The sequence below is a fragment of the Manacus candei genome, unplaced genomic scaffold, assembly GCF_025592945.1.
Source record: "Manacus candei isolate 608988 ecotype Guabito, Panama unplaced genomic scaffold, ASM2559294v1 h1tg000017l, whole genome shotgun sequence".
Classification (NCBI taxonomy): Eukaryota; Metazoa; Chordata; class Aves; order Passeriformes; family Pipridae; genus Manacus; species Manacus candei.
The window spans coordinates 32,916,105-33,057,757 of record NW_026138065.1 but is presented as its reverse complement, the minus strand read 5'-3'; the positions used below and the strand labels follow the sequence as shown (position 1 = coordinate 33,057,757).

At 44.4% G+C, this 141,653-nt stretch overlaps 4 protein-coding genes and 1 long non-coding RNA gene across 29 annotated transcripts in view; 4 read left to right on the top strand and 1 right to left on the bottom strand.

Moving 5' to 3' along the window:
• The window catches only part of B3GNT2 (UDP-GlcNAc:betaGal beta-1,3-N-acetylglucosaminyltransferase 2), a 17,274-nt gene extending 16,679 nt beyond the window's left edge, over nt 1-595 (top strand). For all 3 annotated transcript variants that reach the window (XM_051783004.1, XM_051783001.1, XM_051783003.1), the window contains exon 2: nt 1-595. This exon is cut by the window's left edge and continues 1,851 nt beyond it. The gene's annotated coding sequence lies outside the window, so the exon portion shown is untranslated.
• A 23,166-nt stretch (nt 596-23,761) lies between these two features.
• LOC127469382 (uncharacterized) lies at nt 23,762-34,372 on the top strand. Its single transcript, XM_051783572.1, has 9 exons — nt 23,762-25,365; nt 26,600-27,706; nt 28,622-28,687; nt 29,628-29,728; nt 30,461-30,525; nt 31,128-31,279; nt 31,367-31,519; nt 32,637-32,912; nt 34,308-34,372. Exons 1-9 carry the CDS (start codon nt 23,910-23,912, stop codon nt 34,370-34,372), a joined length of 3,441 nt encoding a protein of 1,146 aa, XP_051639532.1. The 5' UTR covers nt 23,762-23,909.
• Nucleotides 34,373-48,609: 14,237 nt separating this feature from the next.
• On the bottom strand, nt 48,610-52,746 carry TMEM17 (transmembrane protein 17). Of its 2 annotated transcripts, none has more exons than XM_051783654.1 (4): nt 52,316-52,572; nt 50,052-50,155; nt 49,706-49,819; nt 48,610-49,295 (listed from the first exon to the last, which is right to left on the bottom strand). In XM_051783654.1, exons 1-4 carry the CDS (start codon nt 52,491-52,493, stop codon nt 48,954-48,956), a joined length of 738 nt encoding a protein of 245 aa, XP_051639614.1. In that variant the 5' UTR covers nt 52,494-52,572; the 3' UTR covers nt 48,610-48,953. The 2 variants fall into 2 exon arrangements, with proteins under 2 accessions (XP_051639614.1, XP_051639615.1); XM_051783655.1 differs by lacking the exon at nt 52,316-52,572 and adding an exon at nt 52,621-52,746 and having other exon boundaries at nt 48,614-49,295.
• Nucleotides 52,747-52,957: 211 nt separating this feature from the next.
• Nucleotides 52,958-108,082, top strand: LOC127469414 (uncharacterized). 4 transcript variants are annotated; one of them, XR_007903971.1, is made up of 15 exons: nt 52,958-53,054; nt 54,219-54,325; nt 55,297-55,544; nt 55,866-55,954; nt 62,931-63,000; nt 78,376-78,515; nt 83,986-84,149; nt 85,559-85,673; nt 88,075-88,292; nt 89,204-89,545; nt 90,380-90,530; nt 92,279-92,592; nt 97,196-98,692; nt 105,966-106,111; nt 106,746-108,082. It is a non-coding gene; the product is annotated as an uncharacterized LOC127469414 (long non-coding RNA). The 4 variants fall into 4 exon arrangements; XR_007903972.1 differs by lacking the exon at nt 52,958-53,054 and adding an exon at nt 85,051-85,150 and having other exon boundaries at nt 53,211-54,325; XR_007903970.1 differs by lacking the exon at nt 52,958-53,054 and adding an exon at nt 60,500-60,746 and having other exon boundaries at nt 53,211-54,325.
• Nucleotides 108,083-110,834: 2,752 nt separating this feature from the next.
• Nucleotides 110,835-141,653, top strand: part of EHBP1 (EH domain binding protein 1) — a 212,190-nt gene continuing 181,371 nt past the window's right edge. For 6 of the 19 annotated variants that reach the window (XM_051783623.1, XM_051783620.1, XM_051783630.1 and 3 more), the window contains exons 1-3: nt 111,336-111,578; nt 112,375-112,787; nt 140,264-140,321. In XM_051783623.1, coding sequence (XP_051639583.1) covers nt 112,684-112,787; nt 140,264-140,321 — 162 coding nt within the window. In that variant the 5' untranslated portion in view covers nt 111,336-111,578; nt 112,375-112,683. Of the gene's footprint in view, nt 110,940-111,065; nt 111,284-111,333; nt 111,579-112,374; nt 112,788-140,263; nt 140,322-141,653 lie in introns of those variants that run through there. The other 13 variants (XM_051783633.1, XM_051783632.1, XM_051783625.1 and 10 more) reach the window with 8 other exon arrangements.

Genomic DNA, 141,653 nt, shown 5'->3' with positions numbered 1-141,653 from the left:
GGAAAAACAACAGACTTTGTTTGGAGCTGGGCAGTAGGTACAGTTAAGTTGGTCCCTGCCTCACTTAGTTACTAAAGATGACTTTACTGTTTATGTTCTTTATGTGAAAAGCTACTCTGGTCAATCCTTGTTTCCTGTTTGGGCACTAAATGTGATCAGGTAGCTTGATGGGAATGACTGAAATTGCACATTGCTTATGAGAGCACGGTTTGGATCCCCTGTAAAGGGGCAGCAAATCCAGAATTGCGCAGATACAAAGAGTTTCGGATTTTGAAACAAACTTTGAAGTTGCATGAAGCCTCACGTAGAGTTAAACATGTTCTCGAAACTCAGATCTTCTGTATTTCCACATCTTGCTTATAAGAATTATTCTAAATAGTGGTTGCTTTCTTTGTACATGTAGAAGTGCCTGTCTATTTATTGTTCAGATGGAAGACCAAAACATTTTCTTAAATATATTTTGTGTAACATTTTATTTGTATAGTGTTGTCATTCAGATATTTAAATAGAGCATGATATTTTAAATCTGATACGTGTAACATGTTAAATAAAGCTAATTGTTATTTTTGAACTTGAAAAATAAAATGTGATTTAAGTATTTCTTGTAATGCTTCATGTTGACTTGCAGAGCTCTAGAACGTGGCATTCAGTAAAAGGACATAAAGCAAAAGGCTTTATTTCTCTAATGCTTGTGTACCAGACTATCGAGAAAATGTCACAATTGTGCATGCATTCGTTGGATACTGGAATAGATGGACAACTCTGGCGAAAGCAGGGGGACATTGAGTGCCCTGGGAGAAACAGTAAGTACAGAGATAATTGCCTGTACAATGCCACTGCTTGTGCAGCTGAAAGGAGTCAAGGAATGGATTGAATAGCTGGCACTTTAGTTTTTGTTTGAAACAACTTGGCAGCGACGACGACTCTTTTCCTTTGCTTCTTCACCTGCTTTTTCCCCTTCATTTACCTTGAACAAATGTGGTGCTTTGTCTGAGTCTGGTCTTCCACCTTTTTGTTCTGTAGATGATCGTGTCGGCCCCGGGGTAGGTAAAAGACAGACTGTGCTCTGGTGCTGTGCCATGAGGTTTGACCTTGTGCTTTGTGAGAAATTACACCTTTCTGAAAGAGATGCAGGTTTTACTGTTCATGTGTTGTTGTTCCTAGCACCCTGTTTCCTTAAATACTAGCGGGATTTTTGTCAAGAGTTTGGGAAAATGAGTTATGCTGATGATGAGAGGTGCAAGGAGAGATGTAGTGTCAAGAGCCTTGAGGGGGAAGGAGGGGTTGCTGAGTAGAGACATGGAGGGGAGGGACAGAGACAGAGGCAGGTGAACACTAAACGTACTGATGAGGTCCATGGAAGGATCAAACACACGAGAGAGGCTTGAAGGGAAAAAAAGAAAAAGGGACAGGAAAAAAGCCCAGGATTTAAATGGTGTGAGTAAGGTAGGGTGGAGTGCACATGTGATACTAAGTGAAATGGGTGGGATTGGTGGAGTGCCAGCATTAATTGTGTAATTTATACCTGCAACCATGAGATCAAAAGCAGGCCTCTTGCATAGGATGCCCCTGATAATAAGGAAAAACAGGATGAGTGGTACTTGCAAAGGAGAAATGCTGTGAGAAAGCATCTACCCACCTCCTGAAGTGACAAGAGAAAGGGGGAGAGGAAAAGGCTGAGCAGGTGGTGCTGGTGGGGTGAAGAGGTAAAAGGTTCTGGGGAGGAAATTGGACAGACCAGTTTTGTTTACTGTGAGCATGGAGAAGTTCTGGTGACTATTATCCAATTAAGTCTCCTGGTCCACTCCCATGGAGAAAGAACTGTCTTGACAAATCATTGAGAGTGTGTGGAGTATAAAGAGTAAGCGAAATAAATATCAGAGATAGAATGCACAGAATGCATCCAGAAGTGTGGTGGCAATGGGATTTGGGGACAGTTGGGAAACAGAACGTGAAAGTCTTTGAAAAACAAATAACATGTATCTGCTGTATTCTGCTGTATCTTTCTTAAATACTGCTAAATACTTCAAATTTCTGTTGCATTTTTCTTAAGGGAAAGAGTCTACTAAAATGAAAGCATGGTAAAATTTCACTACAATGGAAATAATGGAATTTGAAAACTGAAATAAGAGGTGTTTAGATGAGACGTTTGAATGTGGATAAGATGTTTATTTATTTATTTATTTATTCTTCCCTGAATACAGCAGGGAAAATGAAGCACTGCTGTGATTAAATAACATTGCATCAGGGTGAACCATTAGAATCCATTAACTTGTTTGTATAAAGGCTCAGACCTTTGTTACAAAATCCAGTTGGGAGGAGGAAATACAGGATAAGGAAGGTAAATGAGCTATGATTAATGCACAAATTATAATGTTTATCTTCTAGAGGATGGAGTCCCTGTTTTCTGCCAGTTGGTGATTTAGCCCGTATGCACTTGGATCCCTTCCTCCCCTACCCAGCTTTTTTTTATGTAGGCTTGAATGAAATGTAGTGCTTGACAGGACTGGTGATAAGAGAATTCCTGGCAATCCTTTCTGCTTTTCAGTGTTGGGAGCCAAACTTCAGAAGAGTTTTGGCTGGAAAACACAGGAAAGGGGCAGATTAGGATTCACTAAAATTTTTGCATTAGGTATGCAAGTCAGCAGGGATCTACAGGCAGGTAATCCTTAATTCTGGGCTTTGTGATGCAGTAATGAGCAATCCAGCTCTTATCTGGTGCTGCTGTTATTCTGATCTAGTTTACAGTAAGCAGTTTACCCCCTGAAATTTGGCTTCCTTTCTCTTATTGCACCTCATATGCATAAGATTTCCACCGTACTTGTGTTTTCCTGAGGGCACCAATCCAAATGAGTTCATGTCTACACTGAACTACTTCCTCCTCACAGAATAATCACGAACCCAACTCAGCAAGTAAATAAGGCAGGGAGAGCTGCTTAATGGATCCCTTTTACAGACAGTAATCACGGAGGTGGTTCTGAGTGGAGGAATGCCAATCAGCCCCAGCACGAAACATCTCTCTTCAAATTCTCTTCATTGTATTCCTCTAACTTCTTAAAGCTGTTGCTGGATGAGGATGAGAACAAGAGTGGGAGTGAGAAGTTGGTAAAGAAAACCGCAGTTCTGAAAGCAAATTTTCAAAATGACAGCAATGATGAAAAACTGAGCAGGTCACTTTTTCTTTTGCTTGTGCTCAGATCAGGTATTTGGTTGTTAATCACAGTTTGTTTATATTTATATTGGCCCAGCCTTCTCAAAGTAGTGTTTAAACAGCTCTGGGTAGATTCTGATGAGCAGCACCTTGTGGGGTTTGCACACCAGCCTTTTCAAAAGATAAACATCCATTTTCATTTGTCAATGAAAACATTTGTACCCTGTCTAACATCTGACTGAATGAGGTGAGTTGGACATAATCCAGTCTCGGTGTGTCCACCATCACTTCAGGCTCTGTTAACATCTACATAAGTATGGAACAAATCTCTCTGACCTCAAATTTTGCTCTGTTTTCTCTATCTTCATGTTATTGCAGTCATATATATATATATATATATATATATATATATATATATATTCTTTGAGTTGTCTTCAAGCCTAAGCGCTTCAGACCACGAGTTATGTGCTTATAACTCAGCCCCCTCTGTGCTGTAGGGGCTGGGGCACTGACAGCATGCAGCATCTTTGCTCTCTGAGGAACTGTGGAGGGCAGCCTCAAAACTTGCCCGTGTAAGTTTATTGCCCAGTTTTCGTTTTCAGGTCAGCAGTCTGGTATGTGGTAGGATCACTGAGGCCTGGCGAGTGTGACTCAGCTCTGAACTGGATGGGAATGGCAGGTTTGTGCTGGCTCAAAGGGAATTCATTCATCCCTGAAGGACAATGAACACATGGGATCTCTGCTTTTGGGGGTCTCTCCTGTTGCTGTTTGTCAAGTTCTTAGGTGAAGTCCTTCTGTTTGTCTTACCCGCTTTCTTCTGAGAGGGGGGATTTATATGAATACATTCTGCATTTCCTGAGAGAAATAAATCAAGACAGAAATTTGCACCATGTCAAATTTTATGTAGAATTCCAATCAGTCTTCTAATTTCTGGGCTCCTTGGCTGACCTCTGCTTGTTCAACCTGTGTCAGTTACAGTTTTCCCTGCTAAGCTCCCCATCTAAATAAATCCATCTTTCTTGCTTTGCCATCATGTCTTTGTTCCCTCTGTCCCGTGTTGTCTCATCTGTTGGTAGAGACTGAGTGCTTGCCTCACCAGTGAACCTCAGGGTTTTCTGAGAAACAGAAACACCTCTTTGGATTCACTGGAATGAATGGATCCCTCTAGCAGATGAATTTTGACTCCCTCAGACAGAGTAGTCTTAAGGTGGCTTGATGTTCAGTGACAGACCCCTAGACTATGGAGGAAGGAGAGTTCGGAGAGTGTTCACTGGCAATTCACCTGAGAGATCAGCTTTAAAAAAAATTTACAAAATCACTTCTATCAGAGCCTGATTCAAACTGTTTCAAACAGTGGAGTAAGTGGGAGAAAAAAAAATGCTGGGCTGCAAAACAAGCTGCAAACTTTCTGATTTTGGAAAGTTTCTACTGTCACTGCCGTTGTAATATCTTTAATCAAAACTGCCCTGAACAGATTTGGAGAGAGGGGGGGTTAGGAGAAAATCCCCAAACATCCCCTGATAGCTTTTAAAGCCAGGAGCTGCAGCTTAGTATTTGTTGTGGCTGTATTTTTGTGTCCTTTTCCCCTCTTCCTCCGTCCCTCCAGCTAAATTTTGGCCGAGTTCCGCAGTGCAAGGAGGTCGTTCGTGATTCATTTGTGTTTCCTTGTGTACCTGAAATGTGTCATCTGTTTTTTCTCCGCTACTCCTACCACTGCCACTGATATTCCTCCTCTTCCAGGAAAGTCAATTATCTCATGACAGTCTGAATTTTGTCTCTTTTGGGGACACCACGTGTGCGTTGTGCTGGCAGATCAGCAGGAGCCCCTTGTGTGATGAGTGTTTGAACTGCACGAAAGGAGGTCACGAATTTTGAGAACACACAGCCTTTCATTTGTGCAATAAATTTGTGACTTCAGAAAACATCATCCTGCAAGTAATTTCTTCCTTGTTTTCTTACCTGTAAGATCATTCTGGTTCTTAATATTTTGTGCTCTTACTTTCCAGGTGTCCTGTAACATTAGAGAGTTAGCTGTTGTGATAGAGCTGGAGGTAGTTGTGGGATTTATGTCCAGTCTTTTTGCCAAGAAGGGAGGCTGGCATCTCTCTCGATGGAAATCAAACCTGAAAGCTCACCTCTGAGTAGAGGTGAGATTAAAAATACCCACTTTTAGACCAAATTTTACTGAGATTTGAAATATTCTTTAGCAATACTTTTGAAGAAAATAAAAGCATGTTTGTGTACCTAGAGACCTGTTGTGTTTTATTTCATTTCCAAAATCTGCGTCCTGGTTTGCACTTCTTACTGTCAAATGATTTTTTAAAAAAAGGGGGAGGGGGCTGCAGGAGATTCCCACTACAGACATTACAAAAGCTTTCAGCTAAGCAACTGCCAGGGTATGAAATAATAGGGTGAGATGAAGGAACAAATGACCCCTTGGTTTGTTGGGTATCTTATTTAGGCACAGTGGGAAGTGAGGGAATTTTTTATTTTTTTTTAGTAGATGTAAAACCAAAGGAAATTTGCCTTTTTCTTTCCTTTCAGTCTTTCCAGTACATGAGGAAGGAGACTTTTGCTTTAGACACAGGTTTGGCAGCTGCCCAAGAGATTTGAAAGTTTCATCTTGAAACAAAAATAAATGCTAGAGAGGCCAGTAAACTGTTGCTTTTCTTAAACCTGTCCTGCATGGTTTTGATACCCTCCCGGGTGATCAGCAGTAGTGATGCTCAGATGAAGATAATGATGAGTATCACTGTCAAGACAGTATAAACATAAGCCATGCTTTGTGATACCTAGAAATTGGATGACTTTCAAGAGAGGTGAGTTTTGTTTGTGCCCTTCAGATTTCAGAGGGGTTCCTTGTTGGAATTAGTCTGAGAATTTGTTCTTGTTATTAGAGCTGTCATCTGTTCTCCATATAAATGTAACCTGGATTGTTCTAAAGTAAACTCAAGGAAGAGCTGTATTGGTTCTAACCAAGGCTAGATTGGTCCTCAAGCCCTCAGAGGAAGAACAAAATGCTTCTGGTAGCTCATGAGGGCCTTTAATCATTAGAAGCTGCTTTTAGACCATGGTGGTTAGTGACAAGCAACAAGATCATCTTCCAGGAATTTGTCTTTTTTTTTTCTTGTCTTTTTTTTTTTTTTTCTTTTTAAACCTTCACTGGCAAAGAACTTTGCAACATAGTTATGTGCTATATGAACATTCTGTATCTGGCGCTTCGAGAACGGGAAAATCAGCTCCCTCCTCCCCCACCTCGCAGTTTGGAGTGGACATAAGTGCTAACCCCTCTGCCCTTGTCAAAGCCTGTAAATTGTGCCTAAAAGGTTGAAAAATTTACTTGTGGCGTGGCAACTTGGCTTTTGAGCCGAACACTTTATTCTGCTGGACCTGTGGGAACAGTGTGAGACTACAAAGTATGTACAGGGTGCTACCCCTGATCTCCTGCAGGGTCTGTGCCTACTCAGTAACAGCCTACAGTGCTGCTGATTACTCTTCCCAGAGGAAAATGAGATTCCAGGGAGGTGTTGCCCCCCTGAATCCACAGGGCATATGGGTCTAGCACGAGGGTTACCCCTGTTATCTTTTCAGAATGGACCATCCCCAGTGGGTGTTGCTGGTACAGCCATCAGTGATACAACTTAAACCTGGTGCCCTTGTGATCTCTTAGTAACAAAGTATAACAGGAAAAATTGAAGTTTTATGTGTGGTTACATGATGCATGGAACAGGGTGTTTTTCCTCCATGAGGTGTACCTTGGCATGTGATACATGCCAGCAGTTCTTATTCAGTGCTGATTATCCATTTGTTCTGCTCTAGCTTCCTGATTTTTAATTCCTGTGCTTTCTTCCTCACAAGAAAGCAAGATGAACCATTTTAGCTATAAGTGAAAGAATATTAAGTGTGAGAAAATGGGGTTCAGAGCTGCTGGAAAGTTAATGCCACAGTGGGGAGTTATAGGGGGGTTTTCTTTGAACTCTAATTGAAGCATCTCAGAATTTTTCAAAACTACCCACGTTTGATTTAGGTTTGGAACTGACTTCCTACTATTTGCTACACCAAATCACATTTGCTTATGCTAGAATTTGTTATATTTCCCAGCTCTCTTCTGTGTTGCCTGAGCCATCCTGTGTGATGGAGTTGCAGCTGCCTGCTAGAAAGTAAAGTGAAATATGCGTCTGTGTCTTGGGAGAAGGAACTAGCATGGACCCAATGCACTAAATCTCAGATGAGGTCTGTTCCTTTATTTCACTTCTCAGGCAGTTCCAGCACATGGGAGGGCCCTCTCATACCTGTATGTGCTTTTTCCCTACTCCGAGTGTGTTTTAGGGCAGGAGAGAAAATGGATGTCCTGGTCTGTGCACAGTTGAGTGGTTAAGAGTGTAATATCCATCCTGGATTTGTTTTTGCTTGTTCTCAGGTGATCTCTTCAGGATTTTCCCTGCTTTAGGATGTTTGTTGCACGTAGCTGGTGTTTAATGCTAGAGAGATCTGAATCATTCACTCAAGGTAATTGATACTGACCTAATTACACAGATGAGTTTTGCACTGAAGTTTTTAATGGTACTTAATAATTAGAAGAGTTCTTCATTCCCCACATCTGTGATTCAGTCTTTTGCCTTTCGTGCCTCCAAACAACAAAGGCACTCGATGAAATTATCTCCCTGTTTATTTTGTGTTGGGCAACTCTCCGAGGCCCTGTGCCTCCTGCCCAGAGAAGCAACGGGAGTTGCTGCAGTTTAACCTCTCCATGGAGAGAACTGTGGTTGAATTCAGTGACAGACGCTCTATTGTCCCTCATCCAAACCAGGAGAGGATATGGATGAACCCTGAGCTCTGCAGGAGATTGCAGGGGTCAAACGGGGATAGGGGGACTCTCAGGCCACAGCTGTGTCCATGGCTGTTGTGCACAGCGCAGCTGTTTGTTCAAGAAATCCTTAAGCCACATTTGCTACATTGGGATTTATTCTAGAGAAGATGCATCTTCGTGTCCTACTTACATCCATCCCCAAAGTGTCTGTCTGGAGAGGAAGCTCTTGCATAACCTGGTGGGGTTGCTCTTTACCCTCCTACCTGATGAACGTGCGGGGTTGTGCCCTGAGGTGCTGCAGTAAACAGGAGAAGCCCAAACGATAAAGTCATTGCCTCTCCCAGTTTCACCAGGCTCGGAAAAGGGGTTAGAGGCCAGCGTGGTGTCAGACCTACATCACTCCTGTAATGAAGCAGTTGTGCACTTCCAGCAGCAATCCAGCGGGGCGGGAATGCAGCTGCGCTCGCTCCCATGCGGAGCAGCTGGAGCGCCATGGTTGGCTGGGCCTTGCCAGAATGACTTCCTATGGTCCTCTGCAGGGGAGAAGGGGAAGGAGGGGGGATGAACACAGATAAAAAAGCCTGGCGTGGGAGTGTTTTTTGTAAAAGAAGGGTCTGCCCTTCACTGAGGGGCAGCCCAGGTCATCAGAGCTGGAAGGATTTCATAGCTGACAGCAAACCTGGTAGAAACCTCGGCCTGTTCCTGCATCCCAACAGAACACCTGATGAAAATCCTGGTGGAAAACTGATGCACAGAAATATTTGGGAGACTTTTTTTCCCCCCCGCGTCTGCATCTTTTGGAGCACAGTGGTTTCAAAAACACTGTGGATAGCTTATTTCTAGAGACATGTTTACACCTTGCATATCTCTGGGGGCTAAACAGACACCAGAGCACCCATGCTGGTGTAGTTCTGTGAGAGTGAGCAGAAAAACATGGTGCTTCAGGGATGATGTTATTGTTTCTATCCCCAGAAGGGAGAAGTGTGAAAGGAAAGGGCCCAAATTATGCAAAAGAAAACAACCACCATTTCATTTAGTCACCCAGCATTTGCTTGAATAAACTAGTGCTGCTTTAACATTATATTAAACATCTCTCCCACCTACTGATTTATAAATTCCCCCTGAGTTTCTTCCTTTTACTTTTGTTCTGTTCTGAATATCACAGTGTCTGGAATTTGTCTTTTATAATGATCTATAGCATGGCATGATGCCAGCCTCTACTCCAGGGAATTTTTGTTCATGTTAAGATTTGAAAATATTTTTAAACATACACTTGGAGGAAAAATAGTTTGGTATTTAAGAAACAGGATAAAGAGTTAGAAGAGCTCAAGTGCTCTTACCAGCTGTGTCATATCCTCCAAGGTTGCCATTTTTTGGGGCAAAAAAATGAAAACTGCATTCTATAACTCAGCTCCAGGATGTTTCCACACTGACTCGTGGAGCTGCTGCAAAGGAAAAGAGCATCTGAGCTGTGCTACATAAATATAGATAATAACTCAGTGAACAATTTTTGTCCCTAACCTCTTGGGCACATGTTGGTACCTGGTGTGAGAGCAAATATTTGAGAGGCACAGTTTTGAGAAGAGCCAAATGGTCTGTAACAGAAATTAGACCTCTGTTATTTGGACAGTCCTCCTCACACACCATCTTTGGTCCCAGGCAGGTGAGCATAAGACAGTTTCTTGCAGGAACCAACATGATCTACAACACATTCACACTGAACTGGAGGTGAACAGTGGAATAGGACAGCTTGCTCATGAGGGGAAGTTTCTCAGGGTGGTGGTGACGAGGACATGGGCAGCCTGGGGGAAGTTCAGAAGGAGCTGTAGGAGGCCAAGTGAAATGGGAGGTAGATGTGAAGGAGGAGGGGTGGAAGGTGACATGGAATGTGAAGGTGAAGGGAATAGGTGTTACCTGTCGCTGCTCTGGAGCTGGATCTTGGGGTTGCTGTAGGTAGGCTGGGAAGTGGTCAGGGCCAATTGCACGCCAAACATGGTAAGGAAAGGGATAGAGTAAATCCATGGTCCATCTGTATTTTCAATATGCACATGGTTTGGGTTTCCTCATCTAAAAAGGACAGAAGAGAGCTGCAAAAGGTGCAGAAGGAGACCACAACGATCCACATGTAGCAGCTTCAGTCTGTGTGAGGTGTTAGTCTTGGATTTAGAAAGAAATGACTGAAGAAGGGCATGAGAGGGGATTACACAATCATGAGTATCCTGGAGAAGCAGGAAGCAAGGAGGGTCTTCAACAGGAGCCAGCCAGAGCCACAAGAAAAAATGATGGGTTTTTTACAAACAGCAGGGACTGGATTAATGGAGTAACCAGCCTGAGGAGTTTTGGGTGTTAAACATATATATGGGCTCAAGGGAAAACTGGGCAAGTACTTGAAAAAGGGAGTCAATGTCAGGAATGCAGTATTTGTGTGGCAGGTGTCCCTGAGCAGAAATCACACCTGGCTTAAAAGACACTTGGGCTGAAACCCACTGGAGGGAGGGGCAAATAACTTCTGTAGTCATGTTCTTATTGCTCTTCCCTGTTCCTTTGTTCATAACTGCTGTTGGAGGTGCAGACAGGGCTGGGTGGACCATTGGCCTGACCTGGTGGCAATTCTGGTGTTCGCCTTTAGCAGCGTTGTCAGGAGCCAGCCCAAAAAAATCTTTGTTTCCTTAATATGCAGAATTTCTAGCAATTGTCTGTAGTATAACATGCAAGAACATCAACTTTATAATAACTTCACAGAAGATAATTATTTTCCTCATTTTCACAACAAGCCATTGCATGTAGGCAGCAGTCATTTACTTTGTACTCTCCGTTGCTGTCGAATATGCTGAGTTGGAAGGGACCACCAGGATCATTGAACCCAACATCCCAAGAATCCCACCACCAAGTGCCTGAGAATGTTGTCCAAATGCTTCTTGAACTCTGTCAGGCTTGGTGCTGTGACCACTTCCCTGGGGAGCCTGTTCCAGTGCCCAGCCACCCTCTGGGTGAGAAACATTTTCCTGATATCCCGTGTAAACCTCTCCTGACTCAGTTTCATGCTATTTCCTAAGTCCTGTCACTGGTCACAAGAGTGAAGAGATCAGTGCCTGCCCCTCCACTTCCCCTCATGAGGATGTTGTAAGTGCAATGAGGTCTCCCCTCGGTCTCCTCCAGGCTGAACAAACCGAGTGACCTCAGCTGCTCCTCATAAGGCTTCTCCTCCAGACCCTTCACCATCTTCAGGGCCCTCCTTTGGACACTCTCTAATAGATTAATGTCTTTTTTATATTTTGGTGCCCAAAACTGCACACAGGACTTGAGATGAGGCCGCCTCAGTGCAGAGCAGAGCAGGACAAAACAATTGGGTTGTCCTTTGACTGGCTGTCATGAAGCTCCCCAGAGTGACAGTCCTAAAGCAAAGGCTTTTGAAGCGAGAGTAACTCTGGCTCTGCAGACAACTTGCCAACTTCTTGAGTGAGATGAAGTGAGCAGAGAAGGAGAGGAAGCTGGTGTCCCTCAGTGGTGGCTTTGCTCAGTGCTTATATTTCTACTATTAACTTGAGCATTACATCAGTAATACTTTGGTTTTCATTCCTTCCTTCCACTGTACACTTGGGGAAAGTAGTAAATGCCATTTCTCAGCTGGTTTTGTTGGCTGTGTAACCACCTGGGAAGGAAAGGCCACTTGGAATGGGGAGGTGTTTTGCTCTGGTGCCTGATGGGATGGGTTGGGATGGGATGAGATGGGATGGGCAAGCTGCCCTCCCCCACAGCAACACTTCTCACTTCTCACACGGGCTTCCGCTGCTCTGTCCATCCGTGTCCATATCCACTGACTGCTGGAGTGCCTGCTGTTCTGGATGGTGATGTTTGGGCTTGGGCAGACACCCCAGCTTACACTCACTTCACATCACAGATGAGTCTTCATTGGAATGGGTGCCTGCTCAATGAGGAAAGTTAAGATGGGTTTGTCTTCTGTAGCTGTACAACACAAACCCAGCTGAGGATGAGCCACCAGCAAGAGCGTGGGGAGGCCAGCAAGGAGGGACCTGGCAGACAAACCAGCCTGGGAGAGCGAGGAAAGGCTGGGAGTGAAGAGGTTTGTGCGATATAAAGAGTATTTCTCTTGCTAGAGGATTTTACAACGTGGCTGGAGGCAAGGGAAGGTATTTAAGTCTGTTTGAGGTAACCTGAGTGCTATATGCTGAGTTTTTTGCAGATGTGTTCAGATACAGGTTGTCCTCCAAACCAGTGCTACCCTGACTGAGCACTTACATGGGAGGGACACGGTCCCCAAGTGCTTGTGCAGTGGCAGCCAGGGGTTTTGCCTGGCAGCTCCCATCCTGGTGGAGCTGGGAGCTGATTCAGGCTGGTGGGGCAGGAACAGGCACTGTAGGCTTTGATCCCCACCAAAGCCAGGGTGATGTGGGCAAAACAAAGCCTCAGGGGGGCTTTAAGTCTCAAAGAACACGTTTGAATAAATTATTTCAACATCTGACTGTTCCTAAACCCTCCCCCTCCAACCAATGGTGTCAGTAAAGTTTGGATTTGAGACTGAAAGTCTTTACATATAAAGAAAATTCCTATCTTCTGATTTTGCTCTATTAGGGCAAAATGCTGCACAGACAATGCTATTTACAGGCGTGAGGCAGCTGCTTTTCGTTAGGATCCTTTGCCATAAGCCTGGCTGTCAAACTACTTCTGCAATTAAAGAAAGACTATCTCAGCCCCTCTGCTCCGTGGCCATCAGGCTGCCAGGGCAACAGTGGCAGTGGGTGAACCATTTTCATCCAGATCAAGGCTGGTGACCCCAAAGCCTTATACCCCAAAGCCTTGTACAAATAAGCTCCACAACACCCAGCTGAGCACAAATGATCCAGCTGGGGATCATTTGGGGGGATTTTTGATGGCTGCTGGTGGCTAAGAAACACCAGCCAGTGTCACCAGGGGATGTAAGGTCCTGTTCCATGGCAAAGAGACCTATTTGTTGAAAATACATATAAATGAATTACCAGATTAATTGGGTCCTGCAGAGTGATATCTCTTGCACAAGGTCCTCCCTGGTGCAGTGTGGGTGGCTGATAGGAGCAGACTCCCCTGTGGCAGCAGAGGCACTCGCAGCCCAATAGTTTCAGACAGACCCAAAGAAGTGGCGACCAAGCTACCATTTGACAAATCCCCTTTCCAAGCATACCTCTTACTGACTTCTTTAAAATTTAATTTTAATTTTCAGAGCCATGAAGGGCTGCAATATTTGCTCAGCCTATTTTTTTTAACCAGCCATCATTCTGGTTTACTGCAGGTGGGATTTTTCTCCTTGGCTTATGAGTTGCTGTGGCTTTGGCAGTTGTTCAGCTAATGCAAGCTGTTGTTCAACTGGGTTTTTGCTCCCAAACTCCTTCCCAGCCCATCCAGCCAGGAGAGTGGGGAAGTATCACACACAGACACAGGCCAGCTCTTTGGCGTGACCGCTGCTTCTAACATCTGGATTCCTTCATGTGAGCTCATTAGCCAGAAGTAAAAGAGAGTTCAGGCTGAAGGGAGATGAATTTCCCCTTAGATAGCTCTTTTAGTCTGTTCTTTGAGGACATTCATCTTACTGGCGTAGTCATTTGAACATCCAGCTGGAGGAACTGGATGTGTTTCTGATCTTCTCTCAAAGAGTTGATGGCTGCTGCCAGCATGGACCCAGTCATCACCCCTGTGAGCCTGCACAAACCATCTGGAATTTAGACCTTTCAGGCTGAGCTCATGTCTGCCCCAAAATCAGGCAGGGTTTTGCCACAGGCTTTGTTGTACAGCCTCACTACCTGCAATAGGTTACTTCTGAGCAGCCCATTCCCCAAGGGACTTCCACCAAAATGTCTGGCTTTTTTTCTGAAGCTGGAGGCATCATGGCTCCTATCTGGATGATTTTGAAAGAGGTGCTGCCAGGCACAATATTTGGGAGCCCTTTGGTCCCTGCACAGAGCAGTAAAAAAAAAAATCCATCTCTTTTATTGCCTTTGCTGCTGTGACCCTCCAGTGGCTTCATGGCATGAATGCACAGAGCAGAGTTTCCTGCAGCCTTTCAGAGCTGGGATTCATCCTCATTTTTATGATTTGTTTGTTGGATTTTCAACGTTTGTCTTCACTTCTCCTCTGTGTGAGAGTCTTTAGCAAGAGCAGGAAGTGGTAGCTCTGTACCAGACATCATGCTCCAGAACCACGTGCAAGTAGTGGCATTAAAGGAAAAAGCGGTGGTGTGTTCTCAAGTCAAACTTCAACACTGTTTCCTAGACCACTTCCTGGCTACATCATCCTCACAGCACCAGTTTCTTTGCTAGCACCGTGGGGGATTTCCCTGCAATCCCTGCTGCCTTCCTCCAGCATGTTTCAGTCCCAGATTTGGTAGGTGCCCAGTGAAGTCAGCAGCAGCACGTTGGAATTGAAACCTTTTCCCATGCTGAGAGTTGCAAGGAGACAGTGCTGCCAGACTCCTGGAGTAGCTGCTGACTGTGGTGGGGCTGAGGGAGAGGGGAAGAGAGGGGTTTGTCAGCCCAGACAAAGCATGTTTGAATGCACCTGGTGTGGGCAAGCACCACGTGTTGGCTCACTGACTCTGGCCACGCATGTCTGCATGTGGAGCAATGAACATCCCCAGCAGAACTCACCACCAGCCTTCAGGCACTGCCACCAGCTCAGGGCACACGTCTGGTTGAGGTTTCAGCAATCTGATCCCATGCTTCCTACCCAGTAGAGGTATCAGAAGCAAGGGTGTATGCAACAGACCTTGCTGAGAAGATGGGGTGAGTGTTACCCCAGGGAAAATGGGGAGCTTGTCTAACCAGGGCTGTGCAGATCTATCCAGGGCTTTGGGAAAATCCCTCTTCTAGGGCCTCACCTTCATGGCATGTTTTGCCAGGACACCAGGGAGGCTTGCCAGCTCTATGCAGAGCTGTGATGGGTCAGTCCCTTGGCAGACCCAGTCACATTGGCTTGGAACAGAGACAACTCAATGCAAAGAGCAGTCTGCACTGAACCTGTGTCAGCATCAGGACAGGACCTATGCAGCAATCCACTGACACCCAGTTGTTCCCCAGCAGGCAGGGAGTAAATCACAGCAATCAGTGGCCACAGCCTTAGTGGCATCTGTTTTGCATATTTTTTTTCAGGTTTTTTTTTTTTTAATAGAGAGGACAGGATCCCCCTCCCTCACCCCCAGCTGTGCAATAATGAACCAGCATGGAGAGGAACTGCAAAGGGTTGTGGTCACCTCACACCCACGTTGTGCTGTCACAAGAAGGTGGCAGTGAGGGACAGAGGATCTGCTGCTGAAAAATCAAGTTTCTCAGCACATGGATCTATGTCTGTACAGTCATCCTGAAAGTTTGGGGTGGGTGCTAATGCATCTGTTCCCTGGGGACCACTGTGCTGGCATCACATCACCACCAGGCCAAGCTATGCTGTTTTGGGGCAGAAGAGAGTAATATAGTGAGTTCTTTTGCTAGGCTGGGAAAGTCCCTAAGACACTGGGCTTTCCCCACGTCTGTGATGCCCACACAGAGAAACGAGGCTGCATCTTACCCTCCCCAGCAAACTCCCCCAGAGGTGATGGGAGGCAGTATAGCAGAGAGCCGGGTGGGAAACACTAGTTTTTGTTATTGGCTCCTGAAGTGTGGTCCCTGAAGAGGGAACTGCTGGTTAGACTGTTGCTGGCATCTCTTTTGGTGTTGCTGCTGCTTTTTGAGGGAAAACAGATAGGAACAAGAGAGACTGGACCCACCTGAGCAGGGTGGCTGCCTGGGGAGGAAGATGGCCCCTATGGATGGGGATTTGGATGGAAAACTCCTCCAGCACCATTGCCACCCAGGGGGCCCTGAACGAGTCCCTTCTGCTGCCTGTGGTGGCTGAAAACAGCAATTACCAGCAGAATAACAAGCCCAGCTGCCTCCTGGGGGCTCATTGCTCCCAAGTGGTTCCATTAGCCCTTGCTTGCATAAAGCAGGGAGGATAATACCACTCTCATCCTGGCTGCAGTGGTCTTATTTTCATTCCTTCCCAGCGAAGCACCACTGCAGGATCACTGGCAAAGGAGGGGATGCGGGAGCTCTGTCCAGGTGCCCGATGGTTCAGAGGTGCTTTCCCACCACAGCTGCTGGGAAACAGATCCCCATGGTTAGTTTTGTGCCCAGCCAGCGTGTGAGTAAAAATATGAGTCATGATCCCACAGCCCGTCAAATTGCTTTGGTCGCCCTGTTTCAGGCAGTCATTATTGATTATTTTTAGCTGTAAAAGGGGGCAGGGAGGAATGAGCTCGGACACGGCTCCCTGCTGCTATTTCAGAGGATTTGTTAGGTTTGCAGCTGACTACTGAGAGATTAATAGACAAACCCCAACCACTTCGGTATTGTGAGCTCTTTATTTTTAATATAAATCAGTTTTGCAGTGGTTTGCAGGACACAAAGCTGCCTGCAGCCTGGGTTTCCTCCCACCAGAATCCATGGCCTGGCTGGGTGTGGGGCATCATTGCCACAGGGTTTTTGTTCTGCCTTTTCTTCCTGCTGCTGAGGATGTGCAGAAGGTGGCAACTGTTCCAGGAATGGGATGAACCTGCCCATGCCCTACAGTATGCAAGTCCTCCCAGGTCCTCTAGAGCTGTTCCTCCCAAGTGAGCCTGGCTTAGGAATCTTATGGTGTCAAAGAGGTGGCCATCAACCCTCTTGCCTGCCTGCTCTGAGGCAGAAGGGCAATGTCTGCCCCTGCCAGGAGAGACTAGAGAGCATAAATCCCTGGCTGTGGCAACAGCTGCTCTGTCCCTCTCATCACCAGGTGACCCACCTCTAAACCCACCTTTCATCTTTTTTGGTTGCAAGCAGCTTTCCTGGACCTGCCGGGCAGCAGCTGTGGCTGCCATGAGTCCTTATGTTGAAGGAGCAAGAAAAGTCACCCTGCAAGAAAAAAAAGAAAGAGCAGGGATGTTTTTCCTGCCTTGCTAATGAGCTGAAGTGGCATAGCAAAGTGTCAAGTGCTCTCTCTGGCAGCAGGATGCACCTGATGAGTTCCCCTGTTGTACGATAATCACATGGGGAAAAAATTAGTGCCAACACCTGAGGATGCCCTCATGGGCTAAACAAGATGTTGCAACGTGGTTGTTAGACTTGGACTTCTTGGTGGGTTTTCTTTTTTTTTTTTTTTGAGCAAGACTGGTTTTCAGCTGGATTTCTCCTTTCCAGCTGCAGTAGGAGCCAACTGCAGGTGTTGGTACAACCAGTTTTGCTCCTCTGGGGAGCAGGAGCATCCTTTGAGGTGAGGTGGGAGGTCAGAAGTGGGTCAGGACCAGCAGCTCTTGTTTTGTGGATGCAGTAGTGGGTCTAACCAAGCCTGCCACAGCTCAGTTGTGGAAAAGACAGCTGTGGGAATCTTTAAGTCAAGTTGGTATGGATCCCATGGCATTCTCCCACTGAGGTTAAATGATAGTGTCCATGGGCTCCCAGACTGAGATAAAGAAGGAATAGGTGCCTCAAAGGCTTCAGAAAGCCCAGAGAAAAAATATTTTATCCCTCCCATGCTACTCCTCTTCCCACAAATCTTGCAGGTGTACAATCTGTGCTATTAGTCTATACAAATCCCACAAAATGCAAAGTTTAAACTATATACCAGTTTTATTAACAATATTACAGTTCACCATCAGCGTGGGTAAAACACTCACCATGATAAGCTGGAGCGTGATGTCATCACTCATTTAAAACATCCCTGAGAATGATCCAGAGGATTAGAAGCTGAATCAATGAGGAGCAACCAGTGATCAAGGAAAGCCAGCTCCCTATTTAAGGAAAACACCAGGTCCTGAGAAATGCCTTACATTTAATTATATCTAAAAGAATAATTGCATCTTTATCCCCAGCAGACCTAAAATCAATCTGGCTAATGAGTGACACAAAGAAGTGGGACTTAACCTGATGCTTATCTCTGGTCACTAAATACAGGGATCTCTTTCTACATAATGTATATATAAATATTAAAGCAGCCCTTGCAAGCAGAGTCCTTGTCAGCTCACTCAGAAAGATGGAGCTGTTGAGATGGGCACCCTGGATGAGTCCCTGGAATTTCACTGGGAATTTTGCTAAGGTCTGAACAATAACAAAACTTTTGAAACCTGCTAAAAAAAAAAAAGACCTTATCAGTGATGTTATACTTTTTCCTAAAAAATATTCTCATCTTTGATAAAAAAATGTTTGTTTTGCAGGAGCTTTTAGCTGTCATCTAAGTTACCTTTTATTTTGGGACTTAGTTATCCTAGTTAGTGAGCCAATGAGCAAATCCTAATTTCTCATCCTCTTTTACTTCTTCCCACTCACTTTTGGTGCGTAAGAGAATCACGAATAAGCAACAGAAAAAATGAAAGTGTTCAGTTACTTTGATTTCCTAAGAAAGAAAAGAAAAGTAACTCCAGCCCAGCGTGACTTTTGCTTTTTCTTTATTCAGCAGTGCAATCACTAGAGGGAGGCAGATGGTAAATTTATCTATCCTGAGCTCTCAGACAGTCTATGGTGCCTCTACAAATGACAGCAGAGGAGTTGTAAGTCGGAGCTCCTAGTACATCATGCTGCCTGGGGGGGAAATTTGAGCACTTGCTGAAATCAGCTTAATTTTGTTGACTGTCCACACTGGCAGCCCCCAAGGTGGCTGTGTCCCTCTTAGCAGCTGTGGCCAGGCAGCCTGCGGAGCTGCTTGGCTGCTGAAGGTCATGTTGAGTCCCTCAGCTCATCCTGGGAGAGACTCAATCCTATCCCAAGAAATCAGGAGTGCAGGAGCTGGTAGAAAAGCTGACATGCAAGTAGGGTTTTTTGGCCCCATGGTGCAGAGTTTGTGCAACTTGGCTCAGGGCCATTGGGAACATGCCCACCAGCTCTTCCCCAAGAGATAATCTTGGGCCAGGTGTGCCCACAATAAGTAAGAATCAGCAACTGCTGAGCATGAGGATTCAGTCAAAAGGGCCAAACATCCTAATGGGTAATTTATGTTTTTATAGAAATAGGCTAAAACTCAAAGAATTGCTACCAACCAACCAAAAAAACTCCCCTGCACATTAAAATTCCTCACTCAAATACTTACATATCAGCAAATAAAAAATAAACTTGGCCTTAGGATTTATTTCACCATCTCTGCTGTACCATCTGTTAAGCTAATATGAAGCAAATGCTCCTGTTCTCCTTGTAAACCAGATGATACCCTGGGGATCTCCCTGCTTTGCAGCAGGGTCCCCATCACATGACATGTTTATCCAGCTGTGTGCTGGACATGTTGTCCAGAGGGATCCCGTGAGAAATGGTATCAAAAGCTTTACAGAAATCCAAGAAGATTATATCAACTGTCTTCCCTGGATCAACCAGGTGGGTTACCTTGTCATAAAAGGAAATTAGGTTTGACAAGCAGGACTTTCCCCTCATGAAGCTGTGCTGGCTGTGACTAATGACTGTGTTGTCCTTCAGGTGTTTGTCACTACCTTCCAGAATAATCTTCTCCATAATTTTCCAGTCACTGAAGTGAGACTGACAGGCCTGTATTTTCCACGGTCATCCTCTTGCCCTTCTTGAAAACTGGGACAATGTTAGCCAGCTTCCAGTCAACTGGGACCTCTCCAGATTCCCAAGACAGTTCAAAAATCATCGAGAGAGGCCTCATAATGACACCAGCCAGCTCTTTGAGGGTTTTCATATGAATCCCATCAGGCCCCATAGACTTATGGGGGTCTGCCTGGAGCAGCAGATCAGGGTCAACTTGGAGTTTATAATTCTCACTGAAATGGTCCTCCAGCTCAGGGAACTGGGACCCCCTTAATTTGTTATCGGTGTTGAAGACAGAGACAAAGAATGCATTAAACATCTTTGCCTTGTCTATATTCCTGTTTGTGAGGTGATCATCTTCACCCTGTAACAGGCTGCATTGCCTTTTCCTATTACTGTATTTTAAAAACCTCTTTTTATTGTCCCCCACATTGCTGGCCAGCTTCAAATTCCAACTGAGCTTTGGCTGCATGAATCTTCTCCCTGCAGTGGAGAACAGCATCTCTGTATTCCTCTCACATCACCTGACCTTGCTTCCACTAGGCATGCATACACCTTTCGTTTTTGCCACAGTTCCAGAAGAAGATCCCTGCTCAGCCAAGACAGCCTTCTGCCTTGTCTGCTTGATTTCCAGTATTTGGGAATTGCCTGCTCCCATGCCCTTAGGAGGTGGTGCTTAAAAAGTGACCAGCACTGATGGACCCCAGCACCTTCAAAAGCGTTTTCCCAGGGGACCTTACTGACTAGTTCCCTGAGCAGCCTGAAGTCTGCTCTCCTCATGTCCAGGATTGAGGTTTTGCTGGCACTTTTCCTTCTGTCAACAGAGATTTTAAACTCGATTGCTTCATGATCACTGTAGCCAAAGTGACCTTCAGTCACCACTTCACTCATGGGACACTCTCTGTTAAGAAGCAACAAATCAAGGAAGGCATCTTTCCTAGTCAGCTCTCTTAGTACTTGTACCATTAAATTATCATCCAGGAGTTTTAGGAATCTTTAGAACCTGTTTGTGCCAGCTGTGTGGTGTTCTCAGTTAACATCTGGCAGGTTGAAGTTCCCCATAAGGACAAGGACTCCATATCTGGAGGGATTCAAAAGTCGTGCAGATGTGGCGCTCAGGGACATGCTTCAGTGGTGGGCTTGACAGTGTAGAGTTAGTGGTTGGACTCGATGATCTTGGAGTGTTTTTCCAAGATTCTGTGTTTTTATGATAAGTGTGGAAGGGGTTTTGCAGGTCTGTCCACACCTGCCGTAGGACTGAAAGAGGGGATTTAGGATTGCTTTGAACATGTGTAGTTACAGACAGATGGCTGTGGGAGGAAGAGGTTTGTCCTGCTGCAAGAATGACAGGCTCTCACTGCCCATTTGGTCATTGGTACTGCACTGGGATGGGCGGAAAAGCTTAAAACCTGGGAGCTGGGATGCGGTTACTTGCTGAAAACCCAGATGACTGGGACGGTCTGATGCACTGCTTGTTTTGACCCACATAAAACCCATGGGTGTATTTGTCCCTGAACACCCATCAGCCTGTCAAGCTGTGATGACTAGAAGAAAAAAAGGAATTTATCATTTTATTTTGCTAAGTGATGATTGATGTTTTAAAGGGAATATTGTCAAAGCCACGTGTCAAGCAGCCTGACTGCCTAATCTGTGTGGCCCCTAATGACAAGTTAGACTGTTACAACTGAAAGAATTTTGAGCATCTAATAATTTATACATCATCACCCGGGCTATTTGCTTTCCACACTTCAGTAAGTGTAGATGAGGAGAGAAGGTGCTTGTATTTCAAGGCAGTTTCACCTTTTTTTGCTCTGCGTCAGGATGGTGCAGCCCTGGGGAAAATCACACCCTTCAGGCAGAAGCCAGTTAAAATGTTGTGATAAAAACACTCACTTTTACATTGGGGCTTTTTTTTGTCCCCTTCAGTAATTGAATATTTTTTTCTTTTTTAAGACAGCAGGCACCTTCTGTGTCATGTTGGGGTGTCAGCAGCACTTTAATTCCAGGTTATAGCATTATGTGTTATAAATGGACAAACGCCTTCTCACTCAAACATCCAGCAAAGAAAGAATACTTGCACAGCAAATTGAAAGGGCAAGTATGTCCCTAACAAGTGACAGCTGGCCTCATTTCTTTGATTAGCTAATTGCTGTCACAGGTGTAGCAGGGCCATATATGAGTGAGTGGGTACTAGGCCAGCCCCTCCACTGTGGGGATGTGTTTCAGAGAGAGGCTGGGAAAGGTGGTGATCCCACATTTGCTCTGCCTGGTGGATTATTTTAGGGAGGGGAGAGCTGGGGGTTTTTTTCTCTTTTCTGTGGTCTCGTTTCAATGTTGTGCTCCTGGTAAACCTCTGCCATGAAGCCTTTGCCCTCCCTGTTGCTTCTTGCCCTGCTCCTGGTGCTTGGGGTGTGGGGGCCAGCTGCTGGTGGGCAGGCTCCCAGGGTGATGCTGAGATCCTACTCTGATGCTGCGCCAAGGGTGAGTGATGGGAAGAGGGGACTCAGTTGCCTGGAGGAAACTCCCTTCTTGGGTGCAGTGTCCTGCCTGCTTACAAATCCTTCTCCTCTGTGTGGCCTCTATGGATTAAAGCACAGCTGGGCTTTTCTTGCTGTGTTTTGGCCGTGGTTTTGTATTGGCTGTGGTCCGACAGTGTAAACTGGGCAATGCTTCTGGATGTAGGGAGGGGTGAAGATTTATTATCACACAGAATAAGCAAGGTGGCCTTGGGGCTTGGTCCACATGCAGGCAAAACCTCAATCCACCATGGTGGATTTGGTGCTCCCTTCCCCTCGGGCTTGGATTGGCATTTCTCTGAGCAGCATTATAAGCATGGGCAGTGGTACTTGGATCTGCAACAGGACTCTCTCTTCTTTATAGGCACAGGGATCCTCTCAGGAATATTGGAAGGTTAAACCAGGTAAGAGTTAATTCTCAGACCAGTCTTTTTTTCTACCCAGAATTTGTTGGGTACCTCAAGCCAACAATAAGTGGTATGGAAAGTCAGGAACAACAACCCGGCCCTGGGGGTGGTATGGAGAGGAAAGGGGATGTGGCTGATCACTACTGGGTGTTGGGGTGAAGAAAAATCAGTGCTAGTGTGGGAGAAAACCTGTGCCACTATCCTGTGGTTGCCAAATCCCTACCACAGGGCAGGTCCTGGAGGCAGGAGCAATGCACTGCAGCAATTAAAACAAGTAGCAAAAGTTCAACCCAAACTTCAACTGTGCTCCTGTAGGCTAAACCTGTTCTGAACCTGTGACTCTTCTAGCTTTGAGATGGTGTTTTTGGAAAACACTGTATTTCTTCCTGCTTAAGGGAAGGCACTTCACACTTTGACAAGATACTAATGTTGCTTATCCTACTGAGGCTTTAAGGGCTTCTGGCTTGGCTGAGCCCTTTAAAGCAAAGAGATTGAAAACACCTTCAGGAGAGCTTTATCTCCCATCTCTGTGTATAAACAACAAACATCACCTGTGTGTTGAAACCAAATGTAACAGTACACTCACTGCTTTTGTAACTTGCCCAGGTGTGGCAATTCCCTGAGCCTTTAGCTTTGATCCCTAAATAGCCTGACCCTGCAGATGAGAATCTGCCTCCCTGGGACAAGTGGCACCCACTGTGTGGCTGTGCTGGGACTTCTGTGCTCCTGCATGGCTGTGGCAGGGGGGAATTAAAGTGTGAGAGTGCCCTGCTCTGGGGTGGCAGCAGTGAGGGTACAGCCTGGCTCCTCATGGAGCAGGAGGTGGTGGCAGCTAGGGCTTCTCCAGCTTTCCAAGCACTCTGGAGTGGCACACACAGGTAGAGGGAGCACTGATGGGGCAAAAGCTTGGGATAGGTTTCTGGCAGGTGTGGATGGAAACAGCCACTTGGGCTGGAAGGGTTGGCAGTTTTAGGCACATCCCAGGCTGGTGTGTGGGTGCACACTCAAGTGGCCTCAACCTCCAGACCTGACACAGAGTTACTTGCACGTTCTTCTGCTGATGGATTTGCATGTTGATTGGCAGATGGGAGCAGGAGGCAGCAAAAAGGGGAGAAGAGCGACCTTTAAAATAATTTCTGCTAATAAGGACTGGTAACTCTGGAACAGGGAATGGGGGAAAACTTCGTTGTTGCTTCTTGTCTTCCAGAGCCAGAGTCTCCCTGGATATTGGCATATGTGCCTATAAGAAGCTGCCATAGAGTTCTGAAGGACAACTATGGGGAGTTTTTTCCTCCAGCATACCGTGGTGATTTCCCCGTAAGCTTTTGGTGCAACTGGACAATCTGGGCAGGCTCCAGAAAGCATATAATAATTTATATTCAAGGCTTTAACGCTAAGGAGGACTGCAACAAAAATGAGGACAAAATTCTATTTGAAGGAGTTTCTTCACTGGTGGAAAACAGTGTTGTTTACTCTTGCTGGAAAAAGGAGATGCACGTTTTTGCCACCTTTGCTCAGGCTGTCCATGTTGTGTTGCTGAAGAGGTACTTGCCAAACTGCAGAGATGCACAGTTTAAAGGGAAATACTACATCTTCCAAGACCAGGAAGGTGAATCTTCCTCCAAAGATGATGGGATTTCTGAAACTCCTGCTCCAAAACTACCAAAGCAAGACAGTATTTTTCAGTCTGGCTGTGTTGAAAACCTTAGAAATGTGCTGGGCTTGGCAACCCCATGTAGCACCATGAGCCCTGGCGAGACCACAGTGCTAAGTGGTGAGCTGATGCAGGAAAGAGGGACCACTCTGGATACTGTGGCTGTGGAAAGTCCTGTTGGGCTTATCCCACGTGAACGTGCAAAGACACTTCTTCTGGAAACAAAAGCTCCTGGTGAGCTGGGGTCTGAGCTGCCAGGGGTTCAGGAAGCTCAAGGCACAGGAACACCTGAGGGTATAATCCCCACTGCAGCACGGGATAGCTGGGGGCAGAGTCTCTCTGTAAGTGGGGACACCACTGTGGGTTTTGGTTATATGCATAGGCTTTCAAGTGTGCATTTGGAAACTCCTTTGCTCGGTGCCTTGCATGCAGCAGAACCTCTTTTGCAGCCAGCAGGTGTGAGTCTGGAGGACAGCCAGTCTGTCCTGAGTGCTACCTTGAAACCAAAAGGTCTGGGTGACCTACAATTTACTATTAAACCAACACGCACAAGTTGCCTGGACTTGGCTGCACACTCGCAGTCTGTGTCCCCTGGCAGAGGGGAAAGCCAAGAAAGCACAGGTACCACCAGGAACCAGCAGCTCAGCACAGTCAGCTTGGAGAAGGGTGAAAGCCATCCCCAGCTGAGCACCCCAGCTGATGGCACAGTGAGCAGTGAGGGCCTTGCACAGGGCCTGTCACCCAGCCTGAGCAGCCACTATGAAGTGGTAAACAAGGACCACTTGCATCTGCTACCTGAGAGAAGCCCAAGCTGCCAAAGCAGTTTAAGGCACTTGTCCATACCTAAATCTGAGCTGGGAACAACTGGCCTCCAACATACAAAGCTCATGGATATTTCCCTGCTGGAAAGCTCTAGGGGAGTTGGTGTGGGGCTTCCTCTGCCCAAGGGCTGTGTGAGCAGTGGCTCTGGGGTGGCACCAGCTTCCCTGTCTGACAGCTGGGGGGTGAGGAGAGAGGAGCACGTGGTACCTGTGCAGCATCAGGAGACAGATGCTAGTGACAAACTGGCTCCTGCCTCCCTCCTTGGGGGGTGTAAAATGCAGAAAACCACAGAAACTCTTCGAGTGGGTGCAGGACAGCAGAGAACTGCCTCCTTCAGCACCACTCCTGCACACCCTGATCTTCCTGCAGCTCCATGGGGAGGAACACTATCAAGAGACCAAATGCCTTGGGATCCCTCTGATGTATCCAGAAACACCCAGGTGCCAGAAGGACAGCAATGGAAACACGCTGGTAGGTTTTTCAGTACTCTGAATTTTGATGTAGCACATCTTCAGAAAGCCAGAAGTACTTGGTGAGGGCAAAGCCAAGGCTGTGTCTTTGACCTGCAATCTCCACCTGGCCATCATAACCTGCTCTCTGGGGAGAAGTGTGGTGGGTTGACCCTTTCTGGACACCAGGTGCCCACCAGAGCTGCTCTCACTCCCCTGCTCAGTGGGACGGGAGAAAAAGTATAACGAAAGGCTGGTGGGTTGAGATAAGGATGGGGAGAGATCACTTGCCTGTTACTGTCATGGGCAAACCAGACTCAACTTGGGGAAATCAGTTTAATTTATTATCAATTGTATCAGTAGGATAATGAGAAATCAAACCAAATCTTAAAAACAGCTTTCCCACATCCCTCCCTTTTTCCCAGGCTCAACTTCCCTCTTGGTTTCTCTACCTCCTCCCCTGACCTGAGAGGTGCAGGGGGACAGGGAATGGTGGCTGTGGTCACTTCATCACACATTATCTCTGCTGCTCTGTCCTCCTCAGGGGGAGGACTCCTCATACTCTGCCCCTGTTCCAGTGTCGATCCCTTCAACAGAGTGCAGTCCTTCAGGAACAGGCTGCTCCAATATGGGTCTGGTGTGGGATTGCAAACCTGCTCCACTGTGGGCTCCTCTCTCCACAGGGCCACAGGTCCTGCCAGCAGCCTGCTCCAGCACAGGCTTCCCATGGGGCTACAGCCACCTTTGGGCATTAGCTCTGATGTAGGTTCCTCCAGGGGGGCACAGCTGCCCTTCCATGGGCTGCAGCTGAACCTCTGCTCCAGTGCCTGGAGCCCCTCCTTCCCCTCTTTGTGCACTGACTTTGGTGTCTGCAGAGTTGTTTCTCTCACACAGTCCACTCCTTCCTTCTGGCTGCTGTTGTGCAGCAGATTTTTTCCGCTACTTAATCATGTTATTCTTGAGGTGCTGCCACCATTGATGATGAGCTTGGCTTTGGCCGGTGGTGAGTCCATCTTGTAGCTGGCTGGCATTGGCTCTGCTTTGTGCAGCCCCTCATAGAAGCTCAGCTCCAATTGTAGAGTGGATATGTGGCTCCAGGGGCTGAAACTGTAGAGGTCTTGCAGCAGGAGAGGGTCTGAAATGGTGCCTCTTCTGTGGCAATTTGCAGTGCTCCTGGAAGTGTGATATCCACGTTGTCTTGGTGCATATAATGACCTTTGATTACATGTTTCTTTTCTGTGTTTTTGATGTGTCAGAGCTGGGACCTCCCTGGGCAATGGAGTACTTTCCCCTCAGGAGCTGCCATCTCATCTTTCGGGATGGGTCTGGGGTGTTTTACCTTCCGCTGCATGCTGACATTAAAACCAACATTTGGTGCAACTGGACCATCTGGGCAGGCCCCCAGAAGCACATTGTCATCTATGTCCAGGGATTTGAGGGGAGCGATGGCTGTGGCAGCAACCAGGACAAGATCATCTTCCAGGGGGTCTCATCAAGTGTGGAAACCAAAGTGGTGTATGCCTGCCACAACCGAGGCACTCTGGTCTTTGCTACGCAAGCTACTGAGGTCCAGGTGTTGTTTCTGTCAGGGAGTGGCTCCCAAAGCCATGAATACAAATATTTTAAGGGACAGTATTACGTATTCAGAGACTCTGAAGCTGTGGGCTCTTCAAACGATACCACAGCAGCTCCCCGAGAGCCTGTCCAGGAGACCTCTAAAAAAGAGAGCTGGAGGACAGTGGCAACAAAAGGTTTAGTGTCCATGCTCAGTGCCTCTCTAGGCCCACCAGCTGCACCTGCCGGTGGCAGGATTCAGCCTGATCTTGTGAGCCCAGATGGAAAGGCCCAACACCCTTCTGATCTCACAGAAGATGCTCAGTTTGGTACTAACCTGAGCAAGCTTGACCTGAGTGAGCATGGTCAGCTGCAGGATGAAACCAAGCTGGAAAAGAGCCCTCAGGATGGTAGCACTGAGGGCAGAGAAACTGAAGATGACGTGTTGGTGGAGGCAGCTCCAGCTGGGCAAGACACTGGGTGTAAAGCTGAGCCATCTGCCTTGGGGCTGACCAAGGGGGATGTAGAGCCAGTAGCTGCCCTGGCCACCACAGTCCCAAGTCACTCAACTGGTTTACCTTTCTCAGAGATGCCCAGCAGCAACGCAGGTGTCTCTGACAAATCATCCAGTCTGGGTCAGGCCAGTGACATCCTGTCAGAAGAAGTGGCTGCTGCTACACATCGCACACAGGCACCAGTGCTGGAAGAGCCACCACTAGACACAAGTACAAAACCTTCTCTCTACCCCTCTCCTGGTGTGACTGCTGGTGATACAGTGTCTCTGGGGGAAAGGACTGAAGAGCTTTTTGGTAAGGTGGTTTTTTGAGTTATCTGTGACTGAACTGATGCCTGACATTGTGTGATATCCATCTCCAATGATCCATCACTCTCTTAAGAGGTTTTATTTGTAGATATGGCTGTTACCTTCAGTTGGTCCCTGCAGTAGCACTCTTGACTTCTGCATCCAGGGCAGGAGGTACTTGAGAACACAGAATTATCTGCTGTAACATGGCTATCTATGGGATGACACTACTCATGATAGGGACAGGCTGGTTTCTAATCCAAGTGTTTTGAATTACCCATGGAGGAGCCAGCCTCTCCACTGTGAATGTTATCTTGGCTTTAAACATCTCTGGCTTGTATTGATTCTTATGTAGCTTGTCACAGTGCTCCCAGGCATGATCACAGTCTGAGCTCCAGAAGCTGGAGAAAGGGGAAAAAAAGGCTTTTGTGTCCTAGAAGTTGATGGCAGACTACTTTCACAGAAATATTTAGCCACTGATATACATTAATTTCCGCCAGAAAGTAGAAGATGTTTTCAATTGGTGTTTCCTCCCCTCCAAACTGTTCTTGCCCCTCCATTGTAGATTTTATTTAGGTTTTTTTTTCATTTTCTGGCACATAATGCACAAGCAGTTTTGCTCTGTTGGGCTCCAAGGCAACTCCAGTGGCTTCACAGGGATAACACTTCATCCGCAACTAGAAATGGAAATGAGGTTTATTGGGGTGATTTCTTTCTAAAGAACACTCTCTACTACAGAGGAGAGCAGATTGTATTTAGAGCTTGATATTTAATTTCAGTGTAAAGAATAGAAACAAAACTGGAAAAAAGGAGCTGGCACGTGGCACTCTTCTTGCAAAGTGATGCAGACCTCATGTCCTTTCCCTCCCCCATTACTGGTACATTGAGTTCAGCCGCCTGATGCTTTCCCTTTCTTTGACAGATCTGGTTTCTGCCCTGGCATCTCTGGAGAATGGCACAGCACTGCAGTCCCAGCACCATCCCGGAGGTGAGTTGTGCAAGGAGCTGAGCGTGTCTTAAAACCCTGTCCAAAGTTCAGTGAGCTGACTGGGGCTGTGCTGGACATCACCTGCTCATTAAATACAGAAATCAGTGGGGGTTGTTTCTGAGTAGTAACCACTTTGAAGATGTCAGTTTTTAAGATACCACTGCAATCCCACAGTTGTGCTTTCACCACTTTGTACCTCCCCTGGAAAAACCTGATTTCACATGCCTGTCATAAATGCTGGCTTGTTCAAGTTTAAGCATTACTTGTTGGCTGTTTAAAGAAGAATAAGGTGAATAAACTTCATTTCCTCCAATACATTCCAATGGACACCTTGTGACTACTGGCATCAGAAACCTGCAGAAGTCCTGCTCCTCAGGCCAGGGAGAGAAGCAAAACCCCCTTATGGGAGAACTAGCAACTAGGCAGCATAATGCTAGGTTTCTATGGAAGAGCAAGCCATAGAAACAGCTTGCAAAAAGGAGCCGATACAGAGGGAGCCTGAGCTCTGAACCTGAGAAATATCGATGAATTAAATAGGTTTTAAACAGCAGACTGGAAAATTTGTGCCAGCCTAGATTCAGCCAGACCACTGCAGTTTATTTGAGCTGATCCCAGAGATGGGTGAGAGAAGTGGGCTTTTAGATTCTATCACAAATTATGACCATACCTTTGGGAAACAGAATAGCTAAAGACCAGTGAATGTGATTGGACATGCATTATTTATACTTTTTTCATGGGAAGATCAATTCTGATCACCTGTTACTCAACAACTTGTTCTACCTGATGCATAGCCTCTGGAAATACCCACATGGCACTGACTTGCACAAGCATGTCCTTATGGGTTTGTTCTGCCAGTGCTGATGTTTTAGGATTAACTCATTTAAGGAGCCTGTTGGTGTTATGTGGATTTGAACATGCAGCATCTTGTGTCTTCTGGTAGATGTGCTGTTTGAAGTAACTATGGAAGTCAAACCCAAGGACTGGATTCCTCATGGTGGAAGTGAGCTCCAAAAGGGTCTTCTCGAATCTGTGAAGAATGATGTAAGTCTGGGTAAGGGAAGGTGGAGAAAAACACATGTAATGTCCCAAATCTTCAATTAGAAGAGACCATGCTGTGCCATGCATTCCAGAGATTTTCTGCTAGAGCCACATGATGAACCAGTATCTTATTTGCTTGTGCTGTTCATCATCTGAGGCCAATTCTGATGCCTTGGCCGGGGTACCTGGCTGCAGTGCCTGGTGTTTAGCCCTTTGTAGCACCATGCCATCACAAGGCAGCACAAAAGCACTTCAGATATAGGGACACAACCCACTGAGGGCTGTAAGTCGCCTCTGGAAATGGGGCAGCTTGTAGCCAAAGCCTAGAAGTGGGCAAGTGTGCAAGCATCTGCTTTCAGGGCTGCACCTAAGCTTCCTTTCTGGAATGCAGACTGGAGGAGCTACAGGGTTCAGCCTCCTGCTTAGCCTAGAAAGCTGCTATCCTTCAACTGCTGCTCTGCAATGGCTTCATACCCACTTACCTCGGGCTACTACTGCCCTTTCTTTTTTCCAAATTCACTTTTGTGTTTGGGAGCTGAGCTGAAGCTAAGCAGGTGGGAATAATTAGTGTTCTCCTAAAGAAAAAGCTCAGAGCAGTGGGCTTTGGGACATCTACTGCATCCCAGGTGGTTTGTGAAGGGGAAGAGCAGGATGGGGAGTTAGACTGAGAAAAGAAACTGCTGTCATACTCCTGTCAAATATCAAATCAGCACTGGTCACTCTGTTCCTTTGCAGATACAGAAGAACCTGAAACTTTCTGCCAACAGAGTCAATGAAATAAAGTTAAATGATGTCAAAAGGTAGGGTTACTGCTGTGCTGCTGTCTTGGCAGGTGACTGCTATAACCTGTAATATTTCTTTGATTGTATTGTCTGGGTTCTCATTCTCCTTCCCCAGGCAGACACACGTGCTTTCTCCTCTCCTGTGATCTGTAACTTGTCCTGAAATTAGAAAAAAAAATAATCTGTTTTTCTAGAGGAAAGATGGTGAAAATTGACGTTTAGTGCTAGCTGGGGCCTACATAGGTCTAAGATGGATTTAAACTCTAGAGAAAAGTGAGAATTCTCACACTTGCCCCACAAAGCCTGCTGGATAAAGCTGGGAGCTGCCAGCAGGGTGCTGCTGCACTTGGCTGAGGCTTATCTGGGACTTCAGATTGCCACTACAATTCACTTTACACAAATGTCTCGTCACTTCAGCCTAGCTCCAAATGAGGAGTTGGGCTTTCCTTTTTCCCTTGGTCCAAGTGCAAAGCCGCCTCTTGTCACAAATAATTTTTGCAAGAGCCTGCAGCACCACGTTCCAATAGGAGTGAGTGGAAGGTCTAAATGGGCTATCAATGCTGGCAGGCCTGCAGTGACTCTTCCCTCCTGCCTTACCCTGGGCTCTCCCCCACCTGCAGCACAGGGGATGCCAACCTGCTGCTCACCTTCTGGCTGCACCTGAAGCCGGAGGAGAGGAATGTGTCTCTGCTCCTGCGCTCCCAGCTGGAGGAGCTGCTTGGCACCTCAGTCGGAGCAGAGAAGCTGCAGCTTGTTTCGCTGTTTGTTGAAGGTAGGTGGTTCACCTTTTTTTTTTCCCTGGGAGAAACCCTTTTATGCCAAGGCTGACCTGATTTAGGGCATCTGTTCCCCATCACAGACGTGAACGAGTGCAATGCCGGGGTTGGCCTCTGCGGGGAGGAGGCAGAGTGCTTCAATGGCGTGGGCACCTACCTCTGCCGCTGCAAACAGGGCTACGAGGATCATTCTCCCACCAAGTCCGGCACCCTCTGCATCCGCACTCCCCGATCAGGTAGAGGACAAAACAGCAGTTCTGCTTTCTCTTGCAGCTGGGTGTTTTCTTGTATGTGTGGGTGAGTAATTGGTGCACTATTGTATGTGATGTGACTGAACTGGTGGCTTTAGATGTCCTTATATAGATGTATAATATCTTTGCAAGGCAGTTTGCAGCTGGCACTATAACCTCTCCGTGAGCCTCCCTTTCCCCAGTCTGCTACTTTCCCTCTATCCGGGCTACAACTTGGCACGTGAGCCTTGAAGTTACAAGCAAGGTCAAGGGTGATTTATGAGCTACCTCTGCTGTAACTGATGTGATCAGCAAACTTGGTCACTCCTGGTTCTCCTGTCATACTGTGTAGATCTTGGTGAGAAGGACGTTGATGTTCCTGGTGTCTACCCCAGAGCTCCTCTGATGTATTTGACACAAGGCTGAGCAGATGGCACATGGTGCTTGACTATAATCAGAGATGACTAATCCAATCTTGCAGAGTAATGAGGCCTTGCACCCTGAAAAACAGCAATATTCTGCAATTTGTACTCAAAACTTTGCTGCTGCTTTACCAAAACTACTTCACATCCCTGCAGTGGCTTAAACCTCAATGTGAGTCAAAATATATAACTGTGAGCCAAATATAATTTCTCACCCATCCTACTGACTGCAAGTTAATTAACCAGTTGTGCAGTCTAAGTCTATCCAGATCAGCAGGTTATATTCAGGTATAGATAATTTTATAAATTCGTGTTTATCCATTGGGTCATGGAGAGGGTCCCTTCAGGCCTGGATGGGAACGGCAGCAGGTCTTTTAGTCCCTGTGGGTTTGACAATGGCTCTACTCTGTTTGGGTTCTCCTGGGGTAACACCATGCCTGTGATGCTCCTGCAGGCTGGCTCTTGGTCTAAATATTTCTTTGGGATGGATGTTTGGGAGAGCTGCTCTGCCCTGAGGGCAGGTGTGAGTGAGGGTTTCTGGACAGCAGGAGGCAAGAAGAGGTTGAACTTCCTGGAGGAGCACCCATAGATATAGGTCGCACCCCTGAGCACTGCAGTCACACTGTGGGGGACTCTGTGAGCACACTGGGGGCCTCTGGGGCAATGGCCCCTGGGATGAGGCCGTGGCCTTTCTCTGGCAGGGATCAGCTTCTTCCTCCGTCACACTGACATCCTGGTGGGGGCAACCATCGTGTCTGTCCTGATGATGCTGGTGGCTGCTGGTATCCTCTGTGTGACAGCCGTGTGGAGACGGCACCCCAGGAGGAGCCCAGGCCTCGAGGAGCCATCAGTGAGGGCCGTGGAGGAGCCAGAGATGGAGTTGCATGACCTGGGGGAGTGCCTGCGCCTGGACCCCTTCCAGCTGAAGCTGCGGGCCAGGCCCCCCGAGTGGCTGTGGAGTGTCCATGCCCACCATGGTGAGGTGTGCCAAGTCTTTCTGGAGCAGTCTTCCCCACTCTGAGGGAGTTGCAGGTCTTCCCCAGCCCCCCTGTGGCCCTAGTGACCTGTGCAGTCACTCCTGCCTTTCCCAGCTGACACAAGCCACTGGCTGTGCAAACCCTTCTGCTGTGTTTTATGGACCATGAATATCCCACAACAGTGTTCCTAGTCTTGTAATTTAATTTTTTTTTTTAATATTCACTCAGCAAAATGCTTGCTCCACACTGCTGTACATCTGCTGATTTACCCTGCTCAAGAGCTGCACAGAGCTGTCAGTATGTGAAAATTAAACACTTTTTCTTTTTTTTTAAGGAAAAAAAGGAAATAAGATGTTTTGGTGCTTAATTTAAGAAATTAAAAGTTATTCTGCATCCTGCTCAGTGCTGCCTGCTTTCTCCTGCCCCTCAGGCAGAGCTCTATGGGAAGCCCTGGCATGACCTGAGGATCTGTGGGGTGTTACTTCCACCCTGGCTGAGGAACACCTCCAGAACTTGATTTAAAGTTTTGGTGAGAATCCTGGTCATGTTATGGCAGGTGGGCCCCTGCTCACTGAATGATGTGGGCGGCATTTTTGGTGCTTGCATGGATGCTGTTTGTCCGGATGCTGGCTGCAAAAAGCAGCAGCACCACCCCAATCGTAAAGCACAGGTGCCTCCCCAGCTTGTCCTGCAGCGGGAGGCTGCTAACTTTTTTTATTTGTTTGGTTTAAGGGGGTTAAAATCTGAATTACCTCTTTTCTCCGGGAAGAAGTGTGCATGGTGTGGTGGCAAACGCCCCACTGGAGGGAGCTGTCTGCCACCAAAAACCCAGGGATTTAGTCTGCCACTAAAAACGCTGGATCCAGCTGGCCTGGGAGACGCTACCAGATGTGGGACACGGCTGGAGCTGGGGATCCCTGAGTGAAATAGGACCAGTTCGTGCAGCTTGTGGACAGTGTCTTTGTGCTTGTTGAGCAGCTTTGGCCAAGCAGTGCCGTGGAGGTGTGGGCTGAATGAAGCGGTTTGCTCATGCATATGTGCTCAGCTCAGGGTTTGGAAAAGACCCTGCTGTGTTTCTCTGAAGGGAAATGGTGAGGATATGAGTATACAGAATAACTCTTTTCCTTCCCCTGCTCCCCAGCCCTGCCACCCCCAAAAGGCAGTTCTTTTATCTTAGTTGTTGAACTGGGGAAGAAGCAACATTTGGAATGTGGAGGGGGATTTGCCAGAGGAGGGGGCCATGGTACAGATGGGGGCATTATAAATGGCAATGTTGTGAAAATCAGGTGAGAGCATGTTATTTGCACTGAGATGATAAGCAAGTGTCCCCTGTGCTTGGCTGGCAGCTGCAGTGCCCCTCTGCCAAGGGGTGACTGTGTTGCTCTCCAATAACAGGCTCATCCAAATTAGCTAATGCTGATGGGGCCCCTCCTGCCCATGGAGATGTGAAGCAGAACTAACACCTCTCTGCACAAACTCCCCTAACAGCAACTCACTTTACCACTGTTTAGTGCTACCCGGGTTTGGGTACTGAGAAGGGTAGAGAAAAATGGCTCTCCTGAAGACATCCTGATCATTGCTTCCTTTGACATATGTGGAACGATCAGCTCTTATCACCTGTTTTCTTTGCGTGGCTTTCAAAGTATTTTGCAAATAGCAGACAATTAAATGCAAACATCTCCCTTGGAGGCAGATAAGTAGGTGTAATTTTCCATTGTAAAGAGAAGGAAACCATTAATAGGTTTGCACAGAGTGTGCTTTTTTTCCTCACTGAGATCAAAGAAAAGCAGCAGGGGCTTGGCCTTGGCCTTGGATTTGGTCAGTCATGATCTCCCCTTTCCCCTCCTTGGTTCCATGAAGGGAACTCAGGAGCTCTTCAGGTTGGAAACTCTGCTCTCTCCCAGTAAGTTAAGGTTTGGATATCAAATTCAAGAAATGAATGAGCAGATTGATGCTTCTGCTCCTTCCAGTTTTCCAGGAGCAAGGTGAGCCTCACGCTGTGCTCCTGTGTGGGAAGCCAGCTCCTCTAATACTGCTGTAGTCTGCTCTGTAACCCAGGCATGAGGCTCTTAGTGGACCATCCTTCCCTGCAGCTTTTCATCCAGACAAAAATGTCCTGCTGATGCTTCTGTGCTGGCACAGGGGATGGAGTAAAAGCCCAGGAAAGAAACATGCCCAGGCAGGGCTTTTGCTTTCTGCAGCCAAACCCATGACAGCGAGGGGCATCTGGGCTTTGTGTGAAAGCAGGAGGTGGAGATGGTGCCTGCCCCTCATGGCTGTGCCTTGGAGAGATGTCAGGCTTTTATTGGAAGCATCTAAGGTGCATGTGTGATCTGTGTGCGAAACACAGCAAGACAGATCCAGACATCAAGCCCATCATAAGCAATAGGTGCTATGGTTTCCCTGTTACAAATATCCACCATTTCAGTCCCCAGTAATGTTACCTTTTATTTTCCACTCTGTCCAAAAGAGTATCATGCAGCCCTGTTTTGCCTTGTGAATGCCAAGCTCTGTTTAGGAAGAACCCATTCCTCCTTTCCTGCTCTCCCAATTGATTTGAGAGGGGCTGACTTCACAGAATCACAGAGTGGGTCAGGTTGGAAGGGACTACAGTGGATCACGTGGTCCAACCTCCCTGCTCAAGCAGGGTCATCCCAGAGCACATGGCACAGCATTGTGTCCAGGCGGTTCTTGGATATCTCCAGTGAGGGAGACTCCACAACCTCTCTGGATGATCTGTTCCAATGTGTGGTCACTGCCCAGCAAAGTTATGTTCAAGTAGAACTTCCTGTGCATCTGTTTTTGCCCATTGCCTCTTGTCCTATTAGTTGGCAGCACTGAGAAGAGACTGATCATCCTCTTGGCACCCTCCCCCCAGATACTGATAGACATTGATGAGGTTCCCTCTTGGTTGTCTCTTCTTGAGGCTGAACAGGCCCAGATCCCTCAGCCTGTCCTCATGAGAAATGCTCCAGTCCCCTAATTCTCTTTGTGGCTCTCCACTGGACCTGCTCCAGGAGCTCCGTGTCTCTCTTGTCCTGACAAGCCCAGAACTGGACACAGCACTCCAGGTGTGGCCTGACCAGGGCTGAATAGAGGGGCAGGATCACCTCCCTTGACCTGCTGGCAATGCTCTTCCTAATGCACCCCAGGATACCGCTGGCCTTCTTGGCCATAAGGGCACTGCTGGATCATGGAGAGCTTGTTGTCCACTAGGACTCTCAAGTCCTTTTCTGCAGAGCTGCTTTCCAGCAGGTTGGCCCCCAGCCTGTACATGGGATTGTTCTTCCCCAGGTGCAGGACCCTCCATTTACCTTATTGATGATTTAGATGAGGGGATTGAGTCCACCATCAGCAAATTTGCAGATGACACTAAGCTGGGGGAGTGTCGATCAGCTGGAAGGCAGGAGGGCTCTGCAGAGGGACCTGGACAGACTGGAGAGCTGGGCTGATTCCAACGGGATGAGGTTCAACAAGACCAAGGGCCGAGTCCTGCACTTTGGTCACAACAACCCCCTGCAATGCTACAGGCTGGGCACAGAGTGGCTGGAGAGCAACCAGGCAGAAAGGGACCTGGGAGTTTGGATTGACAGGAAGCTGAACATGAGCCAGCAGTGTGCCCAGGTGGCCAAGAAGGCCAATGGCATCCTGGCCTGTGTCAGGAACAGCGTGGCCAGCAGGGCCAGGGAAGTGATTCTTCCCCTGTACTCAGCGCTGGTGAGGCCACACCTGGAGTGCTGTGTCCAGCTCTGGGCCCTCAGTTCAGGAAGGATATTGAGGTGCTGGAGCAGGTCCAGAGAAGAGCAACAAGGCTGGTGAAGGGACTCGAGCACAAGTTCTATGAGGAGAGGCTGAGGGAGCTGGGGTTGTTCAGCCTGGAGAAGAGGAGGCTCAGAGGTGACCTCATCACTCTCTACAACTCCTCCCTGACAGGAGGTTGGAGCCAGGTGGGGGTTGGTCTCTTCTCCCAGGCAGCTCTCAGTAAGACAAGAGGGCATGGTCTTAAGCTCTGCCAGGGAAGGTTTAGGTTGGATATTAGAAAGAAATTCTTTACAGAGAGGGTAATCAGGCATTGGAATGGGCTGCCCAGGGAGGTGGTGGATTCTCCATCCCTGGAGGTTTTTAAGATGAGACTGGATGTGGCACTTAGTGCAATGGTCTGATAAGCACGGCAGTGTTGGATCAAGGTTTGGACTTGATGATCTCAGAGGTCCCTTCCACCCTGGCTGATTCTATGATTCTATGAATTTTGGACTGTTCTTCTCTGCCCATCTCTCCAACCTGTTGAGGTCCTTCTGAAGGGCTGCACAGCACCCTGGGGTATTCCCATACTGAATACCCGGTACTTCTGGGTACAGTCCCATACCACTCTGGGGTATCAGTTACTCCTCCCAGCTTTGTGTCCTCAGTGAACTTGCTGAGGAGGCATCTACTCCTAACTTCCTTCCCTCTGCTGCAGGTCAGGGTATTGGCCCTTTCTCTTTTCTCTCATCTGCAGGGGAATGAATTAATAGAAAATAAAACAAGACGAATCTGCTGGATCCATAAATCTGAATTTGGTCACTGCAGTCAGAGATTGACTGGAAAGCTCTGCTGCTTCTGACATCCAAAATGAATTTGTCACCTCGCTGTGCAGCACTCTGCTTGCTCACAGCCCTTGGCCATATGAAATGACACATTCTGTTGATTTATGGGCCATCACAAATGATTTTTTTTTTTTTTGGCGGTAGGAACTGTTCTCTCATGCATTATTGCTGCACGACTGTGATGCGTGCAGAGGTTTCAGAGGTTCCATGATTTACTTGGAGACTGGAACATGTCCTGGGAGCTGCAGGGGAAGAACAGTATTTGAACATCAGCTGATTTTTTTTTTTAAAAGACATTTACTAAGCCCGATTGAACACATTCTTCCCAAATGCTTCAAGTTCATCTGTTTTTTTCCCCAGGTTTTGAAGCCAGCAGGGCAAGCCTCACCTAGCTGCAGAGCAGTGTTCAAAGCACTTGGACACAAGTCATCAAGTTAGGGCAGAAGATGTGGAGGCAGCTCCTTGTGGGAGACCCCTCATCCTATCCATTTGCACCTACCTCACCAGATAAGCCATGAAAAATGTGAGACATCTCACCCAACATGTGGTGGCTGTGGCTGGTACCTTAGCCTGAGTAGTGAAAGCAACAAATAATGTGTGGGGAGAATCACTGTGAAGGGACATGCTAGAACTGAGTTTGATTTTCCTTCCCGCAGCCAGGAAAGAGCTGGAAAAGGGATGTGGGAGCTCACAGCCTGCTGGGACCCCATTCCTGTATCTTTGCTGCCTGTGAATGTCTGCCAGTTGGTAGAGGCTGGGGTACTGCTGCTGTTATTGTCATGCTGAGGGAGATCTCTAGAGGCTCAGATGTCCTTGTGTGACCTAGAGGATTTAGAAGGACAACCCTCATCAAGTGCTTCTAGAGCTTTGCTGCCAGCAGGGAAAGTGAAATTATGGAAATGCAGCTTTATGCTGTGGCTTGAATGGCACTAGGCTGGTGAGGCTGTAATACAAACCACAAACTGAGGACATTTTTTGCCATATCAGCACAAGTGCAGAAACTTTTAGTGGTGTTTTGTTGACTGGGTGATACTCCCCCAAGTGAGTGACTGTGATACATAAAAATGTAGTTATATATGGCTAAGAAATTACTTGGAAATGATGTGGAAAGCCCCATCTCCTGGAAAGCTCAGGCTGCTTCTGAGCAGTGATTTCCCATGGAACTTCTCACAGGGTACCCCAGTGATGGTGGTTTGAAAGCCCAAATGCTGCCATGGTGGGATGGCTGTTCCTGATGTACAGAGCCTTTATGTGATCCCAAATCCCTCAACTTCAGTCAGAGCTGGGATGCTGGAGAAGGTGCAGGTGGGGCCACGTGAGCTGACGTGCAGCAAGGTGAGCAAATGGGCACTGCAGGGAAGGGGCAAGCGCGGGGAGGGCAGGCTTGGAAAGACTGTGGCTTGGCATCTGAGCAGCTTTAGGGCTGAAAGCTTCAAATTAAGCCATCCTGTGATGTAGTTTTGAGGACAGACAGCGTGGGGAGTCTGAAGCAGTCTCCAGTTAGGCACCGTCATGCCGTGATGGGAGGTGTGGTGGATGTATTAAGTGTAGGTATATCTGTGACAGCTTCAAATCAACAAGGCAGAGCAGAGAAATGAAGCCTGAAAATGAAGGTTTTTTTCATCTAGCCTGGTGTAAAAGCCTGCTCTCCTCTTTCCTCCATCTCCAGAGGATGAAGCTGAGGATCCCTGCCTACCCTCTGGATATCACATAAAAATTTGGTTTCTCTGTTTGAGCTGCTGCCACATACACAGTTATTACCTGCAGATGTGTGTGTGCAGCAGGGGCTCTGTGGGGATGGAGCCAGAGGAGGCAGCTTTGTGGGGGTGAGGAGCACTATCTAAATAGTGAGGTTTCCTGGAGGGAGGCAGCACTGACTGTAAATTGGGTCTGTTCCCAGAGCATCTTAATTCACAAGTGATTAGCTGTTAATTATTATGCAATAAATTACTTAATAAATGAGTATTTTTCACAGAACCTGTTGTACCACATGGCATCAGCTAAACTGTGTGAAATACGTGTAATTACTGCTGCAGATATGTAATTATAGCTCTCCCCCTCCTCAAATTCTTGTGCATTCGTCACCCCTGGCATGGGCACTTAGGCCAGGACTATATGCAGGCAGTGCCACTGTGCACCAACAGCCACTTTGTCCCCACCTCCAAGCTTGCTTTCAGTTTTCCAGTGGCTGCCAGGATTCAACATACAGGAGGCAAAAAAGCTGTCCTCAGTTGTGAATTGCCTGTGTTTCAGTCTCAGCATCAAGCTTAAAAAGCACCCTGAGGATAACATTAAGCTCTCACAGTTAGCTTTAAAAGAGAATATAAAAAAAAAATCCTACTAAACATACTGATTTTATCCCAGTTTTGTTTAACAATGTTTTTGCTTTATTAAGCTTTAACAGTTAAAAGTCCAAGGAAGGGTGCATTCTCTTTCTGGGCTACTTTAATTCAAAATGGTTTTGCACTGACCTAATTTTGTTTGTGGCCCCAAAGAGGTGGAGTCTCTTAACTGAGATCATCAAAATATTTATGCTGTTATGTGTGTTTTAGACCTGCCCTTGAAATTATTCAACTTCGCTGTGGTTTGACCTGTTTTGGGCATTTGAACTTCAATTTTTCCCTCTAGTTCTTGTTGGTGTGACTTGTGCCAATTGGCTGTGGGACTGTGTAATTGTAGGTTTGGGTATTTTCAGCTGCTTTGTGGGACATGCATGGGGGTGGAAGGGGAAATAAGGATGGAGAAAAACAACTGCACGTGGCTGAGTAAGTGAAACAGTTTAAACTTATTTAAGAGGTTTTCTAACATATTCAACTGAAGTGCCTCTCTTAAGGGTGGGCTGCACATGTGAAAGATACATTGCAGTAAAGACGTGCTTGATTGTGCCAACTGTCTCAGGATAGCAGGAAGCTATCAACAAGGATAATAAGCACTGGATATTACAATGGGGATTTTTTACTTTGCTAGCAAGAGAAAAAGCTGCCCTGCCCCTCTGCTGGCTGAAAACACCATAGAAAATAGTTCCAATATTTATTTTCCCCCTAAAAGGTTCCAGGCAACAGTGTCCCTGTAAGTGCATGCTGCTGACAGCGAAGCTGGTGCCTCCATTTTTATTAGTTTCCAGCTCACACTGATGCAGCAGCAGACAAACCAAACTGTGAGCACTCTCTAAACACAGCCCTGAAAAGCACCATTTATGTGTCTAACGCATCAAAGCCGCACAGGAGGGAGAGCAGGATCAAGCTGTGTGTTAGAAAGCCTACAGAGTATTAATGATGTACAGTAAATGGGTGGTAAATAACAGGGCTGTCACTGCAAGGCTGCTGAAGCACAGAACCAGCTGTGTGTGCCTGTTCTGCATACAAACAGCACTGGGATTTCTGCAGGGCTGAGTCGCATGTGCCTGGAGAAGTGCCTAATTAGCAAAGTATGGGAGGATCTGTGTTCTGAATGTCCTTCCCATAGGATGGTAATCTGATGGTATGAAATGGGCAGTGCTGTATTATGTATGTAACGAGCAGGACTGGCTAAAGTCTTTCCATTTTGGGGGAGAAGGGTCCATCAGCCTTCAGACACAGAACAACACCTGTGCACTGGCTGATTTCAGAAATACTGGAAACAAAGCAGGAAAATGGCTTAAAGCACTGTGCAGTTTCTCTAAACACCCTGATCCCACAAGCTTGAAGAAGAATAAGAAATTATTAAATTACTTTTCTAAGCATAAACCATTAGTTCAGCTGGGCAATGGGCAGAGCTCTTACCTTACCTTAATTCTTTAACTTTTTTATGCTTGAAATAGGGCAATATCAATTTTTGGGTGCCCAGCCCTCTGAAATAGACCAAAACAGCGCAGACACCTTTTGAGGATGAAAAGGTATCAAATGGCATTGTTGGAAGTCACTGATTTCCTGCAGACCTCATGAGAAACAAGCTGCATTTACCCAAGGTGCTGGGTGGGGGAATTCAGCTGATTCCTCACTCAAAGCAGGATGATGCACCTTCCCAGCAGTGCTTTTACAGGCCATGAGCTTACTCCTGGTTTGCACTCAAATGGATGTAGAGGTAGCAAGAAGGTAGGCTGGACACTGAGGTCCTGCTCATGCTCCTGTCACAGCTGGCAACCATGGCAGGATGGAATATTAGCACCTATCTGCCAGCCAGCACTAAAAATTCAAGCCTCTGGCTGCCTGATTAGCTACCAGCAATACAACCTGAAACAATGGCAGCTGGCCATATGAGGAAATTAAAAATACAAACAAACTCTTCCTTGGATCCCCACAGAAGCTTCATCTTTTTCTCAGAGTTAAAATCCCCATTGGTAACAACTTTTAAAGTTAGCATGTTGTTGAAATATACCTCCAAAATTGATTAGCATCTTTTAGCCAAGACAGAGTTATGCTCCCAGGAAAGAATAACTGATTGATTGTTCCTTTCCTCTGGCTTCACCTGAAAGCCTGAGAGCTGATTGATTGTTCCTTACCCTGGGCTTCACCTGAAAACTGTTTAGAAAGACCAACACCACCCTGAGAAGCAACCTCCAGAAAGGCTGGATCTCAAGGCAGAAGCATCACTGTTTGCATTTGTGCAGTGCTGGCATAGCCTCCAAAGGTAGGACACTCCAGGATGGTCCCAAAGCTGTCCTGGAGCCAAGGACCAGCTTTGCTGAAGAAGGAAAGACCCCTTGGCACACCAGGTGACAATGTGCTGGCCAGGGCACATGGGAAGCTGTACAGCTGTTCCCTCACCTTCCTGGACCAGCACCAGCCCTTTAGTAACATTTAATTGCTCTCTATTGGAACTTATATTGCTCCCTGAAAGGTCAGTCTCTTCTCCCAGGTAACAGGTGCTAGGGCAAGAGGAAACAGCCTCAAGTTGTGCCAGGGGAGGTTTAGGTTGGATATTAGGGAAAATCTCTTTATTGAAAGGTGGTCAGGCATTGGAACAGCCTGCCCAGGGAAGTGGTGCTAAATGCAAACACAGGCAAATGTGTCCCATCCTACTCACAGCTGTTGGGTTGTTTTGTTGCAGGTGCTATTTAGAACTAAATTACCCTTTCAGTGAATCCTAAAGAAAACCCTCAAAGAATTCTCCTTGGTTGAGGTTTTTTTTTTTCTTCTTTTCCAATCTCTGTTATCACTGTTAATATTTCATGCTTCTGAAAAAAAATTTAATATTCAAGAACAAAGCAACCCACAGCTTTTCTTCAATTCAGTCTTTTGTGTCCAAAGGGCTGTCCTAGCTCAATAACTGAGTTTTTATTGTGCCACATTTCACTGTCACTGACTGCAACCAGCCTGGCTAATCCTTTTGCTATCAGTTGGGTTTTTTTTTGTAATTCATCAATTGTCCATTCTACTTTTACAGCTCTTAGGGTTTTTTCTTGATTCTCCCACCCCTCAATTCTAGGACATTTGTGGCTGCCTTCTGTGATTGCTCAGTCTGGTAAGTGGTCACATGCAAAAGACAGTGGCTCAGGGTGTTCTGGAGCACAGCTGAGGAGCCTCTGTGATGATGGAAGGGTTTCGAGGTTAGTATGTTGTTAGAAATGTACCTCCAAAATTGATTAGCATTGTCCTAGGAAAGAATAACTGATTGATTGTTGCTTAGCTCGTGCTTCCCCTGAAAGCCACAGCTCTTTATAAAGACCAACACCACCCTGAGAAGCAACCTCCAGAAAGCACACATTTATAAATTATGCAGAGGGGAAAAGGATTAAATAACCTCAGGCTGCACCCCAGCTGGGAACAACTTCAAGGGTGTCTCACAACCCTAACTGAAAGAACTCAAAAATCAGAATTGATGGGTTGGATGAGGACTGCTGTTTGGGATTTTTGGGGTGTAACTTTGGCTGATCAGCAGATGTCTCCTCATGCCCAAGGACACTTGGTGAGGAGCAGCAACAGCAGGAGATGCAGAGCTGACCTGGGGAACTGCTCAGGTGGGACACGTTGAAGGTCACGTGAGGAGAGCAAACATGCTCAGCTGATGAGTCCCATGGAAAAGAAACACCACTCAGTTTTGACATTTGAAATTATCTTCTTTCCTTTTAAAAAAAACCCAACCAAACAATCACATCAAAAGAAATAAGGGCTAGTGTTGTGCTGACAGGCACTAAAATACCCTGTGCCTGCAAACACAGATGTGTGCAATCCCCAAACAGAAAAACAATCCCCTCTGTCTCTGTGCCATATCTACAGTCCTGTGCTAAGAGTAATAAGCAAGCAAATGAGCACTGCCTGCTACATAAACACATGAACTTTGAGCCAGTGAGAGGGATTATTAAATATTAATTTATTTAAAATTGAAAATTTTTTCATCTGCCAAAAAAAATCCCAACTTGTCCACTTATTTGTTAGAGTTGCTTTGATTGATGGACAGCAGAATCGTGCTTCTCCCACCTCAGTGCACCTGCACCCCTGTGACAGCACCCTTGTGGCAGAGCATCAGCATGGGGCAACCTGTATTTCCCTAAACAAAGCCACTGTCCTTTTATTATCACCTTGACACCCATTCCTGGGTGCCTGGCGGGGTTTGAGAATTCAAAACTATTTTTTTTTAATGCAGTTTTACTTAGGAAAAAGAAGCAGCTGCAAAACACTTCCCCAGTCCATGTTTTTATACCTGCTCTGCTAACCATGATGAATCATTTGGAAATTTAAAAAAAAAATAAATTGAGCTTTAGGTTTCTCCAGGATTTTTACAGTGAGTGTATTGTTCGAAGACATTGTTCAACTGCTCCCAGCTGCTTTATAAAATGAGTATTTGTAGCATTTCCAGTTTGTGGTAAGAATTCCCTTCAAACTGAGGTGTTTTAAAAGCAAAGGAAAAAAGTCAACTACGGAGTCCTTTAGCTATATATTTTAATTGTTGATTTTTACATTCATAACCTGCAGAAGATACTCCAGTATCTTCTGATGTGCTCTTGAAAGTTTTAATCTTGTGATAAATTTTGTATTTCCTGTGCAAAAGGCCACAGGCAAAACAGAGATGTGCCTGCTAAAATCCTTCCTGTAATTCACACAGGAACTCAAACCCATTGACTGATAGGAATCCCTCTGGATTGACACAAGCAGTAGCTACATAGGATGAGAGGTTCTGTTCAAAGCTCCAGCCTGCCATAAACTCCAAGTACAGTAATAAGAAACAAATTTCCCCTGGCATTAGCAGTACAAGTGATTAGGAACAGGTATATCTGATATTCTTCTCACCTTCATGAATTCAGCTTATGGCACATTTTCCATACACTGAGAATGTGGTAAATAAAGGGTGTTCAAGCATTTTTTCTTGAATATGTTACCTGGGAACAGCATGGGTCCACCAGTGTGGATATAGAATGGTCTTTTTTACCCCTTATGGAACAACAGTACCTTATTTCACAGACTGCAGGAACTCCTTCCCTAATGCTGCATGTTCAAGGCAGCTCTCAGGGAAGTCATTAATACTTCCTAAATCCACCAGGGAAGACACAGGTCTTGGCATGGTTGTGCTTGCAGCCACCTGTCAGAACTGCTCATTTCTTTCTGTAGTTTCTCTGTTGGGCTCGTGTCTCTTGGCCAGTGTCTGCTTCCCAGGGACTATGTTGCTTTTAAACCTTGGACCATCTGAGGAAAAAAAAGTGCTTTTCTTCCATAAGAAACTGCAAAAGTTGCATGTATTTAATGAATGTAGGCTGTTGCTTAGCTGGGGAAAAACCATTTCTGCTGAATCCCTGTAAGATTTCAAGTGAGTAAATTTGACGCTTTTATTTTCTTTTAATAAATTCTCTCTTTCTTGTACCCAGGGCACCTTTGGTGGCACCAATCATCAACACACACATTTTCTCTCGGTGTTAACTCTTCTTGAACCTATTTATTCCATTATAGTTTAAATTCTTCTTGCTCTTATCAGCTGACCCTTACATTCTGCTTTGCCTGCCTCCTATAGAAGACCTCTTTATTATCTTTGCTTTATTTGAAGAACTGAACAAAGTTCTTTTTAATTGTTGCTATCTGATCTTTGTCCTGGAGAAACAAAATTTGTTTTTCAAAATAAATGATCTCTGCAGCCTTACCCAGCTATTGATTATCTTATCAGACCATGTAATGATGCCAGTTCTACCTGCTTCATCAACTATTTAAAGATTAACACTGAGTCAAGCCTAGTTTATAAGAGACAAAGGCAAGAGTGAATGTATGATCTCATTTCTCTGGGTGCAATTCTTTCAGCAATCGTAAAGAGTGAACTGTTGATATGGAAAGGTTAATGCTGTACCCCCTTTTTTATCAATAGAGTGGTTTTTATCAAATCTGTGTCTTATCTCATGTCTATTTTATCATATCTGTTTGAGTAAGGTACATATTTGAAGCCTCTTCAAAATTTAATTTCTCCTTCTTGAAAGTCCTGCGACTATTAAAAAATGAGAAATCCTTTTACAAAGTCTATTTTAGACAAGGAACACATGTTGAATTCAGGTATTAACCACTTGGCAACTATGCCCTTGAGCACAAAATGCTCATCTTCAAATTGATCAGTAACCTAAAATAGAGCATTTTAAGATAATATGCCCACTCCTAATTTCTTTTATTCAGCTAAAGGAAATACGTTGGTACAAATTTCCCTTAAAATTGGCTGTTGGCCTTTCCTGACAGTAAACTTCATGAAATAAAATAACTGGGTTTTGTTCATAGACTTTTGCCATTCAGAGATCTTGATTGTGAAGGGAGAGATTATTGGTAGCCATTTAGATCATCACAAACTACCTTCTGTGGTTTTCTCAGCACAAACCCTGGCATGGCAAAAAGCCACTGTTGTACAGCTTGTGCTCAGAACTGTCTAGATCATGCTCAATGAACTCCCACTGGTTTCCAGTGTTCTTGAGTTCCTTCCTTTCACTTTTGTTTCCATATATTCTGTAGAGGGGAGAAAAAACACCAACCCCTCTCACTCCCCAAATATTTGCTTTGCTGAATCTTAAGTTCTCATGTTCTACCTGTGAATACTTTGTCCTGCAAGATGAGTATATTTTTCCTGTTATGGGGCAACACAGCTATGGATATATTCTTCCTGTTATGGCTCACAGCTATGCAACAGGAGGAAGAGGATTGTTGAAGGACTGTTAGGTTTCCAGCCGTGCCCCTTTGGAGTTCTGGCATACCTTTCACTGCTTCCAGTCTGTCCTGGCAATTATTCCTGAACTTCTCCAATTAAAACAAAGAAAGCTTTCCTATGTTTTTCTTTAAAACATGAATGTCACTATTGCTGCTTTGTTCTTGATGCTAAAAAGCTCTTCCATTTATTTTCTAATTTACAGCTTTTGTGCCAGTACCTTCTGTAGCGTTTTCCCCCCTTCTCTTCTCCTCATGTATTTCACTTGATTCTCTTCTCCCCAGCCCCCAAACTGTTTATCAAAAGTTTCTGAAGTTTGCATTTAGGTGTCTTGAAATCTGACTATTACAAGTGACCAGTATTTTTTTCTGCTTGCTCGATGTCTGGTTTTGTGAAATTTGGAAACTTAAGGATAAGTTTCAATGAGATTCTCCATTTGTTGTTGTTTTCCTGAGCACTACTGTAATTTTCTTGTCTGCCAGTACATGAGGAGCAGGAAACTCATGGAAAAACTGCAGCTGTAGGACCTGAATGTGAGTTTTAGGTGCTTGCAGGCTTCCTCCACTGGAAGTTTTGATGGTAATGGTGAAATTAAAAATAGACTAGCAGGTCTGTTAGGAAGCCTGGGCAGAGAGAATGCAGAGATCTTGTGTTTATCAAACATGTTGCTGAAGATTTACATCACAGGCTGGTTTCTACCTTAGGCATTTCCAGGCAACTCTATTTCTAACAGTGTTTTTCTGAATTCTATTTCCTGTATTGCTTCATTGGAGTGCTCCCCCTTTCCCCCATCCCCCAAAGAGATGTGTCCCTGTGCCTTTGGCTCCTGGTAGTTGTGTTGCATGGCAATTTGATTTTCCAAGTGCATTGATTCCCTTATCACTAAAAGCAAGGATTTTTAATCATACCTCATAGCCTTAGCCTGGAGGGCAGTTCCTTGTTGCCAGTGTTGGTGTATGGTTGATTTTTTTTCAGTTTTATGCTGTATTTCATGTACTTGGTGGCAAAAACCTTCCTTCAGTGCTGACCTTTGCACTCTCCAATAGTGTAACTGTGGCTGACATTAAAAATATGTGCAACGTTCCCCTTGCATCAACTAAGAAGGTTTTGACAAGGAGTTTCTAATGCTGTAAGAGTATTTTTGAAATGATGTAACTTCTGCTTAAACCTCACTGTCTCTCTTTCAGGCCCTGATTAGAGGGCTCTAAATGTTTTATATTAACTGTTAAAAGACATTCTTAGTGACTCATACAGAAATGCTCTTTTTCTGTGCAAAAGACAACCCAAGACAGTAGTTTGATTACAAACAAAGAGGTATGTGCTCTGGTAATATATGCTTTATAATAACAGAATGGAGAAGGAAACTCAGTATAATTAATTGTACCATTCACTCATGGATTGAAAGGAAAATTAACCATTTTGGTATAAAACAAAGCTAACACCTTGTGCCAGCTCTCCAAACTGACAACTCTTGCTCAGCTGAAAGGACTCGGGGGATTCAGATGGAAAATTTATTTTAACTTCTGATCTCCATCATTCTTTGACAGAAAAAGTGAACTTTTAGCCATTACCAAAACTGGAAAAGACAGTCTAGAATTTAGTACACATAAGAGGAATGGGAGAACCTTGGTATATGCCCTGGCTTGAGAGAAATGGGCTCTGCCTTTCAGTGACATGAACCAATTTTTCTAATGACTATAATTTTGTTACTGCTCTGCTTGAGAAAATTGCACCACTCTGACTTGATATTTAAAACTGTAGCTAGGCCAAAAAAGATGAGTTTAAGAGTTTTGTGAAGTTAATACTTTTGAATTTACATCTCTAGTATTGTAGTAAGGAATTCCTAGGTGCTGGAATTATCTGGAAGACCATCTCTGACACTGTAGTCTTTGTTCACTATCTTATTATTGTTCTTTCTGAGCCTCGAGATCTCTTGGAGTTTTTGTTTTAGGTTTGGTTTTGGGTTGGTTTTGGTTTTTTTTCTTAACTGAGGTACCAGTTATTAAATATGTGCAACATATCTGGAAGAAGGTAGACAAAAGTGGTATCAACACAAATAACGCGTATAAAACATTTATTGTTAAAAAAAAGAATTTTGTGCAAATGTTAAGAACAAAGGCTTCTGTTTTTTTAAAAATGCCACGACTTTGTAAGATGTAAAACTCACCAAATCCACTCAGTAACAGTCCACAAATAGTCCACTCAAGCCAGACACGTAATTGGCTTTGACTTTTCCTGTAGAGTGGAACTTCAGTCTCCGAGGTTTAATGTTGGCTCTTAAGATCTATTTTTTAATACCTCTGATGTAGGAAGGTAAAGAATGACCCAACAAAATGGAAAGAGAGCTGCAGCAGCATCAGGCCCACCTCTGTCAACTCCTCAGGCCCCCAGGGTGTGATCTCCAGCCAGCAGTGGGGCCCCTACCAGCCATGGGAACTGCTCTCTCTTCTCTACCCAGGCTGTAAAAACTAGGCACAGGCTGTTCCTCCAGGCGGTGGAATTCCTTAAGGTGGAAGTGAGTTGCCAGTTTGTTCACCATCCTTTTCAGAGTGACAAAGGCTGTGATGACTTGGAAGGCAAGGAAGAAGGCAAAGACAATGTGCACTGCTCGCTCCAGAGGCTGGATTTTCAGACCTTCATTAAACAGCAAGAAGAGAATTATGGGCAACTGCAGGAGGAGACTCAGGAGCCAAAACCCAGCCAGCTCAGGGACCTATAATAGGGAGACATCACCTATTAAAAACCTGGCAGCCAGAGATGAAAAAATCCAAAATCTTGTGAAGAAAAAACGCTGGGGTTTTTAAAATTTTTTAAAGGACAGAACATAATGTGAAAAATCAGAGTGAGGTGGGTTTATGTTTTCATATACCATGTTTTTAAGCATACTTATATTTTCTGACAAAACAGTTTTAGAGAGTGAGAGGGCTCTCTTCTGAGGGAAAACTTCTTGGAATTCACAAAATTAAGTGGAAGCCAATGCCAAGGGAACAGAAGATGCAGACTGCAACTTAAGAGAAATAAACATCTCCTCATCTTAAATCTCTTCAACAAAATATCTACCAGTTAATGTTAAACTCCAAAAAGCATTCCTACGGAAATTAATATGTATATTTGGCAACATACTTTCTCCTGGAGATTGCCCATGTATCCCAGGTAGAGTCGAATGACCTCTATCAGAGAGGCCAGGATCATGATGGTGACCAGGATGAACTTGTAGTAATCTGACAAGTCTGGATACTAGAGGAAAAGAAGAGAGTAAAAGTTTCTGCTGTGCTGTTTGTGATTTAATGAAGATACTGTATGCTACTGTAAGCTGACAATGTTATATTGGCACTCAAACACTCTGGAACCTCCAGTTGCAGGGAATTCCCAAATAAATGTAATAAGCTCTAACTCCAGGGAGCTGTATCTCCTATTAGGTGTTTCATGTAATATACATTTGCAAACCAACACTTTCCTTCACACTCACCTTCAGATAGAGTATGACAACTGTGCAGAGCCACCAAAAAGGGAAAAAATAAACGTTGAAATAGAGGGACATCTGCAGTGGCAAACTGGAAACTATTTCATTATCTGTAGAGAGAAAGAAGACTTTATCATTCCTGGTTTGTTCCATACTTCCCTTCCATAAACATGACAGAAGGATACTGCTCCATCTTAGCTTCATGCATTAACACTCCAGTCAAATTAAATGTTAGGAGAAATATTTTTAATTATCCAGAGGAAATCTTCTTGTCCTATCTGGAGTGACACCATTTCCTGGAATCTAATGCACCTTTTGGTTCACGGGACACCAAATTTTTATGACTTAGTCATATATTCCAGTTGAGTGTCCAACTGTTGATTACCTGGTAGCTTAAGGATTACCCCATGATCTCTGAGGCTTAGCTCAAGTGGTGCTGTATACTGACACTGCAGAAAGAGTCAGTGGTTATTTCACTGCAGGTCCCAAGAGAATGGCTGTAAGTTCAAATGAGCACACACTGGATTATCAGTATTTTGTACATGACCCCCCCTGAGTAAGGTTTTCATTGCTCATTCTTCATTTGCAATCTTTTATTTAAATAGACATTTGGATGGAAGCCAGTAATCTGCCTAGTTCTTAAGAGCTAAAAATTTCAAATGTGTCAAACTAAAACTTATGCTTTAAAATCTGTAAAGAAAAAAATGCATTCAGACAACGCAATGTACAGAAAAGCAAATATGAAATGTTAAGATGCAAGACAGTAAATTCTGTATTTCCAATTTTGTAATAGACCTACAAGATGAGACTTAAGAAAAAAAATTTAAAAGGGCATTCTAAGGGAATCATTAATTTTTAATGGGTGGAGTTTTACTGCTGTGTTCTAGTAAACTGATATGGCATTCACTTTGCTTCCCAAATGAAGTCTGTAGCCACATATTCACTTGGTACTACCTGAGCAAGATTAGAAAGTATTGACTGTGATCTGCTGATTTGTATTCAACTCCTGTGCCTGTCTGTCACAGTGGTGATGTTTGATTGAAATGTTGTCCAAACAGCCACACTGCCTCCCTTCCAGCCTCACAACTACCTCTCTTCTGACACTGCCTTCCCTTTTCAGATCTTCCAACCACTCTAATACCTGCCTTTGTTCCACCCCAGTCTGGCATTTCTGTCCATCCTGGTACAGAGTCTTTATGCCAGGTGCAGAAGTAGGCATGGAAATTACCAGACGAAGTGGGAAGAGGGGAGGATTTGGGAGTAGAACTGGGACAGACCTCATGGGTGTGAGAGGCAGTGATCTGCTATACTAAATAGAAGGTGCAAGACAACCAATACATATATATATACATATTTAATAATCCCATTTTTAAGCATCAACACATTCTTACATCTGCAAAGGAATTAAAATCTATATGTACCTCAAAAACAGTTTCACCATCTACCTAAAATTGTCTCAGCTGTCCTAACACAGGAATCTCTTGGACACGAAGATTACTTCAGTGGTCACCAAGATATAATTCTAAAACACTGTTTTATCTTTCAAAAAAAGCATGACCATAATTGCAAGTAACTATGCTTCTGCCCTATATGTATTAGATAAAATTGTATTGGTTCATGGCCACATTAGTTAAAAACAGAGAAGCCAAGAACTCTAATTTCAATTGTCATGATAATGTTCAGGTATGTTAAAGGTTTCATTAACATAGTATTGCTATTTGGAACTGCTGTGCAAGATCTAAAACTGTGTTTTGGATGACTATTTAGCAGTATAAGCCAACTCTACTTAATTTTTCTATCCCTAAATTGAATTAATGCTTATTTTCTGGGATTGCTAAAATTAATGGAAAAGTGGGACAGTATTGCAATAGCCAGTTGCTAGAGAAACTCATTAAGTTATATATGTGTAAACTTAATTTTTGAAATCCCAATGTCCAAGAATTTAATGGCACATTTGCAACTGGGTTTCAGTGGACTGGACACTCACAAAGGAGTTTTCATAATGGGAAATGGAAAAGAAATGACTAAAGACAGAAGCTATTCCTGGAGCGTTGTTTGATAAATGAAATGAAGAAAGCAGTAAATGTTAGCAGTGTAACTACGCAAAGAAAATCACAGAATATTCTGAGTTGGAAGGAACCCACAAGGATCACCGAGTCCAGCCCTTAAGTGAATGGACTGTATGGGGATCGTGACCTTAGTACCACGCTATAACCAACTGAGCTAATTACTTTCTGATTAATTTGATCAGCTTGGAACGGATTTATCACCCGAAATCAATACAGCCTTCCTATGCGGACACATTGTGTGTATTCTCGCTCTGGAGACATGAAAAGAGGGCGCGCTGGCCTGCAAAGTTCCACTGGCAGTACGATGAAGGAACAGCTGGCGGTCGTCACGGCAGACACGGGCAATTCCAGAGAAAGCTGGCAGGGAAACCAGCCCCATCCCGGCGGCGCCTCTGCCGGGCCCGCGATCCGGGACCGGCCCCTCAGCCTTCCCGCCCCATCCTCCTCCTCCTCCTCCTCCTCCTCCGCCCCGGGGCTCTCCCGTGCCCGCCGCGGCCGTGCGGTACCTGCGCCGTCCCCCGCGCCCCGCGGGCCGGGCCGGGCGGGGTCGGTGAACACGGCGCGGCTGAAGGAGCCGAGCCCCCGCCTCAGGGGCGCGGGCAGCGCCATGATGGCGGGGCCGCGGAGCGCAGGCCCGGGAGCTCTCCCGGATTTGGGGCGGGGAGCGGAGCGGGAATTTTCCAAGAGTTGAGGCGGGGACAGCGGTGCCTCCGCCCCGGACACGGTGTTGTGGAGCGCACCCAGGGCGCGGTGGGCGCCCAGCCCGGAGTGCTGGGGCCGCCCCCAGCAGTGTCCCTGTGCCCGGAGCCGCCAGGTCTGAGCGTCTCCCCTCAGTCCTGGCGTTGCTTTTCGTCTTTTCCCATCAGTCAGAGGGAATTTCCCCGTTCTCCCCCCCCCGTCCCTGTAGTCTGCGAGGGCAGGGTATGGGCTTTCTGAAAAGGTAGCTGTTGTAGAACTGCTCCGCTTCTATCCGGGTAAATCCGGGGCGATGATGGTCCTCGATGACGGCTGGAGAGTGAAATAAGGGCGAACATTCTGTGTTACTTGAAGTGAGTGTGAATGACTAGTTTTATGATAGATGCAGGTGTAACTGAACCAGAAAATACCTTTTTCCTCAAGGAAATCCGTGCGTATTACTCTGACGCGAAAAGCTGCGGTGAGATTGACACAGTCATTCTGTCCTAGTCAGCTTTTGTCCCTTACAGGACGTCCTTACGGAATGACAAGAAGTTAATAATGTGAAACCAACTTATGCTTGTTCTTTTATTCGGAAAATGCAGTCGCCCTAAAAATGGGGTAATCTGCTCACCAGGCCTTTCCGTCCCCCAAGGGCCTGATTCCTTCTGAGGAGAAAGGATGCCATTCTTAAGCGTGCAGGATATTATTTTCTGTGTGACCAGAATGAAAGAGCAGCTTGTGCCTTTTACTGTGGGAACCAGTAGTATTTGTGATTTTTCTGTACCTAATATGACATAGAATTATAGGATGGTTCTGGTGGGAAGTGACCTTAAAGACCGTAGCGTTCCAAGCCCCCTGCCGTGCACAGGGACATCTTCCACTGGACCAGACTTGTCGACTCACTCCTGCCCCCACCCCTGCCTCGAATCATGTTTAGCTACTTCCCCGGGTGATCGTTCTGCAGTATGACTTTCCAAACTCAATTATCTCAGACTAAATAATTTAAAGCCTAGTTTATATTTAATTTCATTCTGTCCCACTGGGAGAACTACAGAGAAAGATGGCTAAACAAGCAGGAGTTCTGAGAAATCCATTTGGCTTTTGAGCTGATGAATGGTGTGGTATTGACAACAGATACTTTTCAAAGAACTTCCCCATATGTGGGTATGCCAGCAGGAATCTACATTAAAAAAAAAAAAAAGTCAAAAACACAACAACAACAAAAAAAACCAACTTCAGAAGAAATTAAGATGAAACAATTTTTAAATAATGGCAGCAGACTGAAAGGGGGAAGGGATTAAACATATGCCAGAATTTCAAGGGATGCTATGCCCCTTAGAGGCAGGGAGGGCAGTGGGTTTTGCTGTGTGGCTGTTCCTAGAAAATAAAGTTTTAAGCACAGGTGAGGGTTATCCCTATTTTGCAGCTAAGACGGAACAAGAAAAGTTGAGCCCTGTGAAATGCTGTTTGCAGTTTGTCTTGAAACCTACAGAAAAAGGCATGTAATTCAGCATCCTGGACATAAGCAGGAAGGTAAGTCATCCAATGAAAAACACTCCTTAAAATGTATCAAAACATCAGGTAAAGGAAAAACAGTGATGTGGCTTTTGTCACATGAGGTGTGTCTGTACAGCAGTGACCACAGCTCAGCAATGCTACCTTGTTTATGTTTGAGCTAGGTAGCTTAGGTTTGCTGACAAGGCATCTATCTCTACAAGCAAATATTTTAGTAGAAGTAAAAAGTTAAGAGTGTTTTTCAGCTGTTTTTGACCTGGCTCTGTCTTAAACTATGAGGCTTCCCCCATGATCAGCACGGTGACTGTGCTGCCTGGACTAATGAGCCTGTTTGTGGAGGGGTAAAGCAATGCCAAGCTGCAGAGACATACATATGATATGCTGTGTCCTGGCCAGGTGTGGACCTCAAAGCTCTGAGCTGTGCAGGCACTGGACTTATACTGCAGTTTCAATTACAAAAATCTGTGAGTGGATACTTGGTAACTGGTGAACTACCTAATAAATAATAGAAGAGTTTAAGGATCACTTTGATAAAACTGTATGAAAACCAGCATTAATCTTAGATGGCTTTCTGAACTTCAGAAAATGCAGTCTGTATCTTGCCAGTTGCTAGTAGGTGCTGGAAGTTTTTTCCTGTCTGGCTCAACAACTGTATGGTGTATGAACTGTTTAGCCAAAATCACCATAGAAGTCTCTGTTATAGATAGTGGCAAGATGACGAATCTGCAAGATTTCCAAAGGCATTGCCTGAAATTTTGTTTTACTGTTGTTGCCTTGGACCTGACCCAGTTAACCACGAGCATTGGGAAATGCTCATCCCATACACTCAACTATTTAGACACAAGAAAGAGGTTTATATGAATTAGAAGTATGGCAGAGTTTTGATTAAGTCAGATATTTGTGGAAGTCTCAGGTTTTTTTTCATAGTGTGAGTTGGTGGCCTGTAAAAGTTCAGCCTTTAAGGATTTTCCTTTTAATTACTTTTTCAGAATGAAAGATGGAAGAATTTTCACTTTTCTGGCCTTTTCCTGATGACTGTGGCTTTGGCTGGGGGCCCTGATCTCCCAAATGCTGATTGTCTTATGTTCCTCAGTTCTGAAGACCTTCAAGCATACAGTCAGGTGTCCTGCCAGCAGCTCTGCAGCAGTCACTGCTTTTGCAATACAGGGCTCTGCTCATTTCAAAACTGTGAAGCAATCCAGCTTAGCAGTCAGCAGAGTGTAAAACTGAATAGTAGGTAAGTGAAAGGCTAATGGCATGCAGACACCACAGGAAATGTATGGATTTGCCATGTAAACTCAATTTCCAGGCTCGAGGTGTGACTCTGTGATATTTGGCAGCCGTACATTTTCAACAGATGGCCAAGCATCTTTCATGTCCCCACAAAATAAAGTTGTGCATTCTTTTGTTTAATATTTTTGTCTACACAGACACTTAAAATATTCTTTGAAGATATACTCTTTGGTTTTAGTAATTCTGTTTAGTTTTCTTTAGACTGCAGCATGCTTTTTTTTTTTTTTGGCAATTTAATGAATAGAATTCTTTTGATTTTCTGTAGGAAGCATTGGAGAGCACCTACTCCAGTTTCAAGCAGAAGAAAGCCTTAAAACTTCAAGGATCAGAATGCTGGGGCATCTCCACTGACAGGTCAGAGCTTTCTGTAAGAGAAGGATGTAAATCTGTGCCATAAGGAGTGGGAGAAGGAAAAGCACTTAACTGTTATGTGACTGTAACAGTGATGATGACCATCTGTGTAGATAGTGTTACATGTCCAGCTTTTGTGAGGAAACTCCATTTGGTCTTTTCCTTTCTTAGTGGAAAGGCATTCCATTACTGAATTTGTGTCTCTCCACATATGGATGTTTAAGTAGAAATAACCAGATTTTCAATTCTCTGTGCTTCAAAATAAGATAGTGAAATGTGAAACTGGAAGGAATAGGCTCATAATGGCATAGCATATTAAATGACTTTTATTTCTCTTCACACATGCTAGCTATAAATAAAACACAAGTCTCTGAAAAATCTGCCTGAGAGCTTTAAATCAGAGAAATATTGGATCTTTGTGTTATCCCAACTAAGTTGGTAGACACTGGCCTGGCTCCCAGAGCAAAGCTCCTGGGGCTCTCTGGCAACAACACAAAGCCATAAACACCAGATGCAGTATATCTATGGAAATTAAATATCAGCAGGTTTTTTTCAGTTGGCATTTTAGAAATGCAGAGTTCATTTAAATGGTACCAGTGGTTTACCTTTGCACCTGAATCACAACTGCTGTATTTCTGAATGTGTTGGTGTGGAATCTTACAAAAGCTATTTTCCCTGGCATGCCTGTGCTGCTGTCCCTTGTGTGTGTGAGCAACAGAAATCACTCTCCTCCTCACTTGTTCCCTTCTACCTGCCTGCTGTTTTAACAGAAATGCTGTAAAACATATGAAAAGTGCTGCTGAGCCAAGGTGTGTGGAGGCAAGCACAGTACAGGCTTTCTTACTCCTCATGTCCTCAGAATGAAGTGACAGATTGGGAGTTTTATCGAATTATAAATGCCACCAAGACTCTTTCAATAAGTGTGATTGAAAGGATCAAGTTATGAGCTGTGTCAGTGTCTGCAGAGTAATTTCACAGCTGTGCTTATGGCTTGTGATATCCCAGGGCTGTCTCTTCTCCGTGTCAGTTGTGTACAAGTCCCAGATGTTCATTTCACACCTATGGGCTATTTGGGTCTGCTAAACAGTTATTGTTGCTGGTGAGACTTATTATCATCAAGTACATATCCCTGCAGTGATTCCATGCATTAAATATATCTTGGCTATTCAAGTCTTAAGCATAAAGATGGCGGGGGGGGGGAAGAAAGGGCTGTTATTTGCTCATATGGATTGAATTTCTTCTTGCTGTAGTTGGCCTTTAGTTAGAGCCACTCCCTAGCTTGTTTTATTTTGTTGATTTGTAGTTTTGTCAAGTATGTTGGGAAAGTCTCAACGCTCACATGGTCATTAAGTTTTACTGTCTGTGTTGCCAAAGTATTCAAGATTTTTGTGGTACATGAGAAGGTTGCTGAAAATGGATGGATTTTGAGCCAGGTTCTCACTTCTGTAAAGATCCTTGATGGGCCCTTGAAGGGCCTGGATAGTGCAAAGAGGCCCCACCTTTCAAAAGATGACTTTGTAATAGCCAGTGAATGTAATGGTTTAACACTGTAAACAGGCTGGGTACCTTTGTTTTTGGTTTTGTCAGCAAAGTGATGTTTTTCATTTGTTTAAGGACCTTGTCACACCTGCAAGTCCTGGCAGGACCTGAGACTCACTCAGACTTAAGACTTTCTCTTTTGGTAGGTGTGCAGTGGTACCATGGTGGGGGCTCTCAGAAATACTCAGCAAACAGTGTTTTGTGTGGTGTGGGGCTGGAATGGCTGCACTGTTCTTTGTGTGCAGAAATATGCACTGAGGATCCTGCTTTGGTTCTGGAGTCACTTTCCAGACCTCAGAGGAAGTGTGTGTGGGAGAATCTTTATGGCAGAGGATCTGGTGGCTTCAGCTTTGGTCTCATCTTTGCGAGCTGATCTTTCATGCAGTAATTTTAGCTGGCTAAATATCCGAAGTACAATCCAAACTAATTAGAGAGACTTCACCTCTATGATGTTTTCCCCCAGAAGGCTTTTCATGGGAAGGAGTAATGTTCCTGCTGAATGTGTCTGTCCTTCTCTACCCATTACTGATGGAGTCCAGTTGTTCTGCTAAATCAAGGTGCACAGACGTTTGAAAACTTGACAGAGATCTAAGCTCTCCCAGAGGTTGTTTTGTGGATCTGAACTCCTCCAGATGATAGGGCTGTTTGTGTTCCCTGGATATCACACCAGATACTTTACCTGCAGTCTGTATAACCCTTGCAAAAGGCTTCCTGAGATGTGGAGTCTGGCAGTTCCAGTGCTTTCTCTTTTTATTGCAGAATCCAAAGATGGCACAGTATTTCAAAATTCATCTCTAAGGTGACGTGTCAGCGGGATCATAAACCCAGGCAAAGGCAGGATTTATTTTGCTATTACATACTGATGACAGGTCCCTGTAAGAGCTGTTTTGTGTATCCTTTGCAATTAGCTCAAGCCCAAACCCTGAGTGAGTGATGGAGGAAAACATTAGGAGTTTGACCCTTTAGGAAAAAAAAGCCACGAGGCAGAGAGGACTGTTATTTATTGAAGAAACTGATCTCAGGATTAAAGTTTTTATTTTTAGTTTTTAAATTCCTGTTTGGACAGTTACATAAGTGCCTAATTTCAAAAGTGTGAGTGTGTGACAACTTCTGTGGAACTTAAATGGGAGTGGCAGCAGCGCCCTAAATTGAGGTAGGATATTTGGATTCTTTGATATGCATTTGGGTGTCTAAATTTGGATTTCTAAGTAAGAACAACCTCTCCCTCTGCTTTGAAGCTTTGCTGAATGTAAAGGTAAATATGGATGTAAAGGTGTGTTCTCGGGTCAGCATCACCGTGTTTCCTTTGTCTGTTCTTCACGTCCAGGCCAACATTTCATCCCTGTGAGAGCAGAGAATTGCGAGAATGACTGGAAATCCCACAAGTCTCACTGCCTAAGATTAAGGCATAGCAGCAGAGTTCTGGTTCAGGACCTTTAGCTTCTGACATCATGAGTTATGCTTTTGGGGATGTTAGTGCAACACCACTGCAACCCACAATATCTCTCTGTTGGGATGTGGATTTGGCTCTGTATTTATTTTTATTCCATAATCCGTTTTGCCATGTTTCCAACAAAGCAAACTTCGCTCAAGTTCTCGTCAAGTAGTAAGAAGAAAGAGTGTAGTGACTCCCTGAAGTTCCAAAGAGTGCTTAATTCTTTTTTTATTACGTTTTCAGTTGTTTAAGGCAGGGCCTTCTTATTTGTGGGTACATGTTGCTTACTCACGCCATTGTACCTTAGTCTCAACTCTAGTTACTGTTGTAGTATGAATGATCATTTTGAACTCCCCAGTCTGCTATCTTTGAAATGTAAAATTTCTATTTGCCATTTGAAGATAGGGTTTCTTTTGTAACCAGAATCTATAAAGTGGTGCTTAAGACTGGAGAAAGTCCAAGGGGATTCTTACTATAATGATGTTCTTAAAATCAAGGAATTCCTTTCCTGCTTGCTGCACTGTTTTCATTCATGGTGGAGGAGACCAGATTGAAGGATCAAATCCAACTTGCTTGCTTGTCCTCTCTCTCCCTGAAATGCTTTATTACAGGACTCAATTAAGAGCCAATTTTCCCCTCAGACTCTGTCTATGAGGTCACGCCTGCCCTTATGAAATATTGAATTTGCAGCCACAGGATTTATTACAGCAGTATTTTAAAATACACAATGCTGGTGCAGCAGCTCTAATTAGAAATGCCCTGAGTTGGCTGTGCAGGCAAAGTGTTGTTTCTAAACTGCAGCATTGACAGCAAGAGGCAAACGTGGATTGTGCTTTTACATGTTTGAAGGACAAACAGATGTACCTGTGGGAAAAACTGGATTCTGCTGTGAAGGTGCTGCTGCACTGTGCTTTCTTCCTTCTTTAATTTGAATTAGCTCAGCTTGGGTCACATTTTTGCCTCTGTAGCATTACTGAGTTGCAGCAGTTTAGTGGAGAGGGAAGACCTGTGCTGAGGTGCTGCAGCTTTGTGTTACGGTGTGACAAATTATGTACTTTGCCATAATAGTCAGTAAGAAGTAATTAAAATGGAAGGTGGACTAATTTCTACATTTTCACAGAATATTCTGAGTTGGAAGGGACCCACAAGGATCATCAAGTCCAACTTGTAAGTGACTAGATGATTTCTATTAATCTAGTTGGTTTTGGTTTTAAAAATTCAGGAATATCCACTAGGTCTAGTCTGATGTTACCTGCCTCATCCGTGACTTCCCTAAAGTCCTGCATTCAGCCTGCCTTGGGGAAAACCTCTCCTGGTGCTCTGCTGTGTCATTTTGAAATGCAGGCCTAATATCTAGCCTAAGCCAGTTTTTTCGGTTATTCCTTTACTTCTTATCCTGCCCACCATGCACATGCAGCTACTTAACTGCTGCTTTCTCCAGCAGCTCCCTTTTATTCTGTATTCTATGTTCCCTTATGCGCTCTTCTGTAAGTAAAACAAATCCAGCTGAAGTGGTCCATGTCTGTTTATGCCAGATATTTATCACAGAAAGTCTCCCCTGCTTTCCTTGACAGGAAATCTAACAGGCAGAGATGGGGAAAAAATTAGGAGATGAATACACAAGAAGAGTTCTGCTGTATGCTGCAAATTGCCCACTGTGGTACCAGACAGCCCTTGTTGATCATGCCTGAAGAACATATTCTTTCCCTGAATATGAAACATGGCAACCCACTGTACTAGGGCTCAGGATTGATATTGCTGTCCTGCAGGGATAATTGGGAATTTACCAAACCAGAGCAACAGATGCCTTGAGAGACGCAAGTATGATTAACTTCATAAATACGTATTATGAAATCATGGGCAGTGTTCTAACTGTAATGTATTTTCCCTGAGGGAAAATATGCCTGAGTAAAGAAATCAGAAAGCACTTGATGCCAAATGCAGAATGAAAAGAAATTCCTGTAAGGCTGGAGTCTATCCACATATTTTTCCTAGTGGTCTTTTCCTTTGGAGAATTAGATGAGGAGTTATTTCTCTTCATTTTATTGTCCTCTAATCTCCAAAATCTACATCACTTTGCTAAAACACTCACTGACATGTATCACGTGCATATATAACATTCCCTAGGAGACTTGTTACTGCTTTATAGTCACTGCAGGTGAATTTGTTTATAAGAAGGCAAACACCTATTTGAGACAGCATGAATGTAAGTCAGTATTTGCTTCAGTGCTGAAGGAGGATTTCTGAGCTTTTTATAGTATAAAGGAGATGATTTTTTTTTCTACAAAGCTGTGAGACCAAGGAACCCTGGAGGTGGATTCAAGCAGTCCTCATAAAGAGGACTGTTTATAATAAGGTTTCACTTGTCAGACGTGGAGGGCCTTTAACGTCACATCTGGCTTAGCTGCTTGAGTTTGCAAGTTAGTCTTAAAGCTGTTGGCACTTCCCGTGTGACATTCAGCTTTGCCTCAAGGAATCCTAATTTAAGAGCCACTGAAAAAATTTGCTAGAGGGTCCCTTCTTGTCAGTCTGTCCTGGCAGAAGGTGATGTGTTGAGTTATTCCTGAATCCTGCTGACCCTTGCTTGCAGGAGCATCTGTTGGCAGCAGATATCATGTAGAAGATCTGACGGATTTCCCTGGCTTGCACGGGCATCGGAGCCTGGGATCTGGCAGCCATAGGTTAGAGGTACAAAAAGCTGCCTAAAAACTGCCTTGTGCCCAGGGGTGTGTTCTGCACCTCTGGGAGAGAGTATACTGGCCTCAGAGCCTGGACTGACTGCACTTTATTCCAGCCATTATGTCCCAAAATCTCAGTCTGGCAAAGGTGGAGTCAATCGAAAAAAAACCCCTGTCCTTCTGTTATTTCCGTTCTGATCTCAATATTCCTTTACTATGCAACAGTGAACTTCTACTGGTAAATATCTTGGGGCACTTTTTTTTCTGTGTGGCTTTCAAAGCAGAGAGAAGGACAAGTGCCAAGTTAAATTGAGCTTCAGAAAGCCACATTGCTTGGGAGAAAAAGCTCATCAGCTACAGTATTCAGTACGATGGGTAAAAATCTTGGGGCTGGATTGTTTTCTCTAAGAGTAAACAACTAGTGTAGCCCTATTTTCAGTCCTGTGTGCAGTCAGGGTCCTGACAGCACTGGGCACTCAGCTGCAGTGGATTAAAGATATGGTTTGGGTTCTTTTGGGTTAGTAAGGGCTTTAACCTTTCACATGAAACAAGCCGTGTAACTTCACTAGGCACTTCTGCAGTGAACTTTGTAACACCTAATGGAATGAGAGCTTGTTTCTTGTCCAGTCTTGATTTAGCTGGGTCCAGCATGTGCTTAAGAGCTTTGCTGAGTCTAGGCTGAGAAATACTTTTCATGTAGGAATACTGCAGAAAGGATAATGATCACAAGAGTCTGGGTGGCAGCAAAGGCTTCAGCCTGCTCCCTTTGAGCCTCAGCTTGTCTCACTTTGACATTAATAAAATGTCACGATGTAGACTTCAGTTGAAGTAGCATTTTTCATCAGATTTCTTTACTTGGGTTTTGTCCCCCACCCTTGTTCTTTTTTACCTACGTGCAAGTGTCTTTCTGGTCTTGGACACTTCAGAGAAATTGTAATTTAAAAATCCTTTTTAACTACATCTGAATTTGCAGTCAGAACTTTCATCAAATTTAAGTACTATTTGGTTTGTAAGTGTTGGCTGATATTTGGTCTGATTAATTTCATGCACTGGTTTCTGGAAACTGCAATACTTCATTGCACAGGCAAATATTGCCAAGTGATCCAAATGCTTTGGAGCTCCCAAGTAGAGATGCATTAAAAGGAGCTGGCTTTTCAGGGCACCTCCACCTTCTGAAATGTCTCTGGAGCTATTAAACTGATAGAAATACAGTTTCTCAAATAGTATGTAGAGTTGAGAGTTTCTGACATATTAGGATGTCTCTAAAACTCAAGATTGATACATATATAACATCTGTAAGATATCTATGTCTTGTCTTTTTTTCCAGGTATCTTTCAGGAGCTGCCTTATCATGTACCTGTCATACAGCCAAAGTAGGAGCAACTGTTCATTCTAAGGTAAATTTGTGATCATGCTGAGAACAAGAGAAGTTTGGTTGGTGGGAGCCAGGTATTTGGCTAGTTTCTTTCAACTGTTATCTGCAACATGATTCTCAGTTTGTTTTTTGAGTATATTGCTGAGCTTCCTCAGTAAGAGATTGTAATTTATACAGCTGGAGCTGGAATGAGCCTTTGGTCACCAGTTTTGGTTACCATTTCTGTCTGTTCTTCGTCACTTCAGACACTAATAGTCAGTGTATACTCAGTGGATCCAAAGGGTGTTCACTCTTGTTTTAGTGATATAGTTTAGTGGTTAGTGTGCAGGACAAGAAGAATACTGACTTCCACACACAGGATTGTTTTGTGATTAGCATTCTGTGTGGTAAAGAGGGGATGAGTTGACAACCTCATCCTGAAATATAAGTGTAAACAGTGTCTAGGTGGCTCTTCAACTCAGTCCAATAAAACAGAGTTTATCTCCTGTCTGATAATTTTAGCAGAAATTATTCAAGAATATTGTTTGTTTTATACAGCCCTGCAACTCTCCACTCTTACCACTCTAGGAACTGGATATAGATGTAGGCTTGTTGATTTGTGCAGCTGAATATTTCATTGCCAGAATATTTTATTGCCAGAGTTCAAAGACTTTTACAGAGTGCTCTGGCCAGTATCAAAACTGAATTCTTCCACTAAAAATTCAGAGTAACTTCACTGATTTAAAAAAAAAAAATTGCAGCTGCATTTGGCCTGAGGGGTTTTAATTTCAAACTACATGACTTTTCTCACTTGGGCATTTTAGAACTGTAAGGTTCATCCCACAATGATCTTGGCCTTCTAAAGGGTGGATATAATTTGGGTCCCTCTGCAGTAATAGCTGTTTGAAGATGAATTCAGTGTTCTTGTCAGGAGCTCAGTTACTTTGTTGGTTAGTGCATTTAGAAAGCTGCTGTCAGTCTAACTGATTCAATTCCACAGTGTTTCTTGTTGGTTTTTTTTTCCCCAGTGCTGGTCCAACTATTTTATTCCTGCATATTGTGTAATATCTCAGCATAGACAGCAACCTCCATAATAGCTATTTTTTCCTGCCTTTTTCTAACCCCAGTCATACTCCAGTGTGAATACTGATTGCAAAGACATTGTTTGGCTTGGTTACGACCTCCCTATTTGATTACTTCCTCTGCTTGCTGGGTCCATCAGAGACCTGCTGTTTCTCTAGACATCTCTCTCCTGATATACTTCAGGCATTTTTTGTTATTTCTTCTGGCAATTTATTGTCCTGGGTTTTTTCTTTTTTATATCTTTTTCATTTTTCCTGTCAAAATCCATTCCATGTATTAAAGAGAGATGAACTGGATTTACAGAGCCTGAAATACTGTTTTGGCCCTAAAACTTACCCTTTGTCACACCACTGGAAATTACTACAACTTTTCTGTATCTTTACTTTAAAGATCCCATTGAAGTCAGGCAGACATGTGTGGCACTTTTCTAGCAGGAGAATATTTATTTAATCCCTGTATAGAGAAGCAGAGAGCGAAATCCTAAATCCATTCAAATCAGTGGGGCTTTTCCTGGGCTCCAGCTGAATCATGGCTTAATGATCAGCTTCATGGTCTGTAGTCAGCCTCCCAGAAAAAGGAAAAAGAAAGCACAAAGCAGGATTTTCACTTTCATATTCTGGGATTACAGGCTGATCTGAGGGACAGTGTTTTACAGCAAGAGGTGATGGACCTGAAGAACCAAGTTTTCTTCCGGTTCTTTCACCAGTCTCCTAAAGATACTTTAAAATTTATGTTTTAGCATTTGCCTGCTGTAAAGTAAGAAGGTTTCTTGGCAGCACAGTACAGTTTGAATGCATAGTTTTGCTGGTGTGTTGCAGTTGTATTCAAGGTTCTGGACATGCATGTCTGTCTGGGACCTGCGAAGCCCATAAAGCAACAAATAAGCTTAAGATGTGTGTTTATTCAGGTGCCTAAATGTGTTGCCTGGATTGGGCCTTAATTTATTCCCTGTGAATTGTGGTGGTTTGTCCCAGTGAAAGTCATCTGGTTTGATGAGGAGCCCAGCTTATTCTCCCAGTACTGAAATAAGGTGGGTTAAAGAGGTTTCCCCCCATTTCCTGTCCCTCGCTGAAGAGCAGCTTGAACAGTGAAAACTGTCAGGAGTGCTTTTTCAAAAGCAGCAACGTTGGAAGGTGAAGATAAGAGCGTTTATCTCTGTGTCAAAACTACTCAGTGTCTTTGATGGACTCCCAACACGCCGTAACAAGGAGCTTAGGCTGGAGAAGCTGGAATGCCGGGAGTCCAGGGGGTGGTGTTTATCCTGCTGAAACATGGAATACATCAAATCAATTACACGGTGCTGAAGTATTTCCCCATCATCAGCCAGTGTTGTGAGCTCCAAGAAAATATGTTCTCCTAGGCTCTAGGGGAGCCTCCTCCTTGAGATGCTGATTTAATTTGAAATGCGTATTAACAGGGAGAGAGAGAAAAAGAGGGAGAGAAGATGGAATCTCATATGTTTTGCAGCAGATTGCCACATCGATCTTGTCACTTGGCAAACACAGTTGGACCTGAGGCTGTGACTCTGTGGGATGTGCTGTATTTCTGTCATCAATTGTCAGCCTCAGAGAAGCACAGGAGAAAGAGAGGCATGGTATCAGAGTAGAGAATCTGTAATAAATGGACCAGCAAGCCATTTAGGAGCAAATCAAAGCAATTGCATTTTGGGATTATGCTTGCCTTCATCAGCTAGAAATGTGGTCTGTCCTCATCTCCTCTCCCAGTGAAGCAATGATGGGAAGGACTAGTATTTCTGTGGAGGCTGCTCCTGTCTGTGCTGTTTGGTGGGAGTTAAGCTGTTCTACATGGGAAGTGGTACCAGCAGGTCTCAGAGGAGCCTTCAGCCTGCCCTGTGCCCGCCCTGGTCCCACTTGTGCTGTAGCCACAGCCCTCTCTTGAGCCATCTCTGGGACAGCTCCTCCCTGTGGATTTCTCCTCTGAGCTTGCATCTGAAACCTACACCCCATTGCTGATGGCCAATTTGGGAGCTGACAGGATCACACTTAGGTTCTGCAGGGACTTAGTCCTGGATCAGAAACTTCCCTGAAATAGTTCTGTCCATCAGGAATGTGGCTTAAAACCTGGTTTTGTTTAAAGGACTGCCCTGGAGGTGTTGCACTGCTGGTGGGGCCCACAGCCAGACAGCTGGAACAGCATCCCCTGGAAGGTTCAGTCCAACAGATACACTGGCAAATTGGTCTGAATGAACAGCAGTCCTTGGGCATCCCTCTGCCTGGATGTTTGTGCCATGCTCTCTGGGATGATGTCAGTGCCTTGGGATGTGTTTCTCCTGAGCAGAGCAAAAACACTAGAGAGCGCCATGTATTTGCAGATTTTGGCTTGTGAAGTGCAGTCTGAGGATGTGAGTGCTCCCTGAGGGGGGGATGTAGGGAGAGCCGTACTCAGGACCCAGCCTGGGCTCACTGCTGTGTGCTGCTCGGGAAGACTTGGGTATGGAGAGGTGATTTCCCTCTGGATATGGGCAGCTGCAGGTGCAGTGTAGCTTTGTACTTTGTCTCTGGGGGAGAAAAGGCAGTTTGGCTGTCGAGAGGAAATCCCCTTGGTCTCACTGCTAGTAGAGGAGATGCATTTGAACCAGCAGACCTTCCCAGCCTTATGTTCCAACCCTCTGTCACACCACCTTGAACATAGCAACCAAGAGAGAGGCCTGTCCAGTGACCTCCCATCTGAAGGAAATTCTTGGCACAGACAGGGATTAAATGTCTCAGGAGGTGCCAGTGGGGAGCTTCGTAGAAGGATTGACTTTGTTTTTGAGCTCACGCTTTCTAATCCTCCTGAAGAAAACTTTTTATTTTCAAGTACTTCAACACATAAACGATGTTGAATATTTTAGTGCATTTGAATGGCTGAGTCATTTCTTTGAAAGCGGGCTGGATCAGATTATTTTGCTGTCTCTTATTCCCAGTGATGCAAAAGGCATAGACTCCATGTGGGCTTCATGTGGGCGCTACCCTCTTCTTCCTTGTGGGAGGGTGAGAAGCTCATGACCGTTTCAGCAGTACTGGAGAATAACTGTCTTGGCTGCTACAATATGCACTGTCCTGTATCTTCTCCCATTACCCAAGGCCTCCTGAAGCTCCCCTCTACCCTAACTTGGTGAGGAAGCAGTCTACCTGGCATCATGCTGCTCTTAATCACTGATCATGTGATGGTGATGACTAAACTTTCATTATAATGAGCTGGCTTTTTTTCCTCCCCAGTGAAATATTTCCTACTGAAAAAATGAGGCTTCATGGAAACCTGACTTATCTTTCAGAAGATGCCCATCTCCATGTATTCAGAAGTATTTTTTCAAAGAAAAACTTAAGACTTATTTTTTAAGGAAGGTAATATGTAGATATTTCAGAATTTTAAGTTGGCTGTTTTTCTCCTCCTTTTCTTGTGCTACTTAGTCTAAGAGGCTCAACAAAGTCTAGCTGTTATTTTTCCTATCTCATATTTTTTATTGTTTTGTGGATGTTTGTCTATCTTGACATTTCTGAAAACATTTCACATTGGGAAAGCTCAGACATAGTAAAAAAAAAAAGGTAGAAAAGGAAAAAAGGTGGTAGTGAAAAGATGTTTTGGAGGAAATGTTATTATTGCAGTTGCCAACAGGAGGAAAAAGGAGAGGGAATACATTCCCCCTCCCCCAATCAAGATTCTTAATGATGTAGATGTTTAGACGTTTAATTGAGGACAAAATTGGGTTTTGGCACGTCTGAATGGATACAATTTATCCTGTCCTGTTTTGACCTTCCTCAGCTCTCCCTGGCATTACTGCTGGTCCTCTCTGCCCTTTAGGCTGTGTCAGGAGCATCTGGAAACAGCAGATAAGACGGAACCATGGGGCAGAGCTGGACCTTGGGAGCAGTGCTGGAGGGCAGGAGGCATCTGTGTGCTTTGGGGGAACTCTGTGGACATGAAAAGCTGCTGTGTCCTGAGCAGAGCATCTATCCAGGGAGAAGCCATCCAAGGGGGAGCTCGCCACCCCTGCGCTTTGGGAACTGCCTCTCTCCTTCCATGGAAGGGGGATGTCGCTCATCGGGGCTGGTATTTCCAAGGAAGATGGTGTGCCTGGAAGCAGACAGAGGATTACTGGCTGCAGAAATAACTTTTCAGGAAGTGCCTCTTGAAATTTGCCTCTATGCAAATCCCTGAGCGCAGCGGAGAAAACAACCCTGGACACGTGGCTCTTGAAATGAAGAAAAATGAGCCCTGAATTAGAAAAATGGGTCAAAGCACCCAGAAATACACTAGAGTTCAGTGGAGGTGTTGAAAGTAGCTGTGAAGATTCCTTCCCATTCCTTAGTGCAGGGGATGAGATGCTGGTGGAAAGCATGAAGTGCCTCTCTGGAAGCTCAATATTCTGTTAAGTGCCCTGGGTTACCTGTGCAATATCAGCAAATAACTGCTAATTAGACAGAAAGACCCTCAGACTTCACACACAGCACCTAGTGAGCAGTTTGCTGGAGGCCCCTTTGCACTGCCACTTGGCAGGGAAGAGCCCAGGCAGGAATTGCACATGCACAAAGCAGGTATGGATGGTGTTAGTCTGATCTCTTGTACTGGCCACTCATTCTTTACCCTAAAAAGCTTTGGTAAGTGTTGAGTGATTTTGATCAAGTTTGGCCAAGGAGGAAAGGCCTGAAGAATATTTTTTCCTGAAAATCAGCATCAGAGCTGGAGAGGCCAATAGGAATGCAGTCCCTAAGGAAAGGCAGTCTCATGCCTGGTCTGAGAAGGAGGTAGTTTCTGGAACCCCGCAGCTTCCAGCTTCTTTACGCAAGGAGTAGTAGTATAAATAAAGATAATAGGAAGGATCTGGAAGGTTTTGTGATGGGAATTTTGCCAGACTGCAAATACGCTATAAATGTCTCAGGGACTAAGGTGTGCAGGATATAAACCTTCAGAAAAAGAACAGATTTCATGGCTCTGCTGCTCAGAGAGCAATGTGCTTACCGGGAATGTTGGATTAAAATTGGATTTCTCCATCAACAACTGTCCTCAGCGTGTACTGTGTTGTAAGTGGGCAGAGGACTTTTGCCTGCATTAAATAAAGGAGTGCAGTGTTATGAATAGTTTTCTTACAATGGCATTACTCCAAGCCTCAAGGTAATTTATGTCTCAGGTAGGCATGCTGTAGTTTAACAAGGCTAAATATGGAGAAATGAAAGCCTCATGTGGGACCAGATGCACTGGAGGCAACAGCAGAGTTTACCAAGAGTAGTTCAATATTCTTCATATTGTAGGAATAAACATAAGCAGATTTTTTTTTTTAATGGGATTTTGGGACAAAGCACAGCTGGTACAAAGCTTTATCAGGAATTCAAATGCTGCTGCTTATTAATGCAGCAAGTGATTATTTACAAGTCCTAGTTTTTTCTTTGCTGTTTAATACTCTGACAGCCATAGACCTACATAGTGTGTTGCAAACATAAGGTTTTTAGAGAAAATCAGCTGCTTGTTCTTATGGTGTTTGGCAAGGCAGGAGAACTTAGTCACAACTTGCTAGAGGTAATCTTGCATCTTCCTTGGCATAAAACAGGTGGGAAGAAAGAGATGAAGAGTGTGTAAGTATCCTCCTGGTCAGCGTAAAAATAGCAAGTTGAAAAAAAAAATCACACAGATGATTTAACCATTTTTCATCTCTCTGCTTAGAGAACTGGGAAAAAGTGTGTTTGACAAATGAGTTGTCGCATCAGCCTCTCAGCAAAAGAAAACCTTTTTGAGCAAGAAAAGAACTATCCTTTCCCAGTTACTTTGCAGTTCTTATTTTAGTCTTTTGGGAATAATGGTCATTTGGGGATTTTTTTCAAGTGTGGCTTCGGTTTGATTTTTTCTTTTTCTTTCTTTTTCACAAAGAAGAAAGAAGGCAGTGTGTAGAGACATTAATTGGTTGTGCCCTCCCTGCTTCAAGATTGCTGGTGGAAAAAGAAACCCAGTGATCATCCTTAGTATACATGGACTTCATAATATTTGGCACCAGGCAAGATGAAAGCATGTCTCTTGACAGCCAGCTTCGTACTGGCAGCCTTTACTCCAGGCAACAAATTAATCCACTCAACTGTGTTCTGCATAATTGTTGATACTGTCTTAATTGGTACCATACGTTTCTCCATGTCGACATGTCCATCATGTTAATGTCTAGGGACTGTTGTTTCCTGCCAACTCAGGAGCAGAAAACAACCTGCTCCATCCTAACTGAACTCCTACCTAAAATGTCTTGGTAAGAAATTTGACTTTATGGCAAAGGGAAAATGAAGAGCCGTGTTGGGGCATGATTCAAAATTCATGGGAAAAATAAATGGGACTCCTGATTTCAGTAGGTTTGGAGATGAGCCAGCCCTTCCAGGGCTCTCTAAAGGCAATCCAGTTCAGCTGAAGTCAAGTCTGAAGGCAAAGGAGCTTATTCTACTGCTCCCAGGAAATCTGTGGCAGGGGCAGGTAAATGTTTTCCAAGCTTGTCGCCGTGGGGTGTCCAGGTCAAGGCAGCTGCAGAGCTAATTGACCCCAGTGCACTGGTGGCTTTGTGGATTGGGATTAGCATTTTGAATTTCATCCATTAATAAACTAGCAGCCAAGGCAGAGCCTGGAGTGCAAGTGCAGTCTGCTGTTCCCCAGCTCCTCCATGTGCTGTGGTAGCAGGGCAGGAAGATGCCAGAGAGGTCAAGAACTGAGGTGATCATGCAAGGGCATGGGCAGAGTCAGCTCCTGAGAGGGAATAGCCATCTCATCACCAGGCAAAGGCATCACTGATCCTTCCCTCCTTGGCAAGGCAGGATAGAGGTACTAGGAAGCATTACTGGATGAGGTTACCTCTGAAATGTCAACCTCTAAAAATCCCAAATTAGTCACTGAAATACAAGGACACTTCTGACCATCTCTGTGGTCACTTCCACGTCTAAATAAGAAGTAGTACCATTCCTTTGTTTCGCCAAGGAGTTCCATGGTTACAGTCATTAGAGCTTGCAAGCAGTCAGGATCCTTATGACAGGCATCTCACTGAGGGCTGTATGGTAACTGAATAGTTCTGTGTTCAGAGAAGTGCTGGAACCCTGCACAGTGTGGAAGACACAAGCCAGGAAACAGTGATGAGGGTCAAATGTTGAGTAACATTTTATTCAGTTCGTGCCGCCTCTGCTAAGCGTTGAATTATCTGGGATGGGAAAAATGGCACATGATTTGAAGTGTGAGGCTACAGCATAAGGTAAATGTGCAGGGAGGGCAGAGTGTTTGCCCAGGTGGCCTTGCTTCTGATCCCTCTGGGTACCAGGTTACTACACTTCACTTCTGCAATGAAAGTGTTTACTGTAATATTGCCTGTGCACAAATCCACATACACACACACGCACTCTTTTCCTCTCTCTGCTCCTAAACTTAATTGATATGAGCTTCACTTATTTACATGATTTTATGTGCCATCATTTCTTGTTCAAGCTGTTGGCTGGTTTTAAGGAAAACTATTTATGTAGACATGAGAGAAAGAAGGTTTCTTCCCTATCCTTTTGTAAAGGCATCAGGGTATATTTAGGCTATGGCCAGTGTATGGTTGAAAAGCTCATTTAAGAGAGCAGCAAAACACTTGGAAACATGCTTTGTGGAGGTCGTAAATTCTAATGTTGACATTTTGGTGTGGAGAAGAGAGAAACAGGAGGGGAAGAAATGCCAAAAATTTTTTTTCAAGTGTGGCTAGAAAATATAAGTCTGCTGAGCCATAGTGTTTTATTTAAGAGTCTTCACGTTCTCAGAAACCTGTTTTTGCACGTGGCGTGCAGCGGCAGTATTGGTAATCAGTATGCCAAGAGAAATGTCATTATTTTGAAAGCTGTGGAGTGCCTCACCCTTTGAGGTTCCCAGGAATTGGTATTGGGAAATAGAATTAAAAAAAAAAAAAAAAGTTACTTCAGCAAGTAGATGTGAGAGACAGATGAAATAGCTGAACTAAAGGAAAACCTTTATGGGGAAAAAAAAAGTAAAGTGAGACCTCCAAGCTATTTCTGGCATCCCTCTGTACACCTTTGGTGAGCCAAAGTACATATGCAGTGCTGAGAGTGCCCTGTCTGATGCAACTTCAAGCCCTGATTCACGGCTTCCACCCTAAATCCTTTCTAGCCTCAGAAGTCAAAGGATTTGGGTAACAGTTTGTAGATGAGCTTTCTTCTTTCCTAAGTGTCTTGAGGAGCCTTCCATCAGTGCAGTCACTGCAAATAGAGGTGCAGCTGAGAAATGCAACCTTTCCAGGAGGTAGAGAGGGGAGGTGTTGGCTTTGTGCACAGAGGGATCATCATCACTAAGCTGTCCTAATGAAAGAAACAGACCAAGAGGTGTTTTGGGACCTCACCCAGAAGGAGAGCAAGCTCAGCATCTTGTCCTTGGCAGGATTTGGCCGTGGCACTGCTGCTGCTTGTGCAGAGCAACCCTCTCCTTCTGTTTGTTCTGACAAAGTCAGTGAAAGTCATCCCTCTGGTACCAGCGTGGCTGGGAACAGGGAAGCAGCTGGGAGTCGTGATCCTATGGCTATGATCATGCCTGTCTCCCGGGAGAGAGGCACTGGGCTTGCACTGTGGGTACTGGCATCACTGTTGAAGCATCACTTAAAGCTGACTTGCTTTTGTGGCTGATGGAATTGTGGTCCAAAGCAGTTCAAAACAGAGATCAAACTTGGGATCCTTGAGCTGCTTCAGGCAGGGACAAGGTGCTTCTGAAGGGCAAAAAAACCTTATAGATTACTTCAACCTGTTAAGAAATCACCCTAGTTAAGCTTTCTGGAGAGCTCTGAAACCTAGCAAGAACTCCTTAAAGAATCCTTAAAGCTGTGATTAAGTGTGTTTTGCCAGCACTTGAAGTGGAGATTACATCATCCTGTAATATATGTCTATAAAATCAAGGAATAGCAGTCTTCCTGATCAGATGCAGAGTACAGCACTGCCTCCTTCCCCCCCTGCTTTAATTGCATGTGGTGGTAGCCTCTTTTAGGACAGGAAATTTATATTATCTTTTCCAGTTGGAACTTCATTAAAGTTCAGTAAGGAGCTGGACTTTGGATGTAGTTACTTGAGCATTTGGAACTGAGGGACCTAAATGATAACAGACTGGGCTACCCGGTCCTTCTAAACTAAACATTGTTTTTCATGAGAATTCTCTTTTAGAATATATTTCTATTATACAGTCATCAGGTGTTGTTTTTCCATATGATTCAGTTTAGTCAAAAAGCCATTGTTTTTTCCTTCTATGTTTCTTGTAGTATTTTTTTCCATTTTTGTGGGGGAGAAAAGCTCACGAATAGGTTTGACTCAAATGCTACAGTGGCTTTTGGTTGCTTTTGCTTTTGACCGAATCTAAACATTTCTTATCCTCAAAAAATTTTACTCCTGGAAGTGGAGGTGCTTTGCTGGGGCTAATGCCAGCTGAGGGAGGCATTAATGATGTTGTTCTGTCATTGCTACTCGTAGGCTGCAGTGGCAGATGCTGGAGCTGCCAGTGACCTGAGAGCTTTCAACCCTGCCTGTCAGCTCCCACCTTGCCCTGCATAAACACCTCCAGCCAGTTCACCCTTGCTCAGCTTGTGGGTAGAACAATTCCAGTCCAAAACAGAACCCTTGTAAATCACATATTAAAAGAGTTTTACAAGCCTGTGCACTAAATGGGAGACAGGCACACAAGGGTGCATTGTTCACACGTGTCTGGAACTGAGGCCAGAAACTTCAGGGAAAGGGAAGTGAGGCCACATGAAAGGCCCGAGGGAAACAGCCCCAGTTGGGCAACTGCAGGACCACAGGCCCCTTCACAAGTCACTGGCTGGTTGCTGCAGCTGCTTTCAGCTCTCAGAGGCCTTTCTTAATTCAGATGCACCTAAAGATGCCCCAAGAGCACCCTTAAGCCAGACAAATTCAAATCCCTTCTGGGTGAGCAAAGAATCTGCTGATGGTGATAAAGGGGAAAGTTTTAGCTTCCCTGGTGCCTTGAGGCAGGACAGGGTCCTGGTGGAGTGGAGCAAGGGCTGTGGGAGGAGCAAAGGGAGGAGGCAGCAGGGCACCCAGAGGGGTCAGATGGGTTGTCTCCCAGATTTGAAGGATGGGGCTATTTGTCAGTGTGAGCCACAGAGGGAAAATGTCCTGAAGATTCAGTCCAGTGGAACAGTTTTGGTCTTAAAGCCTAGAGATGAGTCTCTCAGGGGCTGGAAGTGATGAGAAAGCAGCTGGGCTGCTGTGTCCCTGCACCCTGCAATTTAAATTAGGCTGGCATGGGCCTCAAGATGTTTGTACTTTCATCCTGGCCCATCTAAGCCTTGTCTGCTTGCTTTTTTTTCCCAAGCATGCAGACAAGACCAGGGACTTGTTAAATGGGGAGAAATAGCCTTACATTTAGCATAATTATGGTAGTTATATTTGAGGGAACAATGTAAAATAGTTTTAATGTTTAGCTGTAAAAATGGCTTTAATATTTTATTTAATATTTAAACTTTCATACATCCTCCTAAGTCTTTCTTTTTTCCCCCAGGTTAAATCTGAACTTCACAAGCACTGATGATATGAAAAGATACAATTAAGTAAATATATCTAAAGAAATTAAGTGCATTAGGATTCTGCCAAGCTTTGTGCAGGGCTTACCTCTCTTACCTCTTACTTGTTGTTGCATCTAGGCTATCTTCCAAAATTTGCACACCTTGCATAGCTTTCTTGGCCTCACTGAAGCTGCATCCCAGTGTACAGTGCTCTCAGTTGTAGCCACGAGGGTTGAATGGTGATTCCCCATGCCAGAGGCTGTGACTAGCTGGGATGGTAACATCTGAAAAGACAAAGAGATACAACAGGAATATAAGTTATGACTTTCAGAGCTGATGTGAACATGATGTTTAAAGACAGAGCAGGGTGAGGGAGATCACCAAGGCTGCCTTGGATGTTTTTGTCAGCTGATGGTGGTGCTGGCTGCCTGTGATCTTGCTGCTGAAGAGATGCAACATCTTGCTGTGTTGACAGCAAGACTCTTCTGCTACCTTGGTAGCTCTCAGCTGGGGACTGTTCTTCCCACCGGTAAGGGTCTTTGTCAAGAGTTGTACTGAGAGAGGTGTAACCTGCAGTTACTAATGACAGCCTGGGGACCTCAGTTCAGGACTTTCATTGACTCTATTTCATGAAGGGTGGTTTTTTTGATTGTTACATGGGTATTCAAGCCCTCACATTCCCCAGGTGAGTGGGGGTCAGCATGAGCACCCTGCACGACCAGGCTGGGCGCATTGGGCTCTAGGGGTGATTTCTGAGCAGCACTGCTGAGCTGTTTTACACCCTGCCATCAAACTGCTGCTCCCCAGTGTCTGCAGCTGCCTGGGGCTGGGAGGGTAGTCAGAAACCTGACTTCTTGGAGCTAAACTCTTTGTTTCCTCCCACGTGTCCTTCAGGACTCAGCTGGAGTGCATGCAGAGGCTGGAGTGCATGCAGGAGGTAGGGTCTGGAAAGGGTGTGCAAGGCAAGCAGAAGTGATCCATCAGAATTGGTGTGACCTCCTTGGCTTAGTGATGGCAAAAGTAACCCAAATGGTGGCCACAAAGGAGCCTTCTTTTCTGTAGCTCACCCTTTGCAGCTTCTGTGTCAGGGATACAAACTGTCACTGTCTCCTGGTCTTTGCTTTGTGAGCACTGAATTTCAGTCTATTTTGTGAACTTCTACATTTGACAAAATGAAGCTGGTCTTTAAAGTAATTTGTACTCCAGTTCAATCCAATTCCTGGGGCCAGTTGTTTATTTCTTAGCCATCGCTTGCCTGGAAGCTCAGTCAGCCAGTACTGATCTGGTACCTGCAACAGCCAGTCAGTGTGGATATACTGACACAGGAGGCATGCAAGGGAAGAAATAGTGACAAATACTTTCTTCAGAAGTGCCCCTTTGGGTTAGCCAAAGAATGACACAATAACAGTCTCTGCATGTCCCCACTCCAACCCCCACTCAAGACAGGTCCATTTGAATAAAGTGGCTCAGGGCTGTGTGCAGTTAATGATTGAATATCTCCAAGAACAGGGGTCCCACCACCTCTCCTCACCATACTCCGGTGTTTGACCATCCTCATAGTGAAAACACTTTTCCTAGTATCTTAAGTGGGTTTTCCCATCTTCCATGTTGTACATATTTTCACTCTGTTCCTCCCCTGCTCACCTCTGAGAGGAGCCTGGCTCTGTCACCACCATGACTCTCCAGCAGTACAGAGTGAACTGGGTACTTGGCTGCTTTCTCAAAAGTAAGATGAGATGAGTGCATAGCTCTGTAAAGGCAGCCTGTCTTCTGTCCATGAGGAGAGTGAGGTCATGGTGATGCTGGCAGGGCTTTGTGTTGGAGAGTTCATTATTAATTGTGTTATCTCAACTTTCGTGCTCTCTTTGTGGTGTACCAAGTGACTGCTCTTCAACAATGTGAAGCCCTCCATCTCTGGGTAAGGAATACCTCTGGGTTCTGTCTTTCATTAGGTTTGTTCTGCTGTGTGTGTGCACAGCATTCCTTTCCCCTTAGACAGACAACCTCTTAGGCTTTTAAGCAAGCCAGGCCATAGAAATATTTACATTTTTCTATAGAGTTTGGTCTGTACACAGTCAAACAAGCATGGCACTCACTAAGGAATTGTGGGACCAGGATTCAGTGGGAGCCTGGCATCCTAAGCTGCAGCAGGCTGGCCTGCCTTGCTCTCCCACCCCTGCAGTGCCAAGACCATCTCACACAGAAATGTCTCTGTGGCCATGAGACTTCTCTGCAGGTCCCAAAAAGGGGCAGTGTGTTGAAACTGCCTATCTAGACATAATTCCAGGCAGCAGATTGTTAACATTATTCTACTCATAGGAAAAAGCTCTTCTCTGTTTTAAAGACAGATGTGGTATTCGTTCAAGATGTGTTTGATGCAGTTAAATCTCCATATATAGCAAGGAGATTATAACAGATGCCCTCACCACTGCTTCAGGCTTTTAGGGTAGGGTTAAGGTGTCTTCCCTCCTGAGTCAGTCGTGATCCTTCACCTACTTCTGTGCACGCTGCTGACATCAGCACTGTGATTGATGGTGCAGAATCTGGGCTTTGGGGCTTATCTTACAAGGCAAAGGTTTGTTGTATCTATGTGCATGCTCGTTGTTCCCTGTTCTTTGTACCCCACTTGTGGAGCAATCTTGGCAGCTGGGGAAGGAGAGCTGGCCTGGGACTTTTAACAAGGGCATGTAGAGATAGGACAGGGGAGAATGGCTCTAAGCTGGCAGAGGGCAGGGTTAAGTAAGATATTAGGGAGAAATGCCTTACTCAGAGGGTGGTGAGGCACTGGAACAGGTTGTCCAGAGAAGCTGTGGATGTCCCATCCCTGCAAGTGTTCAAGGCCAGGCTGGCTGTGACTTTGAGCAACCAGGCCTAGTGGAAGGTGTCCCTGCCTATGGCAGGGGGTTGGAACTAGGTGAGCTCTAAGGTACATTCCAACTAAAACCATTCTATGACTCAATGATTCAAGTGAGGCTCAATGGGAGCAACCAGGCTGTGGCATGGATACAACCAGTCCTGCAGCTCTGTGAGTGCTTGCTGATGCAGGGGTTTGCTGGAACCTACTGGATCTGGGTGTCCCACTGAAATTCAGTGGGATTCTGACTCCAGGTGCTCTGTCACATGTACTATGCTGTTACAAGTGAGACTTAAGTAGCTACAGGGATTTTCCAGCATGCCTGGGCACCTCACTCCTGCTAATGTCAGCGTAAAGTAGCAGCCTTGGCGAGTTTGAAAGTCCCACTAGACATTTACTGCAACCCTGCTCAGCCAAACCCCTCATCCAGGCTCCTTTTCCTTTCAGCTGTACTGGAGTAGCCCTGGAGATAGAGGGAACAGAAATGCAGGAGTCAAGCCCCTTGCCTGTCCTCAAAGACAGTAAATCCTTTCCAGATGTTAAGAAAATTAACTGTCTTCCTCTGTTATGAAGAAAAATCTTGGACTGAATTTATATAAGTTTATTTATTTTTGTATGTATCTATATGTGTATTGCTGTGGTTAAGCACAGTACACATTACACTGTCTAATGTGTCCACTGAAAAGTCAAGAAACAGTTTCTGTGAGAGCCACAATGTATTTCCCTGTTCTACCGAACGTATGGATGAATTTGATTTTATGTATCCTTTCACATACATGTGTCTGTATCAATACAAAAATATGGCTCTATGGACCCTTATCTATCATTCCTATAGACTCTCATCTGTCATTTCTCTATAGACTGTATGTATGATCTATATCTCTGTCTAACCCTAGAGTTTATATTCATCTAGTATATATCATGGCTACGTGTTTGTGGGTTTTACAGAAACATTTCTTTTTGTTTTGGTGCAGATGCATAAATCAGCTTTCCAAGATGATGCTCAAGGAGAGTGCTGAAGAGCTCTGAAGAGCTTGAAGGTGGCAGGTACGGGGTGGCACACTTGAACTGCTCCTGGCTGCCCTGGAACATCCCACTGAAGATAACATTTATGGTAAATAACTTCCTGCTGGTGGCATTATTGCAGGAAATGCTGAATGAATCTGATGTTGAATAGTTACAGGCTTACCTTTCCTGATAACTCTATGTTAATGTTACATTAATTATTCCTGACTTACAATGCTGTTGAATGTTGATAAAAGCTGAATTGCTACTTGAAATGCTGATCCAGACAGTCCTGTGGCAGGCGCTAAAATGTGATTTCCCAGTCTTAGGGGAAAAAGAGGGAATACATTACTGCTGCGATTAGAGCACTTCAGAAGAAATGTATTCCAGTCACATCTCATGGAGCGCTCACCTGAATCCCTCTTGCTTTCAGTAGCCTTTGCACACGACATAAAAGGAATATACACTTCCCTGTTTTTATTTAAAATTTTATGGCAGTTGCTGATGTGGATTCAGTTCAGTGTGTGTGAACAGGTCCCCACAAGAAAGGTGCTGTATGTACATAGAGCAGGAGGCATTTCCTTTGCCTGACAGCTGACATATGGGAGTAAAGCTTATGGAGCAAACAGGGAGAGACCAATTCTCACTGCTGTCACCTTCCCTGCAATTTTGAATCTGAGCTTTTTGACTCCAAACTCTGTCATTGCCCGTTTCTGCACAGCCGCTGTTTATCTCAGGTATCCCTTGTGTAACAATGCCATTTTCATGGTGTAAAGAAGATGGGAACTGTGTAGCAAGGTTGAAGACTGCCAGAACTGGGAAATCACAGGGCTTAATTTCCCATTGAGCCCAACAGTTATGTTCAGCTCTCATCCTCCAAAGTCCCCTCCCTCTAAGTGCTGTAGGGGGAAATAAGCAGCTCTGACATTTCTCAGCGCTTCCACCCCTCCCCAGAGTCAGGATGACCTGTGTGGCAGGGGAAGGGTTGAGGAAGGGAGGAGAAATATTTATAGGGTAGAATTTTGGGGGTGTGGGGAACCTTCTTCCACTGTCCTGCACAAGCAACCACTGTGGCCTTCACTGTAGGAAAAATGTTCCATCTCTCAGAGGGTGTTTGAGGTTTATGTTTGTTTATTTATTTAAAAAAGAAAGCATCTGGCATTTGTATGCAAACATTAATGAATCATTTAAAATATACTCAGCACTGCAGTTGGGAGGCTGGGATCTTCCAGCTAGAAGAAATGAGATGAAAGGGAGCAGGCATACCCCAAAGGACTTCTTTCCAAGGATGTGGGGGGGAGACAAATCTTATTTTTACCTCCCTTCTCTTCCCACCTTACCACAACTCCAGGAGCACTTCTGGCCTTCTAAACCCCCTTGGTGAGCACTTTGAAATCAGAGTTCAAAGGAGTATCTTTGAGGCTGCTGTGCCCTCTGTAGAGAGCCCAGTGCTTGCCAGTGGGTCTCTCTGAGGAAAGCAGTTTATTTCTGGCACTGTGCAGGGCCACAAATAGACTTGCCAGTGGGGAGGGAGAAGTGTGGGTTGGTCTGGCTCTGTCCTTTCTGCAGTGTCAGCTGGCAGCTGGAACCACTTGAATCCATTAAAATTCATAAATATATGAGAAGTGAAGCTCTTAAGAAGACTCAGCTGCGTTCTCGGAGGTTCGTGAGCAGCACAGCAGGCCAGGAAGCTCTGGCTGGAGCCATGTTTGAAGGCCAGTGGACAGGGTTCCACTGCAATGCTGGGATTATAGGAACTTCTGGAGTTTCTTTACAGGAGGAAATTTTCAAGTATAAACTAAACATTTAAATCTTCAGCAGTGTAACACTCAGAGAATTTCAGTTTTAGGAGACAGAAATCTTCCTGCTTTAGATTTGTCTCTGGGAAGGAGCTATAAGCTAAATCTCCCAACAGAAAAAGGTACTCTTATGTCAGGTTACACTTTCACCATCTGTTCTATCAGTGGCAGCGTGATGACGTTGTGTTGGTTGTGCCAAGCATTTTCCTTCTGCAAAGCCTACACACTCCTAGATTATTAGAATGAAGCTACTGTGGCATAAACAAATACTTGATTTTGTTTACTGCTTGGTTTTGTCTACTCCTGCTTCTCAGGCCTTTACTAGAGAGAGGAAAACAAGAACTGAAGCAACTCTGGCACCTGAGATGTGTTTAAGAAACAGAGAGAGCACTGTGTGATCCAAGCACCTGCTGAAATGTCTCCCATGCGCCCAGAGAGATGCTCTCTTGTGTTTCTCCCCTCTGGCGTAGTGAACTCATCCATCTTCCAAATTGCTTTTTGTAGAAAGCTGCTGAATCACACACAGAAACACTCATGGGAGGGGAAAAGAGACTTCCTTAAGCAGTGCTCAGCAGTGGAGGGTGGTCGAATGGACTTTCCTGGCTGCTACTGCAGAGAACGCTCAGGACATGCAGGTCCAACACCCCTGTTTATGGAAGTAGTTTGCATTTGAGGAAAAGCTATCATTTTTTAAATTTATTTTAGATAGATATAGCTTATTTCCTTTTGCCTTTGGAAACAGCTGTGACTCTTTACTGTGGTTCAAACTGTACTGGCTCCAGCAGCACTTCATGCTGCACCCGTGTTCATAAACCCTTACAGCTTCCATGTGCAGATGAACCCTTGATGTCCCTCCATCTCCTGGCAGTGTCAGTTCCTGTGGACAGCTGGGTCCAGGCCCTTGAGATGTAAAGGAAGAGCATATTTCAGTCTGTCGGGGCTCTTTCGAAGAAGCGATGCAGCTGGTTCATCTGCTGCTGTGGAACTTGGATGCCTCCCAAAGATTGCTCCTGTGTCATCATCCCACAGGCCTTGGAGGCAGGGTCGCTTAATTTTGAACAGGATGTTTCATACTTCTGAATACTGCATGACCTAGAGTGCTGTGTGGATGGAAGGTTAGAAGTGAACCATATAAAAAGTGTATCAGAAGGAGAGAGTAGGCACCTTCTCGATGTGGTTAAATGAGCTGGAAACCCTGGTGCCCAAAATGGGACAGTGCTGCAGGGAGGGATTTTGGTGATCCTCTCTTTCAGTGCTTCTTGTGAGGCTGAAAAATGACTGGTGCTTGGGCAAGAGAGAGCAGATACCCAGAACTAGAAATATGAGTGATGAGTGAAAGAGTGGAAGAACAGGTGAGTAGTTGCTGAAGGGGTCACAAAGCATCTGAGGAGTATTTCTGCAGAGGGGTTGATTTCTCTACCCAGGCTAGTGCAATAATTAATCTTTTGTGATTCTGACAGATGCCTGCAGAGAAGCAGAAACAAAGATCATGGTCTGACAGTGATTAATGCATCATTAGTTGTCAGATTAAGATTTTGGAAGTGGGTAAATAAGCCGTAGGCCAGGTTGCTGATTGTGTTTGGGTAAACTGCAGAGGCTGACAGCCTGGGGGGAGCTGGGCTTCAGCAGTTACTTACCACAGGCACTTACTATGTGTTGTTTGAAACCACCCTGTTCACAGGACAGGAGGAGAAATGGGCGTGCAATTTCTGAAGCAAAGCTCTGCCTCGAGCCTTGGTTATGCTGGAAAGTGACAAAAGACAGAACCAACCCCAGCCTATGTTGTCCTGATGTCTTTGCAGGGTGTGGAGGAGGCTGGGCAATGGCCAGAGTTCCAGGACACCATGACACTGCAAAGCACCTGTGAATGAGGGAAATGCAGTTCTTGCTGTGTATACTCATGGCTGGGGGGTGGGGTGGGGCTGCTGGGGAGCTCCTCGTGCCCCACAGGGTGGGTAGCAGAGAGGATGGGAGCTGCATGGAACACCACGTGGCTGTTCCCAGGGAGAGCTCATTCCAGTGCTGCTGCAGCAGGAGGCATTGCTTGGGGGGCTGTGGTCTCATCATCATCTCTCACCCACAGGCTGTGTCCCAGTGTGCTCCCACTGCAGCTCCCGGGATGGTTCCTGGTGGGGATGGGGACAGCACTGCAGACCACGGCAGCACTCACATGAGCTGGAGTGGATGTTTGGGTGGGAGCAGCTCTGGTTAACAGCTGCCTAGGGAGACTGTGGGCAAGTTCAGGCATCTCCAGGGCTAGGCAGCAGGAGAATGGGAATATGGAGCTCCCAGATTGCAGTTTTCAACCAAGGTGCCCAAATTCTGCCAAAATCTTGCCTGTGGTATTTGCAGGTTTTGGTTTTATTGTAACAGCAGCAGTCTTTAATCTCTGTGGCTTGCATTTTCCTTATAAAAGATGGGGTTACTTATGCTCAACCTTGTTTTGCAAAGAGTGCTGCTATCTCTGTGTGAATGTTTCAGTAGACAACCACAATATTTAACACATCACATTGCTCTGTGGCTCTGCCTAATTCTTACACCAGTTTCCAAGCTTCTTAACATGTGTGCATCGTATCTGAGCTGTTGGTCGGTTTTTGGAAGAGGGATTTGCTCAGAAGCAAATCTCCACAAGGGCTGGAGAAAGAGGATGGCTGTAAGCCCTCCTTAGCCTTTTAGTATGGCATGAACAGGATGGGGGCTGCACACATCCCTTCACCTCAAGTGTTCAGCACTGCACAGGACCAGCATTGAAGTGTTAGCTATAGTCACATATGACCATCCTGTGTTTGCCCATTTTCCTCTGAGTGACTGAATGGAAGTGCTTTAATCCTGTCAGTTCTTGGTTTGAAAAGCTGTTGGCATCGTGTGTCTGTCCACTGGAGGCAATGAGTATCACAGTCTGATCCTGCTGTCCTGACTGCCTGCATCAGGGGCTCTCTAGGGCCTGTTGCAGCCCTTCTCTAGCCCCAGGTCCCAGTTTTAGTCCTGAAGTGTTTTATTTTGTTTGCTGGGTGTTTCCTCTTGTTCTCCTGTTGTCATTCACTGTGATTAGTACTGCCTCATTTCTTCCCCAGAGTAACACAAAGCAAACCGATTTCCCCACATCCCACTGCTTCCGCTCGTTGTCCGCAGGGGCATCCAGCCTGCAGCACCAAGAGCCTGCTCAAGACCTTCCAGAACTGAGCTTCTTTCCATGAAAATACGGAGCTGCATCCTCAGGCTGATGTAAACTGGTGTACCTCCATTGATGTTGCTCCAGCTTATACAAGCCAAAAATATGGCTTAAACTAAGTGAATCACTCTGTTGGAATGTAGCCAGCTACCTGTCCCATGAGGATGCTGAAAAGTGCAAAGTGCTTCCACCCTTTTTGGCTGATAATCCACAAACGAGCCACAAATTTGCTGTGCCAGAAAGGCTGCAGTGCCACAGTGAGTCACTTCACCCACTGTAAAATGTCACTGTTCTGGAGAGAGGTTCAGCAGCTGTTCAGCAGAGTGTAGCCCAGGTGGCAGAGATGGTCGCTTTATTTACACAGCTCCATAAATGAACTCACTGCTATGCAAAATAACAGCCCTTCCTTGAGCAGCTTCCAATGCACCTCGCTCTGGAGCAAAGCAGGACAGTGCTGCTGTGAGCCCAGGAATGCTGCAAGAAAAGTCCCAGCTGCTCCGGTGGCCGTAGGAGCAAGCACTGCATGAAAGACAGCACCGTGTCACCAGTGGGGCTTTACAAAATGTGTCTGGAGGTCAAAACCCACCTTCCCTTTTGCTTTCTTTCAGGAAATGCAAGGAAAAGAATTGCTCCACCTTGCAGGTACAAAACAAGATGCCACGTTCCTCACAGCGGCCAGAGTTGGCGTGGATGAGCAGCTCTCCCAGAGGGACCTGCTTCCCTGTGGGAAGATGCTGCCCAGGACAGTAATGTTTCTGCTACTAGAGCTGAGGTAACATTTTTCAGATTCCCCAGGATTCAAGGGTTTGTGACATCGGGTCACATCCATCTTTTGCCTTTTTTTTTGTTTTTTAAATTTCCTCTTTTCTCAGGGGGAGCTGGTGCCAAGAGGCTTCTCACAGTTAGGGGTAGGGCTGCAGGACCATGGGCTCCAAATTCCACACTGAAAGGGATAAGGAGGTGGAGCAAGAGGGAGGCAGACTACCAGGCACTCTGAACCTGGGCTTTCCCTGGAGTTGTTCATGTGTGCAATTACCAGGGTTTTCCAAGGTAAAAGGCATCAGCTGCTGTGCTGGCCGATGGTGCAGGATCAACCATTGCCAGCTCTGCAAAGCTGCACCCTGGAAAGAGCTGCTGTGATCGGAAAGTGGAGTTTATTAACTCCAGATTTTTCCAGTGAGGCTGGCACGCCAACAATAGGGTCTGAACACAAAGGATCCCTTGCAGATATAAATCAGGGGAAGGCATCTCCAAAGGCTCCTGCTAGCCTGAGTCACGCACAGCCGCTGTGCCAAGTGCCAGCTGCTGAGTGGCAGCGGGCCTGCAGCTGAGTCACAGGCACCCAGCTCAGGGGGCATTACTGGTGGCCTGATTAGCAAACCCACTAAAAATGTGCTGTGCTGACTGCAGAGCACAGGTGCCTCAAACAGAGGGCTTGCCCCTTACTGATGGGCAAAGGGGGCTTGGGGCAGCTGGTCAGTCAGTAGGGGTAAAGGAGGAGGTGAGTTATAGGTCCCCGGGTGCTTCAGTTGAGGAGGGGTGTTAGGGAATAGCTAAGGGATTTACTCCTGATGAAGGAAGTAGGGCAATAGCTATCGCTGTCCCAACCATCATACCCCTCTACCTCCTTTCACATGTTTAGAAATATCTTTATTATGCTATTTGGTCTACAGGAACAGATGGAAAGGTTGGAAAGGTTGTCTCCTACTGTGCTTGATACAGCCCCACAGCTGGAAATAACCATCCCTGGAGCTGATCCAGTACAGAGAAGATGTATGTGCACCCTTTGTCTGCTCTGGCACAGCATCAGCCTTCCTGGGGCGAAGGGTGGGAGCCTGAGCCTCTCCTCCTGTGGCTACAGCAGGCTAGCACTCACCCAGCTGGCTGGCAGCTTAAAGGCCTCCTAGCTCTGCTTGGAAGAGGACCCTTCACTTTGTACAACATCCTTAAGAAAGGTTTAGGAGAGGGTTGGGTACATCAGGAACAGCTGACAGGATGGGGAAAACAGCAAACAACTCTTGCTGTGCTCCTCCTGTGCATTATAATGTCTCTAATCTCTTGACTCCCCTGCAAATGCTGATGGAATTCACTGACAGATGAACGCTTTCTAGCAGCTAAATGAGTAATTGTTCCCTTTGTGTTGGATTTATTTAGTTTTTTGTTTTGTTTTGTTTTTTACAGGGGAAAGGCCATATTTGGGACCTGACGTTGGGTCAGAATTGGAGCTGGAACTTTGAATACAATTTTTTTTCCCCCAAAATGGTCCTGTACTCTACTCTCTCAGCCTTGTCCTCAGGTAAGTGCTCTACTTGCTCTACACTTGAGCACTGAACAATTTTTCTTGCTGCTTCTGAACACATCAGGATGCTGAACTCTCTACTTTTCATGTCCATTTTAATAATTGATCATCTTGAACCTTCCCATTTTGCTTGGAGTATAAACTTTTAGTGGGGACACTTTCCTGTTTGCACCCACTCTGTAAATCTTGATGTTACTCTTTAATTGGGACCTTGTTGATATTTCTGCAGAGTAAGTAATCATATGTCTCCAGAACTTAAAATTGAGGTGAGAGCAGCCTGTGTGGGTGCAGGGATGTGCACTGCAGAGACAGGCAGAATAAAAGTTCAGTTATTTTTCTTTTCTTTTTGTGCCGCAGGACAAACCTTCAAAAAAAATGAAGGCTTTGCCACATGTTTTCTATAACCAGCCAAATAAAATATTATGTTTGATATCTTTCAGGCTAAGGGAAATAACTCAGGCTCTGGGCTTGGCATTTTTTCTTCCTCACAATACTTTCTGCTCAATGATAATCTTTAAAACTATGCACGTGGGGGGCCAGATCCTGACCCCCACTGCATCTGCTCTGCGCTCCTGCAAAAAGTGCTGAGCAGGCAGAAAGTGAGTTTAGCTGAATTTCTGGAGATAACCTTGCCCCAGTCTTCAGCTGTGGGGCAGGAGACTGGGCACTATGGCCAGAGTATGACAGAAGGAAGAGAACTTGTGATACTTTTGTATTTGGGATCATGCTGGGTGGGGCTGTGGATATTTCCCCCAACAGCACCCCAGGGGTGAGGTGGTCCCTGGCTACGCTCACATCAGGGCTCTGGTGCTTGGCAGGAGACAGAGCTGGGGCTGTTTTCTGGACACAGGTATCATTGCCACATGAGAAATGCATGTGCCACATGGAGTGCAATTTTTCCAGCTTTCTCATGTGTGTGTTTCCTGATGCAAACTTCAGAGTGTTTGGTTACCACACAGCGATCCCGAGCAAGCACAGCAGCTGGGGCATTCCTGCTGCAGGCTTCCCAGTGCCCGAGTCTGTGGGCAAGAACACACATCTCTGTCATGAAGCAGTCTCCTGGAAGTGTTCCCTGGAGCGAGTTTTCCTTTCAGCAGCAAGCAGGGGCATTTGCTATCTTGGAGGGCCTCGCTGATGTATAACTTGGTGCTGATTGCTACAAGCAGTAGAAACTTTTTTACATTAAAACAGAGAAAATCAAGCTGGAGTGGGCTGGAGCTATTCATAGAGCATGCTGTGTTTGAGTAACCCAGTAGTTTTCTTTAAAAACTCTGAATGGCTTGGTTTATACAGCTTTTTTTCACTGTTTAAAATTGATGTCTTGTTTTAACAATAGATCAGTCTTGGCTAGTTTAATTTAAAAAAAATAATCTGCATTGAGTTTATCCATAATTATCCACCTCTGAAATTCCAATTTTACCTATTCTCCATTTTCTCACGAACTGACAATACTCTGAGCTTTCCTCAGAGGGAGGGATCATGAAACAGAGAATAAGGAGGAAATTTAAGTTTTCACTACAATGTATTATTAAAAAGCATAGGGTGTTTTTTTTTGTTTTGTAATGATGGAGGAAAGATTGAAAATGAGAGCTGAATATACTCCACAGGTTCAAGAACCAGAAAACTATGAATAAAGAACCCAAAATCCATTGCAGTTTTTTGTTTGCTTGGGTTTTTCTGTTTTTAAACAAGCAAGAGGGTTTCAGAGGCTTCATTTGCACATTTATCCCTAGGAATGGCAGTGCTGGGATCCTATTGAACAGTGCAGGACATCTGCTCCAAATTGCACTGTGTCTTCCCTTATCATTAGTCCATTCATCCTCCCAAAGTCCTTCTCTTTCTACCCCAGTGCAGTTTCTCACTGAAGGAGTTTGCTGTGTGACCCAGTTTGCTGTGTTTTCAGTTTGCTGTGTGACCCAGAGGAGCCTGCAGCTTGCAGGGTGGGTGCCTCATGGCTGTGCCTTTCCCAGGTACTTCCCACAAGACAAGTATCCATTCTGTCTGCTCCCAGAGCTGGTTGCTGCAGGATATGAATAGATTCCTTGGTGCACACTTCCAAAACTGGGTGGTAAATGGCCACTTCTGGTGAAATCCCAGCCTGGTTTGAGGACTGCTGGCGATAGCAGCTACAGCCGTGGGAGGCTGATTTGATGGCCTGCCCTGAGGAGCACTCTCTCACCATGGGCTGAGCCTGTCACCTGCCTTCATGTGCCATGATGCCTCTTCCACTAGGGCTGCCCCCAATGTGGGCACCAAGTATATCCACTGATAGAGAAAAATCCCAGGGAAGGAGAGGAAAAGCACAGGTACTTTCTTGCTGCACCTTTAGTCAGGACTTTACTGTTTTGCTGCTAGTAAAGGGAATTGTATTTTTTTTTTAATCCCTCTCTTCTCCCAGGTTTCCAAAAGGATTTATGCTGTTCCTTAGCAGTCTTATGTATCCTGTTGTGCATCCCAGTCACTGAGGAGGAACTGTGCTTATCCCAACCAGAATCCACTGAGCAGCCAGACCACTTGTGACAGAGAGGCACAGCTCCACCTTCTTTGCTCCTGAGCACTTTCTGCTGCTGGCTTTGCTTCTCTACCTGCTGTTTATAGCACAGGCTTGTCACAGATGTAAGCTCATTAATCATCCCAAGCCATGCTTCCCTGATTCCATTTATAGCACCTTCCTCTATTCCGTTTCACAGCCCCCACCTTGGTCGCTGCTCAGTTCTTGGAATCTGGGCTTTGTTTTTACTTAAACTTGGAATGGATAAAGCATGAATAAAGAGGAAAATTTGGAAAGGCAGATGAACATCATAAGCAAAGTGTATATAGGAGACATCTAATGTTAGACTACTTGGCCTAAAGTGCATGGGCAGAAGACTGGCAGCAAAGCTATTGCATTAAGTGAAATAGAGACCATTTACCCTAAAAAGTTAATAGGCACAGGACAGACAAACAGGAGCCCTTTCATCCTCTTGAGATTTCTTGTGTTCTGCCAGCAGCTGAGATTGCTTTACTGCCCTTAGCACTGGTCAGTCCAGTGCTGACCCTTGGCCACCAGCCTGGCTGGAAGTCCCATGGGCAGCCTGCAGGGGGAGGGGAAGTGACACGGAATGTAAAATTCTCTGCTGAGGTATTTAGGTGCCCAAACATGCAGAGAGGCAATTAGTGGCCTTTCAAAAGTGTGGTGGTTTGACCCTGGCTGGATGCCAGGTACCCACCAAAGCCACTTTATCACTCCCCTCTGCAACTGGACAGGGGTGAGGAAATACAAGAAAAGGCTCATGAGTTGAGGCAAGGACACGGAGAGATCTCTCACTGATTGCTGTCGTGGGCAAAACCGACTTGATTTAGGGAAATTACTTGAATTTATTACTAATCAAAATCAGATAATGAGAAGTGAAACAAATCTTAAAAAACACCTTCCCCCCACCCTCCCTCCTTCCTGATTTTCTACCTCCTCCCTGCCACAGCAGCACAGGGAGATGGGGAATAGAGGTTACAGTCACATGATGTTTCTGCTGTTGCTTCCTCCTCAGGGAGAGGAATCCTTCCACTGCTCCAGCGTGGGGTCTCTCCCACAGGAGATAGCCCTCCACAGAATTCTCCAGCATGAGTCCTTCCCATGGGCTACAGTTCTTTGCTAACTGCTCCAGTGTTGCTCCCCTCCACATGGTCTGTCTTTCAGGAACAGGCTGCTCCAGTGTGGGTCCCCCATGGGGTCATGGGGTCCTACCATGAAACCTGCTCCAGTGTGGGCTTCTCTCTCCTTGGATCTGCAAGTCCTGCAAGAAGTCTGTTCCAGGATGGGCTTCCCACAGGGTCACAGCTGTCTCTCGGGCATCCACCGCTCCAATGTGGGACTCCTCCATGGGCTGCAGGTGGGTCTCTGCACCTCTGTGGTCCTCCATGGGATGTAGGGACACAGCTGCCTCACCATGGTCTGCACCACCAGGCTGCAGGGGAATCTCAACTCCAGTGCCTGGAGCACCTCCTCCCCCTCCCTCTCCACTGACCTTTGTGTCTGCAGAGTTGTTCCTCTCACATATTCTCACTCCTCTCTTCTCTGGCTGCAATTACTTCTGCACAATAACTTTTTTTCTTTCCTTCTTAAATATGTTATCCCAGAGGTGTTACTACCATCCCTGATGGGCTCAGCCTTGGCCAGTGGCAGGCTCCAACAGAGCTGACATTGGCTCTGTTGGACAAGGGGGGAAGCTTCTAGCAGCTTCACACAGAAGCCACCCCTGCTGCCCCCCCCCCCCCCCACAGCACCTTGTCATGCAAATCTAATGCATTAAGTTCTTCAGGAGATTGGAGGGAGAGAGGAGGAAAATACCCATTTCAGGGGTTGAGTCTGAAGAGCCTGACCCACCTTGAGGCCTTGGAAAACCTCACCAGGCACCTCTCTTCATTTCTAGGCTCCTAAGTATCTTGGGAAATCTGCTTCAAAGTAGTTATTACTTCTGTTGAGCAGTTCCTGCCTGTTCAAGACTGGGAACAGAGTCTCAGCAGTGTGTGGAACTTGCTGTGTGAAACTGCTGCCATAACATGAGGGTTGTACAGATTACAGGGATGGAAAATGACTCCTCCAGTAGCATGTTCCTAGCTGACATTGGTTTGCAATAGGTCTGTCAACAGCAGCTGGAGAGATCCTGGAAAACAATATGTCAGTTGCCTGGGTTGGTTTTAATTCTTTAATCCTTTGTCTGCAGCTAACGTGTTGCAGGATTGCTTAGGGGTGAGCTGTGCTGATGCCACTGCTGTACTCTTGCTGGTTTGGAGCATGGGGTCTGCCTGGCCAGGTCTGGGAGGAGCTGGGAAGATGGACTGGCTTGCAGTGCTGTTTGAAAGCAGCACAGACCCGTAAGTCACTTGTATTTATATAATTTTGTCCATCTTTTTCTACATCTGAATTTCAAACATCCGTTATAAGGCAGTACTGCTTTAGAGGTGAGCCAAGTTTTTCTTCTAAAACACATGTTCCCTAAAGCCCTAGTACTTCATTTCCTTTGTTCTGATTTATTGCTGTTGCCTTACCACATGTGCTAGGCAGAGCAGAGAAAAAACTACCAAACCCACAAAAAACTACAAAACAGTCCTCTCTGTCCTCTCCTCAGACCACATATATCAGGATTAACACAATGAATATATTATATCAACTGATCCAACAATGAACTAACTTATTTGTAATTTCTTAGCTGCCTCCAAGTAAATATGCTGATGAAGAGTGAGTGTAGGTTAATAATGTGAAGATTATGGTAAGCCCAGTGAAAGCTACTGTGGGGAACTGAAAAAATGGGATAGATGCTAAATCTAGAGAATGATAGTGAGATTAAAAAATAAAAATTGTTGGCTGCATTTTCTAAATAGGCATTTTGTGGATATAAAATTTTATGTGCCTTTTATCAATACCTAAAATGGCCTAATTTGTCAAAAACTCTCTTCCACAAAATAAAAGCCACTTTTTGGTATCCCAGGGTAAGCATCAAGCAACCAAGGCATGCAATTGCTAGTTAAAAAAAAAAAAAAAAGGAAAAATAAAATAAAAAATTGGTTGTTACTGTGAGTTTTATAGGGCTCTTTGAGATAGAAAAGTTCTATCAAAATTTGCTTTCTTGGAGGTTGTTCAGCCTTGACGATAACAGAAGGCTAAATTATTTTCATTGGGATTTATACTAAAGTAAGCTCCATGTTTTTCTCTTCAATAGTGCAGAAATTGAGCTGTGGCCATGAGTCAGATGAACCTTAGAAGAAAAAAGCTGGTTTGGCACGATGGGGTGTCTGTGCTGTTCCTCAGGCAAACCTAGAAAGTGCCCAAGTCCAGACTCACAAGTAGGATTGTTGTAAGTCTGCAAAAACTTACCTATCCATAATGGAGTTTGTAACTCCCTGAGCACATATTGGATGTCTGGTGTCTTGGCCACGTCCTTGGCAGGAGGAGGCCTGGACATGGTGGGACCGGTGACTGACTGAAATGGTTCTGCGTTACTGTGAGGGGTTGCCAAGATGTAGTTTGTGTCCAGTCCTCACTGGCCACTCTCACGCTGTGCTCAGCCACGTGCAGGACAGGAGAGCTGCTGTGCCATGTCCAGGTTGCTGCTACCAGCACTGAACAGAATTTGGGATTTTGTGAGTTTTTTTGGAAGCTGTCACCTTCCTAATGGCAGTGATAGCAGGCGGCTGGGATACGCTTCCCTCCGAGATCACCACGGGCTTTAGGAAAGATGAAGTGGTGAAACACATCGTATCCCAATGCTCTAGAAACATAAAGGTCAACTAACACCAAGCAATCACGAGGGAAGGGATATCAAAGAGGAACAGTCTCAATACTTGCCTTCTGAATACTTTCTTCCTTCCCGTGAACCAGAGGGCCAGCAGCTCGTGCGGTCGGGTGCACTCACATTGTTATCTGAGCTGATGTACCATGAGCTGCTGGTCTGTACTTACGTTTTCCCTTTGAGTCAGGCTATTGATGGGAAGTTCGTTGTCATACTCAGGCCTGTTAACTGTATTAGTTAACAAAGGAGAGCATTCAAAAGCCTGCTTAGAGGCATATTTGTCTTTTTTTTTTTTTTAATAATTTTTTTCCCTCCTTTTTAAATGTAAACAAGCTTTCCTAGCAGAATGTTTAATGGAATCTGCTTCCTTGAAACCAAAATGAGGCAACAGCTGTGATTGCAGCAAGCTATAACATCTCATTACTGGATGGAGGCACGTCCTGTTACAAGTGGTGCTGCTGCAAAACCTCAGCAAAAGAACCTACTGAGACCTGCCTGGCTGGGGGCTGTGAACTCCCCTGAGGTGAGCTGAAGACCCAGCTTCACTTGGTTTCTTTGAAGAAAGAGCTGTACATACTCCAGCCAACTTCAGTGAAGAGAAGCTTCAGTAAACCTAGACCTGAATTTGAGAGAATTTGGCTCAAGAGGTGGGTTTCTGTGAAAACTAAGTCAAATTTTGTCCCCAGACCAGCAAAACTTTCTGGTTTTGAGTGTCTCTGGAGGATTCAGTTAAGCCAGGAAGTCGGGGACAGTGACGACACAGAAACTCAGTGCTGGTGCATAAGTCTCACCTAAATCCTAAAGTGAAGATCAGATGCTGGTATGAAATGATCAGACTGCTGCTTTGACAAAACTCCGAGCACAACTCCTGTAAAATATGTATCACTGAGCATCTTTGTAATAATAATAATCCAATGGCTTTAGACCTCTTTCAAGTCCAACCAAGCAGTGCTTAAAGCAGTGTGCTTGGTACCAGGGTCCTGTAAAATCTTTGTATTAGTATGACTTGTGTGGTTCTTGGGAACTTTCTGAAAGAGCAAACTCTGTTTTGTTTTGGAGGAAAAAAGTCAAACCATGCTTGCCTGGTTGAAAACTACTTGTGAGAAAGTCTTTCTCAGAAAGACTGAAGAACCATGGGCCCTTTTTTGTTTTCTTAGAAAACAGGAAATGAATTTTAGCTCTGCAGTTGATTTCCTAAGTGACGTGCTTTCTACGATCACTTTTGGGTTCTGGAATGCTACAGAATTTATCTGAGGGCGTTTTCAACACTTCAAAATTAAAATCAAATTATTTGAAATCGTGCCAGCATTTTAATGAAAATTATTTTCTTTAAACAAACACTTGAGGACTTTCAATTTTTTTTATTCACAAGAGCATTCTTAACCCAAACACTTTTTCTTCATGGTTTTTCAAGGATCCATTCTGCATTGCTAAAACCAAATGTGTCTCAGAATGTAATCAAAGTCAAGATCTTTTCAGCCAAAATCTAGATGAGTGGAGACTACTCATTTCTCACACAGCACAAAGACATAAGTAGGTGTCACTGCAAATATCATCTTTGCCTCTATACCCACAGAAATGTCTGGGCAGCAATACCAGCAAAGGCTTCTGCTGTGTGGAGAGGGGTCAGGCGTGAAGCTGAGACCTGTGCAACTCCCAGCAGTGAGCATGGAGTCATGGAGGCAGGAGCTGGCTGTAGATTAACTGCTGTGCAGATACTCTGATACCCAGCTTTCCATGCAGTGGAGATGAGAGAGCCACAGAAGCTGCTGCAGATCAATGGGAGAGGATTGGTCTAGCCCTTGCATCTTTGGAGGGGTTTGGTGAGTTTTTACAGAGCTCAGGGGATGTTGTGTGTAGCCAGAGGGTGAATCTGGGTGCCAGGAGCAGCATCAAGTCTGGAGAGCTGAAGCACTGGAGCTTTTACCTGGAGCTCTCCCAACACTCAGGACATGGCTGGCTCCTGCTCTTTTCCTGTGCAGTGGGATTTAGCTGGCCCTGAGCCATTTCATGGACACTGCAGCCTCTCAGGCACAGGTGGGTTTGAGCTGTAAGTCAGAGCAGCCAGAAGGTGCCCTTTATCCTGTTGTAGAAACCTGGAAACCCAGGGACTGGTGTTTCTGGCAAAGTCCATCTAGGCCCATGTCTCATTCTTGGCAGAGGTCGGCAGCAGCTGCCCAGGAGTTGAGTTTGAGGACAGGATGTGCGTGTGACAAGGTCATTCCCTGATGCTCTCTGCTAGCTCTGGGAGTTTTAGAAGCAAAAGATTTCCGTGGGGCTCAGTGGCCCTGTCCTTCTCTAAGAAGACCCCAGGACAAGCATCACATCTGGGCTCTGGGTGCCAGCCCTGCTGCCTGCCCATGGGGTGAGGTTTCTGGTGGTGGTGTGTGAAAGCCCTCAGTGCAGGGGCTTCTCTTGGAGAACAATGGCTGTCCCTTGGGCAGCTTTCAGCCCTCCTAAGATGAGGCCTTGCTCTTGCCCTAGCCAGGGGTTTGGTTACTGTTGCTGGGTGATCGCTGACTGTGGGAATGGAAAATTAAATCAATCTCTAGAAAAACAGTGGTTGAGGGTTTCTGACATCGTTTCATAGGTGGAGTTGTGAGAAGAAGCAAAACACTTCAAGGTAAAGGAAGCCAGCTGGGGATGTGGTTTTATTTATTACTGCCTCTTTGATGGATGTTTCTCCTTTGGAGATCAGAAGCAGGACTGATTGAGGAGTAGGCACCTGCTCTGATAGACTCTGTCCTGTCTGTATGTCATAAACGAAGAAGCCTGAAAGAAGTGCCCCTCAGCAACACAAATTACTTGCTATTGTCAAGTAACTGCATACCTTGTATGTTGGTAAAAAAAAAAAAAAGCCTTCCTAATGACCCCAGCAACACAAGCTCCTCAGTCAGCTGCAGGTCAGAGAGCCAATGCTGCATGTGTGCTTTCAGAAAGGGTGTGGAGCAGAAAGCATGCTGTAGGATTTGGGATGGTTTTTTATCTTTTGGGTGCTATTGGTTACACTCAGTCCATCAACAAATTCTTTTAACAAGTGCTGTCATTCCTTTGCTGAGAAGAACACGTGTGAGCACAAGTGACCATGTGATCTCAAGACTTTGATGTGTTTCCCAATATATTAGATTTTCTGGTATTCACTTGGAGATTAACCACATTAGAGCAGGCTGCCTACAAAATAAATTTTCTATTAAAAATGTTGCAATATTCCCAACTTCCCTAGCCTTTTCCTGCAGCAATAAGTAAGCTCTTTAAAGAGCTGGTAGCAAGGGAAACAGTCTAAGTCTTCAGAAACCTCTTCTTATGTGTAACCTTAAAAGTTACAACACTGCGATCTAGAGAAGCTACAAACAAAAAAGAGCTGCATAAAACCTTTTCAGCCCTCTGGACATGGAAGTCCTTCAGACCATGACTCCAGGATACTCTTTTTGATACATACTGCCATACATTGTGACGGTAATGCTGTCACCCTCAGCTTGCTTCTGCTTAACTGTCTGGGCCTGGCTGGGGTTGGAACTGTGGAGATGTGAGTGCAAATAGGATCTCCCAGAGGCTTATGTTGGCCAGGAAAATGCTGGCTTGGAAAAGGATGTGGAGTGTGTCCAAATAAGAAGAGTCTGGAAGGAGTTTTTGATGGTCTGTTATTCCACTATTAGCTGGGAGATGTGAAATTTCCTTTTCCGGATGAGCACATTTTGTGTTTTGCAAAAGAGAGCAATTGCTTCTTGTAAGACTTAGCATTTCTGCTAATTTAATGAGTTATCCATACAAATGGACTGCATTAGTCATTGGAAAGGCCTTTTTCAAGTTCCACAAGTGCGTTTTAGGCCTCTTGATAAAGCCAGTAGCATGCTGGACTCTCACAAGCAGAAAGACCTCCAAAAGTATGCAAGTTATTTCTGGCATGTTGTATTCTCAGCATGTCAAGGAAACATGGATTATTTTTGCACAAACAGACAAATCCAAATGGTTCCTTAGCAAGCTCCCATGAACATCATTGGGCCCTGAGAAGGAAAAGAAAAAAAAAAGTAAGAAAAATCACTGCTTCTCAAGTAGGTTTCTTAGGTGGATCATGTCACACATTCAGAAGTTCATTTGTACCAATTTGGACCTCTGGTGAATGATGAAGGATAAAACAGGAGATAAAAGCAAAGACCAGGAATTAATCTAGATATTTTATGCTTCAGTGGGTTTTTTTTTCCCCTTACTGTGAATTTATCTTCAAATGTAGACGGTGACAAACTGCAGACGCCTTTGGAAGTTCTTTTTTAACAGCCATTAAATGAAAGGAGGTGTGTAGGTGTTGAGAGGAAAAGGACCTCTGGAGCTGACCAGGCCAGTGCAGAAAGAACATGCCAACATCCTGCTGAAAACCACAAAGCAGCACACCAAGATTACTGGAGTGTCCTAAACCCCCCTGACATGGCAGCACACAAAGCCAGCTGTACATTTCACAAATATTGGAGGCTGTTTTGAAACTCCCTATTAAGGATTACAAATGCTGAGTGCAGTTTCTGGGCAAAGACAATTAGATATCACAGCTCTGGCCTCAGCTCGGTGTTCTATGTCTGAGCTGGCATTACTGTGGAGGGTTCTTATGCATTACACTACCTCAGCCAAAACCAGAATCTGACACCCACCAAAGCAGAGTCCTGTGATTATGGTAAAAAAATAAAAAGTACGGCCTGGTCTCAGCATTTTTTCTGTTTCAGTGTAGAGAAGTATTTTCCCACATGGTGAAGGGACTTTTTTACAGAAAAGAGGTGTAAAGCATGCATAAACAGTGATACTGAACCTGCATCCTCATCCATAGTTGCATATCTCAGCATAGTCTGTTTGCTGGATCCATACTCATATTCAAATTCGGGAATAGCACTTGCTGCTTGGGCTCGGTGGAGACAAAGCCAGCTGTGTTAAGGTTTGTTTTGGCCCAACTGGTGTCGTTGATGCTTACACAGATGAACATCAACAATTATCAATAATTATACCTTTGCTCAGTGGGAGGGTAATTGTATTGCAAGTACTTTATCCCAGGAAAAATAAAAAAGGGAAGAGGGCACTTTTGTGCAGTCAAAACCTCCAGCAACTGGGTGCTCTAACACATTGTCAATGGGTACTGCACCACAGGGACAGTGCTGTTGTGTGATGTGCATTGCATCTGCATGAAATCAAAGTTCACACTGCCTTCTCTATTTTCCTTTTCTTTTTTTTTATCCTTGCACTTAAAATTTCCCCTCTCCCCTCTGACAGGCCTCAAGAAGAAGCTTGGAATGTGGTGCCAGCACAACAGCAGACAGTAAGAGAAACCGAGGGAAGCACCTCCAAGATAAGTAATAAATGATAATTGTTATTTCCTATTATTCATCTGAATCTCTACTCCTGAGAATTTGAGTTAAATCCTAAATTTTCCTTTATTTTTAAGCAGATCATCCAGCAAGTTAAAAAACAGCAACACAAGGAGGTCCTAAGATAGGATTTGCTCCAGTTTTCCCGCTGAGCATCTGTTTAGGAATTGCTGCTAAAAAAAGTCAGAGGGGATGGTAGTTGCTGTGCTGTCACATGGGCTGATACAGAGCAGAATCTGCTTAGCATTCTTGAAGGGAAATTATCCAGTGCTGTAACTCACAATTTATAATTGGTTGCATATTAATATCTAAAAAAGGCAATAAAATCCACTGTGTGTTTAAAAAAAATAGTAAGTAGGAGTATTACAAGCTGAGCAGTGAAAATCTGGAAGACTTCTTGGCTAGAACAAGGCTGTGTGCAGTGCTGTTTCTCCCTTAATTACAAGCAATTTTAAATCATCTCCTTCCTTCAAAGAGGGATTTTGTTCAGGGTGTGTGTTAATTTTAATCTTGCTAACGTGATACTCTCTTGGAACCTCTCCCTTGTGTCATAACAGTGAGATGTGCTGCCTCTTTTGTCCCTGCCCTTTGGGAAATGCAGTTACTGCTGCTCGTTGCCTCAACCCTGCCATCATGACTATCAGTGTACCTCCCTTGAAAGGAGAAGAAAACAAAACCCAACGGCAGCATTGCTTTTTCCCCCCCAGAGGTTCACTTTTATTTGTACTATTTAAGCTAGACTGTGCAAGTACTTCATGAAAATCAGGGATTTAAAATGTATGGTACTGTATTATGCTGTATTATAGTGGAAAGCTTGTTATTCAGCACACTAATTATTTCTGAGTCACTATATTTATGAAATGGCGTGTAATAACTACTTCACCACCACGCAAAGTAAATAGTATAAAAGCAGGCATTTTATGATTTTGACATTTTAGTGTATAAACATATTCCTGAATCTCCTGGGGGGCTACTGGAAATCAGATAATGTTTTTATGACTTTTAAAAAATGACATTGAATTTCACAGTCTGTAACGCTCCATATATATGGTTAATGTTGCATATTTTATTACAGCCTCGGTGGCTTATGTTACAAGTGTCAGCTGCAAAGAGAAAATGTACAAAGGCGGGTTTGTGGAACTGTGGGGGAAACAACATCGTAAAACCTTGCAATGCACACATCAAAGCCCTTGGACAAGCTGTAATGGCAGGTCCTGGGCCATGCTGGGACACCAGAATACACCCTCTGCTTTTTTTCGTGTCAGGATGGATTACAAAGCCCTCGCTGAAGGAGGGTTTCTGCCCACACTTGTCACTAGAGGATTTTGGGTTTTTGTCAAGCCCTGTGTGAATGACCCGTTAACTCCAGAGGAACTGGGACGCCTTGAGTGACACTCTGCGAGTGAGTACAGAGGGGAAGGAGGATGGGTTGGGTTGCTGCTCCACTTGGGCTTCTGAGTAGTCTTGCATGGTCTCTGAGAACAATGGGTGGATGCTTACCAGGGTATGTGATTTCAGAAAATACTGTGCCTAAACTCAGGCCTTTTGTGCTCCTTTGCAAAGCTTGCTTGATGTTACAGAAAAGTACCAACAGCTGGCACTGAGAGAGGAAGGAGGCTTTCACTCATCTTTAAGATTCCGTATACATAAACATCATGCTGATATTTCATGATTACTAGCCCTTGTCCATGTGGGAGACTTTAATTTGATGGATGTCTGCTGGAAACTCAACACAGCAGAGGAGGCAGTCTAGGAGTGTGTGGAAGAGAATTTCTGTCACAGCTGTTACAAACAGAGAAGGTCCAGTGGGAGATGTGGTGGTTGAAGGCCGTCTTGGGACAGTGACCATGAAATGATAGTTTTCAATTCTTAGTTTTCAAGTCTTGAAGTAAGGAAGGGGGTCAACAAAACCTCTGCCTTGGGCTTCCAGAGGGCAGAATTTTGCTTGTTCAAGACATTGGTTCAAAGAGTCCCCTGGGTCTCTCTGAAAGAGTCCAGGAAGGCTGGACATACTTAAAGAAGATCTTAAAGGTGCAGGAGCAGACTGTTCCTATGTGCTAAAAGATGAATCGTCAGGGAAGAAGATCAGCCTGGATGAACAGGGAGCTTTTGGAGGAACTCAGTAAAAAAAAGAGAGTTTATGACCTTTGGAAGAAGGGGCAGGCAACTCAGGAAAAGTACAAGGATGTTGCTAAGTCAGGTAGAAAGAAAATTAGAAAGGCAACAGCTCAGCTAGAACTTAATCTGGCCACCACTGTGAAAGATAATAAGAAGTGTTTTTATAAATACATAACAACAAAAGGAGGGCCAATGACAATCTTCATTCTTTATTGGATGAGGGGGGGAATATTGTTACCAAGGATGAGGAAAAGGCTGAGGTACTTAATGCCTTCTTTGCCTCAGTCTTTAACAGAAAGGTTGGTTATCCTCAGGGCAACTGGTCCCCTGAGCTGGTAGGCAGGGATGGGGAGCAGAATAGACCTCCTATAATCCAGGAGGAGGTAGTTAGTGACCTGCCAAGCCACTTAGACACAAGCCCAGTGGGCAGGATGGGATTTACATGGAGGATACTGAAGGAGCTGGTGGAAGAGCTGGCCAAGCCCTGCTCTGTCATTTACTACCAGTCCTGGCTAACCAGGGAGGTCCCAGTTGACTGAAAGTTGGCCAATGTGATGCCCATCCACAAGAAGAGTTGGAAGGAGGATCCAAGGAACTACATGCCTATCAGGCTGACCTCAGTGTCCAGCAAGGTTATGTAACAGATTATCTTGAGTGTGATCACACAGCACATACAGGACAAGCAGAGGAACGGGACCAGCCAGCACAGGTTTAGGAAAGGCAGGTCTTGCTTGACCAACCTCATCTCCTTTTATGACCAGGTGACCCTCCTAGTGAATGAGCGACAGGCTGTTGGTGTTTTCTGCCTGGAATTCAGCAAAGCCTTTGACAGTGTCTCTCACAGCATTCTGCTGGAGAAGCTGCAGCCCATGGCTTGTGCAGGTTAAGAACTGGATGGATGGTTGAGCCCAGAGCGTGGTGGTGAATGCTGCTGCATCCAGTTGGTGTTTGGTCACTAGTGGTGTCCCCAGGGATCCGTGTTGGGCCCAGTCCTTTTAATATCTTTATTGATTGTTTAATGTCTTTATTGATGATGTGGATGAGAGCATCGAGTGCACCCTCAGTCAGTTCACAGATGACACTAAGTTGGAGGGGAGTGCTTATCTGCTGGAGAGCAGGAAGGCTCTGCAGAGGGATCTGGACAGGCTGGTCCAATGGGTCAAGGCTGATGGTATGAGTTTCAATAAGGCAAAGTGCCTTACTGAACACAATAACCAATGACTGGATGTGGCACTCAGTGCCATGGTCTAGTTGACAAGGTGGTCATCGATCAAAGGTTGGGCTCAGTGATCTTGGAGGTCTTTTCCAACCTTCATGATTTTATGATTTTATATTGTATTTCTTTTCTGACTTTTCTATTAAAAACCCCAGCTATTAGGAATGCCTCTGACTATTATATCCAAGGAAAAGTGTTTGAGATACCTGAGAGATACTCAGGGAATTGATAAGTCTTCAGTGGAAAAAAATGCCCTGAGATCAATTTCCTGATTTAGTAGTGAAGTCCTCATATCATATAAAATGTAATGTGATTGTCCATGGCCCTAATGAAATCTTGACTTTTCTGCCAAGCTTTCATCTATAAAAATCAAATTTATCTGGCATTTGTCTGCATTTTGAAAGGGATAGGGATTTTTTGAAATTGATATGATAGTAATCCTTTATGGTGCATTAATACAGGAGAACAATAATTTGTTGCATTTTCTTCACACAGAAACAATCAACTGGGAAATGTGCATAATAATTGTCTTTGTCCTTCATTGTCACAGGCCATTAGCTAATGAATTTAAGCTGTACTTGGCTCTTGCTCCAGTAAGAAAACTACATTAGAGATCTTGTAGCCGTGGTATTATATAAAGCCTTTCAGTGGGTTTTATTTTAGTCTCGCTGAGGTGATGCTGCCCTGGACTGAGGAAGGCATCACAATTTTGTGGTGAGCAATGAGGTCAGCATTGTCTGATGTAGTGGGTCAAGCAAGCTGAAGGGCACCGACAGTTATTGTTGTTGCCAGATGCCAGACCCTCTTTGTTTTGTTTCTTATATTTTAACCAAACTTTTCACCTCTATTTTCGTGACAGTTTCAAGTTTTTCTTTTGGGTGGGAAGATTTGCTAAACTCAGTTCAGCTGTACTAAGATTCATACTAGGGAAGATAAGTAGTTTGGGCAATGCTTTAAATAAACAATAGGAGCATGTAACTTTGAGTTGAGCAGTTTTACTACCTAGGCAGTTTTCCTTCTCAACTAAGAGGCTGGCAAAAGAAAACCCTGTGATGGAAGGTCTTCACTGTCCTGAGCAATTAGGAGCTGTTGTTGCTGCAGTGGGCACCAGGATCTGCAGGCCAGCAGACCATGCAGAGTGGGACTCCTGAGCCCCAGCAGAGGGGTGCAGCAGGATTATTCTATGGGATTTCAAATGCTGCAGTCTCCAAAGAGGAACTCCTGCCATGCTAGGCTACACCAGTCACCCAGCTACTCTGTCCTCGTCCCCATCTGTGTCACAGCTGGGAAATGACACACCATTCCTACCTCTTCATGTGTTCTGCCTGCTCCCAGGGAAGACACAACCTATGAGTTCAGTTGGGTTGTTGCCACCTTTGGGCTGCCAGAATGGTGAGCAGAATAGCAGGAGCCCGAGACAAAATTCATACCATTGTCATTTGTGTTGAGCATCTTATCAGTATCCAAAAAAGAACCCGAAACTTTCCAGGCATTACTTTGTATCCAAGCTTTTATCTCACGCATGTCTTAGACTTGGGAGGAGAATGGATGGTGAGTGTGATACACATCTGCAAACTGCAGAGACTCTCCGGAGGGCAGTGGTGGCGTAATTCTCTGTCTGTTCAGGGATTATTGCTTCTGCACAAGCTGCAACACCACAGCATCTGAGGGATGGCTGTGGCAAAACAGTGGTCAAATTTTGTTGTATCTTGTAGAGAGAGATGGCACCAGACAATCGGGCAGTGCAGGGTAATTCTCCTGCAAAGCTGTGTGAGAAATGAGCTGGGATGGCCATTCCTGTTAACAGGCACCACTTGCTCCTTTACCTCTTTTAGCTTCATAACTGGAGTCTGGGGTTTCCATGGCCTGCAGACCCCCTGTACCGTCTGCCTACTTGGGCAAATGTTTTAATAGATAGTGCAGTGTTCTGAATGCTGCACCCAAACCCGTGATGCTTTGGTGTAAAACAAGCATTGCTTGCAGCTGAGTAAGTGGCTGGAAAGCTCTGGGCTCTGGGGTGTGCAGGGAGCAGGTGCCAGGTTGCAGTGATCACCCATTTTTCTAAACCGGCAGCACTCACAGCCCTACTGACAGAGGTTGACTCGCACCAGAAGTAAATTCAATATGCATGAAAGGACTCTTGTTCTTCTTCAGTGGAGAGCATAAAGACATACTGTCAGACAAACTAATCTCTCTCTGATAATTTTCTTTTCAACATCATTGAACTGTCATTTCTCCTGGGCTTTGCCAGAATGTTTGACGTATCCGTTGTTTCCCAAAACAGACAGATTTTGCTAGCTTGGCTGATACAGAAATTTTTGCCAGGAAGAGAGATTCTGAGGTGCCTTTACCAGCCTCGTGCTGTTGTTGTGCAGGTCCTTTTGCTGAGCTCTGCAGCTCTGGTTAGGGATGAAAGGAAGGTATCTTGGTGATTGATTAGGTTGCATCTTTAAGTGCAGCAATGGAATTGTTCCCAGCACTTGCCCTGGGCTGGGAGCACATTTTCTGGGGTTTTGGGACTCTACTGTTTTTACTGGCTAGAAACCCATTTATACCCCTAGATCTTTAATTTCAAACCTAGGGATTCAAAGTGGCCCCAGGCACTAGTGTGTCACTGAGCTACAGTTAGCAAGTGGCCCAAACTAGAGATTTCCTTTTTTTTTTCCCCCTGATTATCCCTCTACAGGGCTGGCAAAGCAGTCACTCCTTCTAGGCATGTGTGAAAAGTCAGTAAGATTCCAAGACTGTGGATGAAAAATATCTACATTGAGCAGTCTCCTCTTCAGCCTGGGACTCACTGAGGAATCTAGCATAGGGATACATGGTCCATAAGGCTACATGTCCTCCATAGCTTGTGCAGAGGAATTTAGAAGAAAGGAGGTTGTAAAGTGGGGCAAACTGGAGGAGCCCAAACACCACCATGATCTGGCAAATGAGTCCTACACCCCATTTGTGGTCAGCTCTTTTATTTTTGGAAGCTAACATGTTTTCTGACAGTGTGACTAGTCTAAAAAGCATATAGGGAGATTAGTGATAACTCAGTTAAAAATAACTTGCAACACCATTTAAATCCCTATAGGTTAATCTGGTCATGTTGAAGAGTAGTTTCTTAGTCTGGAATTATCTAACTTGGCTGTGATTATGTAGTTTAATTTCCAGATTAACTAGAGGTATTTGTCTAAGCTGTGTGGCTGCTGATATATTAAAAGTAGGAGCAGGAAACTTTGCAGTCAGTTTTACAACAGAATTAATTGCTTGTCCTTTCAAAACCGAGTTTTTCCACACCATCTCACACCTGCCCAACACCATTACTGCAAACACTTGTCCACTTGCGTGTCTTGCATACGTGAGTAGGTGCTTTCAGCTGTGGTAACTGTAGATCTTCTGCAGAATGAAGGCCATACCACACATATATATTTCCACTCCGTGATTTGAGGTACTTTTCATCAAGTATTCACTAATGTCCCATTGTGTGATGTTTGGGATTCTGGTTATACAAGTTGTTAGCTCCAAATTTCCTCTTAGCCTGGTAGGAACACGGTTTTGCGTAATAGATTGTCTAACAGATTGTCTTATCACATCTGCAAGGTAATTGCTTCTCGACTGGCTTCCAAGAAGGCCTCAGATTTGATCTATGGTGGCCTGTGCATTGCTAATGCCTGTATTCCAAGGAAGCATACCCCTGTTACTGATGAACTGCATGAATGACTGATGGTGTAGATCCGAAGTTAACCAGGCGTTCTCTTTAAAGGTGACATATATTATATTTGGGCAAAGAGGAGTTTCCTGCATAATCTTTAAAGACAGCTGTGTTCCATTTTATGATTTCTCTGGTGGTTACGGAAATACAGGTAAAAGGCTTTACATTTTTCCAGCTCGTTATTATGATTGCATGTCCAGCTACTGATTTTCTGATAAATGGGATCACAGTAGAAAAAAAAAGTATGGGCTGTACCACCTTCACTCCTTGACCTTTCCACCACTGAATCTGCAGTTTCCTTGGATGCCTCCATGAAACATCTACAGCTGGTTAAGCAGAGATTTGACATAGCCAGGGTCATGCAGAATGGGTATGGGAGCTAGAAAGCAAGTCTTCCCCTGAACTTGCTCCATCTCTTATTTTCTTCCATAACTCTTAGAAAAGGGACTTTCTGTTCTTAACCTCTATCTGTGGAGAAAATGTCTTGTGTTTTCCCTTGTGCTGCCATACCTCTCTGAGTTGCTTGTTCCAAATCCTAGCCATAGGTTGCTCCCTCTCTTTATCTTGTATAAAGTTTGGCCCTTTCACTTTCAGCTGTGTCTACAGAGCATTGGTGGTGGTCTGTGTAGCAGCAATTAGCTTAAGAAAAAAATTACATATTAAAAAAGGTCATGTTTAAAGTCGAAAAGAATTGTAGAAATTGAAAGAAAAAAAAATCTCAATGAGAAAAAGCGAACAGTTCCAGAGAATCAAGGTAATTGTTTATGAAGGGCATCTTAAATTAACAAGCATGGATTATTTGGTAATAAATAATAGAATCATAGAATCATTTAGGTTGGAAAAGACATTTAAGATCATCAAGTCCAGTGGCCAAACCAGCACTGCCGAGCCCACCACTAAATCACGTCCCCAAGGGCCACATCTACACAACCCCTCCAGGCTCCCTTCCCCCTGAGCCTCCTTTTCTCAGGCTGAATCCCCCCAGCTGCCTCAGCTGCTCCTTATCAGACTTGTCCAGACCCTTCACCAGCTCTTTTGCCTTTCTCTGGACACGCTCCAGCACCTCAATGTCTTTCTTGTCCTGAGGGGCCCAAACTGAACACAGGACTCAAGGTGTGGCCTCGTGAAGTGCCCAAGTACAGGGGGATGATCATTGCCCTCTCCTGCTGGCCACATTATGTGCTGTTTGTTTTAAAAAGAGAGGGAGAAAGGCATTCTTTGCCCTCATTAGTGCTGCAGGATGTCCTATACAAGCATAATTATACTCTGTAAAAAGGCTAGGGAGACCACACAGGAAGGGCATTGAAGAACTGGAAAGGGTACAGGAGACACTAAGCATGATAAAAGATTGAAAGTTGTTATTTATGGACAAAGTACTGCCTGCTTCTTTTTTTTTTTTTTTAATTTTTTTTTTTTGAGAAGAGGGTAACTAGGGCCACTAAAGAAGTGTACACAATTTCATGGGTATCAAAGGGCTATGACAAAACTCATTCAGACCATTGCAAGCTGACTAACAGGGGAGTTGATAATAAACTTGGAGAAAGCAGCACTGATCCGGTGTTCTGATCCAGAGCAGGGAAATGCTGTCTAAAGTGTTGGGTCTCCACCACCAGTGCCCCATCTTTGGTCTTGACTCCACAGGCTGGACTGCACTGAGACTTCTGCATTTCAGGAATGTGACTCCTGTCCTTGACCTCGTCTGCAGATAAATACAACATGCCCCATAGTGCTGAGTGGTTTGGGAAGAATGTCAGCCAGACAAGAGAGGAGAGATAATGGAAAGACAGGTGAGGATGTTTTTCATCTGCTCTGTTTGAACCACCCTGCTTGACTTTGCCTACAAGACTTTGGGCAGTGGGGTTAAGAGGGGCAGGGCAGGGATTACCTGGTCCCTCTGGGGTGGCAGAACAAAGTCAGTCACAGGAGAGCAAAGGGGCTGTGACATGAGGCTGCCACTCAGGGGACAGGCCTTTTGGGTACTCCTTCTGGCACAGAGCCTGGAGGGGAGGCACTCACTGCCTGGCTGAAGCACAAGCTCACGACATAAAAGTGTGAGCTCCAGCCACAAGAGAACGGGAGAACAATCCATAAAAAAGAGGTGCTGGTGAGGTACCCCAACCCCTGTCTCTGCAGATTCCCCTCGGCAGCAGAGCTCTCTCTGGATTAGGAGGTTTAACAGGGTGGGTGCCTGTACACAGCTCCACACATTGGGCTGGGAATGCTGCACACAGGAGCTGTTCCATAGGCAAGAACCAGGCTAGGCTGCCTCCCTCAGCCCCTGCCAGTGTTAACAAAGCACAAGCCCGCCAGAGCACAACCTAAAATCTGCTTCTTTTGTTTGTAAGGCAAGAACAAATGGTGATGTTTTTATGCCTTAAGCACAGCTGGGGGTATTGCTGAAATGATGTGCTTTCGTTCCAGGCTATGCTAGGAACTGGGCTGTCTGATTCTGCAATGTGGGAATTGCCTTTTCTCAGCTGCCAGTGTCAAAGTCAAGCTTGCATTGCACAAATAAAATGGGGTATTCCACACACACACCTGCACCCTTTCAATTGTCACTGATATTTAGCAGAGGGAATATTCAAAACATTATTCCCTCCAATACAAAATAGCTGTTGGGTGTTACCAGATCACGTAAAAAGACATCTGAGTGGAGTTTTTCCAGCAACAAACAAGAAACAAAGGGAGGATTAAAAAAATGTTTTGCTACGTATACTGTTATGATTTTTTTTGGTGAATATATATATATATAAATTAATGTTGGGATGTGAAGAAACAAAGAAAAAGAGCAGGCAAATGTGCTACCATAAAATGTAGCATGACTTGTTACAGAACTGAAGCATCAGGTAGGGACATGTGTTGGGGACTAGGATGGTACTTACACTGAGGTCAGTGCATATTTTCCACTACCTTATTTAACATGGGATCAAAGGTTTGATGGGATCTAGAAATCCAAACACATTTAAAACGTGGCAGATGTGGGTAACCTCAAGTACACAGCCCATCGCCTCAGAAAGAGGAATGTTCTTGCAAATTTGACATAATCCAATTAGTTGATTCCCTCAGTGACATTTCTGCAGGCTCATGTACAGAGGGACAAGGAAAGGGAGATTTATGACAGCTATTCCTAGCAAAGGTCATTTCTTTATTAGTGAACAACCTGTCCTTAGTCATGCTGATGATGAGGCGTTGAAGGATAAGGGAGAGGCTGTGTAGCTTTAAAACTTGACAGGGAATAACAGCAATAGAGCATAGATCATCTCTCTACTTGGACCAGGAGGACTGAAATCTCCCACCATAAGGCCAAAGCCAGAGAGCAGGAGGCAAAATCCAGGAAAAAAATAATACATGGGGATTTCTGTGGAGATTGTGAAGGAGTTTGAATGGTTCAGTGTCAGCACACCAGGGAGGAAAGAAGAGCCACAGAGCATGAGTGTGTTTTTGGATAGGATGAGTGTCCTTGGTAGAACCAGCTGCTTATAAAGAACCTGGTATGGTTGCTCTGGGGAATCCCTGGTCAGCACTGCCAACTTCCCAGTTTGAGCAGCTCTCAGCATCCTGTTCCGTGCCATTTCCAGAACAACACAGATGAGAGCATGCTCAAATATATACAAATACACTTCCTCAGCTGTCCTTCCATAGGCAAGGAAAGCACCAGATTTGACAGGAATATGGTTTCAGTAGATTGCGACATACACATTATGTATTTTTAAACAATAAGCCAGCATCTACCTATTCATCAAGTGACTGTTTTTCCTGCATGCAGAAGAGAAGGTATTTGACACTGTACATAAAATGATGCATCATTTTTTTCATAATCAGAAGGACCCTTCTGGGAGTCACAGAAGAGTCGTTCACTCAGGTACTGACCTTAAAGGTGAGCATTGGGTACTTTGGTGTAATTAGCTGTGCTTGTTTTCACCATCAAGCTCATAATATTGAATTAAGTAAAAATGTGACAGTTTCCCTAGACCTTGGCTCAGATCCTGAGCCACCCTCTGGAGCTGAGCTATGGTTTGAGCTGGATCACTGGCACAAACCAGGCTTGTGGCTGGCTGTGGGAACGAAGTCAACAGGGAGGTTCCTTGCTGACTCATCTGAGTGCTCTGACCCAAGGAAGGGGCATGGGGTTCTTCATCTATGCCCTTGCTAATCCCTTTTTGCCATTTATTGGGTCCTTTGGGCTGTGAGCTGCCAACAGAAGTCACATGAGCTTTTGAGTTGGTCTGGTATGAGGCTCAGTCCACTAACCTCATAATGCTGTGGTGGCCTCTAGCTTTCAACCTCCAGCTGAAGATCTTGCCCTTCCTTCCACAGTAATTCTTCACACCCTTTGAAATCTCCTAAAGCTTTCCCCAAAATTGCAAGAACTGAGGAGTGCTAGTCTTAAAAATTGTAAAATAAATGGATAATTTGTAGGATAATTGCCTATGTTATATTTCTCCCCATGCCACAAAGGAAAAAGCAGCCTTATGCTATGTACCTCCCAGGCCTGGTGTAACTCAAATCCAAAAGCTATGAAGGAAATGGAAAATGTTAATAAATAATGACGTTTGAAACACAAGTCACTGAACAAATCACCAGATCTTCTGCATTTATTCCACAGGACAGAAAATGTCTATCTCAGTTTGAGGAAAATAATATCTTGGTCAAAAATATGTCTTAGGAATTAGCCTGAGTGCTGCACGATATTTAGGAGATAAATCAGAGAAAGTTATTTATTAACTTTTGGTAATATATCAGAATAAAGACAAGTTTTGAAATAAAATCAGCACAACTGATTACTGGACATTTCCCTAGTATGAGAAACTAGGGGTCTCCTCAGGTCCACTGGAATTTCATATTACTTTGTTTGATCCACTTTACAACTGCCAGTTTTCCATCTGGTATTTTCCAAGTCAAAGTAAAGCATGTGTGTGCTCCACGCTGCATGTTTTCAGTCTGATGTGCTCTGGAAATCCTGGCCTCATTTCCCAAATCCTAAGCAGGTGATCTGCATTTAATCAGTGGATGTCTCCCTCAAGTGTGTTGGAATTACTCTGTGTACAGACCAGCTGCGAAACTGGGACAGAAACATTAAGATAAATGTGCAAAATCTTCAAAACTATTCTGGAAAAAGAGCATTTCCGAGAAACTCTGAATGAGCAGTACAACTGCCTGTAACATTTCCAGTGCACAGCTTCAGAAAAAGGAGAATCACTGCCTTTCCCAGGCAGCTCGGGTAAGGACTGAAGACTGACACGCTATAAGCAAAGGGATGACGTTTTCAATAGCCCAAATATTCACTCTCTCCGAAGTAACTTAGTTCAGCTTAGGCCTGTGGCCATCCACACAGTCAATCTTTCTATCCTTTCACTCCAGCCACTGAATGCTGGCAGCCTCTGCGATATGGCAGCACAGTCAGAGGCAGCTTAGGAGAAAGGAGGGAAGCACTGGGATAAGGAGCTTCCCAGTCCGTGGATCAGGCTTGGACTCCATTTGATTTGTCATGGAAAAGAACACAGAGGAGGACTGCAAAGCCCTGAGGCTTCGATTTCACAGCTGCTCTCAGAGCTCTACTGCATTATCTTCCCTATTTCCCTGTGCTTCCACTCGATAGATGGCTTAGTTTCTGATTTGGCCGGCTGATAGGTTTGGGATTAGCTCCCACAGATCACACAACCACCTCAGCCTGACTCTGAGATTCAGAGAATTTCAGAATCATGGCAAATGGCGCTTTGGGATCCAGAACTTAAACACACGCCTACGCGTGTCCAGGAGGCACGTGGGCAGCGAGCAGCGTGGCACTTTCTCCGCGAACCAGAATATGCCTCCGTTTAAATATCGGATCAATGCCAGAACCCAGCACCGAGCGTTTACATCTGGCTCCCGACACCACCTCAGCGACACTGCACGGTGGGAGAAGCATTCAGCCAGCCTGGCTACGGGGAATTCACAGCCGCATCCCGGCAGGATCGCCCCCCTCGCTCTCCCTCGCAGCCACTTTTACACAGACCAGAGCAGCACATCCAGCCCCCAGCGCCCGGGCGCCGCTCTGCGCACGCCGGTTAAACCGGCAAAGAAAACATCGTCCTGCCCGCGGAATTTCATTCCCACCAACTTCCCGTCCCCACGCGAACTTCGGAGCCCCTCCCGCACGGGGCCCTGCGCTGCGGGACTCGGGCTGGGCCTGGCGCTCGGCCCGACCCCTCCTCAGGGCGGGCCCGGCGCGGGGACTGTCCCTCGCCGTGGCTCCTCCGCCCCGCCCGCCGCTTCCATCCGCCTCCCGCGGCCGCTCGCTCGCTCCCTCCAGCCGCCCCGCGCCCACCTCACGGGCGGTGTCCGGGCGTCCCTCCCCGGCCCCGGGGCGGCGGGTCCGAGGGGCCGCACGAGACCCCAGCCCAGCCCTGACAGCCCCGCTGCCGCTTTAGGAAGCGCCGCCGCCAATCGCCGGGCGCTCTCGCGCTGACGGGCGGCCGCGCCCACCTATCGTGTGGCTGCTCCTCACAAGGAGCCCCGCCCCCTCGAGGCACGCGGCAAATCAGAAAAAAGACGGGGCTGTGGGCGGGAGGCGAGGCCCTGCGAGCCCCGTCTGCGCTCATCGCCCCCCCGCTCCGCTGCCCCTCTAGAGCGCAGGTGATTGACAGGGGCGACGCCCAATGAGGCCCTGCGGCTCCGCGGCGCGGCCAATGGCGCCTTGGGGGCGGGCGGCGGGGGCGGTGCGAGCGGCGGGCCGGGGCGCGGCGCGGCGCAGCGCCTGCAGGAGGGCGATGGTGGCGGCGTGAGGCGCGGGCTTGAGCCGCGCTCTGCGTGTCCGGGGCTCGCCATGGGGCTGCGGCAGGACGGGGGCAGCCGCGGGGCGCTGCCGCCGCCGCCGGCGGGGCTGCCGCAGTGATGGGCAGCGGCAGCGCCGGGGCTCGGCTGCCGTGTGGTGCCAGCGCGCCCGCCCGGCGGGGCCGCCCGCGAGGAGCCGGCGGCAGGTGAGTGCCGCGCACGGGGACCCGCCCGCGCCGCGCCCGGGGCCGCCCGTTCCCCTCCGTGCCTTGCTCGCCGCCCGTTGGCGTTTTTTTCATTTTTTTTAAACCTTCTGCGGCTCCCGGCCGAGGGCGGGGGGCGCTGCCCCGGCGGGCTGGGCGCGGAGGTGACACGGGCTGGGCGCTCCTCGCCCCGCGGCTCCGTGGGGACCACCTCTCCCCCGCCGCAGGGGGACGTTCTGCTCCAGGTATCCTCCTGGCCAGCTTTGATGCCATCCTGCCTACCCTGCCTTCTCGCCAGGTGCGGCCAGCTTTTGCTTCTCTGTATTCCTGATGAAGAGGCTGTTTCCCCCTGCACCCGGCAGAGATGCTGCTTTCCGTTCGAGGGACGAGACCCACCTGGGTTTCTCCTCTCGCTTTTTACCTCCCTGATGGACCATTTCTCCGTGCGGGATGGGGAGACGTTTCAATTTCAATGTGATGCAGCGAGGAAGATGGGGAATCCTGGGTAGTAGCCAAGACCTCGGGAGATGCCCCTTCCTCTTTCATCCTCCTCTTCACCCTGGCACGGGCATTTGAATAGTAACACTCCCTTACCGGCTTCTTGGCTGGTCCTTCTCCTTGGACAGAGAAATGGGAAGGGGAAGAGTGTGTATGTGTAAGAGAGGAAACAACTGTTACACCTTTTGTCATCAAGACAAAGAACTTCATCTCCCTGTGTCCCTCCCTCTGGGTGCATATTGGCAGCACCTCAGCCACTTTGCATTGCTTCCCGGAGATGCTTCGTAGGGAGATGCTTCATAAGGATCTGGTGTGGCCCTGACCTGCCCTTTTTTGTTGTTGTTTCCAATTATGATGGTGCTGATAAAAGGACATGTTGATATGTTTCCAAACAGTCTCGTGGTTTGCATTCCTGAAATTGCTGCAGCATTCTTATTTATTTATTTAATTGGAGGGGTGGGGGGCTTGATAACAGGAAGGGGGTATGTTTTTGTAGTTTACTGTAGTTGTTTGGAAGGTACGAGGTCACGTGCAATTGTAGCACTGTAGTGTTGAGTATATTAACTAGTGCTTTCTCTCTCTGTCTTGTCTTCTAGTCCTGCAGTCTTCACTTCATCTACTGTGCAAGGAGTGGTGATTCTGTGAGAGAACTGCCTTTTGATTACCTGTCTCCTGCTATTGCTTGCTGCTCCTGGCCAGTGATGAGCCATTCAGCTGGACTGGGATTTACCGTGAAGAAGGGAGAGGCAGAATATGAATTGTAGACATCCTATCACGTTCCTCACATACTGTTTTTACTGTATCTGTATATAAACCTGCTAGTATCAAGCACACACGCTCTCTTAAACCTACATTGGTATTCACAGACTTGCTATTGTGTAAGAGGACTGGTATTTTTCCCCACTATGGCTTCAGTTTGGAAAAGGCTGCAGCGTGTTGGGAAACATGCATCTAAGTTCCAGTTTGTGGCCTCTTACCAGGAACTGATGGTCGAGTGCACCAAAAAATGGTAAGAAGCGGCTCATGTTGCTGCACAAATGATGGAGTAAGATGCTGGCGGTGAAACAGGAAGGATGTTGCTCATTTTGTATTGTTTGGTGTGTGTGCACTGCTCTTGCATCCCCTTGCCTTCTCTTGCCTGCCCACTGCAGAGGCAGCTGAGTGGGGTGCTTGTCTTTCTCAGTGAGTGCTTGCTTTGCTGTGTGGTTGTCCTGGACCTGCTGGGTTTGTTCTGTGTTCTGAGGTTTTAGGCTGGCATTGTTTTTACCTTGCAGAGGAGGGTGCATTTATTAGCTTGCCATCTGTGACATATGTGACTTAGTGGTGTGGTTTTGATTGTTGGTTTTGTTGTTTGGTTTTGTTTTTTGGGTTTTCTTTAAGTATTTCCCATGAGCTGTTCTCCAGCTGCCAACTCAACTCATCATGATGAGTGTTATCTACTGACACTGTTGTTACCTGACTGAGGCATTTGAGATCAGTCCTGGAGGTGGTGGTGGTGGGATATCTGGGGTGGATGCCAGTTTTGATTTTTGACTTTCTTACCTGAAGAGGTCATGTTTCTCCTTCTCTTGCTTGTTCCTTTCTATCTTTTAACGGGAAGAGGCAAGAGACAGGTCCTTGGGAATTGCCTTGAGGTATCTGTTTAGTCAGACAAGAATTTTGTGCAGTGGTGGTCCAGTTGAATGGCTTTATAGCCAACTAGACAGCAGTTAATGGTTAATGTTGTGGGTCTGGCAGCTCTTGCCTTTGCAAAATGAGCTTAAATAAATCTGCTAGGGAAGACTAGAAGCAGCTTTTAAATAGTTAGGGAAAGATCTCCGTGATACAACTGCTGTTTTATATGTTTGGAATATTGATGTTACTGACATAATTCCTCACATTAGTGTGAGCCTGTAGTGTCAGGGGATGAAGAAAATACTTTCCAGACCTCATGGACTGAGATGTTCAAATTGCCTTGTAATAAACTGCAGCCTCCTTTCTAATACTTGGCCTTTATTCTTGTTGGCAAGTTTGGCACTTGCATTGGCTGCTTTCACTGGTTATGAGTAATTGCCTCTACAAATTTAAATTCTATCTCCTGGAGTAGGAAATCTCTGTCAAATATGCTGGAGGGCTGCTCACTGCTCTGTCTTAAAGAAACACTGTCAGTTTAAACGTTTGGGGTTTTTTAATAGCAAGTTATTTTCGTGCCTAAAATGTTCTGAAATATTATTAAGAAACAGAATTGTTTTGGAAGTTGACCTTGCTTTCACAGAGTAAACTACAAATAAAAACATTGTAGAAGTTGAAAGAGGCTGTTGTGATTATCTTGTGGGATCTACTGTCCTAAAGAGACCAAAGAGTTTTCCACAGTAATTTTGGTTTTTCAGGTTTATTTCAGCAGTTGGGTTTATTACTTTTGATGTTCACTTTGCATTAACAAGCCTGCTTTAGTTTCATTTTCACTTTGATTCACTCGTTGCTTGAGAATTTGCAGAATGCTTCAGCACTAAAATATGAATCCTGCAGGGGAATGTTCACACTGGAATTGCAGCTAACTGTCACTTCATACACAGAAGTTCTCTTATGAAGGATCTTATTATTTTAGAAACAGCTCATTGGTTAATCGTAACTGAGAGTGCCCACCTAGCAAAATGCCTGTGTGTGAAGCAGTGGAACAGCCTTTCAAAGACTCAGATATGCAACTAATTTTTAAAAACTAGGTCATCCTTCTGAACTTTCATTTTGTGTTCTTGAATATAATTATAGGCAATATCAGTGCTTGTGTTGGTTCTGACAAAGCAACAGTATGGTGGTGAAATGTGGATGAATTCTAGGAAAAATAACAATGGGGAAAAACATCACTCACATGGTCCTTTGATTGTGAGCTTTTTGATTCTGCTTCCTCTTATTTGGAAAACCTTAACAGAAGTGTTCCTTAAGCATGCAAGCTAAAATACAATATTTCTGCCATAAGTCAAACTTTTATATGAAACAAAGGGGTAAATATTTATTTATTTTGAGAGCCTTCGACTAAATCTTTCCTTACCTTTGGAGAAGGTACAGTTTATATACATTTTTTGTGCATGCTGACAGGATCACTGCTTCATCTGTTTCTAAGTCTTGTCTCTGAGTTTGGCCCATATAAGAACAAAACAGAAGAAATGAACTCCATATGCTGTTCTTGCTGAAAGTATTCAATACATATTAAGTGTCAGTGCTGTAGTCTGTAGTTTGTTTGATTGAAATGTAGTAAGCAGTAAGTTATTTTAATGTACTGGCATTTTAACAATGCAGTGTTTCTGGAGGAAAAGAATGCTCCATTCATATTTTAAAATAAATGACAATGCAGCCATAAACACACTAGCACTGAAAAGTGTCTGTGAGCAAGGATTGTGCATGACCAAAACAAGCTGTGTGCCTCTTTGTGAACTGCTATCTTCTGTTAGGTCTACATTTGTCTGACTCTTCAGAGAAGGACTTGTGTGTTAGGATGTTTTTGTACCGATCGTTTATGGTTTGCAATGTCGAGTGTGTTTCTGGTTGGATTTAATACTCTTTGTCTCCTCTGGACTTGTATTGATTTGAGTTTGTTGTTTGGTTTTTGGTGTTTGGTTGTTTTTGTTTTTTTTTAACTTAGTGTTTAAAATAGCTCCTGCCCTTTTTTCTGGAATTACCCTGGCTGTGTGGAAAGTTGCTACCACTCTGGTGTTGCTGCTCCACTCTTTTAAAGAATTATCTCTAGGTACAGCACCGTTTGTCCAGATTAGGCTGAAACCTCCTTTTGTTGCTTTTTCTACTTTCTACAATTTGTGATTCTTGTCCCTACTAATGATTAGAGACAGCCACTCTCAAATGATGGCTTTTCATTGGTGGTGTGTTAGGGGGGAGACAGGTTGTGATGGAGTGTCCACTGTTGTCACCGTTCCTTATTTTTCAGATAATTAACAGTACTGAGTCACTTCTGTGGCATTTTGGCAGCTCCCACTGACCCAGACCTAATTACTGTGGCTGCTCAGTACCTCTGAAAAATTGAACACTTGGTTTATTTAGAGCCTTTCATTAAAATAAATAAACAAACAAGTGTAGTCTTGGTCTTTAATATGGATTAGTGACTTCTGCTACGGTGAAATCAAAACACTTTGCATTAATCATATAAGCACTTGATTTTTTTCTTTTTTTTTTTTTAAAGATGCTTACTTGGAAGTGCTGGAGTGTGTCATCCTCCATTTACCCTTGGAATAAGCTGGGGCAGCTCAGGATTTTCTACCCAGCCTCTCCAGTGAGCTGCAGTCCTGGCCTGAAAGGACTATATGTTGATAGGAAAGAGTTAATTTAGTGCTAATCCTCAGTGCAGGGTCATTGAATAAAACCAGAAATCAGTCTCATTCATTTTGCTTAGGCTCCTACAAAAAAAGCTGTATTTACTGCTCTGTGCTGTCAGAGCAGACTAGTTTTGTGTAGGATAGAATCTGGGCATCACTGGCAGGTGTAATGCTGTGACTTGTGCAGGGGACCCAGTTCAGTTCCTGAACATTGGTGTCAGATGCTGTTTTGAGATGCCTTTGGGTTTACTGTCAGGCTCAGCTGCCAGTTTGGAGAAGCCCAGGTCTCCTGTTGACCCTGTGTCAAGCCTGCCAGCCTGGCAAGTGTCTCTTGTGTACCCTGGGGCTCCCCAGCTGCTGGAGGCCTCTGTTCAGGCAACTGAGTCAAGGCTTGTCTGAGATACAAGCTCAGGAGAGGAGGCTCCCAGGGGGAAAGTTGTCCTTTGGACCAGAGATCAGTTCTAGTACTTGGACCTGAAGCTCTGATAGCAGTTTTATAGAGCTGCTGAAACATCTAATGCTGAACACATGAGCTCTCCAGGGTGGCGTTTGTGTTTCCTTATTGTTGTGTGATATCTTGCAAGTCAGGGACTCAATAGAGGCTTCAGATGTAATATCGACTGGTTTCCACAGAGAATGGCTTCACTTACAGAGCTGAGGTTGCCAGCTTCCTAATGTGTCATTGTCCTTTGGATGCTTTTATGAGCAAGAAAGCTGCTCACCTGAACCTGGGTGCTAACTGCTTATAAAGGCTGGAAAAGAGTAAACATAAAGAGCCTTTTCTACAGGATTTGTATTCAGGGGTTGCTCGAGAGATAAAGAAGTACGATCTTTTTGTACAATGTTTGTAATGTTTGTCATCTACATGAACTGCTTTGCTTTTAAATCCTGCTTAAAACAGTGAGCCATGATGTTCTAAAAGGGTTAAACTGTTCTTATGTTTGAAAGCCTTAACTGAAGGCAGGTTTCACGTCTGTGAGGCAAGTTGCCTATTTTTGTATCGATTAGGTACGGTCTGAAGTAGGTTCTGTATTTTCAAATATACATCTTTTTCCCTTGGAAATGAAGTAAGGCTTAATCTTTTTTTTTTTCCAACAGGCTTTAGCCATCTGTTTTTCTCTTCTATTGTAGTTTCATAACTGGATGCTGCAGGAATCCTAAGATTTGGCATGCACTGTGCATGGAAGAGAAATGAGCTTTGTGAGATTCCACGGTTCACACTGATCTGCTTGCCTTCTGCTTTCTAGCAAACTCATCAGTGCTGAAGGCCACCAAAAGAACTGGAGTTAACTGGTTGCTGTAGAAATCCTTGATTTCCTGTACAGAGTCAGGCTGTCACATTGCTCAGTTAATTTCCTTGCTTCGTATAGTTGTTAGAGGGGATTTTGTGAGTACCCAAGAGCTTTTAATTATGAAGGGTCATCATATTGAATCTCTTTGAGTCAGTTTTGCCATGAACTGTGCTTTTTTTCATCATGGGCTTGCTCTGCTGAGTTTTTGATTGTATTGGAGTGTTAGTTATATAGGTGTACTGTAACACTTATAGCTTGTGCAAGGAAGGCACCATGCAACTTCTTCTGCAGTTTAGCTTCTGTTCTCCTCTCAGTTAAATGATACTCTGTCCTTATACTTTTGAGATCTGATGCCACACCAGATAAACCCCATTTGCAAATATGCTTTAGCATTTTCTTTTCCTTTCCAGTTTTAACTGAGGACTTTTTGAGGACTTAAATTGTGTCTCAAACTTACTCTTTCCAAATAATCACTACCAGCTGCCTTACAGCTGTCTTGTTCCTTTCTTTCTGCAGTCAATTAAAACAGTCTTACTGTCAATACACAAAAGCAGTTCTCCTCTGTCACCTTGCATCTCTCTTCTTTGTATCCAAAAAAAATCTGTGATTGCAGAAACATAGATTTGCTCCTTTGGACTCTCTGCCTGACTTCTGTCAGGAGGTTGTCTACCAATCCTGACTCTTTTAACACCAGCTGCTTTCCTTCCCTACCATACCAAGCTCGCCTCCTAGCCCTTTTTACAGCCTTGGGTCTGTTCCATGGACCACAAGTTAGGAATTTCTTGTCAAAATTGTTGGCTGCATATTGGCAGCAAAGAGATTTCAATAGGAAATCTGCAGGTATATGTGAAATCTTTGTTGCTGCTGACTTTTTAGGTCATCAGTGCTGCTTACTTACACCCTTTTTGTATTTGCAACAACTTTTTGAGAGTATTTATAACTCTGTGTCCAATTCCTAAAAGACAGAAACAGGCACAAAGTTTAGTATCTGTAAGGTAGAAAGATTTGTGTTTGGTTTAAATACTGGTTCTGAATTTTATTTTTCTCTGAGAGACAGAGTTCTTTTCAGCAATTCCTTGGCATTATTTACTGCCCTAGCAGTAACAAAAATAATTATGAAAAGCAGAAAATGTTAGATTATATCCAGGTGTATCTTAGTGTATTTTATTCATTCAAGGAGACATCCTCACCCCTTTAACTGACCACTAAGTTATGTTCTAACACAGCTTTATTTTTTGAGAGAGAAACTGCGTAACTTCCTCACAGAGCTTTTCAAACAAATAAAACCTTGCTCTGTTCCTGCAGGCACTGTGGTGCACACACGCACTAAAGTGCATGTACTGTTTGTTTGAACCCAGTGGACTTGATCTGGAATAAAGAATTTTTTGGGGGGTTTTTTGCAGGATTGGATCCTTGTGAATACTCTTTTCAGCGCTTTGTGTTATGAGGTTAAATAAAATGAAATATTATGACATTGTGTAGGCCTCATCTGAGCTGAGTCTTCAGTCTCTTAGACTGCTCAGGCTGTATAGTGCCAGTCTGCTGCTTCAATTAGTTTTTAATTGGTTGGAGAGAGCTGAAGTCCCTTTCACAGTTTAGTGTGAATAAGTAGAGGAGGAGGAGGCTGGTAAGGTTGACTAAATCTGAGGAAACTCTTCTTATAAAACAAACCCTTCAGTTAGGGTAGTAAAAGCATTCTACTTGGGTGGCTTTCTGAGAATATGGGGGCGGGTGTGTGTGCGTGTTTATTTACTTCTAAAAGCTTTCCCAGTTTACTCTGAGGAGAGTGTGTGAAGTGTGTGTTTGTTTCCCTTGCCCCTCTCTCTCCTTTCACTCCTTGGGGTAGAAGCTGGCCCTGGCAGGCTCTTTGATACCTTGTAGGACGCTCCTGAGCCACCCTCTGCGCAAAGTCTGTCTTGTGTGTCCTCAAGTGGACTCTGAAACACAGGAACTGTGCAGCTGAACTTTTGTTCCTTATTTTAAGATATGCACGTAGCAGTGGGGTAAATAAAGCCAGCCTTGTTTTCTTCCTCTTCCTCATTTGAAAAATGTATTTCTGCAGCATTCAGTTTCTGTAAGTGCACCAGAGCCTCTCATCTGGGAAGCTGTGTGTTTTGACAGTGGAGGTGTAGGGTAGCTGTGGCTTTTGGCACCTGGGAAGGCATTGCAGGGACTTGAGGACTGCGGGTTAAGCACGAGCTAAAATTAGCAGAACCACAACTAACATTGCTGTTGTCTAAGGCTCTGACTTCTGAGGTTTTCTGGCTTCAGGAGTGAAGCGAGATGTCGCTGTCCCTAAGTAGTAGTTGTCTTGTGCCCTGAAGCAGAGGTAGGGCAGCAGTAGGGCTGTGTGGTGTGTGAGTATTAACTACCATCACCTTCAGGCCGATTTGTGAGGGGAGTGTGAGCTGCAGCAGCTGAGGAGCCTGCACACCTCTCTTATGCTGCCTGATGCAGCGGGGAGGAAAATCTGCCTGAGCGGTGAGATGAGCCACAGCTGCAGGCAAGAGCATCTTAAAATACTTCAGCTAAATCACCCAGATCCTGAGTCAGTGCCCTGTGCTGTCACTGTAGGGCTTTAAAATGCACAAGCTTTTGAGATGAATCAGAAGTGCATGCCCTTCTGAACTGTAGTTTCTAGCTGCCTGCAAACCTGTGAAAATGAGCAGTGCAGAAGTAATTCTTGTTTGCCTGTTGAGGTTTCTCTTTGTAGTGGAGAGTCATTATTGGGGGTTCTTTTTGTTTTATTATTATTTAAGGAGGCTTTCTTGAGTATTATGCCAAAGCTATGGCCAGGCTCTCCAGCTGCCTAAATGTCTGCAGCTGCTGAACTGCAATCTCTGTGGCTCTGTGTATTTATTTTAGAATAAACTGGTTTGGGGTTTTATTTCATGTGCACACTTGGTCTCCTGCAGTCATTTTGTGGGCTTTGTTTTGGGTGAGCTGCTGTATCAGCTTAACAGCACACCAGCAGATCTGACCTTTCTTTTCTGATGGATGTGTTTTGAAAAATTATTTCGGTGCTGACCAAACATCACAAGGGCAAAACAATCTCTAGTTCCAAGAACAACTGAATTAAAGCAATACGGGGTATTTTAAGACTCTCTCGTATCACATGAGTTTTGGCTCCCATGTTACCATGGTCCATATTACTAATGCTCATTTCCTTTGTGCCACCTCTGCAAGCACCGGTCACCCTTCATGTTCACTGCCTTCTTGTTCTTCGCCCAGGAAGGAATGTTTGCTTCCTTGCAGCTGTTTGACGGGCCAGAGTTGTCTGGGGCTACCTCATGGGTGGCATTGGCTGTTGTGGTGGGAGATGTGTGTTCTGATGGGCGTGCAGCTTTCCTGGGAGCATATATTCATCTCCACCTGTTGGGACAAGCCCCACCAGCTTTTGCGTAGGCCAGGCAGACAAAAGGCATTCCCTAAGTCAGCTCTGGGCTTTCCATCAGATATGTTGCTGCATGATGCCCTGAGATGATAATTGTCCTGACCTCTCTTTGGGGCTAAGACTAATGCTAATGCAGTGATGCCTTGTGTTTTTACATCCAGTGTCATAAACTGACTTTCCCCTCCCAGCTGCACTTGGGAAGAGTATTTGCATGGCCAGTAGTGTCAATATCAAAAGCTATATTAAACAAAGTAATTGGAGAATCTGGATCCTTAAATGCAGGTTGGCAGCACACTGTACACTGCTGCTTCCTCAGCTTTCAGTGGCTGTTCATTAAGTAAACTCTGAATTCCTTTGTTTATGTCAGTACGTAGGAAGAGATTTAAAAGAACAGAAAAGGAGCTGTCAAAACTTTTTTCCAGCAAACATCTAATTCAGATCTGTAAATTTCCAAACCGATCTGTTGCTGATTTATCTGTGGTTGATTAGCAGAGGACTTAACCTTGACTGCTCCTGGTGACACCTGACATAATTATAGCTGTAGAGTCACAGCTCTGACCATGCTGGCAGCTGGGCAAGTTCTGTTTGGCTGGTTTTTTCTAGTTGTACCTGTCTTTTATCACATTGTAGTTTGTCTCTTCCTGTAGGTAATTTGAGCAATAGTTGTATAAAGCTGTGAAAAATTTCAAGAGAACAAGGTTTTTGAACTCCTCTTTTCTCTTCAAGAGTGGATCTTAACTGGATAGAGTACTTGGAATAAGTGTCTCTTGAGTGAGTGAATTCCCCTTGCATTCCTTTATCTTTGACATGTAAGAAAATTTTAAGAATGAGAAAGTCCCAACCCATTTTTCACCACTTCCTCTCATACCACAAAAATCGAAAGAATTTATACCAATGTTATTTGGTTTTGAGGCATATTTGGGATGGCTTCTGTTTACTGTTAATACTTTTTGAAAGACATTTTTTTAAAATACCTAGAACAATGGAGTTTCCATTCCTGGTTTTGGGCTTTTTGCATGTAGAAAAGGGAATTATAAGTTATAAGTTGTGCTTTTATTTTTTTTCTTTTCTTTATTTTCTTGCTAAAATTGTTTACTTTCCTCTGTTTAGATGGCTGCTCTGAGCTCCAGTGTCTACATGTCCTTTCAGGATACCAAAACACAGACAATCTTAAAACAGTAAAGGAATTATTTCCCATAGATTCCTTTTTTCTTACAGTAAATGGGATTTGATTTTTGAAATTTTGAACTGAAAGATCACAAAGAGTAATCTTTACACCCTGAATTCTCATAGTCACTGATGTAATCAAGGGATTTTTTGATAGAGGATTGAGAAGGCATGTAATCACCCACACTGCTATAATGGTAAACATCTAGTGCTTGAGACATGATGCCTCCTTTGATCCATAACTGTAAGACTGTCCAGTTGACTGGGGTAAAAAAAAAAGGGAACTACTCTTCTTTCCTGCTCCCACACTTCCCTTCTCTCTTTTCTGGGGGGAAATGCTGTGCCAGCTGAAAGCTGGCAGCTGCAACTGGAGAGTCCTGGAATACAGAGAGCTTGGCAAAGCATGGGATGAAGGCACTGCCCCTGACACATCACCTGCTACCTGTGGAGCTGTGGCAGCCCACTGTGCCACACTGCCTTGTCAAATCTGCCTTAGTTCCACACCAACACTGCTGTCACTTCCCTAGAGAGCCAGGACATCCCTTTTCTCTGGGCATACAACACTGCTGTGGTTGATGGGTCTGTGTTGTCAGTGGTTATGACAAGTTAGCCTACTGTGCTGTTGTTTTTGAACCTTGGGCCTCTCCCCTACTTTTAGCTTTGCTTCGTAGGGGAAAAGCTCTTTTGTGATGTTAAAACACGCCTGAATTTTCTGTCTGGCCAGAAAATCCAGTGTTGCGTTGGAAAGTTTCAGCAGACAATTTCAACCAAAGTTTGTGGGATGGGAACCTCCAGCTATTGTTTCCATGAGTTTTGTGACAAAGGGCCTCTGGACAGAAGAGTGGAGTCTTGGTCAGACCCCACGGCTGCGAGCAAAAAGCCAGTGACCTCACCCTTTATTAGACACTGGAGGACCTGCAAGGGTGAGAGCTGCTGGCAGCCCAGCCTCTCTCCCTCTGCCTGGAACTCTGGGTTTGTGTCAGTTTGTGCTTCCACGTGGCCATTTGTGCCTGTGTATTTTTGGAGCAGGGAGCTGCTAGATACATTTCTGTGTTTCTCTGCTCCCCATCTGTTCCTGCAGCCACCTCCTGCTCGAGCTGCCTCGGGAAAAGGTGTATTGCAAGGGGCCATAAAAACGGGCATTACCTGTGTTTTTAGTTTGAGTTACCCCATCCTGGTGCTTGGTGTTGATCTTACCCATCACCTGTAACTTCAATATTGTTGGCAGTGTGGCTAATCCTGTGGTATCACAGCATATGGCAGTGCAATCCCTTGTCTCCAATCCTATTGCTGCACTGGGAAACAGGAATATGGACATTTTTGCCTATAGATTCAGTCTTCTTGTCTGGAGTGGACCCTAATAAAGCATTTACAGTGTGCAAAGTCTGCTTCCTCCTGGGGAAAAAAATGCTGACTTCAGTAAATGAATTTATTTCAAACAAACTTGTTCTTAGGGAACTAGATCATGTGCTGTAAGGGGAAAGAATGATACTACTTCTTTTAGCAACAGCTGTTAAAAGGAGGATGCTTACTTGATTTGCAATTAGTGATAAAGTCAACAAACTATAATTTAAAAAAAGAAAATTATCTTGAGCTACTCTTGACTACAGTAAGACTGCAATTTACCCTGATTTGTTTGTGTTCACCTCATTGTGAGAACTGTTAGTATTTCTTATGGCTGACAAAACCCCATTAAGACCTAGAGAAGCAGAAACCTGTTGCCTTGTTACCCTCACAGTTGTCCTACCCTCCTCTTCCTCCTGTGCTGTGAGAAGACTTGGTAGGTCTTCTCCTAAGGGCTTGGTTTCTTCTTTGCTGCTGTAGGAAGCCTTCTGAAATAGTCAGCCTTGCAGGCTTTTCATGGAGGCTTGCAGGCTTGTCTTGTTTTCAGCATTGCTCAGAGATGAGCAGGATGGGCAGTGAGGTGAGCTGAGCTGATGGAGAAGCAGGGGGAGTGGGGGACATGAGGAGCAGAACAAAAGGCTCTTCTCCCTGTTTGCCTGTCTTCAAGTCTGTCTGCACAGGGGGTACAAGGCAGATCCTGCTGGGTTTGGAGATACAAAAACAGTGACCTAAATATGAGCAACCAGTGTGTGAAGCAAAAATAATTATTTCAGGGAACAGCCGCAGAGCCTTCTCGTGTTTCTGCCGACATCATCTCTTTGATTAGCATGGAGTTTATTGCTGGGATCTCAACTTCTTATACTGACCGTCTCTTACAAAGAAGTTAAGGTGGGGAGTTGATTCTGGAAGTTGGTAACATGTGACAGCAAAGTCACATGTCATAATGTGTCACCTGTGCATAACATGTACAAATATATAGTTCAGCATGTGTATATAAAATCAATGTATGTTGTTGAACCATCTCAAGAGGGAGGAAAGCCTGGATGCTGATGGTGAATAGCAGGAGGGGTGGCTGCTGCCAGTAAGGGACAAATCTTGTCCATCTTTGGTTACTCTGGGAGATTCCCAGGTGAACTGTGCTGCACATGGGCTGAGCAGGGCCAGAAGTCTCACTCTCCTGACAACCTCAAGCCATCACGCTGATAAATTAAGTAACTCTGAATCCTGAAGTATTTTATGCTACTGAAATGCTTAACACTGTAGTAACCTCCAGGCCTTTGTTCTTCTGTTGAACACAATCCCCATAATCAGCTGTATTCAGATTTTGTGTTTTGTTCAGGCAGATGTTTGCTGACCCAGGCCATGTAAAATTCTTATGACAAAGTGTGCCCACTTTAAAATGGGAACTTACTGTGTCACGAGCTTTCAGACTTGATTTTGCTGAACAAGCAATATGCACATATGTGTACTTGAACCTTGTCTATGTGTAGCAGCTCCACTGTCTTACTGTGCCTTTGCAATCATACAGCACCTATTCTTCCTTTATAGGCAGAAGGCAACCATACAGAAGTATGTTAACTAGAGGCATTTTTATGGAAATAGCTGCACAGCCAGCAGCTATTAAGCACTTCTGTAGCAAAATAAAGTGATTTATATTTCTGATTGTACCAGAGCAACTGTTAGGGAGTAGCTTCCCTAACTGAAGCAAACTTGTTGCCACAAAAACTGTTCTGAGCAAACCTTGATTATCAAAAATATTGTTGTGCCCCTGCTTTTTTTAAGGGAGGCGTAATCCATCATTACTCACATCTCCAAGTCTGAACCTTCAGCCCAGCAGAGCAGGTCATAGGGCAGGACAGGTGCTCAGCCAGCACTGATGGGAATGGAACAGAACTAAGGCTTTGCCAAACACAGATATTAGTGTTTCACCTTCGTAATTGATAATAATCAGTTCTTTCAGAAACTGTTTTGAAAGGGAGGTTCCATCTTCTCTTGGTGAATGCTAATTAGGATTTCACCTCTTTTTGAGTGAATGTGATAGTAACAATCGCACAGTGAAAGAAGAAGTCTAAATTTAAAGTGTTCCAGGGATTCTTTTTGTGCTGAATGAAAACAAACTTCGTTATTTAAATATTTCTACCTTTTAGAGACAAGTAGAAAAAGTTTGGCTATTGATATTGTATGATATTAAAAAATTCTGAATATTCTTTTATAACATTTTGTAAGGCAGCTTTGTAAATAAAACTGCAATATGTGTCTAGCCTTCCCCAGGGCAGTTTTACTCAGTTCAAATTGATGTGATGATGATCTGTCTCTCTATTTGAACCTGGGAAGTTGGTTTTTTACATGTGTACAGTGGGAGCTTAATTTTTTCTATCCCAGTGCAAGTTCCCAGTTACAGCAAAGAAGTTTCACACAGTACTCTCTCTCTTGCTACCCAGATGTAGCCAGAAGCTGTAGAGTGTTTTTTTGAGAATACTGAAACTAGGAGAGCTTCCAAAGCTATACAGGCTTTCAGTTACTGAAAGTTATTTGTAGTAGAGGTTATTTTTGTTTCTTATATAAATAGTTGTATGTCAGTCTGTTTAGCACCTTCTTTTGTTCAGAGCAGACTTGATAAATTCTGTACATGTTTTTTCTGTGTAGGTATTTTTGACTTGGAGGGTGAAATAAAGTCTTTGCTTCTCAATCTACTAGAGAGTGTGGTCTAGTGGTAGAAACAACAAAAGTAAAAAAATCCTGGTCTTGCACTAGGCTTCCTTTCAGCTTCCCTTGGAACTGTGCAGACAAGTCATCTTTCCAATCAGTCCCTAATTCGTGTGCACAAATCACCTTACATCAACTCTTCTACATTTTAGGTTCACAATTACTTATAAGCAGGATTTATATCTCCTATTAAGGGACAGGTGGTATCAGCTCTTTGTTCTGTGGTAATGGTGTAAAACTGCAAAACGACACTTTGCTGTGAAGAAATAGTGCTAACAATTTCTCTGTGCAAAAACTCTGCAGCCACACAGCTCCATTATAAATGTAGTCTTACAAGACTGTTTTGTGATAGAGAAATATGATCCCCATTCTGTGTCTCTGAAATACAGAGAAATTGTGCAGAAGGTGCAAGAAACCCTCTCTGTACTGATAGGAATTATATGAGCGTGCATTTGTGAAAGCGAGATGCTGCCTAACTGAGGAAGAAGCTGCAAGTTATACTTCACAAACTTAGAAAGTGGCCCCTTCCTTTTTCTTTTTCCAATATGAATCATGTTAATAACGAGGTCTTTTACAAGTGTGTTTGGTCATAGGGGTTCAGGGTGGAAACTGTTTCAGAGCAGAGTACTGAGGTAGAGCAGGACCAGTGGAGCAGAGTACGTGGGGAAAATGGGACAGGGATTCTGGAGGGGAGGTGACCACATACTCACTGATTGACAGTTGCTGATGCAGGAGTTGAAGGAAGGTTTTTGTTGTGAGGAGGGTTTTTTGTTTATTTTCTATTTGCTTCCCTCTGAGTGATGTGTAATTAAGAGTATGTGTAATGGGTAAATGTCAGTGGGGAAGGAAGTAATTTGTGCTAGGCTCTGAGTACATCCTTTCAGGAGTGATGTTTCTAAAACATTTTATCCAGTGGTGGTGATATTAGAAAATGACCATAAGAACCAAACTCCTCTTCAGCAGAGGTGATGAATGCCCGCAGCATGTAATTGCACTTGAAAGCCTACATGTTGATTACTGGAGTGCAAAAGGTTCAGGGGACCCACACTGTTTGTGTCAGATTCACTTGCAGATGGTTGTTACAGTCTGTAAGCCCAAGTACTTTAAAAGAGGTGTTTATGTAGCCCTAAACTAAGGAAGAGAACTCGTTAAACTCTGAAGACTTTTGGGAATAAAACTGATAGAATGGAGTTCAGTTACAACTCCAACAAAGCTGTGGCTGCATGGCAGCATGTAGCCTTATCATTACTACAATATAATCAGAACTGTTGGAATATTCTGCTTAAGCTTGTTGACTTCAATATATACATCCACTGTCTGGATTAGAATTGCTGATCTTCCCCTCCCACACCCCTTATATTGCTGTAGAATTTATTCTGTAATTTATTTTCTGCTTGAAATTTGCATGATAGCTTTTTCTTTTATATCACATCCATAAAATCAGTCCCAAAATCTAATGCTTGTGGAAGAGAGAATGTGAATATAGGGGGAGAGGGGGGGAGTGACATTTTATTTCTTACCCTTAAAAAAAATGCCAAGAAATCTATGGAGTGTGTTTGTTGCTATTATTTTACTTGTTTTTTGCTCCAGCATATCTGTTCTGTGACTTAGTGTAGGAACAGATAAGGTAGTACATGAGACATTTGAAATATTTATGAGGCTAAACTGCCGGAACTGCTCTGAGTTTGGTCAGACAGACTATATTCTTGTCTCTTGAGGGAAGCAAACCTCCATCACCTGTTTCAGAATTGCCAGTCAGTCGTGGCTGATTCTTGAAGACCAGAATTGTACAGAAATCCAGTGCTTCAAAGGCAGAAGAAAAATGTAGGTGCTTGTTCTATGTCTGGTGCTGTTAACAATGTGATGAGAGTGGCCATGTGTCATCTTTACCTTGCTGATATTTTTTCCTCTTGATCATTTGGACCTTTTTTCCTCCCTTTGGGTGTTCCAGCTGTAAGGTCCCAGGGCACCTGTGATCCCTGTCCATGTCCTAGAAGAGGCAAGAGGGCTAAAGGAGAGTATGGCTGAGGAGGAGAGGGGAGCCTGCATTCGTCATCAAATCCTGGGGTTATCTCGTTTATGTGAGGTAAAGTGGGAAGTGGTATGACCTCACCTTGAATATTGTGGCAGTTTTGGTCACTGCAATATAAGAAAGATATAAATCTTTTAGAGAGCGTCCAAAGGAGGGCAGTGGAGATGGTGAGGGGCCTTGAGGGGAAGCCGTGTGAGGAGCAGCTGAGGTCACTTGGTCTGTTCAACCTGGAGAAGAGGAGACTGAGGAGAGACCTCATTGCAGTTAAAACTTCCTCCTGAGGGGAAGAGGAGGGGCAGGCTCTGCTGCCTTCTGCCCTCCTGTTGCTGAGGGACAGGCCTCTCTCAGCAGGCAGAGAGGTCTGGTGGGCTGCACACGTTTGTGTGCTTGCCTTGGGGACAGCTGGTGACAAGTGCCTGCAGGTGCTGCTGAGGACGGGCCACGTGTGTCAGACATGACTCGGACACTTTGGATTTACTGTGTGTCCTGATGGAAAGGTCTTGCAGCTCAGAGCCTGGATGTGGCAGAGGCAGAGCAGTGGTAGGAGCTGTTGTGCTACTGCATGTGAGCGGAAGCACATCAGATTCTGGCATCCTCAGCTGGCACAAGGAATCCCGCCCTGCCTGTTTTGGGGAGCTTAAAGGTTTCATTGCATCTTTTCAGCGATGTGAGCTGATGTTACAAAAGCCAAATTGTCTGAATCTGGTTTACACTTGGACTTCATAATTTTCTCCAGAACGCTTATTTTCATGGGCTTTGAAGTTTGAGGGTTTCGATGGCCCCAAACATCTTTCCAGGTGAACTGCACTGAAATTAATGGGTAAATTCACACCTCGTATGGTACTGTATTGCTTGTCTGTCTGCAGAACAAACACAAACCCTGTATAGGTTAAAACTGACCACTAGCTGAGAAGCCAGAGCAGTGGGAAATAAGACTCCAAACTTGCCTGCAATGAAAGGGGCTAAGGGCTTTAGCCTAACAGGCCTCCTGTCTACCTTTGTCAGCGTCAGGTCCAACTGGGAGCTGCAGAGCCAAGGGCAGCAGTTGTGATTCCTTGTCCAATGGCTTTGGGGAAGAAAAGTGGCTGAGGAGGTGTTGGTAGTGCACAGGGTAATGTGTGAAGCAGCAAGAGCTGCTGTGCCAGCGCTCATCTGTCAAAGCTGAAGAGACAAGGTTGAATTAACAGATCAAGCTGAGATAAGTGGTCTGTGCGAGGTCTTGTCTATGCTCAGAAAGTGGAAAAGTTAAGGAGAGCTGACTTAAAGCATGTAGTGCATAAATAAAGCCTTGCTGAATGCACTCAGTTCAAGAGATCTGCTCATCACTGTGGTAGCCTGGTGATCTTAATTTTCCTGAGCGTTCTTCTGTGGACCCTCCTGTCTTTTTGAGGCACTGGTACTGCTGGAGTGGGGCCGTGCACACACGTGTGCAGTGCTGGCCCTGCCGAGGCTGATGTTCCATCTGAGTGCTCCAGAAGGAAATATGTCAAAATTTTGCAGGCTTCAACTTTTGAGCCTTGTTTGTTTTAAAGATGAAAAGTGCATTTTGTATAAAGTATGCTGAAATATGTGGAAAATCTTATTTTGCAGAATCCAAGGAGTTTGTGCACCCACGCATCTCTATTGTCCATGTTGATGATTCTGCACATAACTGTTTTTCCCCCTCAGTGCCCTATGTGAACTCTGCACAGCTAAAATTGATTCCCATTCCCTTGATGGTTAGTTTACAGAGTGGATTTTATTAATTTGGCTTCTTTGACCTTAACTAGGCAAACGTATTAAAATTCTGATTTGAAATGGAATAATTTACAGCAACTTATCATAATTTCATTTACCGTAATGCCCTTCTAAAAGCTTGAAATTAAAATGTTTGCTCCTGTTTATCCTCATTTAATACTAGATCCTGCAGCACTTAATTTGGTGGGAGGTTTGTGCCTTTCACTGTAAGGACACTGTTCTTCACTTGGCAAAACAAGGTATTGCAGTAAGTTTGAGAGGCTTTGTCTTTTACTTTGAGTGGTTGGCTCTCACTTTGCAAGATTAAAAGTGTATTTTGCTCCAGGAACCAATGTAGCCTCCCTTTTTATTCACCTTTCGGCTTTCAAGGAGAGCTGCTTTACACACCAGACACATTTGTGTTTACAGATAAAAAATTTTTGAATTAGAGTAAGATTGAAGTCTAGGGTGAGACAAAAATGCTTAATCTTTTAAGCTGTGTGCGCTACGGGATAGAGAGGCTCTGTCTCTTTGTCCCTTTGCCTCTTTTAATGGTGCAAGACTGGAATCCAGCCTACAAGACATCAAATCTACACAACAAAAAATCTGGAAAGAATCCAGGTATGTCTCCTGTGGCTGAAGATGTTCCTTTACAACTGCTCCATGGTAATGTCCTTCAGCTATGTAAGGCAGCTGGAACATTATCGGGCACTTCACTATAGCATGGGAAAGGTGTGGGTTCTGCCTGTTTTAAGCTGATATAAAATACCAACCATGACAGCACAGAAAGAAGGGCAACACAGTAGCCAAGGTAACGACCAGGTTTAGTGTCCAGTTACAAAATTGTTTGATGAGTAGGAAAAGGCCTCCACTTAAGACTTTGAAGAGGTTGATACTTGTATCTATGTATCTTCATTGGGAATGTAAGCAAGGAAGGGACAGTGTTCATTTTTAATAGTTTATGTCTCAACAATCCTGGGTATATAAAGGACCTTGAGAAGTGTCCTCCTGTGGGATGTTAGTAACCAGCTGTAAGCTTTTTGAAGGAGAGCAGGTACAGCTTGGTGTGCTGACAAAAATGTGAAGGACCACTTCTCTGTTTCTTCTGTAGGGATGCTGAGACAAAGAGCTGCCCTAACTCTGAGGACTCTGTCTGTGGGAGTGTCTGACTTGAGTGAAAGATATTTAGATTATTTAGAAAAATAAAAACCACAAACAGAAAAAACCTGACTGGCTGAAAGATACAATTTCTTTGCGTGTTTTCAGCATCAGCACAAATTTAGCTCTACTGTAGGCACTGTATGTTTACTTTTTTAACTGAAAACCATGCTTGAAACAATCATATTAAATATGCTGTTAATTTCCAGGTTAACTCATCTTGAAATAATTAGTTACAATCTAGTTCAGATTGCTGCCAGGCATCTTACAAACAGCAGTTACTGGCAAAATCTGTCTGGGTCCTTAGTTGGTGGTGTTCTTAGGGGTTTTTTTGACCTTGAAATAGAAACGTTTCATCAATTGTGTCTGCAAATTATGAAGCTTGGTATTTTCAAAATACTCTCTAGTTTTTAGAAGCTGTAAGATTATTTTTTTTTACATTTCAACATAGAAATAGAGGTCTTTCAGTTAGGAATATTTTTTTTTTGCCTTTTTTTTGGTTTTGTTTACCCTGTCAAGCCCCTAATATTGGCAGGAGGTTTTGTGTAGTCTCTTGAATATCCATGACTTAACATACATTTTTTTCATATCCAATACTTGCTACTGGATATGAGCCATGGGTGTTTGAGGACGTTATTTAAAAGGCTCAGTCAGTTTTAACTTCCTATGAATAATAAAAATTTTTAGACTTTGGGTGTACAATTCTAGGGGAAGAACTGTTGACCTATAAGTAGAAATAATTGATGTTGTTTTTGAGATTAACTTCTGTAATCAGAAGTGGTATTTTCCCTTTCAGGAGGTAACTTAGACACAGTGTAACAACTTAAACAGCTTGAGCAGGAAGAGGAGGAGTCATTCTAATTTTGCAGTCTTTGGAACAGTTATTTAGCTTTAAATACAGATTAAATAATTACACTTCTTATGGCTGTGCCTCCATCTTAAACCAGCTCTTGAAAGGCCACTGACATGAAATGGGGCATCTCATGGAAAATGACCATGGCAGTTTTCCAGTTCCCTGGAAACCATATAAAAAAATTTTGTATATCTGGTAATGTTTTCATTAACACACAAAAAATAATATCTTTAATGTTGACAAGCATCTACATACAGCTTACTGCTGCTAAATTTATCACATTGGCTTATTCTCAATATTTACATTTTGATGGTGTCATTAAGCTTGGAGAGGATGAGGTCTGTTTTTTGTTTTGCTTAGTGTGCAAGTGTGTGACTTTGGTTGGGTGCAAGTTTGAATGCGAGCTTCTTGTGTTTCTCTGTGGTGTTTTGGGGCTGTGGCTGCTTCAGAGATTTCCAGTAGCTGGTGCTTTATTGCAGTTGGTAAAATTTTCTGGTTTGGGGCTTCTGAAGGGTAGCAGAAAGGTGTGTTGCTTCCACCTGTGTCCCAGTTACTGAGGAGTGTCCTCCCAATAACAGACTCACCTAGAGCAGGTGATTCATAATCCTGTGGCTGGTCACACAGACAAGGTGGTACCAGAGTCAGAGCAGAGAAAGCAGTTCAAGATCTCATATTTGAACACCTTCCTTCCCCAAAAATGAGTTCATACTTCTTGATACCATGTCTGTTATGGCCGTGGTTGAGAACACCTGACAATATTTGCAAAGTCTGGTCTCCTGGGCAGAGATAGGGGAAAAGAACTGGCATAGCATTCTGTGGTTTCACTAGCCACTCCCTCATCCTTTTTTTTTTTCTGTGTGATATTAATTTGCAAAAGCAAGAGGAGGCTGCTGACAGATGAGGAACCTTTAATTAGAGACCTCACTGTGCATGAACCAGGAGTACTCATGTCTCAGAATAAATATGGATTAACTCAGGGCTCAGTAAAGTCATCATTTGGGAAACTAAATGAGAGTTTGTATCACACCAGTCCTTCCTCACTGCTCCTGTGGTGTGGACACAGCACACCACAGATCTGCTTCTTAGCTTGTGATGTATTACACAGTGTTAGGCTACAGTCTTCTTTGGAGTGTAACTCCAGAGTTTGCACCGTCTTTGTAGCTTCAAGCACATATTCAAGCTTTTCAAATTTACAAAGAGGCAGACTGCTGTGTGTCCTCCCTACAAAAACCAAACAAATGCTGTCAGCCTTTTTTTCTAGATTGTATAACCATCTCAGTCCCATAACCTGAGCACCTGAGGTGGTGATGTGAACTTTCTCTTCCAGACAAACCCTACAAGCCGATAGTGTTCCACCCATGCTGTCCACTCAGAAGCTTTTAGTATGTTCACAATTTCTGTGTGTCTTCAAATGGTAGAAACTGCTTCGTGTAATCTAAAATATGGTCTTAAGTAATAAAGGCGAACAAAACCCCCTGGTGCTGTTGGTTTGAAAGGGAGCTTCAAAAGACATATGCTGCCAGATTCTTTTACTCCTGCCCGTGCTGAACTGTAATCTTCTCTGGGATGTGTCCACGTATTGCAAGGAGAGGAGGAGGATGGAGGCATTAGTGCTTTGTAGCTTCTGGAAGTTGCTGTGTATAAGTCCTGCTGTAGACATTGGATTTTCTGTGGAACAGAAGCAAAAGCCCTTGTTCATATATCTCTATGTGAGTGTCAAACTTGCCCAGGCAGTAAGGCAGCAAAGATCATCCTCCTCTTTAATTGCTCATGGTAGGCTATGCAGACAAATTGGAGGAGGAAGTTTCTGTTGTGAATAGTTTAGTTTCCTAAAACTGTGGTTCTGGTGGAAGATACGCACTTTTCTGCTCTGCAGGAACTGCAGAAAAAGAATTATTTTTCTCTACTGTTTCCAGACTGAAAACCAGAAAAGCCTTCTGTTTGAATGCTATTTGAAAAAGAAATAAAGTATGCAAAAGGGAATAGGGTTCTATTAAAACCAACAATGGTGTGCCAGAAAGTCTCTTGCATATTTTTTAATACAAAAAGATATTATTTAATATGGGCATTTGTATTTGATGGCTTGAAACTATGTTTCAGGCAACATTTGTCAGTCAAAGAGTTTTAATTTTTTACACTTTTTATCATGAGAATAAATCTAACATTTATACTTGTAGTGCTTCAAAATATGAAGAAATATCACAATAGGGCATCCTCAGTAACTCACATACGTTGTTGTACAGAGATGTTATTTTTGGTCTATAGGCAGAGGTATGAGTAGGTCATGGAACATGACTAAAATCAAAGGGAGGGTTGATGCTGTTCAGTATCCACCTTAAAATTTTCTGCAGATTTGTATAGTCAGTGAGGACAGGAGATGAAATTTGAATTCAAAATTCCTGGCTCAAGTTTGCTAAAACTGTTTTTTCGATGATCCCTGTTACTAGTCTGTTTAATTGCCTTACACAGCAGCGAACATGGAGAGGGGCAGGTGATGCTGAGCCCTTGTTTCCTCTGAGGAAGTGCGGGATGGGTGCACAGAGGTCTGCCTTGGGCACTTGGGTTTCACAGCACTTCACCTTCTCAAACCAGCTTTCAAATGCACTGTTATGTATGAGGTGAAAAAGTGGGTTTTTTTCCTAACTATTCTGTGTTTACTCACGTGGCAGCTGCCAGGTCCCAGCTCTGCAGGGAGGAGGATCAGAGCAGTGAGTTCAGGGGGTTCGCCGCGGGTCAGGCCCCGACGGACTGTGCAGGCGGGTTTTTTTTAAAAAAAACACATTGATTTGTTGTTGTGAAAATGTAGAAGACTAAATATCCTGACAAAAGAACATAAAAAGGAAAATCAAACATCTGAGAAAGATCTGGCTCATGGGAGCTCCCTGTGAACCTTCCACTGTAAAGTGATTTTAAAAAAGAATATGCTCCACTGTTTCCATTCAGGGTTTGTCTGAATGGCCCCATTAGCCTGTGCTCCTTCCTGCCAGTCGGCCTGAGTCCCCTGAACTTACTTGACTGGGGAGGTTGGTATCACAAGCAAGCTTTCCTTAAGCAACTCTTGGGGGTTTTGATATTGTTTGTTATAGAGTATTGGGTGGTGTGTCTAACCTGTGGTGTGGTAAGGTTGTGTAGTGTAAATCTGTGGACTAAGCGTTGCTGGAGTAAAGGTCTGCCTAAGGGGAGTGTCTGTGATTATAAGAGAGTGAGATAAGAAATCCACTTGACCCTTCTTGTGCAGTACTCCTCCTTGGGAGAAGCAGGGCTAAATTGGACCAGGAAAAGAAAGCTTCCACATGGAGGGCAGCTGGATGTGACATCAAATTCAGGGACTAGTCAAGGCATCCTTGTGTTACTGCCAAAAGGACATTAAAGAACACAATTTATGAAGACAGTCAGTTTGTGTATTCTGCAGTATAACATTCTGTTCCAAAAAGCTTTAGGAAAAGATTTTGCTAGGTAGGTTCTGTGGAGGTTGTTTTGCTCAAGATTCTTTGCTGCAATAACTCCTTGAAAAATTAAGTCAAATCTGTCCTTGTCGCTTGTTCTGAATAATGGATGAACTTGGGCTTTGTTTAATTCAGCTCATTCTGCAAACTTCATTTGTGTTTGGTTTAAGAAAATCAAGTAATCAGCAGTACATACTACACATTCCACTCTGTCTTGCAAATAGATGCTGTGCAGATTCAGTAGGTCTGATTGCACTTGTAAAATAGGTCATAGTGTCTTGCCTTTTCCCTATTTTGTTTAAACCAAGCAAAGGCAGACTAGAGCTTCTTTTGAAAAACAAAGCATAATCTCGAGATGTAAGTCTTGTAGAGGCCAGTTTGTTTAGCTGCAGATATATTAAAAAAAACCCTAAAATCCATCTCACAGGGAAAATTTTGGTCTTTCTACAGCTTGTGTCATCTTGAAAAAACCTGTAGAGACCTCTGGTGGGAAGAAATGAAGGCGGAATTTTCTGTGTTAGAAAGTGAAGATGTAGAAGTGGACAGACGGTGTCCTTTTACTTTCCCTGTTTTAATGATTCCTCTTTTGAAATTTCCCAGCCTTGCTAAGACTGCTGGGTGGTTTCAATGATGGAAGAACAAACTTTGCCTTATTTTAGGGGCTTGATGAATGTTCCACAGTGAGTTGGGCTGGGAGACTGCTGTTTTGGTTCAGGTAGTCTGACATGGTAATGCTGTGAGATGGTTGAGAAGTCTGTGCACAGACCTTACCCAGGAGTCCTTAGCTTCTACCGTGGAAGTTAGGGTGAGGTGGGGAAGAAAACCCCCCACCCTTCCTGAAATGTAAAACTTCATCTCGTAACTTCATCTTACAATTGTCTCAGAGGGGTTTTATCTGCACTGCATTTGATTTTCTCGTTATTGTCTCTGGCTCTTGCAGTCAGTGCTGTACCTTCACTCTGCAAGAGGGCTCATTTGGCAAGTGCATCAATCCATGACATCATTCCAACAGTGTCTCCAGGCCTGGTTAAAGCATCTGCAACACTTGACTGCACTCCCTGCAGTTGTTGGCAGCTGTGAAATTTCATTGATTGTGACCAACAGGAAATTCTGAAGGAAAAAAAAAGCTTAGTACAAGGCTCAGGAAAGGCCTTGGCTAATGGTAATACATGGTATAGTGTAGGTCCCAGTGCAGAAGAGTGCTTTTCAAAGTAATTATCTGTAAAATGAGGAAAAGTAAATTAATGGTGGTGCAGAACCAACCACATTTATTTTTAAGAGACCATTAGAGAGCCTTGATAGCATTTCAGCAGTTGTGTGGGAAGCTGTGTGCTGGTGGGGTGGGAGGGTTGGTTCCTAATGAAAATCTTGCCTGGTGTGCACAATGCAGAAGGGACAAAAGGTTATTAAAAAAATTCTTATCAGAAGTACTTTGACATTAGTCCTCAAGTAATTATTTTTATCCTTCAATAGGTGCATCTGCATGCTATTGTGCTAACACTGCTGCCTCTCTTATTAATTATACTCTTTTAAGCTTGCTTCACAGGAGTAATCTAGCAGCCTGTACAAATTAATGCAGTTCAAATCAAACATAGTAAGTATAAAACAAGCTCAGCTGAAAAAAAAAAAAAAGGAAAAAGGGAAAAAAAGGAGGGGGGAAGGCAAAACCTAACAGTTAGGCAATTTGATGCCAAAACAAACATTCAGGCTGTAGCTGTGGAGTACATACAAAAAAGGTATCTTTCACTTTACAGGCATTTAGAGGTTATTGAGTGTTTTGAAATGTAATGATACCTTGTTACGAAAAATACTCTTACCTGTTTTCTCACCTTTCAACTAAAGTTAGTCATTGGTCTTGCCATTGGCTTCAGTGGTCCTAATTAAAGTTAAGTGCATTTGCAATTCTTTCCAACAACCGATTCTAAACCCGAGCCTTTTACAGTTTTTTGTAATTGAACCCTGAGTTTGGTGGAGAAATATGTCTTGGTTCATGTTATCAGCTTCTGCTAAAAGGTTTACAAAACAAGAGTTAACAGGAGACTGATACCTTTCATGTCCTTCTTTCACAAATGATGTTTGGAGAGTTCTGCAATCAAAATATTGTGCCAGATATTTCCTGGAATAATCAAACAAAGCCCCGGAAGACCTTGAATCTTGCACAACCTCCTTTTCAACTGGTAAAATTTGCAGCGTACAAGGGTTTTTTTCAGTATGTAGAATGTTTTTATTACTTTATTTCTGATTCCAGTATTATATATATATGTATTTTAATCAGTTGTTTCAGTGGGAGAATCAAAGATATCAGAATCATGGCTTCCATCTGATAGAAAAGCTGGCATGGTTTTGAGTTATAGGTGTTTTATACATCCGTTTTTTAAATCCCACTTTAGTTGCTTGGTATGCAGGGCATCGATGAAACTCTTTTGCAGAGCCACAAACTGTGAAATCAGAGTCTTCCCTGCTTCTTTGCTAAGTTTCACTTGTCAGTAATAAAATAAGTTTACCACTGTAAATTGCCTTTCTTCAGGAATAATTTCTTGTGAACCACACAAAAATGAGTAAATGCCGACCACAGGTTTATGGTAGGCTTTATAAAACAGCATCTTTTGGATCCAAACTGGACCTTCCACTGGATCCCTGCTTTTCCCAGTGGCAGTGTCTGATGTCCCAGTGCTGATGGCTTCCTTCAGCCCCACTCCCAGGGAAGTGCTGCTGCCTTGCCAATGCTGACATGGTGGGAAATGCACAGCATCCCCAAGGCAGTTGTGGTAGATTCCAGTAAATACTTCTACTGAAAGGTCAGTGGTGTGGGATTGTATGGATTGAAGCAATTAGTGTGGAGATGTAGCTGTTCAGCTAAAACCCAGTTCTTTTCCCCTGCTCCAACTGCATTGTCTTAAGGTTAGCAGTGTGTTATTCCTTACCTTATGGATACTGGCTTCGCTGGATAAGTGACTATATGAAAGCTCATTTAAAGAAATGAGAATTGTTGTATGGGCAGCACAGAAAATTAATTTTTAATTATTTTAATAGCTGACTATTAGGTTTTGTTCAGCTTGCACCATTGTGGATTTTGTATTTGGAATGATCTCCAAATTTACTTTGTAAATGTATAAAAGATACTAAAACTGGTCTTCAGTCTAATTCTTCTGAGGTGATTTTATTTGCTTTAATTATTGGCTAATGAGCAGCTGAGGTTTATGGTGTTAAAGGAAGGGGGAAGTCTGAAGTAGGAAATACTACCTATTGAATTCAATGAGCAACATGCACTGTGTGATTTTGGCTACTTCCTAGCACTGAGACATCACTAATAACCTTGAATGCAAATTTGCTGATTAAAAATATGAGCTGGGCTTTTTCTTCTAAAAGTGTTTTGGCGTAGGAGAACAAGGAACAGACTGTGGAAGTAAAGGTTGCTCTTGGTTTTGCTTGTACAACAATTCTATGGAGATATTTAGAAATTGTTGGATTTGTGACTTTCTTGAAGAAAATCCCTTAGAAAAACTGCTGTGCTTACTGTTTGGTTTCAGTGAACATGTGGTATACATAGTGGGGACACTCATCCTTTGGGATGTTTGCTTCTCTTCCCTTCTCTCCTCACTCCATTTTGCTAATTTTTCTGTCTCTCTGCTGTGATGACCTTCCTTGTTTTTTGTTTTAGTGAAGTACCTCTGGATGTGGATTTCTCTCATACTTGAAGCTGAAGGAGCAACTTATGCTCAGTACTTCACAATATAAATATATGATTATTAAGCCAGTTGAGTTTTCATTTGAAAAGTTAGGATAGAAGTGTGGGATTTTTTGGATGCATCTTTTAGTAATGATTTCAATGCCCCCCGTGATTTGTTTTGCTTCAAGGGTTGCACCAGTGTCTCAAAACTCTGAGTAGCAATGTTTTTCCAGGCAGAGTTGCAGGTTGAGTACTTTTAAGTGGAGATGTGAACTCCATTGAAAATCATTTGTGGGTGGATTTGTAGTTGGGCTTGATAATGGAATTCAGGTTGTCAGCCAGAAAACAAAGCTGGAATGGAGTCAGGAGTCTCCAGAAGAGGGATTATGTGTCTGGAAGTGGGACCAGAATTGTGGTCATCATGCAATGGGAAGTGTATCATGGGAGGGAAAAAAAAGTCTGGGAGTTAACTCAATATCAAAAAACACTCAAACACAACTGTAAAACTAATAAATATGCAATAGGGCTGTAACTATTAACCAAGAAATAACTCTTAATAAAGTTAAAGAGAAAATAATTTGTACTGGAAGTGTCCTTTATTGAGGTTTCCTTCTGCATTCATTAAAAATGCCAAATGAACAATTGCTTGGGAAACCACACTGATTTTCAACATGTTTGTCCTTTGGAGTAAAAGTTGAGGTAGTGCTGATTTATCTGTCTGGTCATCCAAGGAGATTTTGAGGGGGAATAGAGGACTCAATTTTTGTATTATTTGTGTTATTCCAGTAAAAAAAGTAATCCTTCGTGTAGGAAAACCTGAAATTACCTGTTGTTGGGTTTTTTTGTGTTGTTTGGTTTGGGGTTTTTTGTTGTTGTTGGGGTTTTTTTGGTTTGGTTTGGTTTTGGGGGGTTTTGTTGGTTTTTTGTTTGTTTGTTTTTGCTTGTTTGTTTGTTTTTGTTGGTTTGTTTTTTGCTGCTTAGCAGTACCTTTTCAATATGTCTGCATAGAAATTCCAACTAGAATTTGCACTGATGTTTATTTTGGGTACCAGATTGTTTCCAAGGTGTCTTTATGAAGTCTGGATCCTGTGGATCCTGTTCTCTGCCCCATGGAAGAGTTTCTGCTCAGGTGTGCTGCTGGCTCTGGGGAGATGTCCACAGGCAAGGAGAGCAGGAGGACAGTGATGACATTACTGTGTGGATTGGAGGACAGCCTTTTTCTATAAATACATGTTATTTTTCCTGTTAAATGACTGATGCTGTCAGTGGTTTTCAGATGAGCTATTTTTAAGACATCGTGTTATCCACTAAGGATGTCATTATGTGTTGCAAGAGTTTTAATATAAACTGTTTACATATTGATCTTGTTGTAAATTAAGCTGTTTCTTCCTTATCTTCAACAGGCAGCCAGATAAACTAGTGGTGGTTTGGACAAGAAGAAGCAGAAGAAAATCCTCTAAGGTTAGTTGATTGCTTAATAAGTCCCAACTTCAGTGAGAAGCAGGGTCAGCTCTTTGAGGGACTGTTTTTTTTTTAATGTGGGGAGCAGCCATATAAATGAGAAATATTTTAATTGTTGCCTTTTCTTTTTAACTCAGTTTATCCATAAAGCTCAGAATAAGCTGCTGTTGATATCAGTGCTAATTTATGGGAACTCAACTCCAATTTCAGCTTTGGTTTGTTGTTTAGAAGAACTGTATCATCATCAGTTCAATTTCAGTTATTAATTGCTAGACCTAATTAGAAAGGACTATCTGTTTCACTACTACAAGTGTATTAAAAATAATTAAAAAAAAAGTAACAAAGAATCTGACATCCCTGCAATAGGCAGATAAAGTCTGAATAAGATGCTACTTCATAATTCGAAATGCTACAAATAAAAAATAATAATTGCAGGCTCTTTCAGCCCAGCAGTGTATCTCTGCATTAAATTTTTACATTTTACATCTATTAACACTGTGAGAACACCTGTGAATTTGTGGTTTATGACTAAGAACTTGTCAGCCTGAGGAATGGGAAGTCTATCCAGTGTCTGGACATGCATAAGTTTATCTTGCATGGGGGGCAAGAGTGCACACTGGTTTCCTCCCTTCCCAGGAGTATCTCCACCTTCAGATGACTCAGTCTTACTCATTCCCTTTCCCCACACTGTTGCCTCGTATCTTGATTGGGCTTATGGCAGGTTGTCTTGTCAGAGGGGAAATTTTGGAACTTCTAATAATTCTTAATCACTTCATTTAAAAAGGAGATGGTCTAAGCTTCTTTTTTGGGGGGTTATGCATGTGACACAAAATGATACTTCCAAGAACTCTGTGATGGCGGAGAGAGGGCACCCACGATATAGAAGATATCTTGAAATAATTATTTGTTGAAGAACTTAAGTATTTAGAAAATGTGGTATAGAGTTTTCTACCCTGCTCAGGAGAGACTTTGAGGTTCTTTTTTTAGAGGTACTCCTCTTTTTCTGACTTCTCTTTCTGATTGTCATACGTATTTGTTGCATTTTGTCTTTTAACTCGAGGTATAAGTTATTCTAAGCTGCTTTAGATAAAGACTAGTTACTGACTGAAAGTGACTGCACAGCCTAAATGCCTGCTCCAGTGTGTGCTTCCAAAATTCTGCTTTAGGTTATGAAAACCCAAAGGTGTTACCTGGTAAGTAAACAAGGCTGTGAACTTAGTCTGGCACCTTTTCCAGGGTAACTGTTCCTGTTCCATGTTCTGTACTCTTCAACAAAGCCAGTCAGACTGTTCCTCTTTCACTGAAGGATATACTAGTTCAAGTTCCCTTGAA

Excerpts from the sequence above, each read along its gene's own strand:
- TMEM17 (XM_051783654.1), bottom strand. The coding sequence starts at position 52,493 with ATGGGGCTGGTTTCCCTGCCAGCTTTCTCTGGAATTGCCCGTGTCTGC. Across the intron at positions 49,820-50,051 it reads TTGTCATACTCTATCTGAAG|TATCCAGACTTGTCAGATTA; the intron begins GTGAGTGTGAAG and ends CTTTTCCTCTAG. Across the intron at positions 49,296-49,705 it reads TGGGCAATCTCCAGGAGAAA|GTCCCTGAGCTGGCTGGGTT; the intron begins GTATGTTGCCAA and ends TCCCTATTATAG.
- LOC127469382 (XM_051783572.1), top strand. The coding sequence starts at position 23,910 with ATGCACGTTTTTGCCACCTTTGCTCAGGCTGTCCATGTTGTGTTGCTG. Across the intron at positions 31,280-31,366 it reads TGTTTCGCTGTTTGTTGAAG|ACGTGAACGAGTGCAATGCC; the intron begins GTAGGTGGTTCA and ends TCCCCATCACAG. Across the intron at positions 32,913-34,307 it reads GAGTGTCCATGCCCACCATG|GCTCATCCAAATTAGCTAAT; the intron begins GTGAGGTGTGCC and ends CTCCAATAACAG.